This window comes from Malus domestica, chromosome 16 (genome assembly GCF_042453785.1).
Source record: "Malus domestica chromosome 16, GDT2T_hap1".
In the NCBI taxonomy this organism is placed as follows: Eukaryota; Viridiplantae; Streptophyta; class Magnoliopsida; order Rosales; family Rosaceae; genus Malus; species Malus domestica.
In genome coordinates this window covers 26656226-26800404 of record NC_091676.1, presented here as the reverse complement: position 1 = coordinate 26800404, position 144179 = coordinate 26656226, and the positions used below count along the sequence as shown (strand labels likewise).

Sequence of the window (144179 nt, the reverse complement as noted above, 5' to 3'; positions counted from 1 at the left end):
TCATGATGATGTGTGTCTCGATTTACATTTTGTGACACCTTATTAAGTTATACTTGTCTATTAAATGTGAATGCTATTGAATTGTTATTTTTATTGTTAGCCATCGATCTATGCTTATTAATTGTGATTTGGTTGTAGCTTGGAAATTGTGTGTGGAATGTGGGTTGATTTATATGATTGATCGAGGTATGTTATGCATTTTGGCTTGAATGGAATATGTTATAGGTCGAGTTGTTTTGAATGGTGAACTACGAACGGCTTGATCCCTATTAAGGGTACGTAGGTAGTCTAACGAGAAGTTAGATGCAGCCATAAAATAATCGAGAATTAATCTTTTGTTGAGAAGTTGTTTTAATAGAAGTATTTTTGGGATTTAATTGATAATTTAATAGTATGTTTTGATAAGTAAAATTTGGATATAGTTTTGTGAGGAATTAAGGAATTGAAGTAAAGAATTGTGATTAATGGTAGTAAACTAAACAAGAGTTTAAATTGGGCCTATCATCGGAATTGTTTTTCGAAAATAAGTATATCGAGGGTGGAGCATTACAACCTGTTGATAAAGAATCATCAAGCTTGACCTACTAGGGTGACTGCTGTGCCTGAAGCACATTATAGCACAAACCAACTCCCAAAATGCCGAAAAAGGCGTGGTAGGGGCGGCTAGAAGCCATCTTGCAAAGGTCAACAGAGTGAAGCCCCATCCAAGGGAGGAAACAAAGCCCAGAAGTGCTCAAACCTCGCTCCCAAGGCCCCGAACTTCAAGAATAAGGGTAAAGCATCTGAAACCATGGATGTAGATATGTGTTATCGTTGTGGTTCAAAGGACCATTGGACCCGTGTTTGCCGAGCTCCCCAGAAGGTTGTAGTTGAACATCATTCTCGTCGTAAGAAGTTTGAATCAAACTTCGTGCAAGTGAACGAATCGAAGACTACAAAGATGGAGGTTTCTGTTTCAAGAGGATACCACCCCTATGGAAGATTAGAATCTTAGACATAAACTATTTTTTTTAGTTAAAATTGCATAATGGGGCCGAATTCCACCTAGTGGCTGAACCCCCTTTGTTTTTTTTGGTTGATTTTTGAACAATTTTCCTTTATGTTTAGATTATTTGTTGGTGATTTGTTTTTGGATATTAAGTTTTAATTAATTACCATCCTTGAATAAATGAAATTATTTTGAATTGATATTTGTTTTTAGAACTTTTATGCATATGACCGATTTAAATTAATTTTTCATTCTAGGTATAACTAGTGGGGAAGTTAGTTATCTAGCAGATAGTGCAACCATGCACACCATTTTGCTTGAACGCATCTATTTCACTAACTTCATACCTAACAATGCACCTCTGACAACCCTCTCAGGCCCATCCAACCTGATAAAAGGATACGGTAAGGCACGTGTAATGTTGTCCAATGGTACAATCTTGACCATTGTTGAAGCATTCTATTCTCCATGTTTCGGAAGAATGTTGTTGAGTTTCAAGGACATTAGAGATAACAATTACTATGTTGAAACCCACATAGAAAATGGAGTTGAATTTCTGTGTATAACTTCATACGAATATGACCAGAAGCATATTCTAGAGAAGATGAAGTGTATCTCGAGTGGTCTGTATACTATGACCATACGCCCTATAGAATGCCACTATGTGGCCGGCCCTACTATTGGGATTGCGCACGAAATTACACTTTAAAATGATCGTTTGGGACATCCTGGACGAATAGCAATGCGCTATATCCTCAAATCATCACACGGGTATCCACTAACCCGAAGTTTAGGTTTAATCCAAGGAATCGCATGTCAAATATGTTATATGGGAAAACTTATTACTAAGCCTTCTTATGACAAGGTTCATTTGAATCCTCCCATGTTCTACAACGGATTCAGGAGGGCATTTGTGGACCGATTCACCCTCCATGCGGACCATTTAGATACTTTATAGTTTGGTTGACGCTTCTACACGTTGGTCACACGTGTGCTTGTTGTCCACAAGGAACACTGCATTCTCCAAATTGTTGGCTTAGGTTATAAAGCTCAGGGCTCACCACCCTGATTATCCGATCAAATCTATTCGATGACTATTGCATGTTGGTTAGGGTTAAAGTTGAACATCCCATACCCCATGTTCACACCTAGAACGGCCTGACAGAGGCTTTCATTAAGCGCTTACAAATGATTGCTTAATCATTGATCATACGTACCAAGCTCCCAATTCCTGCTTGGGGCCATGCAATATTACACGTAGCAAAGTTGGTTTGCCTGAGGCCTATTGCAACACAACCATTTAGTGCCCTTCAGTTGGTTACCGGATACGAACCCGACATATTGCATCTGCGCGTTTTTGGTTGTGCGGTCTATGTGCTGATATCGCCACCCTTACGTATATGAATGGGCCTTCAATGAAAGATGAGAATCTATGTTGGATATGATTCTCATTCAATTATTCGTTACTTAGAACCTTTGACAGGCGATCAGTTTACCACTCTTTTTACGGATTGTCACTTCTATGAGACAGTCTTCCCATCGTTAAAGGGAGATAAGAACGTCAATGTTCTTGAAGAACGACGAGAATTATCGTGGATGACCCCCACTTTGTCTTATTTAAATCCCCGTACTGCTCAGTTTGAAATTGAAGTGCAACGCATATTAGATCTTCAGAGCATAGCTCAGAGCATGCCAGATGCTTTCATAGATCTAGCGTGAGTTTCCAGCTACAAAATATGCCTGCAAAGATGGATGTATTAAATGTACGACGGACTTCCCTCCTGGAGGCCCGAGACGCCAATCTTGGTGATCCACGTACATTAGCAGCTATCCAATCATCTACCCCTACACAAAAATGTGTCAGACCTCTTGATTCAAAGGATTCACACCCTCGGAAGAGGAAATCCAAGGCACAAGGTCCCAAAGAGCCTACCGTGAATTTGACTATTGCTTACTCATTCTATCCAACTCATAAGGAAATTCTAGATTATGGAAGTGTCCTTGAAGAGACGAATCCTTCTCCTAATAATCGTGAGATTTCAGTCTATTATGCTAGCTTAGATGACGTTTGGCGTGTAAATGAGATGATTGTCGACGATGCATTAGCATTTGCAGTAGCTACTGAGATCATGTTAAGCGATGACATTGAACAACATTCTGTTGATGAATGTCAACGTAGAACTGATTGGTCAAACTGAAAATAAGCAATCCAAGTCGAACTCGATTCACTTGCGAAACGTAAGGTGTTTAGACCTATAACTCCTACTCCTCCATATGTGAAGCACATTGGCTACACAAGTGGGTTTTCATTCGGAAGCATAATGAGAAGAACAAAATTATGCGTTACAAAGCTCGCCTTGTTGCACAAGGCTTTTCACAATGCCTTGGGATTGACTATGATGAAACTTATTCACCCGTTATGGATATGATTACATTTCATTACCTTATCAGTTTGGTAGTTTCCGAAAAACTAAGTATGCAACTGCTGATGGACGTAGTAACTGCGTATCTCTATGGGGATGTTGATATGGAAATTTATATGAAAGTTCCTGAAAGACTTACATTGGCTGGTTTAAATATTTCCAAACCCCGAAACATGCTCTTAATTCGGCTGAGGCGTTCACTTTACGATTGGAAGCAATTCGGAAGAATGTGGTATAACCGTCTGAGTGAATATTTGACTAGTCAGGGATATGTGAACAATGAATTATGCCGTTGTGTGTTCATTAAGAAGTCACATTCGGGATTTGCGATTGTTGCAGTATATGTCGATGATATGAACCTTATTGGAACTCCTAAAGAGCTCGCGAGAATTGCAGCACACCTGAAGTCGGAATTTGAGATGAAAGATCTAGGAAAGACTTGATACTGTCTCGGTTTCGAGATAGAGTACCATTCAGATGGAATCCTAATACATCAATAAAACTACACCCAGAAGGTGTTGCGCTGCTTTAATGGCTTTAATGAGTATAAAGCAAAGCCTTTGAGTACTCCTATAGTCGTTCGATCGCTAGATGCAAAACGGGATCCCTTCCGTCCGAAGGAGGATGATGAAGAGATTTTGGAGCCTGAAGTTCATTATCTAAGTATGAAAGCACTTTATTGTACTTAGCTCAATGCACTAGACCTGACATCTCTTTCGCTGTTAATCTTTTGGCAAGATACAATAATGTAGCTACACGCAAACATTAGATTGGCATGAAAAACATCTTCCATTACCTTAAGAATACTACAGATTTGGGCTTGTTCTATGCCTACGGATCCTCGAGTGATGCCGCACCCCCTGCTTCTCGAGTCGATTCTCGCCTTGTTGGTTATGCAGACACATGATACTTGTCTGATCCGTACAAGGCGCATTCTCAAATGGGTTATGTCTTTACTGTTTGAGGCACCGCAATCTCTTGAAGGTCAACTAAGCAGACCTTAGTTGCCACTTCATCTAACCATGCTAAAATTCTCGCCTGACATGAAGCAACTTAGGAATGCTTTTGGTTGAGAGCAGTTGTGAGCCATATTTGAAGCTCCTGCGATTTTTACCCTGCTATTGATGTCCCGACGATGATCTTTGAAGACAACGCATCATGCATCAAACAGCTCAAGAAGGGTTATATCAAAGGAGACAACACCAAGTTCATTGTGCCAAAGTTCTTCTTTTCACATCAACAACAAAAGCATCAGAAGATTGAAGTCACAAATCCGTTCACAAAGCGATCTGGCCAACCTCTTCACCAAATCACTGCCGAATACGATGTTTCAGAAACTTGTTCAAGGAATTGGTATGCGTAAACTTTCTGAGTTGTAACATTGCTATTTCTCTTTGGAATTGTGTCAAACTCAGGGGGAGTATCCTGAAGAATACTTGTTTGATCTTAATGTACTCTTTTTCCCTACGATTATGAGCATTTTTCCCACTGGATTTTTGCTACCTAACTTGGTTTTAACGAGGCACCCACCTTGGGCTGGTCATATCCCTAATGACGTCCCATAGACATTTCTTTTGACTTTGCATTTCTCACGCATTTTCCTTAGACTATGGATTTTGTCCCTACTCGGGTTTTTGCCATAGCCTTAGGGTTTTTTAGTGAGACTCACTTACTTATGAAAGTTCCTACACACTCAAGACGTTTCTTTTGACTTTGCATTTCTCACGCATTTTCCTTAGACTATGGATTTTGTCCCTACTCGGGTTTTTGCCATAGCCTTAGGGTTTTTTAGTGAGACTCACTTACTTATGCAAGTTCCTACATACTCAAGGGGGAGTGTTGTAAACTTTCCTAGTTAAAGTGTGATTGTAAATCCTAGATTAAATTTGATTCTATTTATCCTTTCCTATTACAACTTGTATTCCTTGGGGATGAGGCAATTTCTTCTCTCCTTGACTACTATAAATAAAGGGACCTTGTAGGATGGATAACACACATATTCCCCTGCAATTCTACAAACACATCTCTCTCAATCTCTCTTCTCATTGCCGCCGGCCCTTTTATCCTTGTCAGATAAAATAGGCTACAACAAAAACAAAAGAGAAAATTATTTTTGTGAGTTTGTAAATTTTGACTTTCAACTTTTATTTTTGAAATGTGGAAGTAGTTATCAAAAGAGTTTTCACTTTTAACTTAAAAAAAAGAATAAAACTAAATATTGAAACTAAAAACAAAATATTTATTAATCGTCTAGTAATTTTCTAATCTCTTTATTTTAACAAACTCTAAATATTTACTATTCTTTTTTTTATACAACGATATATTTACACTAAAGAAATTGAGAAATATTTTAAAATTGAGAGATATTTATTTTGGGCAATGCTAGGAAGATCAAAATTTTAAACTATATTTGCAAACCAAATGATATGTCACCAATAGGAAATAAGAACGTTAATCACACTTAAGTAGTATTCCAATTATCAACGTTCACATCATTTGGTTTACAAAATTTGGTTTAGAAATTTGATCTCCTTACCATTTCCCTTTTTTTAATTATTTTTTTTATTTTTTTATTATGGGTGATTTTGTATAAAAATCAATCAAATGTTATGATATTGACAATATGTCAATCAAATTTATTTCAATTATAAATAGTTCAATGAGATTTTAAGCTACATTAAACACATCAATAAAATAAAAATTACAATTCATGCCATTGTCATTTAAAGCACCCAACATCTTCATCTCTCTCATAGTAACTCGCGCAAAATACTCTCAGACTTTAACCTCCATTGCCTTGCAACCATAAAACGATCTCAGACTTCAACCTCCATTGCTTTCCACCACCTTCAACCTCCATTTTTTGGTCTCACAACACCTGTCTTGTCAAATTTGTGCCGCTCTGAACGATTTCATACTTTTGCCTTGATTCCGATGAACGATTCACACTTGCACCTGAGAAATCATGATCAAGTTATTTTTTTCCTTCCTATTTTCTTCTTATTCTTCAATTTTTACGTTTTAAGTTATTTGATTTGTGTTTGTGAGAGATTTGGTGTAATTTTGCTCACTACACCTTTTGATTTTGAATTTGAGCTTGTTTGGATGTTAAAATTGGTTTGGGCATATCACAGATATAGTCTACTTAGGTATATTTGTTGGTTTTGTGTATGTTTATTCATGGTGGTTATGTTGTTTGGTCTAATCGCCACTCCTCGTGCTCTTTTCTTAGGTTATGTGCTCTATTTCAAATTTTAATCTTTGTGGATTCAGACATTGCGTTGCAGTGTCTGTTTTCTGTTCTACGATTATACATGGATATTCAAAAAAATTTGTCGATTCAAACGCTATGTTGCAGTGTTTATTTCCTGTTCTATAATTTTACATTGATATTCAAAAGTTTGTTATTCAGGTTGCAGTTTCTGTTTCTTGTTCTGTGGATTCAAACACTTTGTTACAGTGTCTGCCTATGTTTTATGATTGTGCATTGATATTCAAATAGTTTCCATGGATTCAGACACTACGTTGCAATGTTTGTTTCTTGTATAATGATTGTTCTTTGATATTCAAAAGCTTAGGTGATTCCGACACTGCGTTACAGCGTCTGTTTCTTATCTTGTGGATTCAGACATTGCATCGCATTGTCTATTTCATGTTCTGTGATTATGCATTGATATTCAAATAGTTTATGTGGATTCACATACTATGTTGCAGTGTATGTTTCCTGTTCTGTGATTGTTCATTGATATTCAAAAGTTTATGTGATTTCGACACTGCGTTGCAGTGTTTGTTTCCTATTTTATGGATTCAAATACTTTGTTGCAGTGTTAGAGAGAGAGAGAGAGAGAGAGAGAGAGAGAGAGAGAGAGAGAAGAGACGGCGAATAGGAGATAGTTAAGGGCTGGTTGGACATAGCGTGTGTTAAAATATAAAGAGAGATGAGGAAAGATGGATAGAAAAGTCAAATTCTGAGTATTTATAATCACTTAAAGCCAATGTGACATTCATCATTGACCTATGTCTAAACAATAAAAATGTATCATTGATTAAGTCCAAAATAAAAATATGTCATTGATATATGGTTAAATAGTAAAGTTTTTATTGATTTTTGGCTAAATTACCTTTTTTTTTTATTTGGATAATGTTAGAGATACCAAATTTTTAACCAAATTTACAAATTAAATGATGTATCATCGATAAGAAATAAGTATGTTGATCAACACTTGAGTAATAATCCAATCAATTACAACCACAACATTTGGTTTACAAAATTTGGTTTAGGAATTTGGTCTTTCTAACCTTTTTATTTAAACAACCCATTTTTCTCGTCCTTCTATCCTTTGACATCTCTCTCCTCAATTAATAATTTTTTTTGTTTAACTAGTTTGTTCATAGGGTGTTTCATTCACAACCTACATAACGACTCCCACAACACATCTCCCAATCCGCCAGTTCTCATCGGAGGACCTCCAACAAAGAACGCAAGTGTTTTCAGTTCGCTTCACTGCCATGATAGCCAAGTGGAAGAAGAAGAGGATGAGGAGGTTCAAGAAAAAGCGCTGAAAGATGAGGCATAGATATAAGTGAGAGCAGCAGTTGCATGGAGCTCGTTTACGTGGTGGTTCTTTTGTCTCATAGGGTTTTGAATTTTGTCAGACTTAGCGATCTGTTTAGAATTAACTAGAAAACTATACCCGCACCTTGTTGCGAGGTTGAAAATTCTATGGTATATTATGTTTTAAAGATATAAATACACAGAGATTCAAATGAAGACTATTTAGACAAGGACAATGAAGACTATGCATACAAAATGCAGTGAATATTTTTTACACAACAATGTTCATATTTATACAATTTATACAAAAAACATCACTAAATGTTTTATCATCCATATGCTAGTCTTATTTCCCCTTTGGCAGCCATTCTAGTTTTTTATTGAGATTACTAATTGCAGACAAAAGATTCAAAACATTGGATTGTTTATATGTAAAAAAAATGGGGGAATTCATGTTCCGACGGCCTGTTTACATGAAAAAAAAAAATGAAGGAACACTATTTAGTTTTCTACAACGGATGACAACATAGTTTGGTGCATCATGACACACCCCAACCCGGAATGTCCACCTAGATTACGAGTCGGGCTGTGCTGGCCGACACCGGAAGATGACGAAGCCATAAAGTTTAGTGATGTGGAAAATATGAATAAATTTAAATCTAAAAGTGACTAAATGCAAGACTGCACATGTCAGCGGGAATGAACCAATTTCACACGTGATGTCAGAGCATAAGTACAGTAAAATTTGAATAAGAATTATACCATCGATAGTAGTCTCCTATATCAAATTTTGCCAAAAATCCTCGTCGACACAAGAGCTCGGCCAAAAACCTGGAAGGGCAAAAAACAAAGGTGAGTGGGCCTAAAAATAAACTTTGTAAAACCTTTTTCGAAAACGTAATAATCTTTCGCTATAAAACAAGTATAGTTTCTAAAAGTAGCATACTACGTATATTATGAAAATACTTACCGTAAACAGTAATATCTCGAGAATACAATACTACACAATATTTCGTAAATTTCGTAAGATAATTTCATAAATTTTGTAAATTTATAAATTTCGTCAAAGCCTATAGGACGTAACATAATTTCATAAATTTCAAGAATACAATACTACACAATATTATGAAAATCCTATAGGATGTAACATAATTTCATAAATTTCGTCAATGTGCTCATTTTTATAAACGTTAATCTAATATAAGTGTAACGTAGAAAATTCTTTATTAAATATATAAATGAAAACTAAATAAATATATAATATTGAAAAGCAAATACCCACTCACAAATCATGTCGCTAGGTCGAACCCGCCTCCTGGGCATCGAAGTTCTTTGAAATGCGTTTCACCTAGAAATGAAACCATTTACGTAAATATAGTGAAGTACTGTATTCTAGAGATATTATTGTTTACGGTAAGTATTTTCATACTATACGTAGTATGCTATTTTTGGAAACTGTACTTGTTTTACAGCGAGGGATTATTACATTTTCGAAGAAGGTTTTACAAAGCTTTATTTTTAGGCCTACTCACCCTTGTTTTTTGCCCCTATAGATTTTAGTGGCCGAGCTCTTGTGTCGACAAGGATTTCTAGCAAAAGTTGATACATGAGACTACTTCCGATGGTATAATTCTTATTCAAATTTTACAATACTTTACTTATACTCAGACATCACGTGTGAAATGGGTTTCTTTCCCTCTCACATGCGCACTTTTGCATTTAGTCACTTTTAGGTTTAAATTTATCCATATTTTCCACATCACTACACTTTATGGCTTCGTCGGAGTCGACCAGCATGGCTCTACTCAGAGTCCAAGTGGACATTCCAGGTTGGGGTGTGTCAGTTTGGTATCAGAGTTGTTTGAGTTTCTATGCTCGAAAAGAGAGATGGGACGAGCTGGTGGTGATGGTTGTGTGGCTAGCTGATATGCTGAGTGGTGGTGGTCTGGTGAGGCTTGCCGGAGAAGTGGTGGCACGTAGGGGGGAGAAAGAGAGCTAAAAGAGAGTTTTTTAGAGAAATAGCTGAGAGAGACGAGAGAGTGGAAGAGGGAGTCCCAATGTGTGGGAGACAAGGTGCCACGGGGCAAGATAGGAGATGAGAGTTGAGGTGTGGGCCCCACGGGCCACAAAAATCTCACCAGTAAATATTAAAATAATAATATAATAATATAATAATTATGAAAAAGATATTTAAAATATAAAATTGTAATTTTTACAAAAGTATCTTTTGGATTCGTAGTTCTGTAACCTCTATTGTAACTCCAATTTCGATTCTGCTTGCGCCTACGCATTCAAACTGTCGAGTACTTCAAAAATATGATAAAATAATAACTAATACACTTCATGAAATGATGGTCAACGAGAGTCAACAATTTCGCCTCTAGGGGCATTTTCATCAATTCATTCTTTTAAAATTAATAAAATCATAAATTAGCAAAAGTTTTTTTCCTTGTAATGGTGATTGTGGCTAAAAGAGTTTGTGTAACGGGGAACAAAAAGAAATGTTAACACACATGGAATAAGTTTTGTATATCAATAGATTTACAGTGTGGAAGAAATAGGAACAAAATGGAGTTACCTAGTTTTTCTTTTGTGGCAAGGTCCCTTTTTCCACCAATTGGGGATGATTTTTTCTTCAATAAGTTGATTGGAACTTGATCAAAATCTTGCACATCTGCTTCAGAGATTTCTTATGCCTCACTTCTTAAACATATTAAAAACGTTGGAAAGTATATTTAGATTAGATTGAGATTAATCTGAGATGTACAAAAAAATGTTGTTAAGTAGAATATAATCATTTTTCACCAGTCGTAAAAAGGGTTCTCTTGATTAATTTCCTTTTTCTTTTATGTGATTCTCCAATTATTTTAGGAGGCGTAGTGGAAGATGAAACAGTTGTTGAAGACATTGTAATTTCCTTGCTAATGGACTGCGGAGTTGCTGGCTGAATTGTTGTCTTTAGAAACGTTGTAGATGAGGAAATCGTTTGAATTCAACATATTTCTTATGCTTCCAACAGAGGTGAAGAACTTTTGTTTATCCTATAAGTCTCAGAAACTCACTTGGCAATTGCTTTTGATTTGCTGATCTTTGATTGAACACCAAATCTTTACAAGCTGTGCCAAACACTTTTTCGCCTGATTTACCAATGATGAGAGCATTAATTTCATTCGTTTCATCTTCAAGGACCAATGATACTTTGTACATTCATTTAAGAACGAAAATTAGTTGTTGCAATTTTATTTACAATGAAAAAGATTAATAATAGGGATTTTGTAAAGTTTTAAAAGTGCAAATTAGAAAGTGTAAAATCTTTAATTAGTTTAAAATTGCATTTATATAGATATTTCTATGTTATAGTTTAATGTTAATATTAACCGTAAGAAAAACAAAAGTGTAGCCTTGTAAAATTACGATTCAAGAACAATAATATATGCAGCTGAACCATAGAACATAGTATTTTGAATAATCTTTAGTAAAAGAGAAAAAATTTAAAAGTAATTTGAATATGAAGGAATTTATGCTAATGCAGTGACACACCCCGACCCAGAATGTCTACTAGGACTCCGAATCGAGCTGTGCTGGCCGACACATGGAAGGTGACGAAGCCATAAAGTGTGATGATGTGGAAATATAGTGAATAAATTTAAACCTACGAGTGCCTAAGTACCAACATGCACTGGTGAGCGGGAACGAACCCACTTCACACGTGACGTTAGAGCATAAGCAAGTATAGAAGAGTGAATTAAGAATCGTACCCTCGAAATAATCTCCAATACTAAGAATCGCCACGATTCCTCAACGATAAGAAAGCTCAGCTAAGAAGACCTGGAGAGTGAAGACAAGATAAAGTTGAGTGGCCCAGTAATTAAAATTTTAATAGAAACCATATAAATTTCTATAACTCCTTGCTACAACACCTATAAAATTTCCAGAATTAGAATATAAAAATATACATAGATACATATACATATACATATATATACATATATATATATATATATCAATGCAAGTCATGCTTCACATATTTATAATCATATGCTAACTTATCCCATATTCATCACGTCTGCTAGCTCATCATGTATTCATCACATATGCTAGCTCATCACATATATTCATTATATATGCTAGCATTTCATCACATATAGGCTAGCACCTAAGTCGGAGTCACCTCCAGTGACCTATACGACGTATTCATATCTCATCACGTATCTCATCAATCATGGCTAGCATATAAGTCGGAGTCACCTCTAGTGACCTATACGACATATTCATATCTCATCACGTATCTCATCAATCATGGCTAGCATATAAGTCAGAGTCACCTCTAGTGACCTATACGACGTATTCATAGCTCATCAATCATTGCTAGCACATAAGCCGGAGTCACCTCTAATGACCTATACGACACTACACTGCACACAAGTCGGAACCACTGAAAAGACCTGTACGACAAGATTGAGTGTAATACAGTTATGCTCAATGCTACGCACATCAAGATAGCTATGCGATAAATCGCTAGTCACCTACGAGTCGGAACCACCTATGGTGGTCTGTACGACAAGACTGTGCACCTAAATTGGATCCAATGTGAGCATAGGGTGCGGGATGTGACATTATATACAGGTCTGTGCCATATCTCTGGCTAAATCACAATTACCCAGGGTGCAGGTTTATGAGCTCTAAATGCATCTAATACAACATGTACGACTCATAGGCAACCTGTACGACAATGCCGGAGTTGCCTACTGTAGCAACCCGTACGACAGTGTCGGAGTTGCTAAAAGCATAAATGTAGTCATATCATAACTCCATCAATTCAACTAATACCGTATACTTACTTGAACTTACCTAAACTTACCTCAATGTCCTGCGTTCACCTTTGCACTTCAGAGCGTTCACAACACCACAATTATATATATATGCAAACAATTCATCACATCGTTTAAGCATTATTTAATAGGCATGGCATTTTTAGAGCATAAATCATTTAATTGCATTTTCTGGGAAAACATCAAGCGTATACATATATACTTAAAACCAAAAGCCCACACACATTGCTCGATTCCTTAAACAAGGCTATGGTCACGATTATTTAATCTCATTTCTTATATGGCTGCATCTAATGTCTCGTTAGACTACCTACGTACCCTAAACTAGGATCAAACCATTCGTAGTTCACAATAATCATTTATAGTAATACGCATATGGATAGATCACGATGAAATCTAACTCAACCATCTCATAGTATTTTATAACATATAAATATATATATATATATATAAATATATATATATATATATATATATATATATGTGTGTGTCATGGCATAAGTTTCTCAGTTTTATTTAAAAGCATTTATAGAATTATCAATCATGAAACATAAGATGAGCAAGAAAAGATCCACTCACTTGGAGTCCGTGCTACAATTTCCTAGCATAACCATCGGGGCGTCCCGAGCGATCGGCGCCTGCAGCCAATTATCAACCACATCTCAGAATCCTCATCAATAGAATACGTAATTCACATAAAACACATCCTCAAGGACATTCTAAAATAGTTTGAGACCCATTGACCATAAGTCAATCGTCGATCAAAGATCGACGGTAGGGTCTACAACCCTGTATAACTTGATCTGGAAAATCCGCATTTTAGATTTCCAATCCGCAACTTCCAAAGATCCACATTATGCTTTTAGAATAACATAATAAAATTTCATTGCGATCCAACGGTCGGATCTCCGCTAATTGTCCAAAACCAAGTGGCGGTTAACATTTATTTTATAAACTTACACATCTAATTTGGGAAGATCTGTAGGTCGGATTTCTAATCTGTAAGTTTCTATGATCCTCAAATATTACATACTATAATGTATTAAAGTTTGGTGATGATCCAACGGTCAGATTGTCAATTACTATGCTAATCAAGTGGTGGACCTTAATGGGACTTTGCCTGATTCTGCAGTTTTTGCAGATTTCCTGGGCGATCTTTGGAACTCCATATCTCACTTGTTTCTCAACCAAATTCAATCCATAATATACCAAATCGAAGCTAGAGAAATGTAGAACAAGATTATATCAGCTTGGAGTCCAAATGGTGGGCAGAGGTTGCCGGAAAATGGTCTGAAAGACGGCTGTCAGCGGGAAAACTGGTAACTCGCCGAAATTTCTGGGCAACCTTTCAACGTCCATAACTTTGTCAATACGCAACAAAAACAAGTGATTCAAAAATGAAAATCATAGATCTCGATGAGACGAAGAAATTGGTACCTTACAGGATGGCTATCTCACCGTTATTTGGCCGAACAAAGCCTCGAAAGTGGCGGAGGCCGCCGGAAACTGGGCAAACTTTAAATCATTATAACTTTCTCATTTCTCCACCAAATCACACGATCCAAACATGAAAATTCATCTAAACAACATGAGGAATTGATTTATACCTGTGACCCAGGGCACATAGGCCGGAAAGAGCTTCAATTTTTGTTAAAACCCGTCGGTAACCCTATACTTGGGTGAACTTCAATTCTTCTTCCTCGGTGCTCCAACAAGGTCAAGGCTGGTCATGATTTTCTCCTAGGATGATGGGCTACAAAGCCCAAGTGGTGGTGTCGGCCATTGCTTTGCAAATTCGCTGGAAAAATGAAAAGGATGGCCGGAATACCATTGGTTTTCATCGGGTTTTGTGGCCTCGAATCGCCACGTACAAGGGTTAACCAAGGTGGTTCTTGGGTGGGTTTTGTAGAGGGGAATGGGAGTTTTAAGATGGTGGTGGTGGCTTTGAAAAAATCCGTCGGAGTTGGCCGGAATCAGCCTTGGAAAATGGGTGGTCGTGAGCGGAAAAACCCACGGGAAAGCTCCAGCTTTCCCTTTTTTTTTTCTTTTTTTTTCTTTTTCTGATTGGCTGGAGGCTTTGTCCTCCTTTTATGTGATTGGTTCCCTTTTCTCTTTGCTTAAAGGCTGATTGGTTAGTCTTCCCACAAGGTGGGAGTTCAAATAATTTAACTACCTTTAAATAACCAACTTTAAACGTCTGTAATTATATCGTTATAATTCGGACTCGCAAACGGTTTTCGCCTATGCGTTCGTAGTGACGAGTACTACGAGGATATGCTAAAAGAATAAATCATACGCCACTCTAACCGATGATCCGCGAAAGTCAAAGTCCTTACCTTTAGGGCATTTTTGTAAATTCACACTTCTAAAATTAATAAAAACGTAAAATTTGGGACAGGCTATCACATGCAGTGTTTGACAATGTATTTGAAAATTTTATATCAAATTTTATCGATAACAAATTTGAATCAATTCCTAGCCTGTGTTGCAATTGTATCATTAAAGGCAATAATTTCATTGTATTGTACAAATTTTATGATTCATTGGGAAACATTGATGGTGTTTTTTTTTCTTTTCTAAGTAGTAACTAATCATTAATTTTGAGTTATTAATACTTTCTTAAAAATCTAAAAATTACAAAAGAATAAATGCTAAGCTAAGAACGATGTAAGACAACAATTAATGATAGTGCAGCTATAAATAAGTAAATATATTTTTAAATGTCATAGGGAAAAAACGAATAGATAATATTTTTAACAATAACTGATGGAAATCAAATAGAGTGTTTGATTTATTACCAAGGAGCTGAGATTTGATTGGGATGTTTTTGGCAAATTAGTTGACCACTCATTGGATCTTTGTGCATTTGTTACGCACATATGGGGTAAGCAGTGTACCACTATTCCTACCTTGTGTTACATCGCTTAATTGATGCATTCGCACAAAAACCTATCATTCTATAAAATATTTAGAAAAATATTTATATGTATGATAATTATTAAATAGAAAGTCTTTTATTAAAGAAGTAAAAGGCAAATAGGATGGTTTTAATTAAATATAATAAAATATAATCATTGTTCATACCTTATATAAATCTGGATCCAAATAACCCAATTCTGCGATTGTCACTTTTTTTCTAGTCTGTAAAATTTTAGTTTCATTCACCTGATTCCAAAAGGAGGGAGTGTTCAAATAGAGTGAGGCCAGCTGGAAAATTTGTAACAGTTTAGAGAGAATATTATTTGAATAGGTGTGTAAAAATAACATTTGTTTTTATTTTTAAGAATTCTAAACTTGCAATAATTTTCATTTTATTACAATGCATGTACTTACATTGATTTATATGAATTTAGTTCCAGAATGTCTGGATCAATGAAGAAAAGTGTTGAACTAGTGTTGCTCAAGATGATGTTTTCTGTGTATAAAAAAATAAAACTAAAAACGAGAAAAAAATGTATTAGTACACTTTGTAAATAGTTTTCATATATATTTGAAAAGAAATTGTAAATTTAAAGTTATAGAATTTAAGACTTGTCTGTATAGTCTGGACACTTTGTATGACAATGAATTATATTTATGGAAAACTAACCAAAACACCCTCAAAACTTTACTTTTAATCATCGGGACAGATTTTTTCAAAAATGCCAATCCTACCCTTCACACATATGTACAAGATTGTGTCAGTTTTATGCAAAGTTCATGTGGATACATCCAAAAGAAGAAAAAGGAGATTGACATTTTTAGAAAACATTTGCATGCAAAAGAATATGTGGCAAACATTGCAACAATCAAGACAATACAGATTCACATGCAAAAGAAAATGTGGCAAACTCTGCAGCAACCAAGACAACATAAATTCACATGACATTCAAGCAAAGACAAGATAGCCAACTTTCAGAAACAGTGCTGATAGTTTTCAGAAACAGTGTGCTATCACTATTCAGAAAATTGTAAATAGATGAAATGTTATTTTGTCTTTGAAGAATTAGATTTTGTATATAAGGGAGCATTTCCTCCCATACAGAATACACATCTCTCAACATCTGAAAACACCATACTCACTTTATAAACTCAAGCATTCGTAGCCTTCATAGCATCTTTGTAAACACTTCTTTGTAATCACTTTCTTGTAAACAACTATCTCTGTAAACATTCCATATATTAATAAAAGTTCAAGTGTACATATTTAAGGAATCTCCAAGTCTTAAGTAAGTTTTCTTTTCCTTCTTTAGTGTGTTTGTTTAATTAAACTTCTAGTCCAAAACAGGGAAACACTATTGTGATTATATTATTAACCTGCTAAATTAACGATCATACTTTGTTCGAGCACTCTATTATAGTTGAATGCTTGCCATACAAATAACTGGACATTAACCAGTGTATCTCTGAGTTCTTTATACCTCTGAGTTCAGCCGTTAAGGCCTTATACTTGTACTATGAGTGGCCGTCATGCTGAAACATGTTGAGTTCCATGTGCATGGTTCTATGTTTAGTTGTTATAATGGTCATCCGACTATTTAACCGAGCATGCGTTGCGAATTTGGTATCAGAGCCAAGTTTAGCATTTTAATAGTATAATTATAATAGTAAAGTACCTTGAGGATAGAAGTCATTGATACAACTGATATCATATTTGTTTATTATGTATGAACAATAGATATTATTGTTCCTGTAGACCCTGTCAATCACAATTACCAGGTATTTATTGTCCCAAACATCAAACTATAACTAGCATAAAGAGAAGATTAGCATATATATCCAAAAGAATTATCAGTACTTTGAAAAAGCAAAAGTTTTATCTTGGATATCTTGAACATCCTTCATTTATTCGTAAATATAATAACACAGAAGTGCAGCATAAAGTTTTAGAAACAAAAAGAATAACAGATCAAGTTTTAGAGACCTTGAGAGAAGAAAGAAAGTTTTTAAGAAACCAGTTAGCTGTAACTCTAGAGAAAGGTAGGCTTTAGTTTATGATAGATTATCTTAATTTATCAATTAGTGAACCTCAAAAAAGAAAAATAACTTTAGACCAAAATAGTTTAGTTTGTTATTTTCCATCAAGAAAACATAATCATATTTTGCACAGTGAAGGAAATTCACAAGCTAATACTATTATAGATCTTATTATTAGTCAAGCAGAAAATATAAAATTAGAAAATAATAAGCATAATCATTTGTTAAACCAGTTGTTAGAACATTTTCAGAAAAATTCCATAAAAATAATTAGAAAAAATTTAGACCATATTACATCTCAGTTAGAAGATAATAATAAAAATATTCAAAGGTTTCCTAGCAAAAGAGAGATAAAAGAGCTTGTTAATCTTATAGATAGTAAGCGGAAGCAAGTAGAACTTAGATCATTAGAAATAGTTGAGCAGCTAAAATTAGAAGTTCAAAAAATTCAATTAGTACAAAAAGAGTTAAGTGAACAAGTAGATAAGTTGCATAATAAAATAGATAAATTATTAGTTTAATGACCGATTCTAGAACAAGCAGAAAATATATCCAGGCTTTGAAAGAAATTAGTAAGTTAGATAAAGAACCAGTAGGTTTAACAGATTTTTCAACACAAGTATCCAATAGTAATATTCCCATTAGGCAAAATAATTTGATTATTCAATTAGTTTTAAGTTTGGCTGAAAAATTAGATCAAGTTGAAGAACAAATAGTAGAAATAAACCAAATTTTACATAACGCATCTTCATCACTTCCACCATCCTTGCTAGATAAATTAGAAAATTTAACTTTGAGTGCAAATAATAATAGAAGACCTAAGCTAAATCCTTTTGATAATAGGAAATGGAACTCTTTAGGAAAAAATGAAAAGAAGTAGTTAGAGTGGACGATATTTATTCAAATGAAGAAGAAGCACAATAATTTATTCGAAGAGGTTTTGAGATAACACAGAAAAATAAATATAACTTGTATCAATTAGGTTTATTTGAAAACAGAAGTAGAATTGTAAACAGCATCAGTCAACATGAAGTTAGCTGTATTGATAAAGAAGTCACACTTAATCTAATTAGTAAAGAAGCAGTTACTCATTTGAGAAAATCACATTTTAGTCAGATTCATATAGGAACAATATTAATTGGAATAGCAGGATTAACCAGAGCACAAGTAGGTACAAAAGCTTTAGTATACATATATGATGATAGATGGGATAATCACCAACAAGCAGCCATAGCAACAACTGAAGTAGACTTAAGTTCAAACTTAGCAGTCATAGGTTGTATTCCAAATTATGTTATGACGATTAATGAATTTAGTAAATATATTAAAGTGAGCATAAGAACAAAAAACTATAATATGAAGGGAGAGTACAAAAATTTGTGTATTAGCTTAATGTATATAGGTAAAGTGTCTGATAGATATAATCATAAGTTTAATTTAGAGTTTCAAAATTTAGTTCAAATATTTGGCAGTAAACATGTAAATATGATAGAAACAAAACTCGTAGATAATAGCTTTTTAGAATGAACTCAGTAGACATTGCCTAATTTACAAGTAGCACCAAATAGACAACCAGATAAAGTACAAATATATGAAACTAGTACAGGTCAAGCAACAATTAGGGTAATTATAAGCAACTAGAAAAAATAGAAGAGGATGAGAGTGAAATCGAAAATGAGAGTATACATATGGCTTTTGATAATTTAGATATTAATTTAGTTGAACAAAATTTTGATCATATTACAGATAAACTTATAGAATATATTGATCATTTAGATGAAGAACAATATTTGGAAAAATATAAGACATATGATTTAGGACTACATAAAATTTCAGACGAAGAAATGAAAATTTTAATCTTAGAAATAGGAGTAGAACACATTTTAGGATCAAAAGAATATAATAATTTATTAGAATTGAAAGCAGAATGTAATCCAGAAGAAGAAAGTAGTACATCAGGAGTAGAAAATCCAGGACACGTAAGTAAAACTGATCAACAATTTTTGAGACCAACAAATGAACATTATAATGAAAAAGCAAAAGTAGACTATATGGAAGAAAGTATGATAAAACCTAGAACAAATAGGATTCCATATTTGAGAGGGTTAGAACAAATTAATATAGCTAGTAATATATTAAATTTAGATAATGTAGATCCACAAGATTGGGAAAGAACGATTGAGAGATGGGAAAAAGGCTGCGTACATGCAGCATTAATGCTAGATTTTAGCAATTCACAAAATATGTTAGATTACTTTGAGCATACTTTGGATGATTTAGTTTTTGATTATTTCCAGTCATGGAAAGGTCAAAATCCAGAACAGCATCAGGCAGCTAAAACATATTTTAATATTGCTGGTTTTGTTACTTTGATTAAACAAGAGTTTTTAGATCATAATAGGTTAGATAGCAGAAGCAAACAAGAACAAATAAGAGCAATTAGAAATTTAGAACAATTACAAATTTGCGATTTACAGTATATAGCCGAGTATACCACAAATTTCTTTAAATATTTAGGAAGAACAGGTAGAATTAGTGATATTAATTTATTAGATACTTATATGACAAAAATAAAAGGACCAATAGGTGAAAAGACTTGGAATGAATGGCAAAAGCATCCGAAGAAAAATGATATTGCTATAGGACCTAGAATTCAACATGTATATGATATACTCAAACAAGAGTGTAGTCAAATAAAAGCTAAGAGACAAATTAGGAAACAATTTTACATGTGTTGTAAAAATATAGATTTACCACAAAAGTATGGTTGCCATAAGAAAAAGCATAAGAAAATATACAAAAAGAAATATAAGTCATGTAAACCCGACAAACAGCAAAAGAATTTCAACATAAGACCTTCAAGAACATATAGGAAAAGAAAATATATTCCAAAACAATTTAGAAAAAGAAGTGGCAGACCTTGGATTAGAAAATATAAAGCACCAAAAGATAAGAGTAATTGTAAATGTTATTCATGTGGAGAAGCTGGACATATTAGACCTAAATGTCCAAAATTAGGTAAACAGTCGAAAGAAAAAGTACATTTGATGGAGTTGTTTAAGTTAGAAGAAGATGAAGATATTCAGTCAATATACAGTTTAGATAATTTAAGTGATAATGAGAGTATTTATAGTATAGAGAGTATTAACATGATAGATTCAGACTCAGAAGATTCAAGTAGCACAAATAGTGATCTAGAAGAGTATATGTGTGCATTCATAGAAGAACAACATCAATTTAGGTTGGCCAGAAAAATGTCATAAGTGCAGTAAATTAGTTGCAAATAAATACTATAATACATATTCAATATTATGTGAAAAAATGTTATAATAATAGGTTATTAGAAGTTAATTCAGCAGAATCACAAGAAAATACTGAAATATTAGGAAATATTGTTCATAGTATAGAAAAACCAAAAAATAGTTCTTTAATTACCATAAATTGCGAAATAAAATTAGCAAAAGAACATAAGATACAAACGATAGCTATGATAGATATAGAAAGTACAAAAAATGTCATAAGAGAAGAGTTAGTACCAGAAAAATATAGACAAAAATTAGCAAAACCAGTAAAAATAACACAATTTGATGAGAGGCCAGTTTACTTAACACATTGTATAAATAATGAGTTTATTAAAGTAGAAAAACAACAATTTAATTTACCATTAACATTTGTCTCACCAGTAGGATCATATCCATTTATTTTAGGTTTAAAGTTTTTGAAAAGTTTGCAAGGTTTTTTTTATTTATGAACCCTAACATAACATTTTTCAAAAGAGGTATTACAATAACTGACCAAAGTAATGCTGTAGAAGCATACAAAAACATAAGTATAGAAGAGCCTAGTGGCCAAGATAATTATCATTTAGAAAACTCAAAAGAAAATGATGAGCATAATAACGTAGAAGAGTTTGATGAAGACATATTTGAACATGAATACCCGATTTTAGAAGAAGAATTGTTACAATTAGTAGAACAAACTAGAATTATAGGAGAAGACCCACAGTTACATTGGAGTAAAAATAAAATACTAGCAAAATTAGATATAATTAACCCAGATTTAACCATTAAGACGGCTGATATGCCTTGTAGTTTAATAGATAAACAAGAGTTTGAGCAGCAAATAAAAGAGTTATTAAATTTAAAAGTAATTAAACCCTCTAAGTCTAGACATAGATCAACAACATTTATTGTAAGAAAACATTCAGAACTAAAGAGAGGTAAGGCTAGAATAGTTTATAATTACAAGAGATTAAATGATAATACATATAAAGATAGTTATAAATTGCCAAATAAGGATGAGCTTATAAATAAAATTCAAGAGAGTAAATATTTTAGCAAATTTGATTGTAAATCAGGTTTTTGGCAAATAAGATTAGCAGAAGAATCAATTGAGTGGACATCTTTTACTTGTCCAGAAGGACATTTTGAGTGGCTAGTTATGCCATTTGGACTTAAAAATGCTCCATTGATCTTTCAAAGAAAGATGGACCAAATTTTCAAGAAATATGATAATTTTTGTAGTGTTTATGTAGATGATATTTTAGTACATAGTAAAAATAAAAATGAACATAGGAAGCATTTAGAGATAGTATTACAAGAATTTATCAATAATGGAATTGTGATTAGCAAAAATAAAATAGTATTAGAAAAGCAAGATATAGAATTTTTAGGAATGTATATCAAGTCAGGTACAATACAATTACAAGATCATATAGCTAAAAAGGTGTTAGAATTTTCAGACAAATTAGAGGATAAGAAACAGTTACAATATAGCTAAAAAGGTGTTAGAATTTTCAGACAAATTAGAGAATAAGAAACAGTTACAAGCATTTTTAAGATTGCTAAATTATGCAAGAAATTTTATCCCTGATTTAGGAAAAAAAAAATAGCAGTATTACATAGTCAAACTAGCAAAACAAGACAAAAATATTTTAATAGTGAAGATATTAAATTAGTTCAAAAAATAAAAGAAGAAATTACTAAACTTAAGCCATTAACATTACCATTAGATGATAGTTACAAGATAGTTGAGACAGATGCTTCATCATTAGGATAGGCAAGTATACTATACCAGAAAAATCATAGGGAGTCTCCAAAGTCTGACGAATAAGTTTGTAGATATTCCTCAAGAAAGTTTAGTGATGTACAGTCAAGATTACCATCAACAGACTTGGAAATTTTAGGGATAATTAATTCACTTGAAACACTTTCTTTATTTTTACATAATGAAGTATTTACGATTAGAACAGATTGTCAAAATATAGTTTCTCATTATAATAAGATACATGCTAATAAACAAGCAGCCCAGAGATGGATTAATTTTGTTGATTCAATTACAGGAAATGGTTTTAAACCAAATTTTGAACATATAAAAGGTAATGACAATACATTAGCTGATATCTTATCAAGATTAATTTGTTGAACATGTATGGAATATCATGGACCATCATCAGCAAATAACACAAGGCTGCAAGGTAGAAGAGTTTCTTTCAATGGCATAATGATGCACCATCAACCTCCACCATTAAGTGGATTTCAAAATAGCATGAGCAGACCAGCATCAGCACCAGTACCTATGTTCAACTTTAATGGCAATATTGTTGAAGGAATCAGAAATCCAACTCTGAGATATAGGTCAAGGGTACCAGAGCTTTCTGATAGGCAGCAGGTTCTCTTAGATAATTTTTGGAATATCCAAATTAAGCAGCCAAGCATGAGGTTAGGTCATGAAAAATTAATTAGAGCCTTGGAACAAGAGTTTGATAACTTTAATTTTAATTTCCACCAAAACCAGCAGCATATTCATTCTATTGAGCACAACTTTCAAGTCATCTCTAGGGACCATGAGTCATTACTTGGTAAGTTTACCAAAATGAACCAAGAACTTCAATATCTTAGAATGCAGCAAAAGGCAAGTGACACCTTGAAAAGAGAATTGAAAATAGGTTTAGAAATTGATCAGCTTAAGAATAAGGGAAAAGAGGTTATTGAACCCATAGAACAAGAGGCTAATGAACCCATAAAAGAAATTAATTGAGCTCTTAGAAGAAGACGTTGAAATGGAGCAATACCAAAATAATGAGCAGCATCAGGTTCTGAGTGACAAAGAAAAACAAGAAAAATATGAAAATTTTCTTAGGAATATATCTTCAGACTTAATATTAGATGATGTTTTATTAGAAGAAATTTCAAAAGCAAAATTAAGAATAATGTCACCAGATATGCAAAATGAGATCCTGAGCAGATCATCACAGTCCATGAAGGAGTTACAATTACAATTACAATGTGCTTTGTATGAGTCCATCTTTGATCCAAAACCAGGGATGAATATTATTACAAAGATGTATCCACCATGTCTTTGTGATAGTACAGAAAATTGTATTTGTAAATCAGAGGTTAGCATAGTTGTGGCCAGGATTAACATGAGAGATTTTAAACCATGGCATTTTGGTTATGAGCATCAGAAAAAGCATAATGTGGTAGAAGTTACCCCTGCCTTACTAATAAAGTTTGGTTATCTTGATAAAATATTCATTAATCGTATTTCCCAACTAGAATCATTTCTTGAAAAACTTATAAAAGTAGCAGAAGATTATCTGGAAAGATGGAAATAAATTTGCATAAGCTTTATTAGTAGTCCTCCAGACTGGTATTTCTATACGCATAAGGAGAAAGATAGGCATATAGCCATGATTAATGAAGAGTCCTTTAGGCTATTCCCTATCTTCTCATATAGGTGGACTCCTTCATACAAAGAAATTTTAAAATTTACAGGGATCCAAATGTTTGCTTTAGATGAGTTTGAAGATTTTAGGTATGACATGGTACTAGTAGCAGAAGAAGAAGAGATGTATATTTACAGCAAGACAAGAATCAGTCATCAGCCTTATTGAAAGCCCCAAAATTTCAAAGAAGAAACAGCAGAAATATATTACAAGGTGATAAAGAAAGAGATGCGGAGCTAGTAGAAGGCGATGAACAATATTGAAATAATTTGACAGAAGAAGAGCTGCATAACCTCGATAGCATGATGAAAGCCTGAAGAACTAGCTGTAAATTAGCATAAGTTTAATATCATAATGTAAAATGATGTATTCCCAGACAGAAATGTCAACATCACTGTGGACCCTGCTGTAATGGCATAAGAGTAAATAAAGAAAAGAACCTGATCCATTATGGACTTTTCATACACAAAATGTCATTTTGATTAAGAATGAATAGTTTCAGGCCCTTTTCGTTAGAACTCCCTTATATTTAACTAAAAAATGGTGATGTAGAATTAACTTTGTTAGAATGAATGCAAGTTTTGTAATATGTTTATTGTGACAATGCACTATTAACATATTGTTAGAGATAGCCAAAAATCTTATAATTGGTATGGATTATACTTAATAAAGTATTTTTTTAACCATCGATAAAAACTGATAGGCCTCCAAAGCCCTCTGTGCTCAAGGTAAGCAATTTCAACTTCTCAGGTTTAATTTTTTTTCATTATCTATACTAAAACTTAATAGAAAAATATTATGGGGATATGATGTAGACATAATATACAATCAAGACTATAGAACACAATAAAGAGGAGATCCGGATTAAGGAGTTTTAAAAGAAACTCCACACATATCACATTTCCTTTTTTCAATCAATGTCTCTCATGTTGATATAAATCTAATTTCCATACAAATTAAAATATAAACATTAAAATTAACCACAAAAAATATAATATATATATATATATATATATATCAATAGTTAGAAAAACTATTAAGTTCGACTTCTACTAATTTTTTTAGGGAATTTTAACGTAAAGTTCCCCGTATTGTTCACTCTAACGAAAAACCACATTTTTACACTAAAAAATCAATCCTAATACTATTCACTTTATCCTTTATTTTGTCATTATCATTAAAAATTCAAAGTTTTCAAGTCTTTTTCATTAGTTTTCCTATTCTTTTAAGAACAAAATTAAAACTGAAGTAACACATTATATGCATGAATGATATTTTGTGTTAATGCTATATCACAACATAATATTTTTTCCGCATGCATCAAAACTTTTGAGTTATCCAGGCAGTGATCATTTTAAGTTAATCTCATAAACAGTTTAAGACTAAATAAAATTATCGAATATTGTTTAATAAGCAGAGGAAAACAGATTTCATGATAATTAGATATTTAAACTTATTAGAAAGAAGATACAAAATGAATTCACTTTTTATTGAACTAAATACCTAAAAATACCTTAACTTTCAAGCTTGTAAAAACCGCAACCGTTGGTTGGGCCAGTGTTTCCAGTGAAAGAGAAGAAAAGTTGTGTGCAATGTCTAACCATAGGGTAATATTAGCTTCTTCTTTTATGTGAAATAAGATAATCAACAAAAAATTGAAAAAACTGATTAAAACCTTATATAATTTAAAAATGCGCTAAATTTTTTTTAGGAGATGTATATAATTGTTCGAGGACACATAATGGTGAAAGAGCATTTTAGATGTGTACCATATAGATATAATCGACAGCCAAAATAATTTAAAATTTTATTATGCAGAGGAGATAACCTGATATTTTGTATAACTATATAAATTCTCTGATTGATTTTGTTAAAAATTGTCTTAGCAGTAAACACAATATGAGTGTCATGCGGCACCACTTTATACTGGCTTCTCATTTTGTTAGTACAAAAATTCATAATTTCATAGCAACCATTTGCTTCAATTTTTAGCACTATGATTTCATAGTCTATCTCATTAGAAGACGCCTCAATCGCTTGTTGCTTGACAATTCAGTGTGGGAAAATGGAAGAAAATAAAATTGTTAAACATACATTGAATAAGTAAATCATGCTGAATTTTGCACTTGTAATAAGATGAAAAAGATGTAAATGACGAATACCAAACAGCGATCTCCATAGTAAATAGTGACAATCAATTTACAATTGTAATTAACACTTTAAACGGGATGGATATGTATAAAAAAAATTCACATGTTGTACAGAGTTCGTATGAGAATTGATATATTATTTGACAATATAAAGTCAAAGAATACAAAGATTAGTACACTCTTTACCCTAGAAAGCAGAAATATCATGTCATACGAATTAAAACAAATAACAAATTTGACACACCCCGATTCTAGAATCAAGGCGTGCTGCCCGATCCTAGAATCAAGGCGTGTTGGCCATCACGACTTGATTCTAGGATCGGGGTGTGTCAAATTATTGATACATAATATCAAATGTTTATTAGTTAAAATTATTAAAGAATGACTGCTCACATTTTCATCAACCAATATACAATGCAGCCCTATATATTGATCAGTCATTCCTGGAAGTCTTGGTCTCAATATTCTACAGACACGGACTTTAATTTTCACAATTTTTTTTATATGGCAGTAATTGATCAAGAGGAGTTGAAACTTCATCTTCCATTTAAGCTAATCAAATTGAATACAAATTTTGTAAATTTGCAAATAGTCAACACTGAAAGCTCAAAATATCAACTGCATTACAATATTGATTTTTACAACCGCCATAAATAAATAGAAAAATTGAAATTTTGTTTATAGTGACACCAGTCAACCATTTTGTTCCAATTTCTTTAAAGTAACTCAGAATTGTTTTCTTCTAACTTATTTCTTGTTAGATATCACCACTTATGAGAAAAGTATGATATTCATTGATAGAATTTGAAAACATACAATACTGAGGATATGGTGCATAATATTGGCCTCGATAAAAACCTTGTTGGGGATTTCAACCTTAAATCTTACCCGATTAATTGACATCCATTTGGTTATAAGTTTTAAAATTGTAAATAAATTAAGGATGTACTACAGTAAATCACATTGACAATTGGACTTGGATTGTCTGCCCTCCCATCCCATACCCTTCCCATGCCCTCCTATATTCTGTGATCATGATTAAGCTACGTCAACATTTTATATTGATTTTTTTATAAAAATAATAAGACAAAAAGTAATGGGAATATAAAATGTTGACGTGGCTTAACCGTGACCACAGAATATAGGAGGGCATGGAAAGGGTATGGGATGGGAATGGCAGACAATCTAAGTCCTTGACAATTACAATACACTATAAGAGAAATCAATAAAACACCATCAATAAATGTAAATATTCATCGTTCAATCGAATCCATAACATAATTTTTATGTCAAGATGAAGGCTCTAAATCTTCCTTTACCAATTTACCAATTTAACAATATACAAATCAATTTAATAACATGCAAGACACTCTGCATAATTTATTGGAAAAAACCTAAACTTTTCCTTCTCTGTAAACCACCTCAAGACATGAGTATGTGTGGTATCCAAGCTTTACATTCATTACACATAGTACTTGAAAAGACCAAGAATGTTATTCAACATTGGTCAGAGACTCAGAATGCAGTGAACTTAAATTAAGGCTATACTACACTAAGGGCTGGTTTGGTATTGCTGTGCTTTGAAAAAAAGCTGCTGTAAGAATAAGCGGCTGTGCTGTGAGAATAAGCGGCTGTGAAATAAAGCAGCAGAGCGTTTGGTAAACTTTTTAGTAAAAGTGCTTTTGGAAAAAAAAGCAGTCTGATAGTGGGTCTTTTCATTAAAGGAGCACTGTAACTCCATGTGCTTTGAAAAAAAGCCAGTTTTCCAAAGCTGCAAATAGCAGCTTCAGCTTTTTCCTTTGATTTCAGCTTATTCTCACAGCAGCTTCCAAAATAAGCCATTTTTTTTCAGTTTACCAAACACCTAAAACCCTCACAGCTTTTTTTCATAGGTGCTTTTTTTCATAGCACCTCACTCCCAAACTAGGTCTAAATCACATTGATAATAGGACTAGTTCAGTTTTGTCTCCTCCGTGAAAGCCTTTCTCTCCTCTGTGAGAGCCCCTCTTCTGTGTGGGTTTAACCTTTACTATTCTCTTAGACCATCTCCAACGAAAGGGTCCATAGGGTCAGAGGGCTGAAAATAGCTCGAAAACCATCTCCAACCAAGGGCTAGGCCAGAGGGCTTGTGGAATCTGATAGCGCCCCACGAAATCTAAAAGGGCCAAAAGGTTGGAGGGCTGGTTTCATACAGCCAGCCAACCAGCCCGAGGCTAGCCAGAAAAAAGATTAATCTTGTCGGTTATAACCAACAAGAATGCTTAAGCTAAAATTCAAATGCAACGGCTAGCTGACGTCAGCTAGCCATTGCATTTGATTTATTTATTTATTTATTTTTACAGTTTTATTATTATTTTTATTTACAAAAAATTTTCCTATAACTTCTATTTTTCATTTTTTTTAAATTCTATTTTTTCCTATAACTTTTATTTTACAAAATTTGTTTCCTATTTTTTTTTAAATTCCATTTTTCCTATAACTTCTAGTTCACAAAATTTGTTTCATTTTATTTTAAATTCTATTTTTTTCCTATAACTTCTATTTCACAAAATTTGTTTCATATTTTTTTTAAATTATATATTTTTCCTATAACTTCCTAAGCCATTATACACCATTAAATTAAATTAAGTAACATGAAACAACATTAAACAATATGAAACAACATTAAATAACATTAACCAACATACAAATTATACAACATAAAAAAACATTTAACAACATGAAACTTAAACAACATTTTTAAAAACATTTAACAACATAAAACTTAAACGCCTACTACATGCTTCTTTTGGCCTAAAGATGTGCAACAATATCCTATTGTAGGTACTTGTTTGTGGCATGAGAACGTATCATTCTATAGCGTCTCATGTACTTATTTATAGAGATACTACCAGTTCCTGGATTGAAAGGCAAATTAGGCACATCATATACTTTTGCACGAGCCCTTCTTGACCTATTTGGATCTTCTTGGTTGTCATCGAACTTTCCATCAATATACCCATGTCTCTCATCCTCCACTATCATATTGTGTAATATGATGCAAGACATCATGATGGAGTCCAAATTTTCTCGACTTCACTCGCTGATGATCTTCCACTGTGCTTGTAGAATACCGAAAGCTCTTTCAACATCTTTTCGGTATGCCTCTTGGTGTAAGGTAAACAACTTTTTTGCATCATTCCTAGGGTTTGGAATTGCTTGGACAAGTGTCGCCCACTTTGGATAGTGGTTATCTGCCAAGTAATACCCCATATTGTATTGACGGCTGTTGATGTAGTAGTCAAGTTGAGGTGTTTTACCTTCCGTCAAGTTATTGAAGAGGGGTGAACGCCCAAGAACTGTAATGTCATTTTGGGATCCAGGGACTCCAAAGAAAGCATGCCAGATCCATGTGTCATATGAGGCAACCGCCTCTAACTCAATAGTTGGCTTTCTCAATCTTCCGCTAAAGCCTCATTGACATCCGGTGGGACAATTCTTCCAATCCCAATGCATGCAGTCTAATGACCCTATTATGCCAGGAAACCCACGGTCTTCAGCTTTGTGAAGAAGCCGATTCAAATCTTCTTGATTTGGCTTGCGGAGGTACTCATCTTTGTAAACCTGAACAATTTTGTCACAGAATCGTTCAAGAGTATGAAAGCATGTAGACTCAGACATACCATGGGTTTCATCCATCGAATTAGCTAGGGAGCCATAGGCCATCATTTGAAGTGCAACAGTAACCTTTTGATGAGGTGAGAAACCAGGGCGGCCTGCTCTGTCCCGCTTCTGTCGAAAGTATGGATTGACCTGCTGGACATCACGAAGTAAACGCTCAAAGACATGACACCTCATCTGGAAGCGGCGTCTGAAATCCTCTTATGTGTACACCGAGTTAGGGTTGAAGTAGTTATTCATCGGATTGGCATACATCATTGCTCTGTTTCGTGGTTTGTAAGAGTGACTAACAACAGAGCCACCCCATTAAGGTTGTTCCTCAGTTGGCTGACACATCATGGCCGCAATCATGGCTGCTACTCTGTTTTGTTTGTTGCACCTTACTTGAACTTCTTCATCACTCTTCATCTTCTTGTCTCATTCCCATTTTGCTTCCAATTTGGAATTGGACGAGGACCCCCGGTTGGAATCTGAAGAGGATCCAAAGTTGGAATTCATTGCAAACTTGAATTGAAATAGATTGAATTCAAAGTTGTGTGAATTATAGCCCAATATCCACCCTATTTATAGCAAAAAAAAAATTTCAAATCCAACGGCTAGCTGACGTCACTTAGCCATTGGATTTGAATTTAAGTTGTACTTTTTAAATAATAAATTATGTTTGGCCCTATGGCTCTTTGGCCCACGGTTGGAGACGGTTTTTTGTGACAGGGCTAAAACGAGCCCTATGGCCCTTTGGCCATTGGTTGGAGACGGAGGAAAATATGGCCCTATATTGTTTATTAAAATATTAATATCTTGGAGGGTCAGAGGGCTAAAACGAGCCCTCTGGCCAGCCCTCAGTTAGAGATGGCATTACCCTCATACTAGGTTTTGATCTTTAAAGCTCTCACCCACCAACCCGAGTTATTGCTCACCCATTTATCTTTAGAGCCCCATCCAGATCCCTTTTTCGAAGATCTTCAAATCTAGCCCTTTTCCTCAAATTAACTCCCTCAATATAGCTGGTTGTTGCTTAGCTTTTACACATCACCCATTTACAGAGTCGATTTATTGCTCAGCCACCAATCAGATTTGATTTTTGCTCTTCTCACCACCAGATCCCCTTTCAGATTTTTTGAATTTATTCATCTTTCTTAAAATTAAGGCATCCCAACCATTTCCTACTCTTTTATTAATGTTGATCTGATTGCTAAGTTGTCTCAGGTGATCTCTTTAAAGGCTTCAGCTCGACTCTTGCTTGCTTGCCATCGATCTCACTCTTTGTGGGGGTCAGATTCTAGGTCAGGTGTTGGGAGTAGGGATGACAGGAAGCAAAGGGAGTTGGAAGACAAATATTAAACAAAAAGGTATAAGGAAAATTAAGGAGGATGACAGATCCAAAGTACAGAGAAGTGGGTATAGAATTAAAGTCAGAAAATCAAACCGAGGCAATAAAAGGAGGTAGAAATTCCCTCGGATGCTACAAACATCAGCTTCGAAGGCAAACTGCTCAGCTCACATTAAGTGGGGCATTAATGGTGAGGTACGGCTCAACAACAGGTTACATACTTTAGTTATTGTGGTTATGGTCCTGGTGCATTTACAATTTGAATCAAAAAGCTAGGAGGAAAAAATTTAAGTAGAGGAAGAACAAGGAGAGGTACAAGAAAGAGGTGTAATGATCATCTGTCGGTATATCTTAAATCAATAAGCTTGGGAAGTAAAACAAATTTGGGGGGTAATGGCAGCAGCGAATGTAGAGGAACTTGTAGTTCATCCGGAAAAAAACATGGACCTATCTACAATGGAGCAAGGAGTCAAACTGATGGGAAAGGTATTGGTTAACAAAACCCTAAACAAATCGGGCATGCGAAATATCCTAAGATCCTCGTGGAAGGAGTGGGGGGAAATTGAAGTTAAATGGGTTAAAGACAATACTTTCATCATCACTGTCCAAGATGAAAGTACTGCAACTCAGATTCTAAACAAAGTCCCGTGGGCAGTCATGAAGCAGAACTTCTCAGTCAAAAGATAGACTCATGAGTTAGCTCTGGAGGAAATCAACATGAATATAGTTTCGTTTAGGATACAAATCAGGGGTGTTCCACCTTATCTTCATTCAAAAGGAAATGTGAGACGTCTGGCTATAAAGATAGGTGAGTACGAGGACTTTGAGAACCCTGGTAAAGCGTAGGGTTTCTTAAGAGTTAAGGTGGCTATTAAGACCTCGAACCCTCTGACCACATGTTGCTGGCTCCCGATGGCTGATGACAATGAGACATGGATTGAATTTAGATTTGAAAGGTTACAGGACCTCTGTTACAAATGCCGCACGAGCACCATGATACACCTCTTCTGGAACTGTCGTGGTCTAGGGTCGGACACGGTAGTTCAATCCCTTCATGGGTTGATAAGGAGACATAGACCCTCTATGATATTTCTTTCAGAAACTAAGATGAAAGATCATAAAATATCAGGTGTGAGGTAGAGAATAGGTATTGTAATGGTTTCAATGTTGCACCCATTGGAAAGACATGAGGTCTTAGTCTCTGGTGGGAAGAGTCGGTTCATGTGAATGTGATGAAATCTTCAAAACATTTCATTGACGCTAAATGTAGCCTAATGGATTCGTTGAATATGTTCAGGTTTACCGGTGTGTACAAAATGTCTTACCGAGCTGAAAAGGCTGACTTTTGAAGAGGAATGATTCAGAATTTTGTTCCGGACAACATCCCGTGGCTATGTGGTGGTGACTCAATGAATTCTTGTGGGATCATGCGAAATCAGGGGGAGCGGAAATGAGATATAACCGGGTTAGATATATGGAGAAGTTCATGAGTAAGTTGGAGATTTCGGACTTGGGTTTTAACGGCCCTAAGTGCACTTGGCGAGGGAAGAAAAATGGGCAGTTAGTGGATGCTCGGTTAGATAGAGAAATAGTGAAACGAGTATGGGATAAAACCCGAGAAGGAAACTCTGTGGAGCATTGGAATTTGAAAATCAATAAGGTTCGGTCTAACGTGTCCACATAGAGTAGAGATAAATTCAGTCGGAGAACGTGGCAAATTTAAGAGATGATGAGCCATCTGGTCCGACTCCAACTTGACTGGAGGAGTAATTCCAGTGAAATTGAAAAGCTCTAAAAAAAGGTTGACATTTTGTAGAGCCAGGAGGAAAGCATTTGGCATAAAAAATCAAGGGTCCAATGGTTGAAGGAAAGGGATACTAATACAAAGTTTTTCCACCAGTATACCCTTCACAAAATGAGAAATCAGGTGGTTTTGCTAAAAAATGGTAACGGGGACTGGGTGGATAATCCAGGTCAGATTCGGCTATTATTTGATGAGTACTTTCTAGATCTTTTCGTCTCGTCAGGGCTTAGGGAATGGGGAGATATTCTTGATTGCGTTATCCCAAAGGTTTCTGAGGCGATGAACGTAATGTTAACAGTTCCAGTCTTTGTGGATGAAATAAAAATGGCTACTCTGAATATGGGAGGTCTTAAAGCTCCAGGCCTGGACGGATTTCAAGGGATTTTCTATCATTCACAGTGAACTATAATTGCTTCGGATATTAATCATATGATTAAGGATTTGATTAGTGGGTCTTCACAGCCTCTACGAATTAATGCTACTCACCTGGCTTTAATTCCAAAGGTTCAAAACCCAGAGAATATGTCTCAGTTTCATCCAATAAGTCTTTGCAATTATTGTTACAAAATTCTCTCCAAGGTCTTGGCCAACCGGTTAAAGAGGTTACTGCGGGATTTGATTTCTCCAACCCAAAATGAGTTTGTGGAAGGAAGACAAATTCAAGATAATATTGGTGTTGCGCATGAGCTTTTCCATTTTCTAAAAACAAGAAAGACGAAAAGCAAGTTTGAGTTGGGAATCAAATTGGACATGCATAAGGTGTACGATAAGGTGGAGTGGGATTTCTTAATGGTAGTTATGGAGAAGATGGGGTTTGATAGCCGATGGAGGAGTCTGATCATGGGTTGCATCTCAACTGTAAACTTTGCCATCCTTCTGAATGGACAACCAGGATCCAAATTTGTTTCGTCTAGAGGGCTTAGACAGAGAGATCCCCTTTCTCCTTATTTATTCATGTTGGTTAGTGGTGTTATCGCTCCTCATTCAACAAGAGAGTGATAGGGGGCGGATTGAGGGCGTTCAAATGGATCGTGCTGGTCCCACGATATCTCACATATTTGTTTGCTGATGATACTCTAATTTTCCTCAAGGCGGAGATAAGAAATTGCATAAATTTAATTTAGGTTATTGACGGGTACTGCTTGGCCTTAGGTCAACAGGTCAATAAATCCAAATCGAGTGTTTTCTTCAGGGGGAATGTGTCGGGGTCTTTATCTATCAATCTGGTTGCCATTCTTGGAATGGAGAGAGTTGGGGACCCCAGGGTATTTTTGGGTGTTCCGGCGATATGGGGTAGATCAAAAAGAAGAGGCCTTTCTTATGTTAAATGAAGGCTTTTATGCAAGATTCAAGGTTGGAAGCACTCTACTCTTTCACAAGCGAGACGTGAAGTTTTAATCAAGGTGGTGGCACAAGAAATTTCGGCATATTCTATGAATCTATCCAAGTTCCCCATGTCACTTTGTAATGAATTGGATGCAATGATATCTAAGTTTTGGTGGGGACAAAAAGAATGGGAGAACCGAATTCATTGGGTCTCAAAAAAGCAATTAGGGCGTTTGAAAGAGAAAGGCAGGTTAGGTTTGAGGTGTTTTGTGGAGTTCAACGACGCTCTCTTGGCAAAACAGCGTTGGAGGTTGTTAATGGAGCCAAATTCATTATAGGCGTCGGTTCTTAAAGCTCGATACTTCCCTAATTGTTCTTTTTTCGATGCTAAGCAAGGTGGGAAGGCTTCTTGGGCATGGTTAATCCTCCTTGTAGGAAGAGAAATTCTCCGTGAATGTGCTCATTGGCAAATAATGAATGGAAATGAGGTCCGAGTTTGGGTGGATCGATGACTTCCATCTATTCCCTCGAGTAGACCTTCTCCCTTGGGCACGGCCCATGTCTCTCAGAATCTTAGGGTCAATTCTCTAATAGGTACTGATAATAGGGCTTGGGATATTGATTTTAATGTGATTTTAGAAACTCATACGGATGACCCGAATTTGAATGATAGATTGGTGTGGCCTTTCAAGAAAAATGGGACTTATTCGTTAAAGTCTGGATATCATTGGGGGTTGACTAGGACTCAGCTTTAAGGTAGTGGTAACCCTCATCAGTCTGCCCTTATCCCAAAACACTTATGGAAATGTGTGTGGAAGCTTGAGGTACCGCCGAAAATAAGATGTTTCATGTGGAAGACTTTACAGAAGGTAGTGGCAATGAAGGTTAATTTGTTTAAGCGGCGATCTTCTTTTTCACCTATCTGCCCTCTTTGCAACTCGATGGAAGAGTCAATTGAACACCTTTTTCTACAATGTCTGTGGGTGGAAGAGGTGTGGCTCGGGGGGCTGCTGACTAGAGGCTTACACAAGAAGGAGGTTACATATTAGGCGAACTGGTTGGGTGTTATTTCTGATTCGGTAATTGGACTGAAGAGTGCTAGGGGCAAATTGCTTTCTTATATTGCTATCTCTTGTTGGCATATATGGAAGTCAAGATGTAGCTTCATCTTTAATCAACAATATATTTCCCCATGGAAGGTCATTACTGCTATCAAACATTCGATGGGTGCTTTTAATGAAGACAATTAGGTTCCGATCATCAGGCAGCCGGCCTTTGTCCCAGGTACGGAAAATGTTACCCTTTGGTCTCCTCCCTGCTCAAGATTCATGAAAATTAATGTAGATGCCAGCTAGATAAGGAGCAGGGGGTCGGGCTTTGTGGGTGTGGTGGCTCGAGATGAAGCGGGTGGGTTTGTGGCTACTGCCAGATATATGGTAAATGCTTCAACCGTGGCTGTGGCAGAAGCATTGGTTGTATTGTATGGATGTAAGCTTGGGAAGACTATGGGTTGGAATAATATCATCGTGGAGTCAGATTCTTTGGAATCTGTTTCATGTGTTTGTAATTTAGATACGATGGGCAGTTGGGCGAACCTTTTGGCGTCACGACAAAGTAGGGAACTATGTGATAATCTTTGGGTCAACAAACCCTTATTCTCCCTTGTGCATGTTCTAAGTAATGATGGTCTTCCATGTCCCCCTTAATTTCTAGTTGGTAGTACGGGGAGTGATGCTTTTAGCATTAGATGCGATGTTGTTTGTACCTCCTTGTACTACTTCTTCATTGTTGCTGTATTTGGTTTGTTTGCCTCTAGGTAAGCTTCCTTGTATCTTTGGCATCTTTGCCTGGGTAATATATTACCTTGTTCACCAAAAAAAAAAATCACATTGATAATTACAATATAGTAAAAAAAAAAATCAATTGAACATCGTCAATAATGCATAAACTATGCTGCCATTCGTAATGCTCAATTTTATACTCAAACATTATTCAAGAAGATTAAAGCTGCATAATATTTCATATAATTACCCAATTGAAGCAAATACTGAAAATTCAAATTAGCACCTAAAATATACAATACATCACTTATTATTCTCTAAAAAAGAAACAGAACACTACTATAAGTTTAGTTTCATTTAGGAAAGTAAATACAATGCAGCAAAAACATTGTTTAACTTATGACACACCCCGACCCTGATATCACCAAATATTAGGGTAGGCAAGTACTGGCCAACACCCGAGGGTGATGAAGCCATTTTAAACATGCAAACAATTAAGATATGTAATTAGAAAGAAATACACCTATGCAGAACTGTGTTAAAACCATACAACTAATCAAGAATAATGTGAAAAAAATATTGTAAAAAGTATGAACAAAGGAGTGGGTCCACAGGGAAGACTCGAAGATACCTAAGTGGAAATGCCCAGACGCTAGGATCAAATGCCTCATTGTAACTCCTGGGGGGGGCGCAAAACAAAGGGTGAGTGGACCAAAGTTTATATTTCTAATACTAATAATAAGAAAACCAGTTTCTTTCTTAACATACTAAACTCTTGTTTTGAAAACTCATATAATACTACATATAGGTTTTTCCAAAACTCTAACATGCCAAAATATATTTGTAGCAATAAAATCATCTCTAAAAGTGGTATCAAAACACCCAAAGGCAAAACCCAAAAATCTCACAAGTCATAACAATGATATACTTAACTAGGGGTATCATAATCGCCCGAAGGCATAACCTGTCCATCACCCGAAGATGAAATTGTATGACACTGGGTTACACCAGTGAAGAAACATGGTAGGCCCCATCACCCGAAGGTGAAGCTGTATGACTCCGGGTTACGCCAAAGAAGAAATATATACATATATACATAACACAACAACACTAGCCGTGGCTAGTGAAGCTGTCCCACACTGGTTTCACCAGTGAAGCTGGGAGTATGTCATAAATATCATCAATTATGTCATATGGCCATAGATGTCTACATACTCATGTTGTGTGTATGTGTTGTATGATAACCCACTAGATAAGCATAGAAAACGTATCTCAAAATCTCATACCAAGCTTAGAATTCCAAAATCTCATCATCCGAAATCATAAGAATTTCCAAAAACGTGTTTTCCATAAACATGCCATTTTATAAACCTTAAGTAGATAGATTCCAAAACTATTTCATAAAGACAAATAAATGATGAATTCTCCAAAATCATAAATATAGAAATCCGTAAAGCATATCATAAAATGTAATTAATTCATGGAATGTAGAATGAATGCAAGCCTAATATTTTATCAAACATGCAATTTGAGAAGGGGTCCACTCACCGTTAATGCAAGCATAGTCCATAATAGGTGCATTTTCCAAGTTTGTATCCCTTTTATTGCACCTGATACCGTTAGAGACCGTTATCTCTACCAATACCTGCCCTGGTCACCGAAGTTCGCCGGGCATCGCAGATTTCCCATAACTTTATAGAAACTTCGTATTAGCTCCATTCCCATGTAAAATTAATTTCAAAACACAACCTAGAGGTCAGCAAAAGGTTTAGAATTTACCTATGATCGAAGTCAAGGAGTTGAAAGGTTGAATCCACTTCAGATTCAACACGAACTCATAGGATTTTTCCTTGCCAGTGCCTGGAAATGGAAAAACATATGCATGCACAGGTGATTGTCAAGATTTCCAATCCAAAATGATTCAAATAAAATTAGAGACTTCACCTAATAGATAATTTCGAACAATCCTGGATGAAATGGAACTCGGGGTCATCGAGTTTACTTTGGTATAGTTCACCAGTTTCCAGTCGTCGATTCGGAATGAATTGGTCTTTGAATAGTTGCAATGGCACCGGTGACCCTTCGTTGGTTCCCGAGCAGAAAATACAGAGCATGCATTACCTCCAGTCCTTCGAATTTAACCTCAAACTTCACAGATAAAGTCAACAGAGTTGCCCAAAGTTGAGATTTGGCGATTGGTGTAGATTCAGTCTCGAGTTCTTTAGAAAAATGACCAAAAAGGTCACCGTATTTCTGGGCATGCACACAGAGAGGGCATTTAGGGTTAAATCCCAAGAATTTCATGCTAAAATTCGACATGTAGGATACAGAAGTTGTAGAGGTTTAATAAAGGTTGAATTCAACCTGAAACACCCTAATTTCGTCGAACCTCAGGTCAACTCATCGAAGAGTTTTTCACCGAAAGGGAAGGGTTAGCTTTCTTCATTTTTGAGTACTTGATCTTCACATGCAATGCCACCATTCAAATCTATAGGTCAAACTACACCTAAATTAGGGAATATTGATATGGATTTCACTCGGAAATTGATATTGGTGAGAGTGGTTCTCTCAATAATTAGAGAGAGTGAAAGTATCATATAGTTAGAGAGAGAGTTCTAGAGTGTTCATGGGGTAAAAGGAAAATAAGAAAGAAAATGGGAAGAAAAGATAGTGGGCCTAGAGACAACCCAAACTAGGGGTGGGCCCCACGGGCGCGCCAAACAAAGTGAGAAAGGACGAAATGAGAAAATATATCACAGGACGTAAAATTGCCAAAATGCCCATACGTTTTGAATTCCGTAAAAACCACATTCTAGCTCAAAATTCAATTCCACTGGTGCCCATGCATTCGTGACGAGTACAATAAGGATACGCCAAGGAAAAAGGGCCTTACAAGGCACGACAAGGCAGTCAACAAAAGTCAACATTTTTACCTCGAATGGCATTTTTGTAATTTCATGTTTTAAAATTATAAAAACCGTAATATTTGGGGATGGGTCATTACAACTTAACTGCATTCAAACTATACAAAGTTCTATTAAAAATTCAAAAGAATATATATAAAAAAATTAAAGAACTAATATTTTTTTTTCACAAACTACTAACCCCACTCTTTAAACCTTTGATAAAAACAAATCAATGAAAAATGAAAAATGAAAACAAATTCAAAGAGGAAACCACATTGTCATTTCAGTTTTAAAAGCAAGGTTACACAAATTCTCTAAAAGAATCAAAACCTAACTTTATGTCAACTATTAAAAGCAATAAACTTTGAAAAAACACTAATTTTAAATCCTTCTTAACAACTCAATGATATACAAATGCTTAATCACAAAATAACTAAACATGTAACAATTCAATTGCTATTTAATTTAACTACATTCAGATTACAGAAAGTTTCATTCAAACAATTAGAAACACATATATTACAAACTAAGGAACAAACCTTTTTTAGAAACTACTAATCACACTCTTCTAACTTTTGATGAAACTAATCAACGTAAAATGAAAAATGAAAACAAATCCAAGAGCAAAACACATTGTCATTAAGTTTTAAAAGCAAGGCCACACAAATTCTATAAAATAATCAAAACCTAACTTCATATCAACCAACAAAAGACCTATACTTTTTAAAAATAAAAAAATAAAAAAAAAACCCAATTTTAAATCTTTCTTTAACAACTTAGTAATACAAAACAAATATTTAATCCTAAAATAAGTAAAGCTTGAAAAATCCAACCACCCCCAATCACCATTGCAAATGGAAGAGGCGCATTTTTTTCTTTAAAATACCACTTATCCCACTCTTCTAAACTGCAATCAAACCGACAAACTCAAAATGAAAAACCAAAACAAATTCAAGGAGCAAAACACATTGTCATTGTAGTTTTAAAAGCAATGTGGAACAAAAGGTGTAAAACAATCAAAAGCAAACTTAACAAACCAAAAGCTAAGTTAACAAACCCAAATAGAACAGCCCAATCACTTGAAACCTCGAAAAATCCAAACATCCCGCCAATCATTGTTGCAAATGGAAGAAACGCATTTTTATTTTTATTTTTAGAACCACTAATCTCATTCTTCTAAATTGTGATATAATCAATAAACTCAAAATGAAAAACGAAAAGCCACTAATCCTACTCTTCGAAACTGCGATCAAACCGACAAACTCAAATTGAAAAACGAAAACAAATTCAAAGAGAAAAACACATTGTCATTATAGTTTTAAAAGCAAGGTGAAACAAATGGTGCAAAATAATCAAAAGCTAACATAACAGACCAAAAGCTAAGTTAACAAACCGAAATAGAACAACTAAATCACTTGATAAACCCTGACCACTCAAAAGATCTAATACCTGAAAAAGAAGCTTACCACTGCGATTGCAAATCCTCAGCACAGAGGCCTTCAAACACTACAAACAAAAGCACAAAGAAGAAAAGTCACAATCTGCTGAAAGAGAAAAAAAAACAAAATTAAACATCATTGTGCACAATCGAAGACTGCAAACAAAATAGCTAAAAAAATAAAGTTCAAATTTGAACACAAAATCTATTATACAAAGCATAGTTTAACAATGGCGTAAAACTAGATTTCAAAGCAACAAAAACCGAAGGTTGAAATGAAAAACAACAACAAAGAAGCACAACGAAAGAGGAGAAAAAACTCACAAACCCAGATTTGGAAGCAAGAAAACCCGAAGTTTGAAAGGGAAGTTAGCAACTACAAAGAAGGCATAACCAAAGAAGAGAAAAAACTTAACAAAAGCGAGAAGTATAACAAAGGAAAGGTGAAAAGACAACGATTGTTAAAATCGTCGACACGTAGGCAGCATGCGGAAAAGAGCAAACCAAGAAAATCAAAGAGTACATTTCCAAGGTGAGCAACACGTAGCACCATAAAAAAGGAAGGGGCAAAATCAGCAACTCATTGCACAATCCAAAAAAAAAAAAGCAAAAATTGCGTAGCAAGTAAGGCACAAACCCGGCAACCCACTGTTAATGAACAATAGTTATCTTTGCTACATTTTTTAATGTTTAAATGAAATTTGACTATTTTTTATTAAAATAAATAAATAAATAAAAAATTCACAACCCACATAAATGAATACAACTCACATTTATAAAATACAGAGCCTAGAGTTTTATGGAGATATAATTCTTGTAGAATAAGGAGAAAACATTCCTAATCTATTTACAAAGGAATATTTCACCGTCGATGCCCACCACCTGTACCAAGGCGTGCATGCGCGTGGTGACGCATAATGGCACATAAGCCTAGTTTTAAGCACTTTCAATTCCTTTTGAGCAAACAAAGGGAATTTTGAGTAGTTTAGTGATTAGTATAGTGGTTTTCCATATAGGAGAGATTTATCTTGAGGAGTTCAAGGGCCAGGCAAGGCAAGGCGGCTACAACCCGACGACGAATATGCTTTGTTTTCAAGCATATTATATATATATATATATGTAGTTTCCATAACTACTTCGAGAAGGTACTTTTACATCATGCCATGCTTTTACTTATATATATAAGTGTTATTTAATGATATTGAGATTTATGAAATTATAATGACATGATCATACAAATTTTATCTGCTCATCATGCATGCTTGCACCAGTCTATAATACTCATCCAGGTCATAACCAACTTCATGTATATGTTCACATTGCACCGCTATGGTCACATTGAATTCATTGTAATTGTCAGCATGTACTAGTTGCTTTTGCATCTAAGGCTCATATATGACACGCTTAGTGCCAACTTCATGTGTATGTAATACTCAAGCATAGATTATTGCAACAAAAATGTTCATGTAACTACTTTTTGCATGGACTCATGTGTCTGCATTTTTTATCAGCATACTGTTTTACATTTATTGTGATACTTGTGCTTTATAGCATATCTCCTTTTATACGATTCACCTTGACTTTTCAAAATTTTACGTAATATGATTTTGGAAAGTATACTGGCTTTATAGCGAGGGATTACTATGCTACAAACTCACACTTTTTGTTTTGGGCCCCTCCAAGACTTAGTAGCTGGATTTTGTAACGAGCGAGGGTTCATTGGTGGATTCTGACATCCACTTATGATAATGTAGGAAATTTATTTCATGTTAGTTGGTATAATATCCATCTATTATACCATCCTACCAAGGATGAGAATATTATCTTTTCCTCTACACTTTTATCTATGCTCTGACTTTGCATGCGTTGTAATAAGGTTTCTTACTGCACTACACAATCTCACTCTTAGACTCTTAGTTTAATTTAGTTATAGACTGTGTTTTAATTTACACAAACTTCTTACACATCATTTGTATGTTATGGCTTCGTCACTTTTCAGGTGTCAGTCATCATGTCTTTATTTCGGTATCCATTTAGGTATTTGGGTTGGGGTGTGTCAAACCTGACAAACGAGAAGTTTAAGGGGGTCAGGTTCACCAAAGTTTCGACCTGACCTGGCTATAACTTCCATTCCGTCCATATGAGATAAAGAAAAACGTGTTGTTCAACTACTCTCCTCAAGCCCAATCAAAACCCCATGGTAATTTTACCATTGTATCCATGTACATGGAGAATCAATGCTACTATTTATTTAACCTTATGTTGTTGTCTTGACCTCGCCCCACGTTGTGTCAGACTCGCCCTCATCAAAATAGTGTGCCTGCCTTGAGCTCTCCTCGTTGGCAAACTCGCCTAGGGTGGCTAGGGCAAGGCATTTTTGCCACCACCCCGCCCAGTCCAAGGGGAATATAGGTTAATTACACATACATCCCCTGAGGTTTGTGATATGTTGAAAATCTAAAAGGGGTTTTGTGAATATACAAGATACTCCTAGATATATTAGGGTAAGGATTTTACCTATCCTACTACTATAAATAAAGGCATAAGGGGGTGATACAACACACACCTCATAATTACATATCTCTTTGTTGTTGCCGGCCCCTCTCCCTCTCCGTCCTTTACACATTTCAGTCAAATAGGCCTACAACACATTATCAGCACACTTTTGCCATAAGCCAAAATACTGAAGGATCGTAGGAGGAGGCTTTCTTCTACAAAATTAAATGCTTTCAATTGTTTTCTATTAATCAGGTTCATCTAAAATAAATTAAGATATTTGAAAAACCTAGAAGCATGAAAACATTCCCCATGATTATTGAACCCTTATATTTATATTTTCCTTTCAATTATATATATTGTACATATGTTTATATATTTTGTACATGTGTTTATATATTTTGTCAATATATATACTTGTTTATACAATACATAATTGTGCTATGTGGCACCATCTCCGGACCACCGCGCTGGCCTGCAGCCCAGCTGCATGGGGAACGATGTCGTTTTCGACGCCCTGGACCAAGCATAGTAGCCCTTTAGGCTTGCTGCCATTAACCCACAACCAGGCTTCACATGGGTTGAATTGCAAACAAGCCTAAAATCTTGACCCATGCCAACATGGCAAAAGCTTGTTGGGCTTTGCCTTTGCCACAGCTCGCGACTCTATAAGCCAGCCCATGCTGCTGGGCTTGTCCCTATAGCCCAAAAACTGAAACCCAGTTTCGGCTAGAGTTTTCCTCGCACCACCCGCAAGCCAGCCTTGGGCTAGGCTTGCCCCGTGCACTAGTTTAGGCCCATAACGCCAGTAGCTTTGCTGTTGGGCTTCCCAATTACTCGGCATGTGGCCTGCAGCCATGTTTGGGCTGCTCCGCAGCCACCCGAAGCCCATATGCCCTTTTAGGGCTTTGCCCTACTTATGGCACCCAAGCCCAATGCTATTAGGCTATGATTTTTCGAATCCAATGCTAATTTTTGGCATTTTAAATAATTTTAACCCGAATGTTATTATTATTTTTTACTTCTACAATCGACCTTGTATGGTCCAATCTATTGAATTAATTAAAGTGACCAATAGTCTATTAATCTAACAATTAATCTAAAAGTATTAGCCTGAAGTCCACTTTTTGGCATTAACGATTCAATAACTTATTTCGTTTCTTTGAACCATTGACTATCTTTTGTAGTCTCGATGCACTCACACTAGGGTTCCTAAAGCAATCCACAAATTCACTACACTTTATTGTATATTGTATTCTGTGTTCTTGCTAGTACCCCTATATGAACTAAATGTTCATAACTACATCGAACCTATAGTTTCGAATTTAGTGCCTTTGAAACCCAAAGTTTTCATTCAAAACTTACCACATGAAACCTGTAGCTTTCACGCTTAAATTAAACCAATACATGTCTATAGAACCCGAATGTTCTACAATGTATGTCTATGGATTTCCATATGATTAACCACATTTTGTTGTACCCTCTATTTAGGGACATGTCGAACTTGAACAAGCTATATTTCATTGCTTTGGAAGTCTCTAGAAGAAACGACCTAAAGTGGGTTCAAGACATGAAGCTCAATCTTACTGTAAAGAGTCTTATAGCTACTATCGAATAACCAATCGACGATGAACCTGTAGACGAAGCTCAGAAAGCTACTGCTTTGATCGTCATCTAAAGACACATCCATGATGCATTGCAGACCGAATACCTTGTAGAGGAGGATCCACGTACCCTCTGGCTCGCTCTGGCGAATCATTTTGATCACCAGAAAGACATTTACTTGCCTGAAGCAAGACACGACAGGCAGCATATATGCTTCCAAGACTTTAAGTCTGTGAATGAATACAACTCTAAACTTTGTTGAATCTGATCACTACTTAAGTTCTGTAAAAAATGACTTAACAAAACAAGATCTCTTGGAAAAGACCTATTCGACCTTCAATGCCACCAATATTGTCCTACAGCAACAATATAGCGCACAAAAGTTCACCAAATTTTTGGATTTGATATATGTTCTACTTCTCGCTGAAAAGCATAACCAGCTTTTGATGAAGAATCATTAAGCTCGACCTACTGGCTTGAACGTCGCACTTTATATGACCAATTCTAGCAGCCACAACCGATGAAAACCCCATCATGGCTGTGGTAATGGGTGGTAAGGCCTACCATGAGCCCAAGGTCCACTAAACAAAGGCCCACCCAAGGGAGGAAATTTTTCTCAGAAACGCCAACCCTTTGCTCATAAGGCCCTAAATTTCAAGAACAAGGGAAAAGCTGTCGTTCAATCGGATTCCACTGAAATAGACATGTGTTATCGCTATCGATTAAAGGATCATTGGTCACACATATGTCGGGCTAACCCTGAGGCTATTGTCAAGTATCATTCCGGTCATGACACTAATTTTGTGCATGTGGAACATCTCGAAGATGCTACTACAACTCTGGAGGTTTCAGATTTTAAGGAGGCATCTTCTCCTATGCAAGAATAAAGTTTTATTTTTCTAAGACATGTTAGGGTGTTTTTACTCCCCTAGTGGCCAAACCCACTAGGAGTGGCCCAACCCCCCCTTTAAATTTTAGGTTTATGGTTTAATTTTTGGACAATTTTTTTAAGTATTTGGAATTATTTGTTTGGTTTTGGTTTGTTTTGAATTATGGATAATTATTTTATGGATATTATTTCTCGAATTGATTAATTAAATGAAGGGAATTATATTTATGCATGTGACCGGTTCAATTCATTTATTTGTAGGTATGACTAATGGAGAAGTTAGTCGTCTGGCTGATAGTGCAACCATGCACACCATATTGCGTGAGAAACACTATTTTACTAACTTCATACCTAAGAATGTATCTCTGACAACCCTTTCAGGCCCATCCAACCTGATAGAAGGATATGGAAAGGCCCGTATTATGTTGTCTAATGGTGCTGAATTAACCATTAAAGAGGCACTTTATTCTCCACATTCTGGAAGAACGTTGCTGAGTTTTAGAGATCTTCGAGATAATCAATATCATGTTGAAACCACTGAAGAGAATGGTTTTGAATTTCTTTGTATCACTTCTTACAAATATGGCCAGAAGCGTATTCACGAAAAGTTGGAACGTCTCCTGAGTGGGTTGTACATAACAACCATTCGAGCCTTCGAGATACACCATGGGGTCGGCCCCATGGCTGGGTTCCAGGACACTCTCATACTTTGGCATGATCGAATGGGACACCCCGGATAAGATATGATGCGTCGAATCCTTAAATTGTCACATGGGCATCACTTCAAATCTTATTTCGGCCATCTGTTTTGCAAAGCATGCTCCATGGGGAAGTTGAACATTCAACCCTCAATTACAAAGATTATTCACGACCCCCCTAAGTTTCTTCAGAGGATTCAAGGGGATATTTGTGGACCTATCCAACCAACATGCGGACCATTTAGATACTTCATGGTGTTGGTTGATAGGAGCATATTTAAGCAACTGAGTTAGCTTGTTCTCATGCATTTATGTTGTTATTCCTTAGTTGTTTTAGTGTTTAAAGTCATTTTCGTGCAATTTCAGGTTTTAAGGACAAAGTATGCAATAAGGTGCATTTTGGTGCATTTTAGAGCAGTTTTGGGCTTGAAATGGATAGCACATGCATGGAGCAAAGTGGTTGGATGAAATTAAAGATCTAAAGAAGCTAAGAATGTGCCAAAGAGAGGAAGAAAATAAATAGAGGACCAAGGAAGACAAGGAAACCATCAAGAAAGAGGAAAGACTAGTCAAACTTGCCTTATCTTGTCTTTACCTTTTCTAATCTAAATTACCAAAGATTCAGTCACACAAAGGGTTTCTAAATACTTTGGGACATTTCATTACATTTTCTACAAGTCTTAAACCTGCCTTAAAAGTCCAAGCCATATCATCCTTCACCATTTCTTCCTTGCCGTGCAAGAGAGCCATCCCTTTCATATTTTCTGCCATAAATCACTCCAATTTCCACCCATGCCGTGCATCATCACCCTTGTCCCCTTCATTATTTCAGATTTCATGCATCATTACATTGAATCATTGCACTCAATTGCTACACCATTCCTTGTTCCCTCTATCATTTCAGATTCATGCATCATTACATTGAATCATTGCACTCAATTGCTACACTATTACATTGAATCATTGCACTCAATTGCTACACCATTCCTTGTTCCCTCCATCATTTTAGATTTCATGCATTATTGCACTTAATTGCTACACCACTCCATGTTCCCCTCCATTGCCATGCACTTCCTCTATAAAAGGAAGTGTGTGTAACATAAATTGGGTGGAGTTTTTGCTTGATCATTCATCCCCATTTTCAATACAACCTTCATCCAAATACATCCATTCATCAACACATCCATTCCTCCATACAAACAAACCTTCAAACACTCACCAACACCTTGTGCCGTAGCAAAGGGAATGAAAGTGCTTGGACGTGCTTGCTGTCCAACTTGGATCGTTGGAGCGTTTATGTGTTTTCTTTCTTTTGTTTCTAATGTTTAAATTCATTTCCTTTCTCTTTGTTGTACATATGAGTGGCTAAACCCCTCTTGGCTAGGGGTGATTTCAAAGCCATGATTATGTGTGCAATATAATTTGATAAATTCCAGTTTTGAACTCTTGAATCGTGAATGCAATTGGCTTAACTATTTGATTGATAACTTATTTGTATTTGTTAATTAAGGGTCGATACTTAATTGGCATGCATAAATCCGTTGCTAGAATATAAGGAAGTTTCACATAATCGTTACAAACTTATATTCACATGTAGTGAAGGTCGCTTATAAACGATCGCGTTAAGTCAATTCCTAGCATAAGCGACAAGATGTCATAGTTGCAAGTGCTTTGTCAATGCTTATGATTTTCATTAAACGTAATGATCTTTGATTGTATCTCTATTATGATGTCATGTAGGGAACTTTTGAAGAATGTTTTGGGTTGTCGAATGATGTCATCCAATCCAATAAAACAAGGAAAATCTGAGAGTTGACTAGTGATGTCACGGTTAATTTGGAGCATTGTCGTTCATAATTCAATGAAGTAGTAACTGGAAATCAAGTTATTTGCATACATATCATGTGTGGAGAAAAAGCCTCTAGCTGTCCCATCCATCATCTTATTTCTCAAATTTGTTTTACAATCTGTCTAGTTGTTCATACTTGTTTGTTTGTTTCAACTTCATCCAAATCAAAACCCCCTTTTTAGTTTCTTGTTTCAAAGTGTTTCAAATCTGTTTTAGTTTGTGTTTTTAAGTGTTTTGATTCAAGTAAAAGTCAATTTTCGTCCAAAGTCATTCCTAGTGTCTAGTTTAAGTTTATTTGCTGTTTTGAGTATTTTAAGTTTGCTTTGAGTCTTGTGAACCTTGTTAAGTGTTTTTAAATTTAGTTTTATGTTTTTGAGTCAGTTTAGAGGTTATTAGCAAGCCCTCCTAATCCCCGGTCCAGAATAATCCCTACTTATACTTGTAGTACAATTGTCAAAAGAGGGTTAAATTTGTGTGTTAAGTTAATTTTCGTATCATTGGTTAATGCATCAACGTGGTGGTCACAAGTCTGCTTATTGTCCACACGCAATGCTGCATTTGCGAAACTCCTAGCATAAATTATTAAACTTAGGGTTCACCATCATGATTATCCGATCAAGTTGATTCAACTGGATAATGCTGGAGAGTTTACGTCACAGACTTTTGATGATTATTACATGTCTATTGGGATTGATGTCGAACATCATGTACCCCATGTTCACACCCAAAACGGCCTGGCAGAAGCTTTCATAAAGCACCTTCAAACGATAGCTCGGACTTGGTTATGTGAACCAATTTGCCGGTATTTGCCTGGGGCCATGCAATCTTGCACAGCTATGTTGATTCGCCTAAGGCCCACTGCTACCCAACCTTATTCACCATTACAATTGGTTACTAGATATAAACCTAGCGTCTCACATTTACGTGTGTTTGGGTGCACAGTCTATGTGCCAATAGCGCCATCATTACATACCAAAATGGGTCCTCAGACAAAAATGGGAATCTATGTCGGTTATGATTCGCCATCAATTATTCGTTACTTATAGCCCTTGATAGGAGATCTCTTTACCGCACGTTTTTTGGATTATCACTTCGATGAGACAATCTTTATGTCGTTAAGGGGAGATAAGATCACTAACGTTCCTGTAGAACGCCACGAATTGTTGTGGATTACTCCCACTATGTCTCATTTAGATCCCCGTACCCCTCAGTCTGAAAATGAAGTGTGTCGTATTTTAGATCTTTAGAGCATTGCTCAAAGCATACTGGATGCTTTTACTGATCTGGCAAAGGTGACGAGATCACATATACCCGCTGCAAACACACCTGCAAGGATGGACATATTTAATGTACATCGTAAAATCGCCTTAGAAGACCAAACCGTCCCCGAGGGTGGGGAGGCCGCACCTCTTACACGACAAGGTACACTAGTGGCTAACCAATCATCTACTTCTAACCTGAAGCGTGGCAGGCCTCCTGGTTCAAAGGATTCACAACCCGGAAGAGGAAAACGACACAAACTAGTGACCCTAGTCTGAATCTGACCATTGCTTACTCATATGTTCCAACGCATAAGGTTATTTTAAATTACGGTGATATCTTAAACAAGACAACCCAGCTTCTTAAGAATCGTGAGATTTCAGTCCATTACGTAGTATTGGATGAGGTTTAGAATCAGAATGAGATGATTGTCAATAATGCATTCGCGTATACAGTTGCTTCCGACATCATGCTTAGCGATGACATTGAACCATGTACCATTGATGAATGTCGACGTAAAATGGATTAGTCAAACTGGAAACAAGCAATCCATATTGAACTCGATTCTCTTGCGAAACGCAAGGTGTTTGGGCTCGTAGCTCCAACTTCACCACATGTGAAGCCTATGGGCTACAAGTAGGTTTTCATGAAGAAGCGTAATGAGAAGAATGAAATAGTGAGATACAAAGCACGCCTCGTAGCGTAAGGCTTCTCTCAATGCCCTGGGATTGATTACGAGGAGACATATTCTCCCGTAATAGACGCCATAACATTCCACTACCTTATTAGTTTAGTAGTTTCCTAAAAACTGAATATGCAACTTATGGACATGGTAACCGTGTATCTTTATGGGGATCTACATACAAAAATTTACATGAAAGTTCCAGAAGGACTTCCATTGACTGGTTCAAATAATTCTAGAACACGGAACACCCTCTCAATTAGATTGAGGAGATCACTCTATGGATTGAAACAATCCGGGCGGATGTGGTGTAACCATCTGAGTGAATATTTGAAAAGTCAGGGTTATGTGAACAACGAACTATGCCCATGCGTGTTCATTAAGAAGTCACATTCTAGATTTGCGATTGTTGCAATTTATGTCGACGACATAAACCTCATCGGAACTGCTACAGAGCTTGAGGAAATTACCATTCACTTGAAATTGGAATTTGAGATGAAAGATCTTGGGAAAACTCAATATTGTCTTGGACTGGAGATCAAGCATTGTTTAGATGGAATCCTAGTACATCAACGAACTACACCCAAAAAGTGTTGTGACGTTTTAATGAGGATAAAGCGAAGCCTTAAAGTACTCCTATAGTCGTTCGGACTCTAGATGCTAACGAGATCCCTTCTGTCCTAAAGAGGATGAGGAAGAGATTTTAGAGCCTGAAGTTCCATACCTAAGTGCAATTGGTGCTTTATTGTACTTGGCTCAATGTACTAGACCCGATATCTCATTCGTTGTTAATCTTTTGGCTAGATACAGCAACACGCCTACACGTAGACACTGAAATGGTGTTAAAGACACACACACACAGACACTGGAATGGTGTTAAAGACATTTTATGCTACCTCAAGGGTACAACAGATTTAGGCTTGTTCTACACCCATGAATCCTCGAGAGAAGCCGCCGCCTCCCTCGGTCCTTAAGTTGATTCTCGCTGCGTTGGTTACCCAAATGCTGGTTATCTATCTGACCCGCATAGGGCACAATCTCAAACGAGTTATGTCTTTACCATTTGAGACACCGCTATATCTTGGAGGTCTACCAAGTAAATGCCAGTTGTAACTTCTTCAAACCATGCTGAGATTCTCGCCCTGCATGAAGCATAGCATGAGTACTTTTGGTTGAGAGCAATCATGGAACATATTCAAAGCACTAATGGTCTTACTTCCGTCGTTGACATTCCTACAACAATCTTTGAAGACAATGCAACATGTATCGAGCAGTTAAAGAAGGGATACATCAAGGGAGACAACACCAAGCACATAGTGTCGAAGTTCTTTTATTCTCACCAATAATAACAGCATCAGAACATTGAAGTCAAGCAAATACATTCCCAAGACAACTTGGCCGATCTCTTCACCAAGTCATTGCCCAAGTTTACTTTTCAAAAGCTCATCCAAGGAATCGGTATGCAAAAATTATCTGAGTTGAATTGCTTGTAGTTCTTTTATTTGGAAGTTATGTCTAACTCATGGAGAGTATCCTAAAGCATACTCACTTGATCTTAATGTACTCTTTTTCCCACGATTAGGAGCATTTTTCCCACTAGGTTTTTGCTATCTAACGAGGTTTTAATGAGGCACCCATCATGGGATGATCATACTCCGTTGAGTTCACTACCTTCATTTTGATGTTTGTTTTAGACATTTTGCATACTTCTCACTTTTCTCATTAGTTTATGGGTTTTTGCCTACCATAGGTTTTACCATAGCGAGGTATTGTGAGTTTTACTACCCATGCATACTTACTTTCTTATATCTAAGACTCACATTAACCCATTGTGCTGACGATTTCATCAATTGTTTTACCTTATCTGCTGAAGATCTGATGCGATGTTTTGTTTGAGTATTTACACACTCAGGGGGAGTGTTGCAGTCCTATTGGATTAGGAATGTGATTGTGTAAATCCTAGTGTATTTAGGAGTATCTTGTATATTCCCTTTAATAGTTTAATTCCTATTAGAGATGTAATCCTATTAGGGTAAGGATTATACCTATCCTACTACTATAAATAAAGGCATAAGAAGGTGATACAACACACACCTCAGAATTACATATCTCTCTTCTCTCTCTATTGTCACGGGCCCCTCTCCCTCTCTGTCCTTTACATTGTTCTAAAAATCCCCGCCTAGGCACTAGGTGGCTGGCCACTGCCCCGATTAATGCCTAAACGTTTGAAAATTAAGAAATGGCGCCTACACCTGCTGAGGCGCCCGCCTAGCCCACCCAGACCCGTCTAGACACTTGCCTAGGTTGCAACTCACTTAGATAGAAAATAGATAACTTTCTTTTTACATTTTATTGTTTCCAATAAATTGTAAGAGACTTATTGAACACTTAAATAAACACACATTATATGTTTGCTCCCCATATTTTCATTATGTTCTAAAACTTCATAATATATATGTCATTATATTTTATAGTTTATGATGAAATTATATATATTTTAAGTATAGATAGACATTTATTTACACGAAATACAATAGATTTACTTAAATCCGCTTAGTCCGCCTAGACGCTAGGTCCCAGCTCACCGCCCAACTAGCGCCTAACATCTTTTAGAACCTTGGTCCTTTATACAGTTCAGTCAAATAGACCTACAGCATTCAAGTTGTGTGAAATTTTGAATTACTTTGTTTAACCATACGATCTCTTTGAAAACAGGATACCATTGTGACACAGTCGGTAAAACTATATCTATATGGTCTTTGTTCTTCCTCTTTTTTGTCAAATGATAAGAAATTTTATTAAATACGAACGCAACACACTGTATGAATGAAAATGCAACTCAACGTGCTATAGAAAAAGGTTTAAGTTCTCGGTCAGAGACTTGATGTAATAAGGAAGAAATGCAACTCAACGTCGAACTTGCATTGATGAAATTTGTGTATACATGTTGAACTTGTGATACGCACCCGTAAACACTGAACAACGAGCAAATGTTTGATCCAAATAGCAAGTCGTTTGATATGCATTCCGTTGTTGTCAAGGGCCCACCGAAACAATATACAGATTAAACAAAGAATAAGCTCATCAAAGTCACACTATTACTCCAAAGAATGAAAAAATAGTTGGAATAAAATCATGAAATAAGTGGTCTTCTATATTAGGTTTTGGTTTCCCTGATGTGACGTTGTACTCGGAGGGAAGCTGAATGGATCTCCGAACGGGTTTGAAGAGCTCGCGGGCTGCATTGGTTGAGAATATTGAGAATAATACGGGTGAGGTACCACCATCATGTTGTGCTGTTGTTGGTATTGTTGTTGTTGCTGCTGCATGATTTCTTGGTGCTGGTGTTGTTGCTGCGCCATGAGCGCCATTTGCACATTTGTCGGAGGTGCTACGCTGTTGGACATTGCAAATGGGTCGTGTACGGGCTGTTGTGTTTGTTGTTCAAATGGATTTTGCAAGCTCGTCGCGCCATAACCATACCCTGCATTCTGGAGTTGTAACTGTCTCCTGGCACCTTCATCTTCATACAAACTATCAAGTAATAGCTTGTCAAAGCCACCAGCCTGAACCAAAACCCAAACCATGTTCATCAATACACAGAATAATAATATGAATACTAATCTATAAATGTTAGTTAATCGCAGGGGCATGTAGCTCCAGTGGTAATTGTGCATTTACCACCACACCGAAAACAAGAGTTAGAACCTCCCTTCCCCCTCTGGCCTCCTTTTTACCACAGAAAAAGTGATTGAGGCCCGAAAACTCATTCGAGCTGGAATTCAGCGACGCAAACAACTGCAATTTCAAATTATGATGCATATACTTAACTACACAACCCTAGACGAAGCTAGATTTCAGATTCTTCAGTTCCGTGATTCAGAAGAAAGTGCGAAAGTGATTATGCATGCATTCCGAATCATGCAGTCGCCAAAGTTAACACTGAAAGAAATCAAATCCCAAACTGTATAGAAGGAGCAACCAGAGCTCGTAGTATACATACCATTGCACTGGAAACGAAAGGGCAGGAAAATAAAATCTTTTTTGGAAAGCAAAGAAGACTAACCAACTTTCTGTCTACAGGCACTTGGCTGGTATGATTGCTTGGTGTGGTTACCAGTGCTAGCTCCCAACCGGAAGTCCCAGCAAAATCATTGAAACACGCTCCAGGTTTTTGTTCACTGCCTGCAAATGTATAAATGGTTTGACTTATAAAACAGAATTCATAATGTATCAGCGAACAATCTTCAAATTCAACAATGCAGACATATGTAAAGATATCATACAACAAAACTTACCCTGTGGAACAATGGCAAGAGCTAAGGCATTGCTTTCTTCGATTTCTGCAGCTTTTGGATTAATTTCCCTTAAACCCTAGACAATGAAAAGGAAAAGTACAACATAAATGGCAGATATCCACAAATTGACATCAGAGAAAACAGGTACATGCCCATGTATACAATATCATACAAGCAGATCAGTGTCATCAGTTGATATCAAAGGAGGAGGTTCGACTTCCTCTTCCTTGGGTTGGGGTTCTTCCTCTGTTTTCGGCAGTGGCTCCTCAACTTTTTCATCTTGTTTTTCAGGCTCTGGAGGAGGAGATTCTTCGGGTCTCTGAGGCTGCTCGTCTGTCACCTGGTATTCCTATTGTCGGACAAAATTATCAGAAATTTGAATAAAACACCGATAGTTCAAATGTTTAAATAAGCATGAACCTTGTATATACAGCGTGTAAACAGCAATTAGCATGCAACAAAAATGTGAAAACACTTATCTAGTACTCAAATGTTCATACTCATATGGATGCTATCTCACCAGTCTCCTGTTAACGGAACCTGACTGAGGCGCCTCCTTTATATACTCCTCCATTGTTGCAAGAAATGACGGTGGGGGCTGTTTAGTGTAGAGAAGAAAAGGTGTGAGAGACTATGCAATGGAATCAACTTAATTATTCTAGTAGAAAGCGAAGTGGAACCTGTCTCAATGTTGGAAACTGAAAGGTTCTAGCAAGATCCAAACCCTTGCAGTATTCATAAAAATCAGCAAGCCCTTCAGCCTGCAGCTCGGTAAAGTAAAAACAGCTTCTGAGGGGATCCTTATTAATTTAACTGCTCCAGAGAGAGAAGAACAAAGTACCATTGTATACCTGTTGGCCAGCTCTTTTGTAAATATTGAGGGCTTTAACTGCATCGTATCTTGACATATCAAAGAACTGCATGAACATGTAACTCTAGTTTTTATAATTGAAAATTGTAAAAATGGAAAGTATCATATAAACCCGATTCATTTCAGAGAAACGTAAGGGTCCAGTAGAGCCTTACCATGTCAACGAGATTTATAATTCCGTCATTGATGGCACAGTATATTTTAAAGCTCTCTTTCAATATCTACGTGGAAAGGAAACATTGTTGAAACTCAGAAGCAACTTGTAGAAATGCATATATTATATTTTCTCAAGGAACTTCGGTTATCTATCATGCATACCAGAGCCAAGGCATATTGTATGAGGTAATTGTTATAAGCTGTCCCCTCCGGCTGCAAAATAGGAGCAAATCAGAAGTTCCCGACCGAAAGATAAATGGCTCATTCAGACTGTTTCGTCAAGGCCATCCTTATTAATGTCATGGACCAACTAAAGCATTTTTCTATAAAGAACGAAGCCAGATCAGTACCTGGCAACCCATAAGGCGGAAAAGAAGTTGCTGCAGTGCAGGTAGCTGCTCCAACAGCTCATCAGCACCCAGCGTTCGTGTTCTACTATGGACCTGGTGGAGTTAATGGTATCTTTGTTATACTAAAGTTGATCATGAAGAACAATGTGAGGCAACAAAATTTTAAATCATGAAAATGGCAAACACAAACCACACCTTGGTTGATCCTGGCGACGTTTTTGTCAAACGCTCTGCCTCAATGTCATATTTCAAAACTCGAAAACACTCCAGCCGTTCTTCTAAAAAGAGTGCATATGTCCTCACCCAAGCGGAGCAATCCCAAGCTGCAAGATACAAGTTGGTGTAAGAAGGGACTGTTACAACATCGGCCACATGTTACATAATATACAGTCATGGAAGGCGGAATCATTTTACCAAGGGGACTTGAGTCATCTTTAAAATTGGAAATTTGGAGAATGTGTCCTCTCTGCGAATAGTTCAAAAGCTCCTCTCTGAAGGTAGGATCACCCTCTCTCAATGTTCTATGAATAACTATCAACGTCTTTATGGCAACCTGTAGATTGTAAGTTCACTTGTTAAGTGATTTGTTAGATTTTAACAAATATTTTGCTACTGCTACTGATCATACTTTTCCTACATGCATGTCGTACCAATTATGAACGACAACAAAAACAACAATAACAAGAACAAGAAGAAGAAGAGAAGGAATAAATAAGGACATTACAATCCAACTCCGTGTCTTGGACAATCTCTTGGCCAGCGCATGAATGCAGTATGCTACATCTGCACGTGGACGTGTCACTGATGTCGCGGAGAAAATCTCTGGGCCGCAGAACAATAAAAACAAAAGTACACCAAAAAATTAATCAACTGAATTGAGATAGCTCATTAATGTAGTAATGCAAGAATAGAATCATAAATAGCAAGTGCAAGGCCAATGAGCACAATTGCAAATCTGATGACCATTATTTTTACAGGTTGGTGCTATCGACTCACTTCTTTTTACCATTCACATGCAATCCGAAGGCCGGAAATAGCACCACCCTTTTTATAATGCAGATTCAGATCCTCATCATACAATCAAATAATAAATCCATACGGACAAATCCACAAATGTAGGAAATCAAATGCAAGAGACAAATCAACTCACTTCGAACGTGACGTTCCTTTGGAGGGTACTCTACGTGACTGGTGGCCTTCACAGTGGCAATATCCAAATCCTTGAAACAACAACAAAAAGTTCAGACATCCCCAACATTTCACCAAATATCGAAAAACCAAAATGCAAGGCATCACAAAGCTCATCAAAACAAAACCCAGAAATCCATAACGGTTCTTTTTCGCACCTTGAATTCGCTGTTGACCTTGATGAGGCCAACCTTTGTAGAGTCCTTCAGAGCTCCATAGGCCTTCCTAAAGCTCTGAAAAGTACCCATAAAAAATAAAACTCTCTTTTATTTATTTATTGGGTTTTTTCAAAAAACACCAACACTTTTAATGTGTTGGGGTTAGAGAGATCCAATCATTGATACGAAGTCAGAGGAGGAGGAGATGGTGGTGATGAAGGTGGTGATTGTGAAAGATGACGTTCTTCTTCTTCTTCCGAAACCGAGTGGTTCCAACAACAAAAACAACCAACGACTCTCTCCTCCCCTCCAAAATGTGCGCAACTGGAAGGACTATTATTATATCGGTATTTTTGTAGTTTTATTCTCTATTTGTTATTTCTCTTTTTTTTCATGTTTGTTGTTGGAACAGATATATTGTCACCGTAGCGTTTTATATTATTCTTCTTCACATTTTGTGTTGTACTATTAACCCAAGCAGTATACTTATGTTATATAAGTGGCCTTCCCATTGATCAAGGGGCTATAATGTTTGAGATTTTAATAATATAATTTAAATACATTTTATTTTTCATGTCATATAAATGTAATTTTCTTAAGAGAAGCCATGGAAGCATAGGGATGTTAGAAAGTGGCGGTTGGATTGATTTCGAGAATAGAAAATGGCGGGTATCTTTCTTGCTTCGGAAAGTACTGAAATACCCATGATGGTTTATGGCTTGGTGGGGAGAGGGTGGTGTTTTTGGTCATTTGGATTAATTTAGTACACAATATGGAGTTTTCCTCCGTTTGGAATCAGGTTCTGATTGATTACCAAATGCCAAGTACAGGCTGGTTAAGAGTGTGGAATGGGAGGACAGGCTGGAAGCATAAGGTGAACCACCACCTACACCACACCACTTTAAAATCTTAGCAGAACATGAAACGAGTTCACCACTACATAGTGTTTCGGTTTAATTTTACAATGTCATATGTTTATAAAGTCGAAAAAAATATGATTTTGTATTATTAAATCGGAACGCTAGTGAATGTCAATGTGTTCCATTCAAGTCATTCCCTCAAATGGGGTCTTCAATGAAATCTTAAGAGTTTCGAAAAGAAGATTTGCCCAAATGGGAGAGTTCATTGTTCACAGCTGTGTAATTTAAAGAAGTTATATGTTTCTCATACTCATATCTATGTATTTTTTATCGTAAGATTGTAAATCTAACATTGAATATGTCACTTGGCTTGGGAGATTGACTTGTCTCAAGTTATTGGTGTGAAATGAAGACACAAAAACAAGTATGTAAATATTCAATAGAGAGTGAGTTTACTGAACGTGATCAAATAATAGTTATTATATGAAAGTTTTACTTGTATGTCAAATAAGAAAACTATATTGTTGCAACAATGCAATTAGTCAGTAGACTGAGACACTACAATTGCTTTATAGATATATATATATATTATCATTTAATGATGCATCATGACCCTAGTGTTTGTGTGGTGCACTCTTGGTTTCATTAACATATTCAGAGATGAAAGTGGGCGTACAACAAAGAATCTCAAAAGGGTTTTAAAACAAATAAACTTCGCCATTGTGAAGCACCGCCGGCACCGCCATAGGATTGGGTTTAGTCTCCTCGATCAAGATGAGGTGTTCAACGTGATCATATAGGGGTCCAAACAAAACAAGTATAAAAAGAGTATTTTTGGAAGTTTAGTAAATTACTAGCTAGAGTGGTCGCGCGGTGCTATGGGTTTTGAAACTGTATAAAACATGTGGAAAGTTTTTAATATATATATATATATATATATATGATAAGGTAAATTACTTATATACATGTGGAAATCTATTTACAACCCAATTTATAATAAGAAACAATAAGAAGTGTTGAACTTGTTTAATCTAATGGGTTTGTTTCTTCACTTTGTTCCTCCTCTTTTCTTCTTCTGATATGTAGGTGTTTTCCATTTCTCTGTTACAAATTGGAAAAATAGCAGTTGAAAATTGTGAACGAACCAGGTCTTGCATGGACGAAAACATTAGGCATTATTAACCAAACATGTAAAGTTTGTCAAAATTTACATTATGTGTGGTTTGAACTATGAATGAGATAACAAAACATATGTGTGGTTTGAGCTATGGCTTTAAACCTTAAATACTGTGTGAATCCAAGTTTTACCTAATTTTTCATAAAATGATGGGAGAGCAGCAGCTGCAGCAGTCTCAGTTATAATTTGACGGCACCTCTATGACAGTTCATATGTGGAACAAAGACTTCATAATAATAAGCATTTGACCCAAGAGTGATGCAATTGAAGTTGAAGGGATTAAATCTGCAACAATAATAGAGCAACCCAAAAAGTAATGAAACTCCATATTAGCCATTTTCCGTTAGTTTTATGGGACTTGTCGCCGACGATGACCAACATGGAGCGGTGCCGGTTTTTGATACCATTGCTTATTATGGTTTGGATCCTTTCTCCAGGCAATCCATAAGTCAGCTATGGTTGTGGACATGGTGGATAGTAATTTAAAGCCACATGTTGCGCTTGCTTTCCAACCGCCTAAACAATATACTTCTTTTCCAAGCCCAAGCACTCTGATATGGCCTCAAGCAATCTCAGCACCAATCCTCTCGCACTTGTACAGTTTTTACCCACCTGTTCCCTGTGAACAAAGAAAGCACAGTTCATTTAGTTGTATTTTCTTGTCAGACTGTGAATTTAGATCATTGCTCGATTGCCTTTGTTTTGTAACGTAAGCTGACAAAAGAAGTTTACTAACCTAATAAATTCAATTGGATAATACTCTCTTGTGAGACTATGTATGTGCATATAGATTCTGACAATATAATAAGTTTGATAATTGAGAGAACGTTACTCAATATTTGAGTACTAACATAAGGTGATGAAAAAGAGGCACCCCCTATTTACAACAATGGGCAATTGTTAGGCCATTATTGGACATAGTCTTGAAGTGGAAAGCAATGGAGTCTACTGAAGTCCTTCCACTTAGACATTTTTTCAGTCGTGACATTGAAACTGGTGGAAAGCCTAGTGGTCTGTGAATGGTCATTTGAGTATGTCTGCAACGTCTCACTATCTGGTAACGTGGAAAAACTCTCTTGCTATACTCAAAATGTTGTTTATCATTGTCTTTGGAACTCCATGATTTTTCACTTGTTAATAAAAGGGTTGGTGCATAAATTAGTTTACATACTTATATTAAGTCTGCAAATTACCATCGAGTTCCAGAGACCATGATCAAAGTCGGTGCACAAAGTAAGTTCCAATTCTGTGAATTATCATGTAAACTAAGTGTTCAAAGTTACAATTCATGCGGAAGATAACCATTAAATAAGTCAGAATTCATCATATCATCAGTTAACAGGCATTGAATCTATCTTGTGTTCTTATTAATCTCCCTATTCAGTTCAAAACCATGCTAAAGCTGCTCATTTTATTTTCTTTCCTGTTTTAAAATTCGTCTTCTCATAAGTTGAATAATGCCTTTCCCCCCCTAATTTTGTATTCCAAAAGAGATTTTTGATGAGGTGGAAACAGGTTGCCAATCTGGAAGCAAAAATTGATGGAATCAAACGTTTCCATGAGCAAAATGTGATGAGTGTGATTGAACATGCCACTAAGTACAACCTTGGGAGATTTTGTCCCAATTCAAATCATTATATGAGTGCTTTCTTCATATAATCATATTACAAATGAAACTATCCCACCGTATGCATATACTGCAATCCAAAGAAGGCCAAAAGATTGCATAATTAGAAACAAATAAAAAAGAAAGGAGATCAGAGGCTTGCTATTTAGAATCCATGATTGTGAGTCGTTGAATCTGCAAAGAAATCGACCAGGGAGAACATAATCTAGATTAGGTAACCCCTAAACATTCACATTTCGCATACAACGTGCCGTCCTGACATGCAAGATTTACACAAAATTGCAAAATTGACAAATGTTTAAGTAGAAATTGACAGTAAAACGCAAAACTTATAGCACGAAAGTGGGTTGCATGCAAACACCTTGGCGTCAGTCTACTATTAGTTTTCCAATCAAGGATGCCCATTGTTCCCTGGTCTAACTCCTCTGAGCAGCAGAATAGTTACACAAACCCAACAATCAAAGGTCTAATTTTAAGTTAAATAGAACAAACCTATAAATAATTTCAGTACTCCTTGCATTTTCAATTCGATTATTTAGTACTCCATGTATTTCAAATTAAAATCCCTAAAATCAAATTTAAGAATCCCAAGTAAACAAAAACTGACCTAATTAATTGGATATCCTGGTGAGCACTACTCAAATGTTTCATTACAATCCCCATGTTTTTCTTAATAAACAGTCATTTACACAACACCACTTGGATAGTAGAAGTAAACAAAAAATAGCCCTCAGATTAGATATCACTCTTCTAATTTTATCAAAACATTATAAAAACGCATCATGAAAGCATAAATAAATATATTATAATCTAAATTATTCTAGACCACCATATAAAAATATTATAACATTATAATGTACTAAATGATATTCCAAACCACAATGCATTCAAAGTAATAATCAATTGAACACACTAAACAAGTGGAAGCATTTATACCCCAATTCAATTTCAAGCTTAATTTTCTTGTTGGAGAATTTTGACCTGCAAAACCAAATTACATTGATCAACAAAAATGAATGAATTATAAAAAGCAAATACAATGCAGAAAAACAAGCATTTAGTTTAGCTCTGTTTATATTAGACAAAGATCCAACTTTTTTCAAAAATCACTGGGTCCACCCTTCTAACTTTTAATTAATCTACTGTAGACGAAATTAATCTGAAATTAAAACAAACATCAGTACTTAATCAACCGAAAATGTTGAACAAATACCAAATGACACAAAAATATACATCCTCAATTCCGGGATTAGGGGTGAAGCATACCTACAAAGTGTAAAAATAATAAGCAGCTATGACATTGACACTGCAAAATCCACAAACCTGAAAATTAAGCAATGTATGTGACAACCCTAAAATTTCGTTTTTATTTATTTTAATCGAGGGAATTAACGAAAATGCCTAGAAACAAGGATTTTAACTTCTGTTGACCATCGTCTAGATGAATGTATCACTTATTCTTTTAGCGTATTTAAGTAATATTCGTCACTACGAACACATAGGTGAAAGCCGTTTACGAGTCTGGATTATAACGGTATAGTTATGGACGTTTGAAGTTGGTTATTTAAAGGTAGTTAAATTAATTGAACTCCCATCTTGTGGGAATGGTAACCAATCAGTTTTTAAGGAAAATAAAAAAAGAGGGGGCCTTGGCTGCCCAATCTGAGAATGAGACGAGCAACGAACAAGGAGAAAAGGGAGGAGAGTCTGACCAATCAGGATGGAGAATAGGAGGGGAAGGAGAGAAGGGGGAGAGCAGCAAACCAGGGCCGGATTCCCTTAACCCGTAACCTGGTTTCTGGCGGCCTCTTCTGTCGCCATTTCCATCCATTTTCCGACGAGTTGGAGTCTCCCATCACCACCATTCGACTCAACGACCTTCCCTCTTCAAATTCCACCCAAACTTGATGCGGTTAGTGGAGATTTCATGACGAACTCATGACGTCTTCTCCGGCGAGCCCGAGGGCGCCCACGGCAAAATCCGCCATTTCTGAAGCAAACTCCACCAACCACCACCACCAATAGACCTCCCTCAACCCCAGGAACAAAGCCCAAGTGGTGGTTGAGGCGTAATAGTGCAATTGGAGGTCGAATTGAAGCACACCCATTTCTAGGGTTCCGGCGAATCAAGATGAATTTCAGGCATTTTCTAGCCAAATTGGACTTGGCCATAGGTATAAAACTTGTTCTAATCATTGAGATCTTCATTTTTGTGAAATTTGAGAATTTTTAGAAATACTTGATTTTTCCGGCGAGTCGGGGCAGCCGACCGTCGTGTGGGGCGGCACGTGGGCCGAGGTGTCTCCTGACCTTCCTAGACTAAATTTGGATACCTTGGTTCCATTTTTGAAGGCTGATTGACGAATTTCCGTCATTTGAACTTAGTTCCCTTAAGGTCCGCCACTTGATTAGTATAGCAACCGACGATCCAACCGTTGGATCGTCACCAAACTTTAATACATTATAGTACGTAATATTTGAGGATATTAGAAACTTACATATTGGAAATCGGATGTACAGATCTTCCCAAATTGGATTTGTAAGTTCGTAAAATAAAATGTTGACCGCCACTTGAATTGGCAATTGGCGGAGATCCAACCGTTGGATCGTAATAAAACTTTAGTATGATGTTTTAGCAGCACAATGTGGATCTTTGGAAGTTACAGATCAGAAATCTGATTTGCGGATCTTCTGGACCGAGTTATGTAGTGTTGTGGACCCTACCGTCAATCTTTGACCGACAGTTGACTTTTGGTCAATGGATCCCAAATTATTCTAGAACGTCCTTGGGGATTTGTTTCATGTAAGTTATGTGCTCCATTGATAAGAGTTCTGAGACATGACTGAATAATTGTTCTAGGTGAGGATCGTTCGTGACGTCTCGATATTCATACTAGGGAGTCGTAGCGCGGACCTCAGGTAAGTGGGTCTTTTCCTTTCTATCGTGTGTGTATATATATATATATATATGATTGATAATTCCACAAACTGTTATAAATTGATTTTTGCATATAAATACTGTGAATGCTTTGAAGTACTAATGCGAACTACGAATGGCTTAATCCCTGTTTAGGGTATGTAGGCAAATTAACGAGACGTTAGATGCAGCCATACCATAAATGAGACTAAATAATTGAGACAATAGCCTTGTTTGGGAAATTGGGCCATGTGAGGGACATTGGTGGAAAATGTGAGATTTAACCTTATGATTTAGTCATTGGAAGTTGGTCATAAATCATTGTGTGAAGGATCAAGAAATTGAAGTAAAGAATCGTAAGTATTGATAGTTAGTTAAACTAGTGTTTAGTTGAGCTTGCCACCGAAAATTTATAGTTCGGGAGTAGGGCGTTATAGATTGTGCATTTTATGCCACATTATTGATATATATATATATATATATATATATATTTGGAAGCACTATGATATGGTTAAGTTTTGAATTTGCATCAGGGCATGTCCATAAGTATATTATTGCGCATAATTATTGTGAATGCTTTAAAGTACGAAGGTGTACGAATGTGAACGCAGGACGCACAGATAAGTTCAGGTGAGTATATGTTATGAAAAGTGGGATGCATGGTTATGATTACATTTTATTTGGAACGCTTGAGTGATGGCATGACTATATTATGTTTTAAGCAACTCCAATATTGTCGTACAGGTTGCAATAGTGGCAACTCCGACATTGTCGTACAGTTTGTCCATAAGTCGTACATGCCATATTAGATGCATTTAGAGCTCATAACCTTGCACCTCGATGTTAGTGCTCTCGCCCGAGGACAGGGCCTAGCCTTCACGTGATCGTTCACCTTCTGCACCACAAGCTCACCTTGGATTCAAGGTAGGTGTCAGTCTGTCGTACAGACCACATTAGGTAGTTCCGACTCATAAGTGACTTGCGATACTTCGCATAGCCTTCACGTGATCGTAGCACTTGAGCGTAATTATTTACACTCAGCCTGTCGTATAGACCACTAGAGGTGGTTCCGACCCGTGTGCAGGGATATGTGATGAGCTATGTGTTCAGCTGTACAGGCTACAAGAGGTGGATCCGGCTAACATATTACTGGGATATTGATTGATGAGATATGGATAAGTCGTACAGGTCACTATAGGTGACTCCGACTTATGAGCTAGCATTGATTAATGAGATATGGTTGTAGTCGTACAGGTCACCATAGGTGACTCCGACTGGCGTGCTAGTATAGGTTATTAAGCACATGATTATTTATATTGCTAATGAGATGTTGTGTCGTGGTATACTTCTGGATTTACTGTTAGTATACTTTTGATTTCATACTTATACGTAGTATGATTTTCTGGAAACTAAACAGGTGCTACGGTGAGGGATTATATCGTTTAGAAGGCCCTTATTAAAGCTTTATTTTATGGCCCACTCACTCTTGTTTTTATTCCCCAGGTCTAGTAGCAGAGTTTTCGTATCGACTAGGATTCGTGGCAAGTCTTGGTATTGGAGATTACCTTCGATGGTTTGATTTTCAATCCACTCTACTGTACTTTACTTATGCTCTGACGTCACGTGTGAAATGAGTTCATTTCCGCTCACAGCGCACTCTTGTATTTAGGCACTTTTAGGTTTAAATTTATTCACTTTTTCAACATCATTACACTTTATGGCTCCGTCACCTTCCAGGTGTCGGCCAACACGGCTCGATTCGGAGTCCTAGTTGACATTCCGGGTGGGGTGTGTCAATGTAGGTTTAGTTAGTCTTGTATTATGGAAGAAGTCATAGTAGTCGAAAAATCAAATAATATAAGCAATTATTTGTGTTTAATGGAATTGATTATCTATAAGCAATTATTTATTTACAAATCAAAAAAAATAATTCACTAAAATGTTTAATCAAAATAATATAAATATTCTCAAATTAATATGGGAATCGGGAAATGCAATGTCACCAGGACTCTCCAAATTTCCTTTAAAAAAACAATAACACAATAAAAAAATTAAAATTAAAATTAAATATTTTCTCTCTCTTCCTCTCCCTCTTAGGCCTGGCAAACGGGTCGTGTCTGTCGTGTTCGTGTCGTTTTCGTGTAACACCTGTTATCTTAACGGGTCGTGTCGTGTCACACCTGTTATCTTAACGGGTCCTAACAGGTCGGGTCACTTTACCCAACGGGTAAAGTGACCCGACCCGTTAGACCCGTTATGACCCGTTAAGAAAAATATATATTTTTCTTAAATTTGCACATTCCACTCATTACCACATAAATATTACTTCAAAACATTAAAACATATTTGTCATTTAAGTACTACATCTACACTCGAAAATAAGAGCCTAATAAAAAAAACATTCATACACTAGTCTATTACAAAATATTAAATGTGCAAGGATATGCAAAATGAAAGAGTTTTTGTTTTCAAGGTTGTGAAGCCTTTCTCAAAAGTTTAAACCTTGTCAATGGAACTCAAAGTTTGCATGTTATTTCTTTTACAAAATCCTCAATTTTCATCAATCATCATGGGGAAATTGTATTGGAACTTTGGCTTGATCTATTGTCTTCAAGAGTTATGTTGATGATGTTTTCGGTAAGGTTTTCCACGTCAGAACTCTCTTCCGCATAAACTAAGTATAGAAAAACCAAACATTAAAAACCATTCAAATTATGAGAAGTTTACCAAAATAATTATGAAAAGAAATAAAACAATAGTATTATACCATATAAAAATATATTACCTCCTTTTCCAAATAGCCAATCTCGTGTGCACAACAAAGCTTGAACTGTTTCTGGTAACAATGAACTACGATACTGATCTAGTACTCTACCCCCAATACTAAATGCAGATTCTGATGCAACAGTTGAAATGAGAATTGTTAACACATCTCGTGCTAACTGAGAAAGTATCGGATAATGAAAACGCTCATTTTGCCACCAAGAAAGGACATCTATGTCTACTTTTCTATCTATTCTTTTATCCTCCAAATACTTTTGCAACTCATTTTTTTCAATCGAACTTGAACCATCGTAATTATTATCAAAATCCTACATCATAAAAAACAAAAACGAAAAACGTAATAAGAATCATGCATCATAGTACTACTACTACAAATATATAAAGTAAATAAAAACAAACTTATGTTACCTCAAAGAGAACATCTCCATATTTTGTTTGACGATTAGGCATTGAATTCACTGGAGTATTTGAATTATCAAGATGCGAAAGTTTTTCCAAGTACACACCAAAAAGAACATTCAATTTGTCATTAACCTTTGTAAATTCGACCGAATTCACACCATGAAGCTTTGTGTAAGCCCAATCCACAAAATGCAATTTATAACGAGGGTCTAAGATGATTGCAATTGCCAAAATCAAGCTGTACTCTGACCAATACTTCTCAAACTTCATGTACATGCAAGTCCCCATCTTATTCATGAAACTTTCAGAGTCATTCATGGCTGTTTTAATTTGAAGTTGGATTACGAACACCTTAGGGAAGAACAAATTTGATGTGGGGTACTTTGTCCCAGAGAATAAGCATGTAACCTCATAAAAGTACCCCAAATACTTGGAAATCTTCACTATTTTATCCCACTCTTCAGAAGAAGGACAACTACTAAAATTGGAATCACTCAACCCTAAATGAATCAAAGCATATCGATAGAAAATTGCACTATCTAGCATAATATAGGTTGAGTTCCATCTAGTAGGGACATCTTGTCTCAAACCTCTCCTACTATCCAATATTCCCACTTGTCTAACACATTCATAAAACTTTAGTTTCCTAGCCTCAGAGCCCTTTATATACTTGATGCATTCACGAATCTTTATCACCGAAGAATCAATTTCTTTAAGTCCATCTTGGACTATCAAATTCAAAACATGAGCACAACAACGCACATGAAAGAACTCACCATTCATCACAAGAAGACTTCTAAGATTCAATTGATTCTTCAAAATGCTAACAAAAGAAATATTTGAAGAAGCATTATCCAAAGTAATAGAAAATAACTTCTTCTCAATCCCCCACTCAGTCACCAATGCATTAATTTTCTCAGATAATGCAACACCAGTATGCGGAGGAGGCATGTGACAAAAACTTAAAATTCTTTTATGCAATTTCCAATCTTTGTCTACAAAATGAGCAGTAAGAGCAAGATACCCATCAGTGCATTGTGAGGTCCATAAGTCTGATGTCAAACAAATTCTACCTTCAACTAAGCCTAACAAATTATGAAGCTTTTGTTTTTCATTTTTGAACATCCTCAACACACAAGCTTTAATTGTATTTCTACACGGTAACTTGATATCAGGAGATATATATGCAAACAAAGCCCTAATTCCCTCATATTCTGAAAAACTAAACGGAAGATTATGCTTGATGATGGCCTCTACCAATAAGCTTCGAAATACCACAGGATCAAAGTTTTGGGGACATAATTCAGACATCGACAATAATCCACCAGTCGGTCCAGGGCATGTTTTCAAATGTCTATTCATATTACCCGTCCCATGATGACTATCATCTATTACCAATTTCTTACAATCTTTACATTGAGCACGACTTTTACCATCTTCAAAAATAGTAGTCAATTTGTTGAAAGTTTTCCAAACAGGAGACCTGAGTGTTCGCTTACCTAATTTGATCACTCTAGCCTTTTTCTTTGCCGGACTTGTATTTGTATCTTCTGTATTCTCACTTTCATGATCAGGTTGTATTCCCATTGTAACTTCCACTGACCCTCCATCACTAAGGTTTGTAAAATCTTGGTGTACAACATCCATTGCTTTAAGAAAGAAAAACAAAACTAAGATTACCAATTCTAGATAAACATAACTGCAAATTACCAAACAATACTAAGCAGTTTGCATGAAAATTACAATCACTAACCAACCCCTACTTAACCAACCAATAAGATAACAAATTCATCTTCAAAAAAGGGATCCCAGAACAAACACATAAAAATCAACAAACGCATACAAACACAGATCAAGGCAACAAGAAATATAAAAAAGAAACATATTTAGTTTAACTCATATAAACTACTGGATAAGAAAACTATTTAAGCTGAAACCCTAAAAGTAAAACTCATGAAAAGAAAAGTAACTTGAGTGAATGTAAATATTGAGTAGGAAGCTGAAAATGCTAAGAACTGAAAAACGCCAGAAACCCAATACTCCAGTACACTGTTTAATTTACTCTTGCACAGATCTACTTCAAACTTTTGGTATATTATATATACCATCAGCATCTAAAACAGCACCAAGTTTATGGCACCCTAGGGCTTTATTTATATTTTTTATATTCACCACACTATTTGTTCAATTCAATATTAATCTTTATGACAATGACATTGACTACAACATGTATAATATTAATATCCCCTAACATACAAAATACAATATTGGGCAGATGAGAAGTTCAGAGAAAGAACTTACACGGAAGAGGATGAAATTCAGAGAGAGAACCAGGGGAGGGCCGAGAGAAGCAGGGGTCTGTCTGCGACAGAGAAGAGAAAAGCAGAAGAGGATAGTCTCCAAAGTCCAACCTAAATACCTAATGCATAATGGACAGCTGAGATTAAATCTCAGCCAATCTAATGGCCACCAAATTTTTAAATTTAATTTAATATATAGATTCACTAACGCTTAATAAGATTTTGTGGTATCCACTTGTGTAAATATTTTAAATTGACGATCGAATTCATTCATTGTATTCGTATAGGGTCAACAAGTGTGGTTGTAAAAAATCATCAAAATCGAAGTTAAAATAACCGTTAAATCGTGATTTTTTGTTTTATAACCGTCGAAAAATTTTGTCTCATTACTTGATCTCTGAATGTTTTTTTTTTGTGATTTTTGGCGTATGCGATCTCGAAGCATATACAAACAAGTTTGACGGTTTGATCATTGAAATTAGTTTCATAGAATTTGTATCTCATCAAAACGATAGATTCACTAACACTTAGAGTTTATTTATACCTTCATTAAGTATAAAATAAGATTTTTGTGGTATCCACTTGTGTAAATATTTTAAATTGACGATCGAATTCATTCATTGTATTCGTATAGGGTCAACAAGTGTAGTTGTAAAAAATCATCAAAATCGAAGTTAAAATAACCGTTAAATCGTGATTTTTTGTTTTATAACCGTCGAAAAGTTTTGTCTCATTACTTGATCTCTGAATGTTTTTTTTTTGTGATTTTTGGCGTATGCGATCTCGAAACATATACAAACAAGTTTGACGGTTTGATCATTGAAATTAGTTTCATAGAATTTGTATCTCATCAAAACGATAGATTCACTAACACTTAGAGTTTATTTATACCTTCATTAAGTATAAAATAAGATTTTGAGGTATCCACTTGTGTAAATATTTTAAATTGACGATCGAATTCATTCATTGTATTCGTATAGGGTCAACAAGTGTAGTTGTAAAAAATCATCAAAATCGAAGTTAAAATAACCGTTAAATCGTGATTTTTTGTTTTATAACCGTCGAAAAGTTTTGTCTCATTACTTGATCTCTGAATGTTTTTTTTTTGTGATTTTTGGCGTATGCGATCTCGAAACATATACAAACAAGTTTGACGGTTTGATCATTGAAATTAGTTTCATAGAATTTGTATCTCATCAAAACGATAGATTCACTAACATTTAGAGTTTATTTATACCTTCATTAAGTATAAAATAAGATTTTGTGGTATCCACTTGTGTAAATATTTTAAATTGACGATCGAATTCATTCATTGTATTCGTATAGGGTCAACAAGTGTAGTTGCAAAAAAATTATCAAAATCGAAGTTAAAATAACCGTTAAATTGTGATTTTTTGTTTTATAACCGTCGAAAAGTTTTGTCTTATTACTTGATCTCTGAATGTTTGTTTTTTGTGATTTTTGGCGTATGCGATCTCGAAGCATATACAAACAAGATTGATGGTTGGATCATTGAAATTAGTTTCATAGAGTTCGTATCCCATCAAAACGATAGATTCACTAACACTTAAAGTTTATTTATACTTTTCATTAAGTATAACATAAGATTTTGTGATATCCACTTATGTAAATATTTTAAATTGACGATCGAATTCATTCATTGTATTCGTATAGGGTCAACAAGTGTAGTTGTAAAAAATCATCAAAATCGAAGTTAAAATAACCGTTAAATCGTGATTTTTTGTTTTATAACCGTCGAAAAGTTTTGTCTCATTACTTGATCTGTGAATGTTTGTTTTTTGTGATTTTTGGCATATGCGATCTCGAAACATATACAAACAAGTTTGACGGTTTGATCGTTGAAGTTAGTTTCGTGTATCCCATCAAGTTCAATGGTGTGTATATTATATATATATATATTTTTTTTTCTTATATATATATATATATATATATTTATTTATTTATTATGTAAATTTAAATCTATTTATTTTGTACGTATAATTATTATAGTTTTTTTAGGGGTATAAAATTTAATTTAAAATTTAATATATATATATATATAATTATTATAGTTTAAAACTTTTTAGGGGTATAAAATTGTTAAATTAATATATATAATTATTATAGTATTTTTTAGGGTTATAAAATTATTAAATTAATATTCTGCTTATCGTGTATCGTGTTACCCACGTGTATACCCGAACCAACCCGTTATCTTAACAGGTGCTTATCGAGTTACCCGATAATACCCGATTCGTTATCGTGTCGACTCAAACACCTGTTAATTTCCGGTCGTGTCGTGTCGGGTTATCGGGTCGTGTCAGGAATTGCCAGGCCTACTCCCTCTCCCTCTTTGTCTTCCCTCTGCATGATGAAAACCTAGAAGCACAGTGCTTCCTAAAATTCTAGTTGTTTTACTCCTCTCTTCCCCAAATTTACGGGTTTGATTTTTCTTTTCTGTAATCTGATTAGAAATTATTAAAGATGATTACATGAACCACCAAATTTCAACAAAGAATTAACAAAGCACAGCCAAAAAATCAAATATTTGGCTTTTGGGTAGTTGAGAAGAAGTGAGATTTAAATATCGAAGAGATCTCACGAAGCAGAGATCAAAATCATCAATCGTGTTACAGAGCACAGTTTTTTCGTTTTGGATTTCTGCGGTTTCTGAGGAAGTCAAGAGACTTCTATTGGACCCTCAGGGTCAAAACCATCATTTTACTGTGTAATAGACAAAATGCAAGACTTGAAGAGCAACCAAAGGGCAAAAATGGAAGAACGTTATAGAATGAACAGTAACTCGTTTTCTCTTTTAGTATATACACTAACCTTCATGCACGTGCTCACATGCGTGCAGAAGACATTTTTTGAATCACGGTGTGCTACCCATGACTTACACGTTTTAAATGTATTTATATACAAAAATTGACAAAAGCAAAGTCAAATATTTGAAGTAAATGAATAATCTTAGATCACGCTACAAGAAACCCCTCATAAACTAATTAAAACAGCTGAATTCACATAATAAAATCGATCTCTATAAAATTTACTATAAGAATAGAGAAAATAATATTTAATGAACAATTGATTGAATCACATTATTGTAAGGCTATAAGCCCGTCCTCTCCCCCCTTGGTGTAGATAATATCGTTTGTTAAAAAAAAATTGACAACTAATTTAATCACATTATTATCCGTGTGCGAAAGACCATTTTTATAACCGGCATTACAAGCCTCTTAAGATGCTTTGAACGTGTTTAAAAATAGAGAAAATAATATTGAATGAACAACTAATTGAATCATATTATTGCTAGTTCATTATGAGGCTAAGGGCTGGTTTGGTATTGCTGTGCTTTGAAAAAAAACTGCTGTGAGAATAAGCGGCTGTGCTGTGAGAATAAGCGGCTGTGAAATAAATCAGCACAGTGTTTGGTAAACGTTTTTGTAAAAGTGATTTTGGAAAAAAAAAAGCAGTCTAATAGTGGATCTTTTCATTAAAGAAGCACTGTAGCTCCGTGTGCTTTGAAAAAAAGCCAGTTTTCCAAAGCTACAAATAGCAGCTTCAACTTTTTCCTTTGATTTCAGCTTATTCTCACAGCAGCTTCCAAAATAAGCCCTTTTTTTTCAGTTTACCAAACGCCTAAAACTCTCACAGCTTTTTTTCATGGGTGCTTTTTTTTTAAGCACCTCACTCCCAAACTAGGTCTAAGCCCGTTCTCTCACTCTTAGTATAGTTAATATCGTTTGTTAGAAGAAGAAAAATCATTTGACAACTAATTTAATCATATTATTGCTAGTCCATTATGAGGCTAAGCCCACCCCCTCCCCCTTAGTGTAGATAATATTGTTTGTTTAAAAAAATTCATTTGACAACTAATTTAATCACATTATTATTCGTGCATTATTGCTAGCCCATTGTAAGAGCACTTCTACCGTGTGCTCCAACCCGAGGACAGGCGCAAGAATAAGGCCAAAGAGCCCGAGTGATGAAGCCCAACGTGTAAGATCTCACATCGCCCAGGGGTGGAGATCATGTAAGCTTTATATGTATATTCACATCTCTACCTAGCACAAGGCTTTTTGGGAGCTCACTAGCTTCGGATTCCTTAGGAGCTCCGAAGTTAAGCGAGTTCGTGTGAGAGAAATCCCATAATGGGTGACCCACTAGGAAGTTCTCGTGTGAGTTCCCAGAAACAAAACCGTGAGGGCATGGTCGGGGCCCAAAGCGGACAATATCGTGCTACGGCAGAGTTGAGCTTGGGATGTGGTGGGGGCCCGGGCCAGGATGTGACAATTTGGTATCAGAGCCAATCCCTGGCTAGAAGTGTACCAACGAGAACGTCGGGCCCTTAAAGGGGGTGGATTGTAAGATCCCATATCGCCCAGGAGTGAGGATCCTGTAAGCCTTATGTGTATATTCCCTCTACCTAGCACGAGGCCTTTTGGGAGCTCACTAACTTCGGATTCCATAAGAACTCCAAAGTTAAGCGAGTTCGCGCAAGAGCAATCTCATGATGGGTGACCCACTGGGTAGTTCTCGTGTGAGTTCCCAAAAATAAAATCGTCAGGGCGTGGTCGAGGCCCAAAACGGAAAATATCGTGCTACGGCGGAGTCGAGCTCGAGATGTGGTGGGGGCCTGGGCCGGGATCGTTGATTCATATAATGACCTATTAACATAACATAGAGAATTTATGTTCCGAAAATCAACCTACGTCATACAATTACCAAAATTGAGCTCAAGGCATGTAATTTAGTCTAAAAATGACATCGACAGTCCCCTGGCCACGCGCCGCCACGGGTGGGGGTCGGTCGCCCGAACTCGCTAGAAAATCCAATTATTTCAAAAAATTATCAAAATTTACAGGAATGAAGATCTCAATGAGTTGAGTAAACTTTTTACATGTGGCCAAGTCCAATTTGGCCGGGAAAATCTCCAATTTTGCTCAAACCCGCCCGAACCCTAGAAAATTGTGTGCTTCAATTCGATCTCCATACTCACTCCGACACCTCAACCATTGCTTGGGCTTTATTCTTGGGTTCTAGAGGAGTGTTCTAGTGGTGGTAATTGAAGGAAAACATTTTGGAATTGGTGGATCTCGGGCAAATCTTTCGTGGCACCCACGGGGTGTTCTTCGTGAAATCTCCACCAATTCGTGTCAATTTTGGCTAGAAATGGATGTTGGGACCTGGTGATGAAGTTTGGTAGTGATGAATGGATGAAAATCGCCTAGAAAATGGGTGAGAATCGCCGAAATTACATTGGGTCAAATGGGTTGGGTGTACGGGTCATCAAGAACCGGGTAAGGGATCCATAATCCCGTGTCTCTCATTTCTCTCCCTTTCCCTCCATTCTCTCCTCTCCCATTGGTCATCTCCTTACCCATACCTCATATTAGTCACTCTCTTCCCCTTCTGATTTGGCAACAGCTCTCGCTGTTTTCCCTCCTCATTTCTCTGTTCATTCCTTTCCATTTTCTCTTCATTTTTCTAACCACCCTTAATAATAAATATAACAATACTAATAATATGAAATGAATGAAATAATAATTAACAATCCTCACCAACATACTTTTAGAATACAGTAAGGTAATAGTTCATACGCGCCATGAACTAGTGATCAACAAAAATCAATACCCTTGCCATTACGGTATTCTCGTGAATTCACATTTTAAGATTTATAAAATCGCAAATTTGGGACGGGTTGTCACATGTAATGCTGGTTATAAAAATGTCATTTGCACGTGGATAATAATGTGATTAAATTTGTTATCAAATGATTGTTTTTTTTTTAACAAACGATATCATCTACACTAAGGGAAATGGGGTGAGCTTAGCTTCACAATGGTCTAGCAATAATGTGATTCAATTAGTTATTTATTAAATATTATTTTTTCTATTTTTAAACATGTTAAAAACATCTTAAGAGGCATGTAATGTTGTTTATAAAAAAAAATATTTCGCACGTGGATAATAATGTGATTAAATTACATTAAATTAGTTGTCAAATGATTTTTTTTAACAAACAATATTATCTACACTAAGGGGAAGGAGATGGGCTTAGCCTCACAATAGGCTAGCAATAATATGATTCAATCAATTGTTTATTAAATATTATTTTCTCTATTTTTAAATATGTTCAAAACATCTTAAGAGGCATATAATATCGATTATAAAAAAAAAGGTCTTTCGCACGCGGATAATAATGTGATTAAATTAGCTGTCAAATGATTGTTTTTTTTTTAACAAATAATATTATCTATACTAAGGGGGAGGGGGAGGTGGGCTTAGCCTTAGAGCAACTCCATCGTTGCAAAGGCCCCCCGGGCTATTCACTATTTAATCCACCCAGTGAATAATAATTGCCCTTAATGAACAGTAACTGTCTTTTGCATCTTCACCCCTACACTGAATAGCCTTGGCAATAGGTAATAAAATATTAGTATTTTTTTAATTTATAATTTATATTATATTATTTACTTTGTATAAATTAATATTATATTATTAATTTATCTCTGGATCCTCCTCCTTCTTCCTTCTTCTCTGCAGGCAGATTTGGTTCTGCTTCTTCTTCAATTCTTCTTCTTCAATTATGCATCTTTTTCTTCATTCCCTTCTTCCTTCTTTGTTTGTTTATCAGAAAACTTCTTCTTCAATTATGCATCTTCTACATCTTCTCCGACAACCATCTCCGAGGAAGTCACGACGCCGGCTTCGGGAAAGCATGACGTCGACTCCAAGAAAGCCCACGATGCTGACTTAGCCTTTAAAGAAGATGAATCCAGAGGCTCCGGTGGGTTTAGGTCCGGAGATGATCCTTTCCGCAGCTTCCAAGGACGACGGAGGTCGAGTAACTGTAAGGTTGAGGCCAGGAAATGCAAAGGAGATGATGGTCGATGTTAGCCTTGCGTCACGTGACCTTCGGGCTCATAGGTGACTGGCGATTATTCACACAATCTTCAAGTGATCATAGCATTTGAGCGTATTTATTTACACCTAGTCATATTGTACAGACCACTTTAGGTGGTTCCAACTCGTGTACAGGTATACTTATTGAGATATGGATAAGTCGTACAGGTCACTAGAGGTGACTCCGACTTATGAGCTAGCATATGTGATGAGATATGGATAAGTCGTACAGGTCACTAGAGGTGACTCCGACTTATGAGCTAGCATTGATTGATGAGATATGGTTGTAGTCGTACATGTCACCATAGGTGACTCCGATTGGCGTGCTAGTATGGGTTATTAAGCACTTGATTATTTATATTGCTAATGAGATGTTGTGATGTGGTATACTTCTGGATTTAATGTTAGTATACTCTTGATTTCATGTTTATCCGTAGTATGATTTTCTGAAAACTAAACAGGTATTACGAAGAGCGATTATATTGTTCAGAATGTCTTTATTAAAGCTGTATTTTCTGGCCACTCACTCTAGTTTTTATCCCTCCAGGTCTAGTAGCAGAGCTTTCGTATCGACGAGGATTCGTGGCAAGTTTTGATATTGGAGATTACCTTCGATGGTATGAATTTCAATCTACTTTACTGTACTTTACTTATGCACTGATGTCACATGTGAAATGGGTTCATTTCCGCTCACAACGCACTCTTGTATTTAGGCACTTTTAGGTTTAAATTTATTCACTCTTTCCACATCATCAACTTTATGGCTTCGTCACCTTCCAAGTGTCGGCCAGCACAGCTCGATTCGGAGTCCTAGTGGACATTACGAGTCGGGGTGTGTCATTACATGCCTCTTAAGATGTTTTGAATGTGTTTAAAAATAAGGAAATTGAATCACATTACTGCTAGCCTATTGTTGTACCATAAAATTAATTATTAAAAAAATACTATTAAAATGACCAAAATGCCCCTGCCTTATTTGATGCATTATTTTAGGATGCTTTTGAAGTTTTTGTCTTGGGGGCATTTTTGTCCAAACTTGGTGACACCAAAATCACTATTCACCTTTTCCATTGGCTTTATATATAGATAATAACTAGCAATAGTGCCCGCACGATAATGCGGATTTTAAAATTGTATATAATATGCAGAAAATTCTAAATACACAAGATATGCAATACTATTTACATACTTATAGAAATCTATTTATAATGATATGGATTGGCAGTTCTATTGTCATTGTTCTAATATTCACATCTTTTACAAATTGAATTGCTAACTGTCCTTAATCGTAGGAAATTTTTTGTATATAGTATTATTTACATACAAAAGATAATATTTGATGTGTATTTACATACCATTTACACACAAAAGATTGGGTAGATAGTCCATATTGATATCCTCATGAAATATGTAGATAATCAGCTTATTTTACCCAATCATAACCAAAATGTGTGGTTGTAGCTGACTTTAAGTTGTTAATAGAACAAAGTACCTAAAGTTGAAGATAAACCTGGTGAATGTAGAAATCTTCAAGCCCTAATGCTTTTTGCAACAAAACAATCCTTTTATTACAGAAAATTACAAGAAAACTTTTAAAAGTGGAAATAAACTTAAGTCAAATGATTAGGGAACCAGAAGTTTACTGGACCATACACAGAAATAAATTTAAATTAAAAATGAAAAATATAAAAAAAATCTCAAATACGCTGAGCATGACAATTTTAAACATACAAAAGCGAAACAAAATCATCAGAGCAAATAATAACATGAAATTGAAAACTCATTAACAATTGATTAAGCATATATAGGTACACCCAACAGATAATCTTATTTAATCATACCATTTTAATTGATCAAACTGATTATTTAATGCTGTCATGCACGACAATATTTTACCATAATGAACTCTGACAATACCCTCTCATCCCAGTCGCATTTTTTGTTAAAATTTTGTTTGCTTTACTTTCATCCATAAGTTTATTATCTTTTCACTATTTTTCAAATGTTGATGAAACTATGAAGACACAAACAACAACATTCAAGTCCTTTTTCAACCCTGTAGCCAATTACACAAATAAGAATGCTGCATTTTTATTAAAGCATGTAATTCCCCTCTTTCTATATTCTTTCCCTTTCTCTAACCAAATAAAAATTTCCAAAACTATATACAAATTTTTTTTTATAAAAAACGATACATAATTAAAGCAGACAAAGAAAAAAAATGAAAACTCTTTTGTGAGATTGTATTACTTTGTTAGCAACCAGCAGCAAAATGTTTCATCTTCTCACCAATTAATAAGTCAGTAAACAAATGACTAAACTTTCTTCATCACAAAAGGCTAAAAGCAAAAAACGAAAATCACTCACCTTAATGATAATGCACTTTGAATAGTCACATCATCTCATTATTTAGAAACTAAAAATTTGTAAAGTGTTAACATTTAAACATATATCAAAAATGGCATCATCACTTGGATTAATTCTTTAAGAAAATCGATGACAATTGTAACATAAACATACAAACACCAAATTAAATACAGAAACATGGCAACCCATAACATAAACTGAATTAGAGATGAATTGAAAACAATATTATAGAAAAAGAACTCCAAACATAAAAAAAAATCCCAAACCAATTGAAAAAAAACTAACCAAAACCAAAACAGACAAACTCAGGGTCATTGACATCGTTATTTCAAGAAGGCTTCCCAATACTGATGAAGAGACACTTCTCCCTTGCCTTGGAGCAGTCTTTTACTTTCAAGTTTCAACCAATGAGTATATTTAACCAATAACTGAGTTTGGAAATTGTTGATCCTAAAAACTACCAAGCCTACGTGGCGCGCAGGCCGAGTAATCAATAAGCTAACTACGTCCTTCATTTATGTGCGGAGTGTGCCAACTCGTCGACCGAGCTCGGTCGGTGAGTAAAATATGTGAATGTGGTGTTGAGTGCACTACTGACTTCTTATTCTTACGACTGCAGCTGAGGAAGGAACACGTCTCTGCCTTCGGGTTCTAGAGCCTGAAAACAAGGTTGCTAGTTTTGCGAAGTTCAATATCAGATTCGGCTCTCAATGTGCCGAATGTAGTAACCGGGTAACATCTCACTTCGCCGAGAAGCCTGATGATATAACCTCTACCAACAAGGACTCGAAAATCCTTGTCGACCGAGACTTGGATAGATAATCAGTCGGCTGAGAAGTAGTGTTGTTTATCCAAACTCAAGGTGCTCCTTGATCGGCTGATTCTACAGCTCCAATGCTGTTTATCCAAACTGAATATGTGTCAGCGGGAAAAAGAAAATCAAAATCTCAAGGTTGTTGAGAGGTTTTGCGTAGAGCGAGAGTTTGCGCAGGGCAATTTGTGTGTTGAATTGGAGGAGCCTTTTCCTGTTGCCACTGCCTCTGTATTTATAAGGACGTGCTGACTTGACTCAATCAGTATTGCATTTGATCTTTAACGCGGTTTGGCGTAGATCAGAACCAACTAAATGCATGGTGTTATCATGCAATTGTCCAACCAATTTAAAATCTCCATCATTATCTCTTTTTAATTGACCACATCTGACCAAAAAATGATGGCTTTATCCCATCATCATGTGATCCATGGTCAAAAGATCACCACGTCACTATCCTTGTGCTAATTGACTTTTCCCAATGTGTCCATAGGTTGAAGCCTACTCTTTTTTTCAAATGTCATCCTAATCGCATCACTGTCTCAAAATTTCACCTTTATCCCATGCATGGATTAATTTCACGAAAATTAATCCAGTTGTAACTGTAATGCCGCGTGAATCTACCAACACCAATATGCCGAATATCCCCAATTAATTCTGAATTGTAGTTTAGAGTTATTGTTTGCATCACGTTTATTTTGTACAAGATAATTTATTATTAAAAAATAACTATTATGATAAAAAAATCATAATATTATCCTTTGATAATAATAAAATTATCTTCATTTTTTTATCCGACGGTGTGCAGCTATGTTTACTCAACGACCTTGATTGCACGGGCCGAGAGTGTAAATTTGGGTTCAAACAGAAATATACAACATAGATAATAATTTTCCTGAATTAAACTCAAATCATATATATATGAAATTTTTTTAAATCATGTATAATCCAAATTCCAGTCCCAAAAACAAACCATAATTTTAAAAACTACAAACATGCAAAACCCAAGTCAAATCTACAAGTCATTTCAGATTTTATCAATAACTCACCAACCCAATACACACAAAAGAGTAAATTACCTGAGATCGTGGCTGCTCAAGTAGTTTTTAACGACATGCAGATTCTGCCTTTAAGTTTCAAGGTTTTTACTATGGAATCGAAGCAAAACCCAGATCAAATTCTAAGTGGGTTTAGCAAAACCCAGATCAAATATGTTAGAGGAGTCTCCTTTAGCCTATTTTGTAGTGTTCAGTTAGCAACTTGGGAGGCTCAAGCTATATTAAGCGCAGTTACAATAGCACAGCTACGGGGACATAGCCCCATCATCTGAAAGTTCAACACACCATCTGGCCAACGGAAAGTTAATTACAACCTAAAGGTTGTGGGTTATAACATTCAAACATGGGCTCTACGGCGTTTGAGGGAGTAATTGAAAGGGAGATTCAAAAATCATCAAAAGGTATGGCTCTGAACTCTAACACTAAGTACGATTACTTCCATCCTTGACCAGCGTACTAAGTCAAGTACGTTATGTGGCACCATGTGTCTAATGCAGGTCCGAAGTCCTTAAGAAGAATTTTATTTCAATGGTTCTCCAATACAGGATAATGCCTTAGCCAAGTCAGCTAAGAGTAGTTCATTTGGACACGCTAAGGCCCAATGCATAAGTTCTAACAAAAGGATTCCAAAGGTGTTTCCGACCCACACATAGGCGACAAAAGTAGTTTAATTGGAAACGCTCAGCTAAGAGTAGTTCTATTTTTTTTTTTACTTACGCATCGAAGGGCCTTTAGCGGACACTCCCTTCCTTTTTCTCAAGGGTGTTTGTCAATTAGGCCAATGATATTATTGTTTTGCAGGTGCAATTTTCCTCATTTTATCTTGGGGCGAAATATGCATCCACATATTGCATATGAATTGACTCTTTAATAGAGGTAGAGCCCACTGATATAAGTAGGTCTCACCTTTATTAGAGAGGTGGTTCACATGTGATCTCCCGAGCTTTTTTCTTCTTGTAAATATTTATTACCACTGCTTGGAAAACACAAAATAATAGAGTTTGGAAAATTGGGTGAAGTGTAAAGTTAACAACATGTCAATTTGCCACCTAAGCCATCAAATTGAAATATGATGTCTATACTTGGCATCCCTTAAATTGTAATATCCCACATCACCCAGGGGAGTGATCCTTAAATGTATATTTTCATCCCTACCTAGCACGAGGCCTTTTGGGAGCTCACTGGCTTTGGATTCCGTAGGAACTCTGAAGTTAAGCGAGAAGGAGGCCAAAGCACTCCCAAGATGGGTGACCCACTAGGAAGTTGCTCGTGAGTTCCCATAAACAAAACCGTGAGGGCGTGGTCGGGGCCCAAAGCGGACAATATTGTGCTACGGTGGTGGAGCGGGCCCGGGAAGTGATCCGCCCCGGGCCGGGATGTGACAATTGGTATCAGAGCCTAACCCTGGCCGTGGTGTGCCGACGAGGACGTCAGGCCCCTAAGGGGGTGGATTGTAACATCCCACATCGCCTAGGGGAATGATCCTTAAATGTATATTCCCATCCCTACCTAGCACGAGGCCTTTTGGGAGCTCACTGGCTTCGGATTCCATAGGAACTCCGAAGTTAAGCGAGAAGAAGGGAACTCCGAAGTTAAGCGAGAAGGAGGTCAGAGCACTCCCAAGATGGGTGACCCACTGGGAAGTTGCTCGTGAGTTCCCAGAAACAAAACCATGAGGACATGGTCAGGCCCGGGAAGTGATCCGCCCCGGGCCGGGATGTGACATAAATCATCTCTAATGAAGAGATGTAAATTTGAGATGTAAATATACAATCTAGTCCAACGAGAGAAATGTAAATTTGCGATCTCATTTATAATGTAAATAATCTTTAGTTGAAGATGAATAATTTACATTCCATTATAAATGAGTTTTCCTCCAAAAAAATGTAAAATGTCTGCTTCTAGGCATTTTGCATTTTCAGCATCTCCAATTGGAGATGGGTATATAAGGTAATTTAACTATATTGCTTTTTTTAGAGCTATTATATTGGCAATCAAAAAAGGTAATTTACCGAAAAAAGTGGAAACAAAATTGAAGGATGGGGCTCTAGTAAGGGTGGACGCAGATCGTTTTGATTCAGTTTGACACAAAAATATATATATAAAAAGACTAACTAGTATTTAACGGTTCAATTTGGTTAGACTTTTTCCAATTCCACCATTAAAAATTAATCAAACCAAATCATTGTTAATCAGTTTGATTCGGTTGGTTTAAGCTTATTCAACACAAATAAAAAAAATGTTCAATATTTCAAGAGTTTTAATCTTCCAAACATTCACACATCTCATGCATTCCAATTCGTTTGAAAGATTAAGTTTTTCGTAACATAAAAAGTTCATCAAGTCAGATAGAACTAAGTTTTAATAAATAAAATTTCATGCTAGCAAACGATTTATTAATAACCTCACATAAACATAAAATGCTTATAAATCTCTTAATTGTTAATAATCATTACAACTTATAATGTGTATGGTAGGGCCGCTAAATAACCTAAAATAAGTTTACATGTATAAAATAAATTAATTAATAATTAAAAGATACGTGATCGGTTCAGATTGATTTTGGTCGGTTTTAAAAATCTCAAACCCAAACCAAACCAAAAGTAAATACGTTTGGTTGGATGTTTAGATTGTTTGATTTTTTTTTCTTGGTCAAAATCAAATCAAATTGATCAATATGATTCGGGTCGATTGATTTGGTCGGTCTGGTCATTTTGAAGCCCACCCCTAAGCTCTACCATGTAGTATAGCATTGTCTCAATCCAAAGTACAAACGAAAGTGTCATTCTAGTATACTCAAACTATATTGTACTTCTGTACAACAAACTCAAGTGATTGGTCGGTCTAGTCATTTTTATGCCTAGTAAGTGCTCGGTATATTTTCATTCAATCTCTTTTTCCCAAATATCTATTGGATAAAACAAAGAGATTGAAAAATATTTTACTACGCTTGATCGACTAGTTATAAGTTGTGTAGAGGAATTCATCGATTAGTTGTGAGTTAATTTCAAAGAAATTAAAATTAAAAAGAAAAGAAAAATTATTTCATCCATCTCATTTATCAAAGTGTCATTCTATATATATATATATATATATATATATAAAAGAATATTGTTAGTACTAAAACGTTTCATTTATATATAAAAAAGAATATTAGTATTACTAAAAGGCTCTTTTGTATGTTATTATGCAAAGCAACAGCATATGATTGATTTAATCGAAAATATGTATTTACTAATAAGTCTTTCAGAGAGAGAGAGAGAGAGAGACCATCGGGTGCGCTTCGGGGGAGAACAAAACCTGCCGGCGAGTACTAACCAAAGGGCACCATTGAAAAACCCCAAAGAACCGAAATTTTTTATCAAAATTTGAAATTCTTGGGGCAATTACTCCAAAACCCATCAATGTCTCTACAATTCCAAAGCTCTTGCTTGTATATATGAATGTATATATACAGTATATATATATATATATAGGTGTGTGTGTATTGTAGCAGCTTCAAAGGCCAACAGTTGATAGGGATCTCCATTCGTTTTCAGGTGAGGTTCCATTTCTACCTTTATCTCTCTGCTTCTTTATCTGTCAGTTTGAGCTCAAATGTTTGGTGCTCTGTTCCAATCTTTGAAATTTGTGATCTGAGTTTTCTTCATCCAAAACAAATCCTCCAATCGGGAGGCAGAAGATCACAGTTCTTGCTTCTGATTAATTCATGATATACCACTTGAGAAAAGATGATTACATTCGACTCCACCTTGTTTCATTGATTAATTTGCTATATTTTTCTTTCTTTCTTGAAAATGTTGTTCTCTTTGTTCAGGAATTAATGAATTAATCTACTTTGTAAAGAGGCACTCTGTTCACTTCGCTGTCGCAAATTCGGAATTTCTTTCCACAATTTTGATCATTAACTTTGTCGAGTATGTTTAAAATCCAGGGTGCTAGAAAACTTGTTTTGTCAATGCTAATCTGATTTGTGTTTTGATTTTCAGTATGGATACATTGGTTAAAAATATGCGTGGTTCTGGAAAGAAATCAAACCTCAAGGAGTCCGGGAAATCTGGTTATTCCAGTTCCGTGGCGAAGCTGATTTCATCACCAAGTTTTAAAAAAGGCGTAAAGGTTCCCCGTGTTAAAAAACTAAGACCAAAGTCGTCCAAGACTATTATCGCGTCAGCCTTGTCAAAGAAGAGAGGTGCCGACTCTTCAAGCAAAGCATCAACGTCAAGGAATAATGATACTAACAAAAAATTGATGAGTAGAAAAGAATTTCATAAAGTGCATGATACAGATTCTTCCAAAAAGCCGTCTTCAGTGAAACTTCAGGACCACAAGTTATCAGACAATGGCTCTGATGAGAAAGGGGAGAAAAGGAGGAGAAAGAAGAAACCGAAAAAGGATAAGGTGGAGTTGGATGAAACTTCTCGCCTGCAGAGGAGGACAAGGTACCTGTTGATTAAAATAAAGCTGGAGCAGAACCTTATTGATGCTTATGCTGGTGAAGGTTGGAAGGGTCAGAGGTATGTAAGATTGTCTTATAATCTTTTCAGTTCCCAATTTCTGCTTTATATATCACACATTTCTGTTCAATGGTTTAGTGTGTAAGCTAGACATAGGAAAAGAGTAATGAAATTTCGTAGACTTGGTTTGAAAGCAATGGTATTTATGTTATAATAGAATCTTAATAAAGAGGAGAGGAGACTGGATAGTCGTAGAAACTAATGTTTTGATATTATTCGTTGAATTTACGTTTTCAATCGTTTTAATAGCAGGAAGCTCAATTGGTAGATTTGATGTACTCAAATTAACTGAAAACATTGCAGTGTCTAATTTGAATAAAATTTCAATTGTTTTTATTAATATCAAGTGATGATTATCAATTAAGCATAGAATGTGCATTGTTTTCTTGTGCTCCTTTCTATAGTAAATGGCTCTGCGGTGTAATTATTTTAATTTCTTACTTATATCACAGTCGAGAAAAGATTAGGCCAGAAATGGAACTGCGGAGAGCCAATAAGCAGATTTTAAATTGCAAGCTTGGAATCCGCGATGCCATCCAACAACTGGATTCTCTGAGCTCAGTAGGAAGCATCGCAGATTCTTTTATTGCTCCAGATGGATCTGTTTCTCATGAACATGTAAGTACATGAGATTACTACTTTTTTTTGTATGCCGAAAGGGGCTGTTTGGAATCCCCAGTTGTGGTCTTGGCTAAGGTCTGGATTCTCTTGACAGCTCCCAATCGTAGGCCCACTAATACCTCTTTATCTTGGCTGTATGCTTATTGATGTTCCATTTTTTTGTTACTATTAGATATTCTGTGCACAGTGCAAGTTGAACGAAGCTTTGCCTGATAATGATATTATACTGTGTGATGGAACATGCAATTGTGCATTCCACCAAAAATGTCTTGATCCTCCCTTGGATACTGAAAATAGTAAGTTTCTCACCTCTTTTGAATTTGCTTTGGACCTTTTGGCGACATACCAACTATATTTTCTTCGGAAAAGCTACTTCTAAGTTCAATTGTTAATCTACAGTTCCTCGAGGAGAGCAGGGTTGGTTTTGCAAATTTTGCGAGTGTAAAATGGAAATACTAGAATTAGTCAATGCTCACCTTGGGACCTGCTTTCCGATGAACAGTGGTTGGCAGGTTAGAAATTGCCTAACTCATTGAGAAATGTCAAATTTTCACCCCCAATTACTTTTGGTTTTGCTGCTTTAATAATTCTTGTAACTAATCGCTCTCTATGTAATATAGGATGTCTTCAAGGAAGAAGCCGCTTTCCCCGATGGCAAGAATTCCTTATTAAATCCAGATGAAGAATGGCCTTCGGATGATTCTGAAGATGATGATTATAAACCAGAGAGGAATGTGAACAGCTGCAGCATCAGCAGGGGAGGCAGCGATGACAATGTATCAGAAGAGGAATTGTCAACTGATGTCAGTGTAGGTTCTGATGAATCTACTGATGGGGAAATTGTTTCTGGCCGCAGACAGAGAAGAAGTGTTGATTATAAGAAGTTATATGATGTGAGTATACCAGCCTAAATGTTTCGATTTTTTTTTTTTTTACTTGTTCTTGGTAAATTTTGAATATTAGTATGACCTTTAATTCCTTAATTCCTTTAAATCTTTACTTTTATTCCACTTTTGGGTCTGACACAAGGATAGTTATTAATTTTGAGATAATGATATTACATGGAAATTGGTTGTTGCCAGTCTTTATATGTTTGATTGTGGATGTTCTGGCAATAAAATGTGCCTTGATATAATCAACTTCTGAAACGCTCGTATCATACTTTAATCAATAATATATATATATATATATATATATATATATATATATTAATTCCTATGGGTTTTATTGTAAAATTTATATCTTGTGGATAATAATGGGGTATAGTATTTGCTGTATAAAAATGGTTCTTTGAGGTGACGATCCGATATTCACTGTGTAGTGCATATTTGTTTTTTCCTACAAGGAAATGTTTGGAAAAGATGGTCCTTTGCTCGAACAAATCAGTGATGATGAAGACTGGGGTCCTGTTAAACGAAAGCGAAGAGAAAAAGAATCTGATGCGGCCAGCACCCTTATGACTCTCTATGAAAGCGAAAGAAATCCAGATGTTGACCATACAGAAGTGAAAAATATACGTTCTTCTGATACGCAAGTTAGAAGGTCCTGCTTCCGAATTCCTCGAAAGGCGGTAGAGGTATTAGAACTCGCCCTCTCTCTCTCTCTGTGGTTACATCTGTCTCTCTTCACTTGCACTCATAATGCTTCCGCCAGAGCTATTTTAAATTTGATGGTAGTATCTGTGTTTCCTAGACTAAAACCTTCTGCTGTAATTTCTTTTTCCAGAAGCTCCGCCAAGTGTTTTCTGAGAATGAACTTCCTTCTAGAGCTGTCAAGGACAATCTTTCAAAGGAGTTGGGCCTTAATCCTGACAAGGTAATGGTGATTGATTAACTACAGATTGTTTGGGCCTTCTTGAACCATCAACTAGTTTGTTGCTCAGTATGAGTTTATTTTCTTGCCAAATTGGATAACGGAAACTATATTTTGGAAGTTATTGATATGTTTTTCGTCCAGTCAAAAACATTGTCTTTCTGGACTCTACGTTATTGGGATTTTGGTGTGAGAGTCAAGGAATGTTAAAATGCGTAGGCATGGTTTTGTAGTATTTACGGATATTAGATGGCTACAAGCTTATTACCTTATCCATCGTTTTAATAACTTTAACGTTGCAATTTTCAGGTTAGTAAATGGTTCAAGAACGCACGTTACTTAGCTCTGAAAACCAGAAAGGTGAGCTATTAGTCCATGTATTTTCTTATACGTCCAACTTCTTTGATTCTACTATTGTTTATTTCTTCTTTTCATCTGTTTTAGCCTCTTTGTTAATTCACTACTAAATAAAATGTTTGATGTGGAGTTGGAAATCTTTTCAACAAAGAGTATGTTGGTCTGAATGAGTCATGGAGCGTTAGGATCTTAAATCTAAACTCCTGAGATTTTATGTCTCTCAATAAACTATGTTGATGGATCTTTTGCGCAACAGGAAGCGAGTGGTAAAGACCATCAGACTTTTACTCCAGGAATCTCCAAGGAACCAGGATATGAAAATGTGACTGGAAAAGCTGCTGATCTCATGGCTTCAGATTCTGATGACGATACCTTAGCTGAAACTGTGGTCCATTCCCCGAAGAATGTTAACGCAGCTTTCCGGAGAAAGCATCCAAAATCACTAAGTAGCCCTTTGAGGAAAAGTCAACAGAAAGCCCCTTCGTGTGGGTCACCCTCAAGGAGCAACAAGGTCTTGGCCTGTCATAATAGATAAATAAATTTCTGAATATTTCTGCGCCTTTTTTTTTCACAAATCCCAGGGCCATTAGTGTTATGGTTATTTTAAGGGTTCTTATGTTTTGGCTGTCATAGCAGCCGTGATTTTGTCAGTAAAATAGTTAAGTAGTTAATTTGCGTCATGAACTTTGCTTGGTTTCTTAATATATGGGATATACCTGAAGTTATGTAGTCCTTGTCCTTCAGAATAAGGTTTGTGAGTTTCCGGAAATTTGCCATCTCGTGTTTTCTATCTAAAAACCATAATAGAAACCAACTGCACGTACCTGACTTTCCAATTTCACAATCCTCAAATCATATACCCTTTTGCATACATGCAAGCAACCTTCTCATCCAATTATCTCTCAAAACTCTGGTTTTGTGGGAAGAAGAATTCTGGATATCAGATCATTCTTCGGGACCTCGTCTTTGCCTCCTCAAGTAGTTCACTTGGTTACATCTTCTTTTAACCTTCTCACAGTTATGACTTGCCTTTGTTTCCACTGTATTGGATTAAAGATTATGTACCTGTCTCTGCTTATTTTTCATTGAATTTAAAGTGACAGATTAGAGATGTTTACGGTTTTCATATCCTATAATTACTACTAATTACCTCTGCTGAAAATATTAATTGACAACAAACTTGACTCATGTGTTGGTTTGCTTTCATACAGGATGGAAAAGAGTCAAGCGATGATGTGAGCTTGAAGAAGCTTATGAACACAAGAACAAAGGAGAAGCGGGCCAACCTTATCGCTGGAGGCGGTGGAGATGGATGTCGAGTTGCAGAGCTGGAAATGGAGAGACTATGCAAAGCCAAAGGTAGGCTAGAACATATGAGGCAGAAATTACTGAAATTGCAAAATGTGAAAGCAAAGCAGAAATCGAATAAATCTCTCTTGCATGAGCACACTGTGATTTATGTTCCAGTAGCACAACTGCGGGAAAAGGTTTGATAATTTGTCATTTTTCTGAATGAAATATAGCATTTTTTTTTACCTCAGTCATCCCATCCCGTCTTTTCAGAATTTATTTGTTTAACATTTTGCTTGTTGTGCAAGAATACTCTCTCTCTCTCTCTCTCTCTCTCTCTCTCATGAACTAGGAGTAGAATGACGCCGCAACTGTGTGCATCATCATTCATTCAGTGTGAAATTGTCGCTGTCTAGAGTTTGCAGTGATGATGATTCAAAGTTGCAGAGATTTGTATTGTTTGTCCAGTTATTTGTTTTTTAATCAGCGGGGAGAGATTTCAACCTGGGACCTCCTTCGATGTTGGAAAAGAAAGTATTACTAGACTAATAGTTAGCAGTCAACTCATTGTGTAAACTTTTGAATGACTTAAGATCATCTTCATAAGGTTGGTAATGTTACGTGTAAAGGTATGTTGAAGGAAGAAACATAAAATTTGTGTCCAACTTGAAGATGGAAGACGAATTACTAGGATTGGATTGGATTGTGTATTCAAATCCAATTAGAGACCAAATGAGGTCAGGGGCGGAGCCACAGCTAGAACCCTAATGGCCATGGCTCTGCCCAGTGGGATTTGTGTGCAGTTACCTCTAATGTCACATAAACTAAATGAACGTGGAAACTGTGAATCTACTTGATCAGGGCCTCTAGGCCCGAAAGGGGTGGATAACTATGATTCGCCACCAGTTGTCCTTTTTAAAAAAAGTCAAAAAAATATGAGAATTAGAGATCAAATGTGAAAGACCAGTCGGCTAAGGTTATGTGATCACCCCTTGTTTTTAAGTTCGAACGGTTGTTTATATAGATTAGAATAGTTTGGAATATCATTTTCTTAATAATAAAAAAAATACACAATTCTTTCTACTTTCTTGTTGGGGGCAATTAGTTAAACAGTAAAAAAATCCAGTTTTTCATTAGAAAGATACAAGGGAAGTGAATTTCAATGTGTAATCTTGACCGTTGATTCCGCTTGATTTATTAAATTTGATAACCATAAATAAAAAGGATGTGATCAGCTAAAAATGACATGTGAAAATCACTTCCCGATTCTAACTGGAGCAGCTCTTATATCGAGTAGGACCAGCATAAAGTCAAACGGGACTAAAAGACAACTAGTCCCGTCGAACGTTGGACTAGAAGAATCGTTTGCTTTCTTTTCATAACCGTTGGAGCTGCACCCTGAACTTTGGACTACACAAAAGCACCTTCAGTTTCAGACTTTTTTTGGCAGCCTCAAAAAGAAGCACTTTAATTTATATCTTGATGCAGCAATGACTTGTCGCATTGTGCAGTGCAGGCTACATCCTAGTCGATTTGATATAAACAACAAACACTGGTAACTTAAACCATAATCCAGTTAACTGTGCTCAAAATTTCTAACTCGATTTGATATATATGATGTTCAATGACTGACGACCCAGGTTCTATACACGCTTTTACCCCACTTCTCACCATATCATAGAGTTTGTATACTTTTTGTACCTACTATGCGGTTTTTCAAATCACCGGCACTCTTGGTTCCTTCCAAAGTATGCTGTTTAGCAGATAACCGCGGCCTCAGCTGCACATCATAAGAAATAATAACCACCCTAAGATAAACCACAAGGATCATACATGGTAAACCGACATATTATGCTCCTACGAGCCATTATGCATATATAAGAATTCAAAATAGTATTTCAAGTAATTGTTTCAACAAAAGCACGTGAATTTGAGACAATGCAACAGCGTTTTAAGTATTAGATATGCCTGAAACTCGCTACAAGAAAGTTGTTCTGGAAACTCTAGTGTAAACCTATTTTCTTTATCCTTTTTGTTCATTGGGTCCTTTAAAAGTCAGTAATTTCCTTAGTTTAGTAAAGTTATTATTGTCTGTTAGACTCTTTTCTCATATCTTCGAGAGGTACTCTTGGTTCCGCATACCACTACTTGCTTATCATAATATACAACTAAAATGAAAACATATCCAAAAACTTATCTATTGGAAGAAGTGCCTGGAAAATACCGTCTCAACATACTTCAGTTGCTTTAGAACTTGATCCGTTTCCAGTTCCTGAGCCAGACACAAAGGAAGAGGGATGACGTTAAATTTAAAGATGGACACCAGACAGACTAGCATATAATGAAGTGAAGAAAGCATATAACAAAGACAAAACCGTAGTGAAGAAAGCAAGATATATTATTTGACATAATAAAAAAATAGTGAAGTGCTCGATACCCTATTGACTACATCTCATTCATGTTTAATCAAAATCCAATGACTGAATGAAATCCCAACAATCCTCAGTGGGTTCGATATGGATAGTTGAGATGCACAATCATTCTGATGCAATCCCAACCATCTATATCTCTAGCAGTGTAAATTGTGATCCATTTTTTTGCTACTACTCTAGTTCTAAGAGTTCCATATGATACGATCTAAAAATCCAGACGTTGTCTATAAACAGAGACATGAAGAGTGTCAGTGATAGGTCCACCTGAGGCACATTACAATCAGCATGGCTTGGATCCCAAAGGATAGAGCAGAAGCACTCCCAGTCATTAGTTTGGACTTCAAAAAGAGGAGCCCTGATATACAAGAATCTTCCAAATTGTTAAAATGCCAAGCATAATCAACAACAAAAGTAGAAAAGCAATTAAGCGATAAAAAAAACAATAAAAACAACTTTAGATCAAAAGTATTAGGTAATATATCAAGATACCAAAAAAATCATCATGAACTATTTTGTGTATTTTGAGACAATTGCCATAAAAAAAGAATCCGGCCAGCAGATTTGTGGTGTAACTTTAAACAATTTAGAGCTACCTATACAAAACAAGTTTGGAATTTGTGAGAAAACAAGTTTGGAGTTTGGAATTTGTGATCCAGTGCCATTGTGTCAAGTCTTAGTTAATCTTCAATCTTCAATCACTAAGACCGAAGAAAACCCCACAAAAACCCCCTGAGAGAGAACCCCCCAACAGACAGGAAAGGAGAGAAGGGCATCTTCGATGTGTTCTTCCAGTATCTAAATTCTAAAGAACCATCAGTCTTGGACTGGAGTTCTCTCTCAAATAATTGTACAACTTCAGAGTTCAGACTGACAAGTCACAAACAACAAGCATCCATTCATATTGGTGTTTCATGTTCTCCGTTAAAGTAATTTCACTCAAATATAGTACTATACATATTATCAGAAAAATTTCCAACTAAATAATCAGATCACGACCTTCACAGGTTCCAATTAAGCGTTAACACAAACCATAAATCAATTACCTGCGCCACTTGCCACATATAGTTCCATTTGCGCGGTCTACAACTTCTCGACATTGAAGCCAATTACCTATAGAGCTATGTCTAGAAGGTTTATTGCAGTTCAGCCCCTACAACAGAAAGACGTGTTACTCCATAGAATTTCCAAACCTCCCATGCCAAATGAAAAAGCCAATTACATATACAAATACAGATCAAGGACTTACATGCAATCTAGCATACTCCGACGAATCTAGTTCCAAAGGTTCACCATTGCCACTGATATCACTGTATCCAATCAAAATAACAAAAGTTGTAACTTGTAACATGCAAAATGAAAGAAAATAAGGATTCAAACCAGAGTTAGGAAAGGCAGATTATGAAAATTTTCTTTACTAGAACACAATAAAAAAAAGATCCCACACAGGTGCCTATGCAGGACAGCTTGCCAATTGTTTAGGAATACAAGCAGCACAAGCAATGAGATCCGTCCTACCAGGCGTGCTAAGTCCTCTGAAAACAAGGATTCATAGCACAAAAACCAAAATGAAACTACTTACCCTACCCTCCTATATAAACCACATAGTGGCTACCTTCATAGTACATATCATTTGAAATGTGACTAATCGAAAGGAAGAGAGACAAGGAAAGCAGGCGGTTTTCACAAGGATATCCATCCAACTAGTGAAGGCAACATATAAACTTCAACTGCATCAAAAGAGTTAAGAGAGAAAATGACAGAATAAACATACCCATTTGTTGGGCCAGACCAGTCAGGAACTTCCGCTTGAAACCCTTTACCAACCCGAACACTAGTTGTATACGGCTCAATGTCTCTCAGCATTAACATTATGGGATTCATTTGGCCCTTGGATGATGCTTCCCTACTCATGACACTCATGATATTGGGCGATGTTTTGGTCACTTTCTCCTGTAAAATCTTATGTTTCTTTTTCAAACAAGAATGACAGAACCATTCATCAATAGGTGGTTTCTTCATACGGGAGTGGCAGCATGACATGTGAAATGCCTCTTCACAATGATCACAAATTAGCATTTTCAAAGTGGTTCCAGAACGACTACAAATGTTGCATGACCGGCGATGGATTTCACCGCTAATGGTGTCAGTGTCTTCAGCAGAACCACCGATCATGGTAGCCTGAGAATCCCCAAGCAGTCCATGGCTTCTAAGAATAGAGATGCATAGATCCTTTTCAGACAGGTCTCCCACAGCCTCCATAACTATTGCACTAGAAGAGGAGCACTCACCTGTTTCATCTACTTCAGTCTTTGCAGAAGTTGAAACATGCTCCATATTTGACTTTGATGATGAGCAACTATCATTCACGCTGCTTACCTCTAAAAGTTTTTGCATGTTATTTTTAGGTGCTTCATCGGAAACTAATTCCTCACCAGCAGAACATCCATTACAATATTCTGAATTTAAAACATGATTGACTCTCTTGCATAAACAAGGAGCTACAGAATGAGCTCGAGTAGCTTCAGTTTCATGGTGTAATTGAGATACAAGCCCTTCCTTAGCAGCAACTGTAGAAGCTTCAGAATTTAGAAAAGAAAAAAAATCACCACTTATAGTGTTTTCTCGCTCTCCTGGAAACACGGTGACACGGTTTCCTTGTAACTTCCTCCTTTTATAAACGAGATTAGGTGCAGAACTTTCTGACATGGTGACTGCTGAAAGCTGGGAAGAGCTTCTGGGAAAATTCAAGGAGCGGGAATCATCAAAATTCTTGTTTTCCTCAGAGATTAGTTGAGCTCTTCTGCAGCTGCAATGATCATCACATTTTTTACACATCTGCCAAGTTTCAGGCACCAGGCATCCAATCACATAAGCCATTGTGAAACCCATGGTTAGATACACAAAATATAGCAGCTTCAATTGAACTAGGAAAGGAACTCAGAATCAACATTTCACCTGAAACCACCTCACTAATATCTGGTGTCCGTTGCTTCCAAGTACCACAGTAACACGCTGATTCACTCTCTAAAATGTTTGAAATATGAGTTTCATATGACAGAAGAGGCATCCCCCAAAGTTTTCTTCATTCTACTGCATCAACCTCTCTGATTCCAACAAGGAAAAAAATGGATCAAGTTTCAAATATGGGGATCATATTGTACATTTTCATGCACTTCTCCAAACGAATTCACTTTCATAAGTAAGATAATTTTTTCAACGCAGGTAGGGAAAAATAAAAAGCAGAAAATGAAAGTGAGACTCTTCATCGTCCAAGCCAACAGGTAACAAAAACTTTCTTGAGACACACACCGTGATGAAACCCTACATGGTACTCCACAAACACATCACCAAGAATAGCTACTATCACCAAGCAATTATAATAAGGTAGGGGGCAACCAAACAGAGAAAAGGTAATTTACAGATTCCACTGTTTGCTTACAATATCTACTGTCAAACCTACTTAAGAAGCTGCCTTAGGTGGGCCAGCATTATAAAATTTCTCTCCAAGGAAAGAAAAAGGATTAAACCCTAATTGATTTCCTTATAGTAAGAAATACCCTCAAACACCCGTTTTTGCATAAACCCCACTTTCACACCGCATCTCCAAGAGAAGTTTGAACAAAATAAAATAAAATACAACCACCCCATAAATAAGTAAACAAACTTTTTTACAGGTTCCAAAATAACAAATGTAGAGAATAATCCTTTTAATAACTTTAACTCCATGACAGAATGCGATCACACCAGAAGGGATTCTAGAAATCACACAAACCTAGAGAGAAGCAAAGTTCCATCAATTTTATTCTATCACTAAATCTGTCGAAAGGGTACATAACATGTAATTTATCAAGACCTAAACCTAATAAAACAGGAAATAACCTAATCATTAAAGAAATAGGAAATTGAAGACTAATGGGCCTGCTGGAACCATACATCAGCAGAATTTACCCTAGACCCATATGACTAGCATTCTCAGAGTGCTAAGATTCTTCTAATGCCATGTGAATCACAAACACATTGGCACTGCTTACAAAACCTCTCTACTTCTGATAGATCCCAGCATCAATACGAGACCCCAAAGAAACAACATATGCAGAACTAGCAGCTTCCCCTTTTGATTAACTAATCATCACAATCCTCTAATGAGCATAATCCAAACAAAAAGCTCCACCCTAGGTGTGATCTTGTCCCAAATTTCTTTCCAATGAAAAGAATTTTGATTCAAAACCAAAACTGTTCTAACAAAGGTCCCCAATTCCACCACCTTCACCGCGATTAAATTCTTAGAAGAAATCTACAACAAATTATAGGGATTCAAGAAATAGCACCTCCATCACACACACACACACACACACAACCATTTGTTTCAGCTTTTAAATCAAATAAATTATGGTAGGCATTCTTCAAGGGGCATTTCCACACCGCATAACTTGATAACATGCACTCGCCTACCAAATATTATCTGGAACCAAAATTCCCTTCTGTGCTATATAACTATCTTCATGATACAACCACCGAAATCCTCATCAGATATTTTTCCCCAAAAATATCTCCACAAGCTCTTCAAGTAAACATCATAAAACCAACTAAGCTCCCCGGTTTCCAAGCCCCCATTCTCAAAAGGCAACCAGTTCTTCAACCCATCAAATTGCTCCAAATTTCAAAACTCCTATAAAAAAACAAGTGACGCACTACGAGAATTTCACTTAATAACCCAAATGAGCGTTGTGCATGCCTAAAAAACCTAAACATACATGTTTAAGCACCAGTGACTCAACATTTGATACCACCCTGCCAACATGAAAACTGTAACTTTGTTGAAAGCCATTTCCAAACCGTACATCAAAATGCCAAAACCTGACACCTGGTATATTCTTAATGATTATTTTTATAAAGATAATGTCAATGTCTTGGAGACTAAAATCAAGATGCAACAATGAAGCTGGATGAAAATAACTAAAAACAATCAAGTCAAAGCATGAGACACGAACTCATAAAGCATAACTATGAGAAAATCTTTTGGGATTTTTCTGTCAAACATATTGTCAATGTCCTGGAGTTGGAGAAATGCATGCACTCTATTTTCCGAAACAAATTTAACGTGGACCTCCAAGCAGATTTTCCTAGAACTTCTATCTGTAGTCGATACCTCATTATCTCCCGCACTCAGTGCAACATGTTCCTTTTGTTCTTTTGAGATGCATATCAAAACCAAAACAGAAAACATCTTAAGATTTTCCTAGAACTTCTATCTGTAGTCAATACCTCATTATCTCCCGCACTCAGTGCAACATGTTCCTTTTGTTCTTTTGAGATGCATATCAAAACCAAAACAGAAAACATCTTAACTAGAAAAACTACACATTTACTGATTGAGAAATGGCATATGTACCGAAAACTTGTAGCATCTGTTATGCACAAACACCAAATTCAATGGAGGTGGGTTATTGGGTAATGCAACACGTAAGTTAAATTCCAACTGGCATGCCCACCAATAAAAAAATGTAGTAAAATTTCGTGGAACACCACACACTTTCCTCAGTTATTCCCTGCACACCCATAGATGCATATCTTTTCTTATTGCAATACTTGGAAACCTAACTAAATGAAAATTAAGATTCCTTATGCTTAAGGAATGCTGCTTACGAGGAAACTATTTTCAAGATACCAATAAACAAAATGTTCTTGCACATATAGCATCTATTAAATAGTACCCGCCCATTTAGATCAAGTTTTCAATCACCAAAAACTTATAATGAATCATGTTACCTGCCCCAAAAGAGCACTATCAAAGTTTCCAGACCACGGGCTTCCCCATATTAAAACTCCACCTCACTCAATTGTCCCCAAGACCGCAAGTCCACCAACCTTCACTCAATTAAAGTATGAGAAGAAATCCTCCACCAAAACGAGTTCCTAGTCATTCAAGTTCATAAAAGTTAAATCACAGAGTTTCAAGAGGCACACCTCCATCATAGACCAAATCATCTGTTACCTGCCGAATCAAACATGGGGCATTTCCACACCACATATCATGCACAAAATGTACATGCTTACAATCTGCTACAGTCCCACTAAGTGATATGCCAATCCTTGTGCTCCAACCACCGAACTCATCATCAGAATTCTATTCCCAATCAAATCTCCACAACATCTTCACATCCGCAGCACAAAGGAATTGAACTTCCAGTTTTCAAAGCTCCTGTTCTGCCTCAGAGGAAAAACATCAAACCCCTGGAAAAAGAGAAGCGATGCAGTGCAATAACTTCCCCATAACGTACATTATCCAAGCACAAGGCACTATACTTTCCATACCACATTGGTGAATAAAAATAATTGCTGTGTAGCATGCCATATCCAAGAACATACATCAAACTTTGTTGAAATTGGCACCAATTATATTTTATCAGCATTATCTTAGTTCATCCTTTTTTCAGGTCAAGATTCAAAAGCATTAATAAACTCAACCATCCAAATGTAACTGGAAAATAACTAAAACGTCGTCAGGTTGTGGGCTTAAGCCATCAAATCACAAAGCATATTCTCTAATGTCTTGAAGAAATCTGTGCATTCTATTTGAGGTGTGAAATTAAACAACATATCAATTAGATAAGCACAATTTATTTACCTGGCAATGTTATACGGACTAAAATTTAGTATATCTATTTTGCAAATTAGCATGGCAGCATGCTACAAAGACCAAATTCACGGTGGGTGGGGTAGTGTGTGTAGTGCCACACATAAATTAAAAGTTCAACGCATCCGTTATGCAGTATCGTATAACACCACACGTATTCCACATTTATTTCCTACGCACATTTTTAGATGCACATCTTTCTTTTTAGATGCACATCTTTCTTTAATAGCATAAAAAGTACAGATCTTTGCATTTACGGAACATTACTTGAAAACTAATAAGATCAACCACTCAAAACTGTTCCACATAGACGAACTAAAATCTGGTTCTAACAATAAGTGGTGACATTCAACCCCAATCACAGGCATCAGATATTAAACCAACCCGAATTTCGCTTTTGTTTCTCTTACATCAAAACTAAACCAAATCAGTGTTAACTAAATCTAATAAATGGGGAGCAAAGGCATGTAAATGGACCCAATTTGGTCAACCCCAACTGGGAAAAGCAACCTAGATCCTTACACAATTGGGGTTTATACAAATTTCAATAATAATGGCATCAATGTTTGCAATCAATCGCATAAAATTCTATAGAACAGTTATGATATGCAGATAAGAGTAAAGCATATAAAACTAAACAAATTAAACGAAAAACAAGAACAGATATATACATATATATATATATAAGAAATTGGGACACCATTAGCATAGATGTCCAAAGTATCAAAGGCCCAACACATGCAAGAGGAAGAACATTACCGTTTGTTGGGCAATTTCAACTAAAGGCAAGAATGCTGCAGAGGTGCCATTGTCTGTTGTTTGTGTGCAGACAAGGACGAGAAACAGAGGTTTACGGAAACCAAACGACGAGTCGAAGACAGAGTGGGAGATGGGTTTTATGCCTTTTAACACTTTTATTCTTTGGGTTGTCCTTGCACAGGTTTCAAAACCATAAGGTCCATTAACCAATTTAATTCAATAATTACAGATTGATTATTTTGTTGTTGTTGCACAATTAGTATTAGGAATTATAAACACGCACCATTTTACTCCTCGTATGTTTGGTTAGTCTTTGGTAGATTCGATTTTATAACCATTATGTCTATGTCACGTCTCTACATGCTTAGTTCGAGATAAATACGACGTAAGCAGGTATTTCAGATGTCTAATATCCTAATTGATCATCCTATGACTAGGAAATTTCTGTAAGACTTTAGATCTGTATGGCACGTGTCTCGAAATTGTAACTTCCTTAATTTTTCGTCCTTACATCTTAAGGTGTATAAGTTCTCCATGAAATGTAGTTGTGTAGTTTTAAGTTTTTGCCTCATCAAGTCCGCGGTTAAGGGAAGCCCGATACTTAAACTATTTGGAGAGTCCATAATTCATAGTTTTACTTAGAACATAGGTATGGTTTGATGTTTAGGTTTGGCTTGGACAAGTCATTAAAAATTTAAGAAAAACTAATGAAAATGGCGTGAAAACTTTAAGTTTTAACAATAATGACAAAATAAAAGGTAAAGTGAATAGTACTAGGATTAACTTTTTAATGTAAAAATATGGTTTTTCGTTAAAATGAATAGTACTATGAAATTTTCGTTAAAGTTTCCTTAAATTTAATGAACGTTGAATGGAAATATAGATGCTACCATGCCATATGAGAAATGCTAACAACCCTCTCACTTACCTTTTCATTTCAACTTTCTCACTTCTCTTCAGCCGACATGTACTCCATTATTACTCAAAAACTAAAATTTTAATTACATTAAAATCTCACTATATTTCTTTATTTAGTTTAATTAAAAAATAATTAAACTTTTAGTTTTGCCGCAAAAATTGAAATGAGGAGGTTAGTAAAAAGGTTGCTAGGACTGTCCCTTGCATATTTTTCCAAGTGAAGGTAGAAAAAAAGAGAAATCATGAAGAAAACTTATCCCTCTTAATAATCACAAATATGGTAGGATTGAGTGGAAATTCACGATGCGTCCATCTTCTACCTTCACTTCACAAAATATGTAAGTTTAACATTCATATTTGTATTCAACGTTCATTGGATCTAGTGGACTATCCAAATCAAGTCAATCCTAGACATCAAACGAGCTTTGAAGCTGAATTCTCATCATGACATTCATTTCGAAACTATCATGTGAATTCAACAGCTTGATACCAACAATTTGCATCACTCAAGCTCCCACTTCTCCAACACTTCCATTACATCACATTAACTAAATAAAACCAAAATTATTTGTGAATAAAGAATTAATTCATTTTATTCAATCCAATTGAATTAATTTAATTTATTTATTCAAAACAATTCAGAATAATTGAACTCCAAACTATATTTTCAAAGAAAACCCTTGACAATGTCTAAATTCAGGTTAAATCTGGTTCTTCATAAATTTCTGAAACATGAAATAAAAAAATAAAAAAAAGAGTTAGCTTCTTCTTACCACAATCTTACACTGGATGAAAACATTACGTAGTTGAACGTCTGAATGTAAAATGTAAAGTCATCGTCGGACAACATAGCATGTCAAATTTATGAAGACCAATCGTTCTTCTAGAAAGCCTACACCATAAGTTAGAACGACATGGAAGGCAAAACACAAACAAAACCCAATTCTCAAATTCTACATTTCTACTAAGTTTATTCCAAAATTTTACTAATTCAAGTAACCTTGGAAAAAATATAATTGTAGTGATAGTAGAAAATATCGAAGATAGATCCGTATTTCGTATAGTTTTCAAAGTTTTCATCCGTTCCTCTTCCGAAGTCCTCAAACATCCAATTTCGGGCTGTTGCAAACCTTAGGAACGTCTTGCTTTGGTCTTACAGTTGATTTTTAACCTCTGTAATCAAATTAACAATTGTTACATTAAACAGTGAAAAAATAGGAGAAAGGTGAGAAGCAGAAAGTAAAAAGAAGAAAAACTACAAAGCAATCAAGCGAGCAAACAATCAGATTATAATGGAAATGAACTCAAAAGGATTCCGCTGTACCATTTTATAAACGAGGTGAGAAACTAGTGAATCTCTACGTACTCATTGTGATGCTTGTTGGGCAAGAGGCCTCTGAGGCTTTGGAGCTGAGAGAAACCAAACAATACAATCAATTAAAGAAATGAAGAAAAAGCTCAAATACTTCAACCAAATGATGAATATTACAAGCAACAAATGTTAACAAAGGCTGTGATTATGACATCAAACTTATGCTACGTACTGGTATCCTCCAATGTGTAAAGGAGTTGACAAACCATAAAATGTATAAGTAAGGATTAGCCTTCAGAAAATATAAATTATACCATTAGGGTTTCCCTGTTCATAAAAACTGCGAAAAAGAGAGACTGCTTCTGTTGCCATTATCCCTCCAGTGCATTTGAAACCCTTCCCCTCTGGAGCTACACTACTATTCAACATACATAATGTGAGACTGAGAGACAATCATGTTGGCTACAAGACCGGAGACAGAAGTCGAGAACATTATAGTGCATTGATTATAATTTAGAAAATTTGCGCCACATGGCAATAATAGACTTAACATGTAAAAATATTTGAAATAATAGACATACATGTAACATATTTGCAATAATAGACATAACATGTAAACATATTTGAAATAATAGAATATAGTCTCGAGAAAGATACAGCTTCCCTTGCGTTTTTTCATCATCGCTAAAGAGAAAGATAAAGAAAATTATGCACACCCTCTTCAGCATTAGCTACAACTTGTTGAAAAACACGCCTACTAGACCTTGTTCTTTAATGTAACCAACGGCAATAGACTAAACTAGCAAATATAGAAAAACTTAGAAACACACAAGAATTATACTAGTTCAGCAGAACTTTGACCTACGTTCAGTTGTGATTTCTCTAGGTAGAGAAATCATCGTTCCTTTGATTAATAATAGAGATTACAAAACTTTTGTAAACCCTAGAACTAATCTCAAAACTCTCGTCTGTCTCTGGCTGTTTTCTCTGTAAAAATTAAGCCTTGCCGCACCCTATTTATAGGCATGGGTAGGCTTACATGTCCCAAGGCTGATTGAATTCCTATTTCTAAGTGGATTAAGAAATTACACTTATCCAAATCCAAATATAATTCTAGAAATCCAAACCTAAATTGAATAAGGAAAACTGAAATTCTTTCCTAATCCCTCTAAGACAAGAATCGGTATACCTCTAATTTTCCTAAAACATACCCAAACCGACTAGGACATATTTGACGAGCCAAAAATCCTAACACAACTAAGGAATCACCAAAAAAAAAAAAAACACACTTCCAGTTCACCTCTTACAGCCAAGTCCATGATAGGCAACATCCTCTTTCTATATGGTAGGATTGTTTGTGCTGTCTAACAAGGTGAACGTATTGATTAACTCATCAAGAATTCACTAATTAGGTGCAGACATCCTACCACTAAATCTAGAGGAAACAATCAATTATAAGAAAAATTTTAAGGCCTAAGCTCGAACTCTTCTCATCGACACATTCCTCCAATAAAACTCAGCATAATCTTGAAAACGAAAAGATATCATTGATGCGAAAATTAACTTAACACAAAAATTAAACCCTTTTGTTGTCAATTGTAGTAAAGAATGTAAGTAGAGATCGTTCTAGGCCGGGGATTAAGAGGGATTGCTAAAACACCTGAAACTGACTTAAAAATGTAGAATTAAGTTTAAAACACCAAACTAGACTCAAAAGATGCAATACAAACTAAAAAGACTCAAAACTAGTTTAAAAGACTCAAAACAGCTTAAAACAATGAATTAGACTCTAAACTGACTCTAGGGATGGGTTTGGACGAAATTAGGTTCTAACTTGACTCAAGACACTTAAAAACACAAATCAAAACAGATTTTGACTAATAAAACACTTTAAAGTAAAGGGGGATTGGATTTTGACGAATTTGAAAACAAAATAAACAGATTGTAAGCTAAAACAGATTTTGGATGAATTTGGGTAAACTATGGATGATGGGCTAGCTAAAGGGTTCTTCTCCACACATGACACACTTGCACATAAACCAATTTTCAGTTGTTCTTTCGATGAATCATGAAACTCAACACCCCAGGTTAATTATGTCCGCTTAAATTAACCTTCAAGTTCTGCTTAAGTTATTGAATTGGATGGAAAAGCGCATACAACAATTCAAGCATTCTTCAAAAGTCCTTTACGTGAACAGCACAATAAAGAAACAATCAAAGATCATTAAGCATTATGAAAACTATAAGTATTGACGAGACATTCGTTACTATGATGAGCATGAAACTCCTGCCAAGAATTCATTTAACGCGATCGTTTATATGCGACTTCCACTACTTGTGAATATAAGTTTGTAACTATTAGGTGAAACTCCCTTATATTCTAGCATCATATTCATGCATGCAACTAAGTGTGCACTCTTAATAAACATACACGAATAAGTTAACAATCAAGCAGCTAAACAAATTGAATTCACAACTTATGAAATCACAACTGAAGGTAATCAATCCATATTGCAAGTATGTTCATGGCTTTGAATTTCCCCTAGCTAAGGGGGGTTTAGTTACTCATAATTGCAACAAAATCAGAAAATAACAAAGTAGATATTGAAAGCAAGAACGAAGTACACCTAAAACGCTCCAAAGTTTCAAGCTTGCAACGCCAAAGACCTTCGTTTTCACCACCTTGTTGCAGCACAAGTATCTAAGGATGTGTATGGATTTATGGAAAGGTTATGAATGTATTTAGGTTGGATGGATGCCACGGCAAGGTTGAAGGGAATGTATGGATTTGTGTTTGATTTTTGGTTGGATGAGTGCCACGGCAAGGGAATGGATTTGTATGTGTTTGTGGGATGTGGGAATATATGGATGAATGTAAGGTGCTCAGGGCTAGGGAATTGGAATTCTAGTTATGGTGAAGGGTGGATGTATTTATAGGCTAGGGAGAGGATGTAGTGGGTGGTGGTAATGATTGGATGTAGTGGTAGGTGAATGTGTTGGGTGGTTGAAATGCGTGGTTGTAGTGGTAGGTGAATGTGTTTGGTGGTTGTAATGAGTGGATGTGTTGGGTGAAATGAGTGGATGTAGTGGTAGGTGAATGGATGTATTGGGTAAAATAAGTGGATGTAGTGGTAGGTGAATGTGTTGGGTGAAATGAGTGTGCTAAAATGGTTATTTATATGGAGAGGATGATGCACAAACTTCAAATTTCATCCATTCCTTTTGCTCCAAGCATATGCTATCCATTCCATGCCCAAAAAAATGCTCCAAAATGCACTTCTTTGCCACATTAACCCTTTGGACCTTCAAACACACGAAAATAGCTTAAAATACTAAAATAACTACGAACTAACAACATAAATGCCAAGAAACAAGCTAACTAAGTCGCATAAATATGCTCCTATCAATCATCAGACATTCTCAACACACCATTGTTAGTGAAGAGATTTCATGTTTTGTCATATTAAATTGAAGATGGAAATTATGTGCATATATGCATAAAATGCATTTCATATATGAATCTTGTGGTGTGTGTATCTGTCCATTCACAATAGGTATAGATACTTATGTAGTTCCCTACAATTTTTGGACCAAGAACTGTTTCTCGGAAAGGTACATCAAAACAAGGTAACAGTTTATAAAAGATTTCCAAGAGAAAAGAATGATTAGGGAAAACACTATAGAAACTGAGTCAAATCTTGCTTGTGATGTGGGTTAAAAAATAAACCTTGTTTGTGGATCGGAGCTACTTGAGTGCAACGACAATACTGATCCACATCCACCAAATTTGTCATTGGCACAACCATTAAATACTTCCTTTATTACTAAACATAGGAGGAAAAGTCACCTATACATTGATCCAAGTGACGAAGGGAAAGAGAAAAAAGTGTCAACATTTATATGCATATTATAAGAAAATGAGCATACCAATAAATAATAAAGCCGCTGCACACATTATGCATGGCTCACATGTAACATAGAGTTTACATTTTGAAAACTTTTCAGCAACTTCTGACTTTGAAAGCCTATGTTCTCTCCACTACTCAAGAAGAGTGTCAATGGCTTCCATCTCTGCGTGCCTTGTAGCCTGCAAATTTATGACGAGCATAGTAAATAAGAAACTCATTCCAATTTCATAAGGCTTACATATGAAACACAATTCTCATGAACATTAAACAAAGCAAACAAGTGCCAAACACAGATCTTATAAATTATAATAATAATATACATGTAAGAAAGATCTCCAAAGAATGTTTTATATAGTCAATATATTTTGAAACATTTGATCCAAGAAGTTAACCATAGAGCTGTACTTTTGGGTCAAAGTAGAAGGCAGGAAAAATATAAGAATAGTAAACTAGCAAGATCGAACTGAAGATCCAACCTGCCACATTGAAACGAGGAACACATTGAAGATGCAAGAATAAGTACACAAACAAAGAACAATCATCAAGATATTTGAGTAAATGTATTAACTGGGTTCCATCATTTCCTTGTGGTTCCAAGGAAAACAGTCTTTAAGGTATGTTTGGGTGAGGAACTTTCAAATTTTAGGGAATCCAGTGATGAAGAGATGGATCACAAAAAGCTAAATGAGAGGGATTACAAATGCACCACATGAGCATTACAAAAGGCATGTAAGAGGGATTTGCAAATGATTACCTGAAAGAAATCATTTTGAAATTCCTCACATTGCAATGCATATATGGTGCATTTTCTACTTCTTCCTATCTAACTCTTTTGTGATCCATTTCTTCTTTATCTTGCTTAAATGCCTTGGAATTTTGAGGTCCCTCACCCAAACATACCCTATGAGATAAGCAATTGAAATGTGAAAAATATTTTTATGAGAAAACTAGAGGTGTTGGGATTTTCACTATATGAAAAGAATGCTCATAAACAAATATCCAGATAAACAGAAACAATTGCTTCTTCAGCTTCAGATCCAATCAAAAACTTACATTTCGTGTCTCATTAGTTCAATTTCTTCCCGAGGTTATGACCTTCCCATCTTCAACAAGCACACAGTTGTTCAATCAAATTTATAGATTAGAAAAATGCATTAATACAAAGTAAGCCTTGATGTTTAATAAAAGAAGCAACTGAGCGCATGTTGTATCCAACTTCAAGAAGGTGATGAGAAGAATAAAAGATAAGATGGGTGTATGATACTTTACATTTTTTAATTCGGCATGGGAAACTTAATAAAGTGAAAAGTTGTGTTACCCCTACGTTCTTGCCCCAAATGAGCTTGAGGCCTGCTTTCAAAATTTAGAAAGAGAATAATTTTTAAGTTAGGCATATATAACAAGCTAAAGGAAAATAGGAGACCAGATTTTGTAAACCACAGCTAAATCATCTCTAATAGAGGTGGACCTACTTGTATGATAGATGGTTTAGATGTGATCTCCCTATCATCACCCCAAGGTAAACTAACTGATTTCCAGCAATTACGTGTGTTAGGTTTTGGTTCCTTTTTTTGTTAGTCCTATTTTGTTTAGGATTGAATTAGGAAAGCTAAGGTGCACAGATTCTTGTCCTACAAGGATTAGGGGAAAACTAGTTTTCTAGTACAATTAGATTAGGAATCCTCAAAGCAGTAACATAATAGTAATGCAAGTGTGCTTTCCTATCCCAGATAGATTAGGAGACCTAATCATATTATAAGAGTGTAAACCACACCCTGTACTTATAGATAGAGTGCGGCAAGGGTTGAAAAGCTAGCAAAAAACAAAGAGACAACCAAGAGAAGAAAAACATTAGTTCTAGGGTTTGCAAAAATATTGTATACTCTATTATTAATCAATGAAGTCGTGGTTTCTTTACCTAGAGAAATCACAGCAAGACGTAGGCAAAAGTTCAGTAGAACTAGTATAAATCTTGTGTGTTTCTAGTTATTCTCTATTTGCTAAGTTTAGTCTATTGTCGGAAACATCACAAGATCCAGAGGAGAGTATAAATAACAACAATTGATATCAAAAGCTTGGTTCAAAGTGTTCCTACGATGGCCAGTGGAAAGGAGACCACAAACCTAAGAAGCTTAAGGCTTACGTTATAACCTTTTAATGGCAAGGATGACTTCACTAATTGGCAAAGAATGATGATGAGCGTATTGATACAACAAAAGTTGGATGATGCACTCCTTGGTACGACCATGACAGAAGCAACATGGACGAAGATTCTTAAGAAGGCCAAGAGTTCCATCGAGATTCATCTCACAAAATGAGTCAGGTCCAACATCACCGAAACGATGACTATTAAGGAAGCATGTGACAAGTTGGAGAAAGTTTATATGGGCAAAAACCGTGTCTAATAAACTGTTTCTCAAGGATGAACTATTAGGGCTTCAACTGGAAGAATGAGTTGATGTTGAAGATCATGTATGCAAGATCCAAAATTGCATAGACAATCTTTAAAAGGTCGAAGAAACTTACAAAGATGATGATATGACTATCATCTTGCAAATGTATCTACCTCGTCTTACTAGCACTTTCAAACAACTTTATTGTTTGGAAAGAAGTCCTTACAACTTGAGGACGTAATTTAAGCCCTTCAGTGATATGCAAAAGTGAATGACATAATTGAAAGCTCTCAAGGCCCTAATGCCAAAGGAAATGAAAAGGGACAGGAAAAGACGAAGGAAGAGAAGAATAGCAACAAAGGTTGGTCGAAATCCAAGAAGAAAAAGAAAAAAAGGAAGGTTGTTTCGAATGTGGTTCTACCGATCAATGGAATAGGAACAACAAGATTTGGAAGGAGAAGAAAGCCAAGATGGAATGAAGCTCAAGTTCAGCTAGTGCAGTCACTAAAGAAGAAAGTGACGGGGAGCTTCGTTGTATAACATTAGGCTCCAAGGCTTTAACAAGTTAGATTTTGGATACCAGATGCACATTCCATATGTGTGCAATAAAAGAATGGTTTGATACCTACAAGATGGTCAACAACGGAAATGTTTTAATGGGGGTTGATTTGCCATGTCCTATAAGGGGATCAACACTATCACAATTAGGATGTTTTATGGAGTGATACAGGCTTTGGGGAACTCAAATGTGTCCCTCGACTGAAGAGGAATTTGATATCCATGGATACTTCAAACAAGACCGACTATGGGTATAGTACTAATGCATGAAGACTCAAGGTGACCGAGGAGATTTGGGTTGAAAAGGTTCGCATGACAACAATGACGCAAATTTCCTTACAAAGAAAGTGTCGGCAAAAACAATCAAGCATTTCTTGACATCTTGTTGATTGATTAAGGTGGAGCCTCCTCATTTGAGGTGCAATGAGGTAAGAAGTTTGCCAAGGTCTTCTTGAAGATTTCCAAAGCTGCGAAAAAAAGGTTTGAAGATACTTTGCAGTGCAATAGTCAAGACTTGTTTGACTCACCAAGGTGGAGGTTGTAAAGTTTTGGTTCTTTTTTTTTTTTTTTTTTTTTTGTTAAGAGTACTATTTTGTTTAGGACTATATTATGAATGCTAAGGCAAAGTGCACCCTAAAAGAGTTTTTGTCCTACAAGGATTAGGAGAGAATTAAGTTGTCGTGTGCAATTAGATTAGGAATCCTAAAAGCAGAAATGGAATAAGAATGCAAGTGTGCTTTCCCATCCCAAATAGATTAGGAGACCCAATCAGATTACAGGAGTGTAAACTGCACCCTACACTTATACATGGGATACGGCAAGGGCTAAAAAGCTAGGAGAAAACAAAGAGACAGCCAAAAAAAGAGAAGGCTTAGTTCTAGGGTTTCCAAAAGTATTGTAGACTCTATTTGCTAAGTTCAGTCTATTGTCGGATACCTCAAAGAACAAGATCCAAAAGAGAGTCGAGACAACAACAATGGATCAAAGGGGAAAAACAGGTGAGTACAAAGCTCAAGGGTATAAAGACTCTTAAAAGCATGACAAATAGAGTTCATGCAATTATCGGAAATCTTACCCAATAGGAACTTCGAGGCTGTCCAAAGCCTCATTTGCATGCAAATATGAAAGCATGACCAAATATAGAAGTTAAATACCAAAAAGCATAGAAAAAATTAATCTCCCAAAAAATAACCATAAAAGGAATAAAGTAACAGCATGCATATCAACTGAATTCAAATGATACAAAGTGTTTCCATTAGCAGCTACACATATTTCTGTTAAAAGATTGGAACCGGAACAACACTAATAGGCACTGGTAAACAAAAACACCAGGTTAACCCTACTATATTATATTTAGTCCGCCAATTACTATCCAAAACTTAAAATTACAGCCTCGATAGTACCTGTTCTATAGCAAGACGCATAAATTCAAGGGTATGGTCAAGGTACTCTTCTCCAAGAGATGTCATCTGTTGTAAAATGAGGAAGAGGAGACAAATCTTAAAAGCAATTAAAAGATAAATGAAATACTGTAATTACAATATCAACTTAGTTTTGGGGAAAGGAATACTCCAAAATGCATATACATGAGTTTGAGAGGTGGGGGTTCTACTACGATCTAGCTGAGAAAATTTCAGAAGCAAAAGTACTTCCAACTAAAGGTAAAGATTTTGGTTCCCTTTTGTATGGAATGGATTGAGCTTTTTTTTTTTTTTTTTTTGAACAATTAATATTATCTACACTAAGGGGAGGGGGTGAGCTTAGCCTTACAATGGACTAACAATAATGTGGTTCAAATTCGCCTTTTGAGAGAATCAAACCTAAGACCTGTTGTTTGGGCATGAAATCTCGCTGGGATGGGTCCCTAGCTCGAGCACACAGCTCCCCGAGGAGTTGGCACTTTGCTTGATTGTCGGGCTTCGGCTTTAGCTCTGAAAGGTGCATTTATGGGGCTTTAGGTGTAGGCCTTGAGGCTCGCAATCAAAACTAACTAAGTGCTAAGGTGTGCCATTGCCATCTCTATATGGCAGATGTAGAACAAGTGTATTTAAGCCGATTACTTGCACCCCAAGTTATTCTGACTTCTTGTTATCAAAGGATTATCGTAGATGGGTTAAGTCTACATTAAGTTCTTTTATGTGCATTGAGATCAAGGACTTTTAGTTCTTTATCTTGTATGCTTAAAGGATGGAGATCAAGATCTAATCAAGTCATCAGTTTTAATCAGTTTTAATCATTTTTAATCTTCTTATGATAATAAAACCACTAAGTGAACCAGATATGAGAACTGATGAAACTTTGGATCATCAAAAGACTAAAAATGACTTGAATATGTACTGGGGAATACATTATAACAATAGATCTATTAATTGAAAGACAAAACAAAGAGGGGTAGGGAAGATTTCACCTTGTCGGGCAAGGTTAAACGTCTTGCAATCTCTATGTTGTAGTTCTAAAGGGTTAGGTATTGAAAGAAGGATGAAAGGTAAATGGGTTTACACAAGAGAATCGATACTACAACATTTGAAGAAAGTAGCAGAGCTTTTACATAGACAAAAGATGTCTTTCTAAAGGAAGTCTAAAGCTAAAAGGGTGCAAAATCTGGACAAAGCACAACTTTCTGGATATTTGCTTGACCGAGAGGCAAGTTGTATGTTTGTTTGTTTGATTGGTTGAGTGTCCTTGTCTCTAGGCTCTCTTCCTCTATTTATAGGCAAATTAGCCCGAATGTGTTGTTTCTGCTCTTACCCGAAAGCAACTGGAGGGTAGTAAGTCATCATCATTTTTACATGTTCTGCCATTCGGAAAAGTGCTTTTGGGTCGAGAGTTGGTTGATTTCCATCGATTGTCACTTCCCTTGTAAGCACATAACCTTTGCATTTAATGGGGAGCCGTCATATTGTCTCAAGATGGGTATTTGGGCTTGACTCTAAGCCTTGGGCAAAATCTCCTCTATTGAGCTCTTTTGGTCTTCCTTCCTTTAAGTCCAAAGTTAAATATTAACCCAAACACCTGTCACTTACAAATACGAGGAATACCACTAGACCGTAGTACTAAGTAACGGATGAGTGAGCTTTTGGTTGATCCTCGTTCACTTGTTTGCATTTTATCTGTTTTATTTTTAATTCAATCGTTTCTTCGAAACCCTAGGCGCATTGATTGTATGCAAAACTACCCTCGAAAATTCAAACACAAATATGTAATGTCCGTCAATTTTATTCCCAATGACGGCGTTGAGTGCATGCTCAACAACCCAGGAACCCAGCAAAACCCCCAATTTGAATACCAAATTATGTCAATCAAAATTTAAACAATCTAACAATCAATAAAAAATCAAGGGGAAATCGTAATTTACCAATCGAATAATAAATTAAAATTAAATATAAAACAAAATTGAGAGAGCAATTAAGGGAAGAAGAGTACCAGGTGGATATGGAGGTACTGTGAATGGAGTGGAGTTGGTGAGTGTGTTGCTTGCTGTTGCAGGGGAAAAAGAAGAGAGAATAATAATTTGGAGGACACAAAGCGGCGTCGTCTCGCTCATCTATTAAAACGGATATTTGTCTCTCCGAATCTATATGGACCATTTAATCCATGTCGTCCCCTCAGATCATGCGGTCAAAATTTTATATTTATTATTTTCTTGATGTGTTTCACAGGAAACAACGTCATAATGCGAGATAGATTAATTTTTTTTATGGTGATTGGTGAGTCGAGCTTTACTCCTCTACACATGAAAGGACAAAAAATAACAGTTAAGATTTAATTAAATGTCCTTGTGCTTATGAAAAAAATATGTGTAGGGAGAATTTTCGTTAGCGAGTCAGGTCTGCTGCTGACTTGAAATTGTTTTGATCGGACCATTAAAATTGGGATTGTAGAATTTTGTAGTAAAAATGGGGGAATTGAAAATTAGGAAAGACACAATTTGAAATTTTTTTCAAAACGCGATAGGAGGGTAAAGAAACATAGGGAACATGTTACTTAGTACTATGGTCCAGTGGTATTTTTTTTCACTTGTAAGTGAAAAGTCTTAGGTTCGATTCTGGCCAAAAACGAATTTGAACCACACTATTATGGCTAGCTCAGTGTGAGACTTAGCCCACTTCTCCACCCCTTAGTATAAATAATATCGTTTGTTCAAAAAAAAAAACATAGGGAAAATGAATTTTTATGATAAACCAAACAGCGTAGAGACTGCACCTAGTTGTCTTGAACTATAATCAACCTCATATTGGGCCTTGAACGCCTGGAGTAGAGAAAGACAATTCAAACTTTTAAGATTGTTTTCTACATTTAAAAAGAGATACCACTAACGTACGAGTTGGTTAGTAAACATATTAGGATTCACTACAAGAGGTATGTAAAACAGTTGAAATGTGAAGGTTCGAGATCTAGTTTTCCCAAACAAGGATTATACGCACATGAAAACCGAGACCATTATCTACAAGAGAGCAACCCAAGTAAACTGCAACAAAAATAGCTCCATCACGTGCTACTTAACCTCACAACCAAAATTCCGTAATTAAACAAACAAGCAGTAGCTGCATAATTTGAGACATATTAAGTCACTTGATGAGCGATGAATTGTACTACTTATTTTATCCCTAAGAACTATATTTTATAATGATATATTTGCTTTTAATTAAGGTCATTACATGTTAATGTATTTTTATGGCTAGATTAACACGATGGAGAAATATATCTTGCTCTAATTAGTAAACCATTGTGCATTTTGAATATTAAAAGCTAAGATCACGTGCCAATTGTGAGTGGAATGCAGGATGGCAATTGAAACCAAAATAGAGCACGTGATTACGACAAACAAGGTTGGCCTTCCTTTCACTTCATAAATCGATCACGTAGTAACTTGAGGAGAAACTCCTCCTCATTTCATTGAGGAGCCAAGTTAATAAAACTTTAAACAACATGACAACATTAGAAGAGAAATACCACGAACGTGAGATCTAGTTAGTAAAACTATACGGATTGATTATGAGTCATTTGTAAAAATAGTTGGAATGCAAATCTATGCATATAAAAACCGAAACTATATCATAGAAGATAACAACCCAAAATAAATTTCAACTAAAATAACTTGATTTATGTGCTACTTGTGCCTCCTACAACAAAATCTCTTTACCCATAAAAAAGTAACCAGTCTAGTCTTCATCTCTTTGGCTTCTTTGCTAGTGTGAGAAACATAAAAGTCAAAATAATTAACAAAACAGGAGAACTAATTACTTAATTAATTAATACAACAAAGGGAAAAGGGTAGAAAGAGAGAAAGAGGGGGCCAGAAAGTGTGTCCTATGGCCATGATCCAAAGAGAAAATCATCATATTTCCTTTTGTCTTTGAACATTTGCGCTAGAATGTGGCCTTCTAACAAATCTTCCCTGAAACAAATAAAGAAACCAACATCAGTCCCTGAAACAAAAATATAGTTTCTATGATGGGGAACAAGTATAACTAAAATGAGGTTTGGTGTTGCAGACGTGAGCGTAGTCATATTAGTTAGAACGGAACGTGCACTCTTACAAGTTAAAGTCTTTCTCCCCAAAGTTTGAATTAGATTAAAATAGAATATCTCACTTGTATCAAAATAAGTTTTTGTTATTCTATCAAGCCAATCTAATTTGTTTCTCAATTGAACCCCGATTTGTTAACAAGATGGTGTTTACGTTGATCTTTAGTTACTGTAGTGCCATGATCAGTCCGTACGTCATTCTTTAGGAGATTTTTGAGTTGAGCAACCCTAACTTATGATGAATCTTCGGTAATAGTTCATGAGCCCTAAAAAAGATCTTCGCTTACTCACTTGTCAAGTAAGTTTTTTCTAGCAAGAAGGAGAGAATGGAGATAGAGTTTGGGAGGGGAAAAGGAGAAGAAAACATAAATACAAATCATGAGAAACATGTTGTAAAGTAAGAATCATGACATCTTTATTTTTCTTTTTCGTTTATCTTGGACTCAAATTCATCAATTCGGTGCTAAATCTACTATATTAGTGTGCTTCACCATTTGCACCCACATTCAAATCTCTTTCCACATCGTCTAGATAAATTAGTATATATTATTATTACTTGCAGATAAAAAAACAAGAATGTTTTAGAAGAAAAGATGTACCTTCATTCTAGGCCGTCGATCGGCATTGACTTTTCTAACTTGGTATCTAATCTTCTTAGAGAAGAGGCGGGTACGACGTTTCTCCTTGTAGCGCAACACGCTAGCCTCTCTCAGTCCTCCGGCGTCTGAAAATAAATCAATCTGCGCCAACCTGGCCTGCCCAAAACAAACCCAATGATCAACAAAATAATAAGTTATAGACAAAAAAAACAAGGACAATTCTATCATTCTATCGTACATTCTTGACTTCCCAATAGATTATGGAGCCATAAAATGGCCAATACCGCCTTCAATAAAATAATAAATATTAATCATTGTGTCCAAAAAGAAAAACCACAAAAAATACTATGATTTCGACCAAAAAATGATACAAAAGATTATAAAAGTAATGATACAAAATAATAAGTTTTGGACAAATAAATACTTTGGCACTTACGGCAAAGCGATCGGATTGGCAAAAATACAAGTGACTTCTCTGTCATTTGAGCTTAAAAATTGTTACGTTAGGATTCATAATTTTTTTTAGCGAATGCAATTATATGACTCATTACAATTACGGTATCACGTAAGACAATATTAGTCAGAAGAATAACTTAAACAACTGTTCATCCAAATTTTTGTAAGTGAAGTTTTAAGTATGATGAAGTTGAGAAATTATTTTTTTAATAACGATATTATATACATTAAAGAAGAAAGAATGAATAAAGTAAAACGGAAACAAAAAATAAATTAACGCCCAAAATAAATTGCACACCGACTTTATTAGACTGACAAAAAACGGGGGAACTGATTTTTTTTTTTTTTGTTTATATTTTTTTTTTCAAGTTCCAGACTTTGAACACGTTTAAGTTTTCCGGGAATTCGATTCCCTGGCAGGAGATGAGAAACGTACAGAGACATCATTCCCCGCCGCATCGGATCCCGGCATTTCCTCCGAAAACGGCGACGCTTTGTTCGACCAAGCATTCAAAACGTCGTCGTAGTCCAGTTTTAGCATCAGCCCGGGCTCCTCCTCCACCGGGGGCTTCGGAATCGGATTCGCCTCCTTCGGCAATTCCGCTGCGGTTCTCGTTTCCAACACCAATAGCTTCTCCACCTTCTTCTTCTTCTTCTTCTTGGCTGTGGCCGCGGCTGGAGCTGGGGCGGAACACGACTGAGATTTGTTAAATCTGGGCGAGATTTCGAGAACATCGACGGTGGGAAAACTCCACCAGTTCCCATCATCGACGTGCCTCAACGGCCTCACTCCTCTTCTCGACCCGAACCCGAATTCGAATTTCCCGCCAAATCCGAGCCCCATTGGGTACCCATAACAGGAATTCCAGTTCGAATTCGGGTTCGGATTCGAATTATTCATTTGCTCACCTCCATTGTTAGACTCATCCTCCAAGTCCATGTTCACACTCATACTTCCCATGATGCTATCAATCCCCTCTTCAGTTTCCTCGTCGAGAATCGACTCCGCATCGAAGTCTTCCTCTTGAAAATTGTACCCGTCACATAACTCCATGGAATCGGAATTGCAATTCGGCTGGGAATCGAATTCCCCGGGACTCCGGCACGGCTTCTCGAACGAATTCAGGGACTTGGGCTCGAATTGGGAACTGGGTTTTTCCCGGATTGGGAGGTGGAGCAAGAACCCGGCATTTTCGGGTTCGATGACTCTGAAGGGCAGGAGCAATTCTGAGGATTGGTCGAAGAAAGAGTCGTGGGGTTTAGTGAATTTTCTGGGATTTGTGAAGTTCTTGGAAGAGAAGATGTTGGGGTACGCTGTGGAGAGCAATGCGGCGGCTTCGTTGTATGTTTGGTTTGGCCGTTTTCGAGGGGTACGAGGTTTTCTCGTCGAGATTGCGAGGCCGGAGTTGCTGGATTCCGAGAGAGTTGAGGACGGAGAAGAAGTGGAGGTGAAGGTTGATGTGGACGGCGATTTGACTATGTCAAGCTCGAAGGCATAGGTTCTTCCGCCGCCTCTTAGACACGAAGACATCTTTTGATGATTCCGAGGAACCAAAGGCAAAGACAGAGAACTTAGAAACACAAACAAAACTCAGGCTGTTGAATTGAAGAGCATACACAACAGGTGAGATGAAGTCATGGAATTGTTGAAATTCAAGTTGCTAAAATCTTTGCTTTAGAAGGACAGAAAGGAACTTGAAAAGGTACAAAACCCTAAACCCTAAAAGTAGACGAAACAAAAGGTATTGGGTATTTGAAGTGAAAAGTGGGAAAAGGCCAAGCAGTTTTTGTGTGATTAAAAAAGAAAGAACACCTGAGAAATGGGTTTTTTTGAACCTATTGGGTTTCTTTGAACCCACCGATGTGATGTGGGACTTTAACACAAAATCGGAGCAAAGAAATCAAAATTTGATGGGAAAAATGTTGAAGGTTGTTTCAGAAAAACCCAAGAAACGAAACCCCAAAAAGTCCATAGTATGTTTCTATTCTCTCTTGAAAAAAAAGTGTCCCAAAACCCTAGAGAGAGAAGAAAACCCAAGTGACTGAAACTATCAAGGGAATTAGTAACTGGGTCTTGGCAGATGGAGAAAAGGAATGGAAATTTCCCAGAGAGGAAAGTTACCCAATAAAGAAAATCGAATACTGTATATGCTGTGGAAATTGAGCACCAAAAACAGAAGGATTGAGGGGAGAGAGAGAGAGAGAGAGAGACAGAGGAGGTGGAGTTTTTGGAGAGTAGGTCACGAGGCGGACCAAATAAAAGGAAGTAAAGAACCGTTGGGAGGAACGTAAATATAGCACAAGCATATGAAGAGACAGATTCTATGTCGCTCTCCCCTCTTCTCTCCCTCTCTAAAGAGGCCAGACGGGCACTGAGAGACCGGGAAGTGCCCATGTATGAGTGATGGAGATGATACAGAGGAAGAGACAATGCTCAGCTTCAGCAGTTCTGGCTGTGGGACCCTTTTTCTTTTTTCTGCCTTCTTTTTCTCTAATTTTCTCGCTACCTTTTTACCGTTTCAATCATTTTACCTTGAGTGCATTTTGCTCGCAACCATAATTATAGTTATGTTTATTATATGCCTAATTATTTGTTACATGTTATTTATTTAACTCTAGTTAAATTTTATATTAAATGTTACTTTTTAAATTATGAAAAAACGTTAACCAATGTTAAGTAAAACGACAACTGAAAAATGATTAGGTATATGGTAAGCATACACTAAAGTTTAGGGTGGTGAGAAAAAATACTCCATTTTATCTTGCTAATTTCACATCAATTAAATTCATACTTCTTTTATTTTCTAAAAGATAAAATACAATTTGTTTTGATTTTATCATAACTTTTTTATTTTGATAATTAAATAAATTCATTGATGAAACTTAATTTCTTCCGACCTTAACTTTGTTCAAGTGGTTTGGGTAAAACAAAATACTTTGTTCAAATGGTTACAGATGAAATACTTTGGGGATCTCTCGAGTCTTGGATTTATAGCTAAGGATGTATCTTCCTCATAGTTGTAATGGAGTAGCTCGCTGTTTAGCTAAAATTCAATTTACATGGTGATGACTCAAAAGCATGGTTCGAGGAACCCTCAGATTTCATTAGGGCTGTATTCATCCATAATTTGGCCCCTTGAAGGTTAATTTCAATAAAGATATTGTTTCACCTGAAAGAAAAAAAATTATGTAACATTTATTATTTTAGTTACTTTTTGGGAAAAAAAAATTGCTTAATTTTAATAATGCATAATTACATTTTGTGTATATGATATTTTTTTTCTTTTGTTTCTATGGCTTGGTAGGAATTCCTTTAATTCAAATGAGAAACAGAAGAATTGAATTTATTTGGAGTCTTCCCGCTCAACTTGTGTTTATATGAGATGGATCACATGCAACCACAGCTTTATTTTTTGATTAAATAATAATAGAGCAACAACAACCCAATCATTGAACAACTTAAAAAGATTTTCTGAAGCTGATTAAAACAAAACAAAAAAAAAGCACCCACAAACACCAAATCTAATATTCATAAAAGAAAACATCAAATCTATGATGTGTTCGATAATAAATTTGTTTTCGTTTTTCAGTCTTCAATTATATAAAAAGAAGAATAAGGAAAACTAATGAAAATAGTTTGAAAACTTTTAGTTTTAATGACAAAGACAAAATAAATGGTAAAGTGAATAGTACCATGATTGACTTTTTAATGTAAAAATGTGATTTTTCGTTAAAATGAACAGTACATGGAGCTTTTCGTTAAACTTCCCTAAATTATAGCAATGATCCATCAACTTTAACCAAATTAGAGCAATTCTCCTTTAACTAAAAATGTATTACCATTGGTCCCTCACTTCATCAAAACATGTAGCCATGGTCCCTTTCGTCAACTCTGTCAGAATTCTGTTAAAATGAGTTATGTTGGAATGACCATTGCTCCAACTGGGTTAAATTTGGGAGACCATTAATTTCTCCAGTTGGATTAAAGTTGAGGGACAATTGATGTAATTTTTCTTATTTGATTTTTCATATTGGCCTCTTAATTCAACCTCATGTGCATGGCACGTGACTCATTTTGACGAAATTTCTAACGGAATTGACAAAAATGATCATAGCTGCATGTTTTTATAAGTTGAAAGACCAATGACAATTGATTTTTAGTTAAGAGACAATTGCTCAAATTTGGTTAAAGTTGAGGGACCATTGTTGCAATTTACTCTAAAAAGAAAGTAGATGGAATGATAGGTGAATCAAGAAAATGAAGAGAGAAGGATAAATGTACATGAAATGAACATACAAAAGTGAAAACAAAAAACTAGAAATTGTTTTCATTTTTTCTGTTTTTGATTTTCATGTAGTATACGATCCCAATTGCATTTGTTCTATATCCTCCCATCATCCTTCCTCTATCCCTATTCATCCTCATTTCTTCCTTGTATTTCCTCTTTATTCTAAACTAAAAACTAACGAAATAGTTATTAAAATGGTCTGTAATGTCTCGTTGTGTTATGATTGTAACCTATAGAGAATAACACTAGCTAAAGGCATGGAACAAAATTGTTCTGATGAAGTATGTGTAAGTATAACTCAAGGGGGAATGATATGATAGACACACTTTTTTTTTTTTTTTGCTTTCTTTATACACACTTTTATTTAATTATGTTTGTTGTTTTCATTTAATTTAATAAAAAAATAAATAAATTGAAAAGCATATGAGAGGTTGAAAATATAAATCAACTCCTGACTCAACTAGCGTAAAATGAGCGAGATCATGGTCAAGATTTTAAGCTCACATTATTTATGCAAACAAATAATAAAAGTTGCATTGATGGATACCATTTAGTACTATATTCTAGTGATATTCTTCTTCACTTGTAAGTGAGAAATTTTATGTTTGATTATTGTCAAAGACGAATTTAAACTATATTATTACGATTGAATAGCCCAAATATTCTCAATCTCATCAGATCTAACCATGGGACAAGCATGGATGTCTTGTTTGGATGATTCTTAGTATGCCACCCATACCACCTGCAAAGTCACTTGAGATTTTATGGAAAACCCTTTTCTTATCTGGTGACGTGTCGATTTCCAATTGGGCGTTCGAGATTTTATAGGGCTGACTGGAATGCAGTTTTTTTGGGTTTGGATGATATTCACGTGTATCAAGAAATAAGGTGGGTTTTTGGATCTCTGGCAATGATTTGAAGGTCCTTTTTGTTGTTTGGTGTCCTCTGTCAATTTTAATGTGCGGTCGATGAGAATCATACGTTGTGCTTATTAGGTTCAATAACTTGAAGATTACAATATCAAATTGTTATGGCTTTTGCACACCCTTCCGGCCCCCATCCCATTATCCTTGTATTCCACTTGTAATTAACCAAAATCACACAAAATTTGCACCATAGAACAAGATTGATAATTACCCACTAGTCTACCTCAATCAGCCAATACACTCGACGTGTGTCAAGGACAGTTTATAACGAGTGAAACAAACATGATAGCGAGATCGCATTCGCATTTGTGTACTTTTTTAGGACATGCCTTTATTTAATGGTTTCATTTTTTTGATGTTATACACGAGATTATAAGTGATAGCCATATCACATTTGCATTTGTGTACTTTTATAGTGATATTATTTATGAGTCTTTCTTTGTGACGAGTATTTTACTTTGTTGGAATTTGCATATTTGCTGATGTGTTGTGCACAAAATTCATGTTGGTATGGACACTAGTTGGTTCGTTGTCAATTCTTCTTCGAAGTCGGCACTGCTCATTGTCAAAGAGTGTACTCATATTTCTTTTACCTATTGTAAAGAACCTATTTTTATTTCAGGCTGGTAAAAAAAAAATATATATATATATATATCTAGATTGGTATGTTTTAAAGTAATTTATTAAAAATACAAAGATAAATTTATATGACAAAATAACAAATAATACGATCAGGTTGGACCATATAACCAAAATTATAGATTCAAAGAATAAACTTTCTTGTAGCATATAAGAATTCTACTTATAAACAAAATTAATTATGAAATAAAGATATGAATTTGTGAAAGGAAAAAACAACTAATGTAGAAGAGAACCGTAGAATTTTGGATTATGAACTTACAGTGCACGACCTGGTGACCTAAAAGCCAAATACTCAAATATAAAAAAACCTATAAATCATGGAACGGGGTAGCAATAATTGATCACAAATTTACAAACAAATAATATTTCATTACTTGCAGACAAGTTCTTCATTCAGCAACAGTAATGATTAGGAAGTCAAATCAATTAAAAAAATCAACTAACGCTATAACTTTTATCTTTATTTGTAAATTGTCAATTTTTTTTCTCCCAAAGGTAGAATTTATTAAAATCATAATCGAATAAAAACGTTTACATCCTCTGTTAATATATTAAACAAAAACTCATGGTCTAAATAATCTCACAAGAAGGAACCACCGTGGCTAGCAACATGTGCCACCACTGCATGAGCAGCAAGGTTCCCATCCCGCGAAACATAAAAGTAATCAATCACAAAAAATTTGGTTGCAAAGTACCATATGTCGTGAAGAATCATAGAAAATTTGGTTGATTCAAATTGAAATTTAGAATTTAGAGATGTAACACGAACCATTTTCATTATAAATATAAAATTATGTCTCTCGATCTTAAATGAGCTAAACATTATTCTGCATGCAATTATAACGAAAATCAACAGTAATGTAAGAAGTTAAACAATAAAATTGGCCTTATTTATAGTATTTACTTTTCTAACAGAATCTTAAGGATAAAATGTTAATAAAATTATTTCTTAAAATAGTGAGTGTAAAAAACAAATTCTGAGAGGCATTTCAAATCATAGTTTGAATTTTGACTCAAATTAATTATAAGCTGGATAAAAAGTGGGCAACTGGGGCAGGGGCATTGTCCATGTTCTTCTGAGCGCAAGAGTCAAGAGTACTGCATGCAGAAAGAGATCCCCATCAAGAGACTGACCGAATGACCACACCTCACTCCTTATCTTAATATCTTCACAAATGTGAGTTGGAAATCCCACAGCCCTTCAAATCGGATAAACAAGTCCAGCCAACAACAACATAACTACTCATTCCTCCTCCGTACACCAATTACATTAATGAAAAATTCTGCGAGATTAGTTCTTCATTAATAAGTACCTGCGAGACATTTACTCTTTTCAGAAAAGATAAGGATCATTGAACCCACAATTCCCCTACACTCCCCTCTCTGGGTTGAGAGACTTAAGTTAGTCATCACACACTTAGTTAATTATAGTAATTTAATATTGAACTTGTAGTCTACATAGTTCGAACTTAAAACTGCCACTTACAAAATAAAATAAAAAATATTATTAAACTATAATACTATATGACGACATTTTCACATTACTATTTTGAACTTTTTTCCCTATTTTTTCTGGTTTAGTAAACACTCACATTAGTATCTTCAACATGACATGATGTAAATAGAGATGGAGCACACACTCTTCACGGACTCACGAGTTTTTTCATTACCTAATATCACTTCAGTACTTCTTATCTTTGTTTTTTCTAACTCCAAAAATTAACCATAATAATAATATCTAGAACAAAACAACATCCATTTAAGTTTGCACAACGCGTTGACAAGATTCATTTGGTTCTTGCATGTTTAGAGACAATATTTATCTCTACTGTCAGTAATTATGTTGTCGGCATCAACCATTGATAATAGCGTATCATTTAGAGTAATGCTAAGGAAACTAAAATTTTAAATTAAATTTTGTAAATTAAATGACATAGAAGTTGATGATTGAATTATTATCTCGTTGGTCAAAAGAGAGACTGTATATCTATCATATACCAAATATAATTGAGGATATAGTTATTAACCTTGATTAGTCAAGTTTACCGATGCGACTAACTTAGACCTTGTTAATTTCAGCATAAAACTCCAAATAATATGAGAAATCAAGTGATGGAACCAGTAGATCCATTAACAATTAACTAAAAATAGGTTGTATACCTAAGAAAAACAAGAAACCTGTTTGTGTATATATACAGAAAATAGTAAGTGTGGAAATGACACAAACTGATGAACAATGTATCCTTTCTGGAATGGAATATGGCCATGAAAATGCTACTCGTGCTAAATTCCAAAGGCAATGGCCCATTATTTTCAAGATAGTCTGAAACTTGAAGGCTAAAATGCGGGCAGCTACCCCATTCTGCCTATATTCTTCATGAAGTATTGAGCTTCTAAGATGTGAATAGACAGCATGGATTTTGCTTGATTTAAAATACGTAAGTGAAAAAGCCAAACAAACTATATTCTGAGACCGGACCATCTGCTATTGAAAGGTCCATGCATAGTACAATCACATGCCTAGGGCAAGGAGCATTTGGACATATACATAAATATACATAGATAGGCTCTTTATCTAAAGGGCTGCATTTTAATTTTTTAATTTTTAATTTTTTATATATATATAAATAGGAACTAGTTGCATAGCTTACTCCACATCAAACTTCAACGATTTGAATAGTTTATTTTTCAGGTTGCACTTTATAGATCATCAGTACAAAAATTAGCCAAATTTGAAAAAATTTAGGCATTTAATTGAGTTAAAAGAAATTGACGAATACTACATTCTAAGTAACATTGAAATTTCATCATGACAACAAATGAATAAATAGTTTTAGATTGAATTTATTTTTTGCAAAATAATCTATGAATGAAACTTTAAAAATAGACGGTTCGGATCGTTGAAGTGTGATGTATAATGAGCGCCACAACTAGTCTTCATTTTTACAAAAAAATGAAGATCTCTTTAGTAAAATATAATGAATACAAAATAATGAGGCAATGCTGATTTTTAGAAAATATTGAAATTACTTACAAATGACCTTAATACATATTACTGAAAGAAAAAATTGGTGCACGCATACATTTGTCATGCCCCAGACCTAGGATCGGTCAAAAAAATAAATGTGCGAGCTAAAAACTAAATAAATAAAAATGAAAAACAAACTTACCTTATAAATAACTTCAAAAGCTTTACGGGGTGTACAAAAATATAAAATAAAAACTCTTAAATCTTTCGTCTAACACAACTTCAGCTCGTCTAGTACCTGTCTTGCCAAATAACTCATTTGTAAAATAGAAGGTGATGGGTGAGCAACAACCACCGTCGTCCAGTGAGTAGAATATATAATATGTTAGTTAAACGATGCCATTTTACCCACTCTAAAAAATAAATAATAATATCAAATCAATATACAAATAGTGTCATATCACATCGTCCCTTCACATGTTGGTTATCCTTCATAATATGTAGCACCACGTGACCCCAAAATTGGTCATTCTGCCCTAATGTCCCCGTGTGCCATACATTTATTTCTCGAATAACCCAACACTAAAGTTCTCATGCTCTATGAACATCTCAAACAATTTACTGATCATATATATAATAAATTTGAAAGTACTTCACAAAATTTAACATGTTTAACTTGATATACTGAGATATTTGGAAATAGTGTAAAATCACATGATAACTCATAGTTTTCGTTTATCCGAAAATAAAAATATTTTAAACTCATTACCTAAACCACTCACCTCGATAATTCAAACTTTGACAAAACAACTCTACTAACATCTCCGCAAACCTCAAACCTAACTCTCTCTCTTTCTCTTTTCTTTGTCCCTCTATTTATGTATAATATATACACACACACATATACACGGACCATGCATGCAATATAATATGTACTATGCATGCATCGCAGCCAACGTACGTTTCTAGTGAGTTCGATAAATGAATGAAAGCAAGTTCTTACATAGTGGGAATTGAGCGGTTAAAAGAATTGAGGGCTAACCAAAATATTAATAAAATATAAAAGTGTGGTTTGATCTCCTTAAGTAATGAGTCAACTAAGTAGAAGTTGACACCTACAAAAGCAATCATAGTATTATTCACTTTACCCTTTATTAGTCTCTCCGCAAGCGCATGCGATGGGCATTTTTGCATCACGGGCGCTACGCGCCCCAAAGATGTGTTGTTTTAGGTATTCGTATATTTCTTAAGTGATTACTGAAAATAAATAGGATCTCATTGCCAAAGGAGATGGCCTTGTCCAACTATTTAGGCAAAAACTTAACTGTAATTGAAATTGAAAGGCTCGAAAAAGAGAGATTAGATTCTTCTCTTGAATCGCAAATAAAGTACGTGCGGAGACTTATTGCTTCTACACCAAAACCTATTGCTCATTGCCAAATGATCAACTAAAATGTAGGCACTCTCACGCATGCAAGAGACCGTTTTAAGTGATTACTAAATATATTTTATTTATGTTAAAACCAAAATTTTAGTTTGGTATTAAGTACTCTTTACTTTTGATTTTGGGTCCCCTTTTATTTCTTTGTTTTCGACAACTATTTGTTTTATTTTTTGTGCGTTTGGCAACTGGCATGTGGTTGTCATTCACCATTTTAGATACAAAGAATGAAAGAAAATTCATGAAAACTATATGCAACTGATCAAGAAAAACAAAATTCAATATAAATTATTCTTTCTTTTGATCAATTTTTTCCAGAAGATACACATTAGAATAGAATATGAAAAAAAAAAAAGAACATTTGGGTATCAATGGAGAATAGCACTTCATGAACATTTTTGTTTTTGTTTTTATTAAACAATAGATTTTGTTAGATTAACCACCGGTGAGATTCGAACACAAACCATCATGCAAGAGCTCAACTCTTTTCCACCACTATGGTAAATGCCCACTTGCCACTTCATGGACATTTTATTTTATTTTGTTCACATGCGTTGAATAAAATTGACATGCAACTACGCAAGCTAAATATTTGGGATATGCAATACACAAAATCATCTAAGCAGAAACAAATAGAATTAATATGAAGAGAAAACGTACATGGATAAAGACAAATAGATTGACTGTGAGTTTTACGGGTTTTATTGTATGAACAAACGTTTGCACTGTCAGATTTAAATGTAATGTGTCTTACACTTCATGTTTGAACCTATGGTGTAACATAAAACATATTTGCATAGCAAACCCGGCTACATCATTGTTATTGAACATATGGTGTAACAGAAAGCATAAGAAATCAATCTGAACATATGAAGACAATTAACAATGTTGTTCTACAAAAAAGAAATTAAGAGAAAGCATTCAATAGTGAGGCCATAACTAATATTTAATAGCATCCCACGTTGCCTCATGGTCGATCAAACGTCTCTAATTCACCGCGAAGTAAAAATAATCCTGAATCTTGAGAAAACCAAATTCAATTAAATAACAGTTAATAAGCAGCAACAATGGATTGTTTTAATCAAAATATTAACTGATTAAACAACCAAGTCATCTCATTTTTGCCTCACAAACATAAGCTGATGAAGCTAGCAAGAGGGTACAATTTGTTAAGCTTAATAGCCTTTATTGTCACAGCTTGTCTCGAATTATTATTATCGGTGATGTAAAATGACGGTTTTATCCTTGGATGTTGAAATTTTAATGTGTGTGACTTATTTTGGAGACTTAGATGTTATTTCCTTGGTTGGGTGGTGACCAAGTGGAGCTCACACACAACACACATCCTCTCTTTTCCTTCCCGTGCTCTCTCTCTCTCTCAGACTCACTCTCTCTCTTCTCTCTTGTACGGACGTCACCCAAAATCCTTTGAAACGTGACAGATCGAGGGACTTAAGCACACCTTTGTGTTCGTGAATCTCAGACGAATCGATTGGTACCATTTATAGGTAAGGAATCCTCTGATTTCATGTCGAACCATGAACCACCGATTTTGTCATTGTTCATGCATACGTGAAATATTGTTTTTCAGGGAATTTGAAGCTTATAGGAAGCTTAAGGAGGTCCTCACGAGTCTCGAGGTATTTCATTGGTAGGAAATGGACGTCGGAGGACTGAGATCGACGTGTATCTAGGTAAGCCGAACTATCGAGCTTTCTCGGGGAAAATCTAGTAAAAGTTAAGCCTTGAAACTTATATAACATGATTCTACATGTTATTAGCTTCATTTTGGTACCAATTTTGTGGAAAATGGTGAAAAAACGAAGGAGAATAAGTGTTTTAAAGTTTTACCCAGAAACCGGCGAAGTCGTCGGCGACTGGCGACTCGCCGGAGAAGAAATGAGTATCTTCCGTCAAGTTTGACGGAATATGCTAACGCCGTCAGTCATCTTTAACAGTTACTGTTGGGTTTTAACAGAATATTCCTAACGGCAGTGAGAGAATCCGTCAGGATTCCCTGCGCGTGGCCGTGAGTGTTACAGTGCACTCGCCGGCGCGTGGCGGCGCGTAAGGGGTCAAAAAAATATTGTAAAAATTTGGGAATGATCCTGAGGTTGTGTAGGTCACTGTGGTATATTCAAATACCAAAATTGAGCATTGTATGAGAAGTTATTAGCTAGTTTTGCCTATGTGCTTTAAATAACGTTTTTATAGTTAATTCGCATATAGGTGAGACTTATCCCGAGGACGAGCGTGTTCAAGGGTGACTCGAGGGCTACGACCCTTCGACATACTAGTGAGTGGGCTTTTGGTTTTTAGTATATATTTATATACTCGATATTTTCCCAAAAAATGTGTTTAAATGAGATTGTGCCTTGAATGCCATGCATATAAGTTTATAATTCGTATATGAATTTGTATATGATGCATTATATATAATTGTGGTGATGTGGACGCTCAGGTAAGCTCAGGTAAGTTATGTTTGGTTATGTGAATCATCGATGATGTGATATGAAATTGAATAACGTTGAGTTCATCAAACTGCACCTAGGGTGATTGTGATTTTAGCCAGAAATATGGCACATGCCTGTTTATTATGTCACCTCCCACACCATATGCTCATATTGGATCCAATTTAGGTGCATAGACCATCTTAGGTGGTTCCGACTCTTAGGTGACTAGCGATTTATCGCCTAGCTTTTATGTGTGAGTAGTATTGAGCATGATTATATTACACCCATTATTGTCGTACATACCTTTTCATTTTGTTCCGACTCTTGTGCAGTATAGTGCCGAATAGGTCATTGTAGTCACTCTGACTAGATTGCTTTCTGAGCTATGAATTCAGCCGTACAGACTACCATAGGGGTTTCGGCTAACATGTTATATTTATATGAAATTATTCATACCTAAATTGCTTACTCTATTATATCTTGACATGGCATACGTATGAATAGGATTATGTGAAGCATGATTTAAATTGATATAGGGGTATGATATCCACACACCCTATTTTACTTCTCACACACCTTTTTAATTTTCAGCCGTCGGATCAGATGAATTGAAGAAGATCAACGGACAAAAATTATTAAGGGTGTGTGAGAAGTAAAATAGGACGTGTGGATAGCACACCCCTTGATATAATTTCATATATATATTTATGTACATGCATATATCTTGATTCTGGGAAAAATTATACATGTTTTACAGCGAGGGCTTAGATATGTTGATAAATGAAATGGTTTTGTAAAACATTTGTTTTTGCCCACTCACGTTTCCAGTTTTGCGCCCCTCCATGTTTTAGGTAAGCTTGCTGTCGGTGGCCTTGAGGATTTCGGCGGTTCTGACATATCTAAATAATAGTAGGACATTCCTGGTACTGTATAACTAGTATTTGTCCTACTGGACTGCACCTAGACTTATTATGCTCTGATTAGGAGTATTTACTTTTGTAATTGACTCCTAACACTTCCTGTTCTCTAGTGCACTCTAGTAGTTTCGATTTTTAAATATTCGTATATTTCTTATCTTAATTGCTTCCGTACTGTGGACATGGCTACGTCACCCTCACGTGACGGCCAACATGCCTTGATCTCGGTCGGGGTGTGTCATTTATGCACATAAAATACCTTTTATAAAACACCTAAATATATATATATTTTTTAAATGAATAACTTCATTGCTTTAAGCCACAGGAAGCTTGTAGAACAAAGTTAACATGAAAAATGAATAAAATGACAAGCATATCTATAAACAGCAGGAAAAAAGGAAATCATCAGCGCTAAATTCCTCAACTTTTATATCTCGAGAGTTATTGGACTGAAATGATGCCAACCATATGATAGAGAAACAAATAAAAACTTGTAAATTCATAAATCAAAGTTTTAACTCAATCAAATATTATTCCAATGAAAGTTGTAAAATGCAAATAAAGCCATTTAACAACAAACTGTTTCAACCATTTGACTACCCGCAATGTAGACAAAGAAATCTGATACTCATAGTACATAACTGCTCTATTTATATCTCTGCAAATGACAAATAATAAAATGGAAAACTGAAGTATACCTTGGCTAGTTATTATTTTGGGTCTCCATCTCCAATTGCTCCAAATAAAAGAGAAGAAGCGTGTGAAGGAAAAATTGGAGGCTTGTCTTGAGTTCTTGAGTTGGCACTGGCGGTCATCGACCACGTCTCCTAACCTGTAACGTGCTAACATTATCGATTCAATAGAGAGTGTTTAACTAAATCTTATCTCATTGGCAACGGCACATTATAATATCAAGCACATCTTTTGTGTTTATAGATAATAGAATTTTACACTTTTAAGTAGGTATCTATCATTTTTAGAACAAAAAAAAATTAGGAATCGAACATAAATATAAGCATAAACTATTATACAGAAGTTCGAAATGAAAATTAATTAGTCATGCAAACCTTTTTAAAGCAATCGCGATTCTATCTCTATTTGAATACAACACCATTGAGCTGAGGTTCTCAATTTTCTTAGCTTGCTGTTGCACCATCTTCTCTCTTTCAGCTTGGGCTTTTTTTTCCTCCAACTCCAAAGCCATATGCTACTTCTCTAACTCAGTCTGCACAGAAAGTACGCATGTCCCATAATACACTTGCATTCAACTAATTACAATAAACATAAAGTGTAACTCCAAACCTGCAATAACGTGTTTTGCAGATTGAGGATTTCCTCTGCCCAACGTTCTGAATGACATAAAAGAGAACTACAAATTGAAAAACTTGAACTTAAACTGTATCCTTTCTGTTTCATTTTTCCCTGCTCGAGGCCTTTCAAATTGAAAAGAGAACTACATAACCATTGTAAATACAAATCTTTAAACTTTCTTCAAAAAATGAAATCACAGAGAATTGAATTTTAAGCGTGAATCTAAGGCAAACGTACCAAAATGCCCATGATCTGTTACAACACACCACCCTTTGCCATCAACTTCAGTAGGTCATCTCTCGAAAACTCCTTAAGCCCTTCCGCAACTGCATTCATTTATCCTTTCCCACTGTCAAGAACTCCAGTGAATGCTTCCTCCACCGCCACCGGCAACGCCTCTTCGTCACCCGATAATGTCGACTTCAACCGGCAAAACATCGGACCAAACCACATTTTATGCAAAAAAAAAAAAAGAATCAAAATTCGAAACTAAAGGTGCAACATTTGAAGAGTGTGGTGTGTGTGGTTGAGGCATTTCAACAAACACTTACCTAGAGTACCCGGTGCAACCTCTTTCAGAGGTGCAGCTGTAGGAGAAGGACTCGTATCCCTCTGCCATGACCAGGGCGGCGGTCAATTCCAACGGGTTACAGTTTGGTTCCTGTAAGCCAATCTAATAAATTCAGGAATTTGAGCCCGTTCACGTTGTACGTCACTATCTTCATCTTCTTCCTCTCTCAGGGCAAGTTCGAATTAATTCAACAATTATCAAGGAAGAATTCAGAAATTAATTGGATCTTCATGGCAATTTTGAGCTAATTTGACAATTATCAAGGAAAAATTCAAAAATTAATTGGCGATTACCGATTCCGAGACCAGATTGGAAATAAAGGATGATGGCGCCCATTGCGATGCCTTGGCAAGAGCGTCGAGGTCTCTCCAACATAACTACTGGTTTGAGAAGATGATGGGATTTGGCGACAATGGGATGGACTCTGTTACTTTAGGCAACGATTCGGTTTTTGTATGGAGGAGTAAGACCCAGAGAGAGAGAGTGGAGGAGGAACGGGAAGAAGTTGGAGCGCAAGGATGGGGAAGTTTGTGTGGGGAAGTTGGAGTGAGACTACTACAACAACTGTTTCAAATACACTTTCCAACTCTTTGCTCGTCTAATTTGTGTCATCTTTTTTCTCTCATACCTCGCATTTTTACCATTTTATCCCTATTTTTTATATTTTTCTTTTTCTCATAACTGTAATTAAAGGGTCAATTTTGAATTTATGAATGTTTCACCGTTTTTGTCTTTTGGTTTTATATATATAGATTTTATCATTTCCGTTTCCAAATCATTTTCATTAGTTTTCTCAAAATTAATCCTCCCCCTTGAATTTCACAAAGAAAAACTTCCCGTGCAGTTTTCTTTGGTTTTTCTGACTCGTTTAGATTTGACTGCGATTCCTTCAAACCCATCATGGCAACACGCAATTTGGTTGCCGATTTCAACAACGAGACGGCGAACAAGGGCTTGCAGTTGGATTCTTCAGATGGGTTTACTCAATCGATGACAACTGGATCGTCACCGTCATCGTCTTCTTGTCGGGTCCCTCCTCCATGCCGAGCCTCTTGACCTCCAAACACAACCTTTTAAGGAGCCTGATCTCAGCTACCCATTTGCCCAGTGACGTTGCCTGACACTCCTGCCAAGCTTAGTGGATATTGGTAACCGGAGGAACTCACCTGCTTCATCGTGATGGATTTGAGGCTGAGGAAGCTAAGAGTATTAGACAATGATAAGTTTTCCCAAGAGATGTGGGGTTGGGAGTGGGATTGAATCCGGTGGATCTGGGAAAAGGTGAGGTGGTTTAACCTGATTAACGACAATTGTTCGTGGTGCTGCTTAGAGAACCCATCTCAAAACACGGATCATCGAGGAGGTGGAGCAACCATCGTTGTAGAAACTGGGCTGGTTTGGGAAAAAAAGGATGTCGTAGGAGGAGTAAGATGAGGTAGAAGGGAGCAAAGAGAGGAAAAGGGCGGAGAAATGAGGAGCTGCGGTGGTGATGGGGTGACAGTGGAGGCGACGGTGGTGAAGGGCCCAAATTGAAAAATATCTTTTTTAATTTATAATATTTTAAAAATATTTCTAAATATTAATTTTTTATTATTTTTGTGTTCACATGGCTCATACTTAACATCCATATCAACAAAAATGTTGACCCTATATTTGCAACATCATCTTTTATTGCCCAAACTAATAGAAAATTTAACGAGGGGTCTAACATTTCAACAAATTCGTTAGTTGATGTATTACATTGTAATGTTTAAGATATGATATCCACACACCTTTTCTTTACTTATCACACACCTTTTAATTTCCGGCCCTCAGATCGAATGAATTGAACAAAATCAAATGACATAAATTAATCACGACTGTGTGAGAAGTACGAAATGGTATGTAGATATCACACTCTGTATTTAAAAGATGAGGTATGAGTTTATTATATGATCCAAAGTTAAGAGATAAAAATATAATTTACTTCTCTTAAAAAAAAAAATTTAGTTGATTAATTATTATGAAATTTTGTAATGGATTTTGGTATATTTAAATGGCTTTGGTATTTCTAATGTGCTTTGGAATATTTTAATCTCACTATGTTTATTGAAGTAAGGTTTTTCTTAGTATTTAAAATTACCAAAGTAACTCTTTTCTTATCGGGATGCTACTCAGTACTACAATCTAGTGGTATTCCTTTTTAATTGGAAGTGAGAGATTTAGGTTCGAATCTCGTGGATGGCGAATTCGATACCAGATTATGTTGCCCATGGTGTGGCTTAGCCGAACTCCCTCTCCCCTTAGTGTAAAAATATCGATGTACTAAAAAAAAAAAAAAACTCTTTTCTTATCAGGTTGAAATGTGATACCTGCTGATAAAACAATTAAGAACTCAGAGCAGCTCCACCATATTCAATAGCCTGGTGGACCGGCTATTGCTCCAACCCGATTGCCCCAGCAAGCAACTCTAGCCCATGTGAGCAATTGGGCTCGGGAGGGACTCGAGTGAAAGGCCTGGCTTGAATTGGTGGCCTGAGAGCCTGAGGCCACATGATGCAAGGCTGACGTCAGCCACATTATAAAATTAATAAAAAAATATAAAAAATAAGTAACCAATTAATAAAAAAATATGAAAAAAATAAAAAAATAAAAAAAAAGATTTAATTTTTCTATAAATATCTTATCATTATCTTCCACCTTACACCACAATTTTATATTTTATCAAATACTTTGGATTGTAATTTCTTATTTAATGAAATGTGGTACAACGAGACTGATTAAATATCATATCCGAAATTTGAAATAAAATTATTTTTTATTATTTTATAAAATAAAAAAATACTAATATTTTATTGCATATTGTCATGGCTATTCAGTTTAGAGATGGAGATGCAAAAAATAATTATTGTTCATTAAAGACAGTTACGGTTCACTGTAGGCTATTCAATAGAAAGTTGCCCTAGTGGGCCTTGATACGCTAGAGTTGCTCTCATTATTAAACGGATCCTTAACGTGTGATCTAATAACAACCTGTTAATTAATGGGTTAACCCAAATCTATTATTTTCATGATGTTTCGAGTCGGGTTAACAAGTCGTGTACGAAATTGTTACTTCTAGTCTAAGGAGAGGCTTTGGGTTTTGTTGAAGTGTAAGAGGGAGATCACGTGCTATAGCACGTGCCATTCATATTTTTATATTCCATAGTCCAACCACCAATTCGGTCCTTATTTCCAAACACCCAGCTGCAACACCACGAACAAAACCCCTCTTCCGTTTTCAGGCATCACTGTCCCTATTAAACCTTTTACCCCAACCCTAACCCTAACCCTAACCGTCTCTCTCTGTCTGTCTGTCTGTCTGTCTCTCTAATATGACCACCGCACAACCCACCAAGAACGGCTTCGTCAACGCTGCGGAAGCTGACGCCCAGCCACTCACATCCGAAACCACCCCCGCCCCAATTACAGTGCCCGAGTCCGACCCAACAACAGATAACAATCCGGACCAAAATCCCGAACCCGAATCTGGTCCCAATTCGGACACCGGGGCTGCCACTACCCCAACGAACGTCGGCAACGATTCCACCTCCATAGCTGATAATCGATGGCCGGGTTGGCCCGGGGACTGCGTGTTTCGGCTAATTGTGCCGGTTCTGAAGGTCGGTAGCATTATTGGCCGCAAAGGCGAGCTCATTAAGAAGATGTGCGAGGAGACCCGAGCTCGCATTCGGGTCCTGGACGGCGCTGTTGGAAATCCTGATCGCATCGTGAGTTTTTCCTCGATTTCTTCCTTTCTACGGTTTGCTTTTTTGTGTTCTTCTTGTGATTGCTCCATGGTGCTGCTTTTTAACCGTTTTATGGTTGTTTTGAGATCTAGGGTTTGTGCTTTTCAGCTTCCTTTGTGTAATCCTCTGGTTAATTGTGGTCTAATGACTGTTTAGGGTCACTAATTAAGCTTTGTTGTTGCTAACAAGTGGGTGGGGAGATTAAATATTGAAAATTTAAGTTTGAATTTTGTGAATTTAGTTGTATCTGTGTCATGAGGTAACAGAAACCCTAAAGGTGAAGTTAGTTTAATATTAGCATTTGGTTCGTAGGTGCTTAGGTGTTATTGCTTAGAAAAGGCTATGAAAGGAATGATCTTTTGAGGTAGGGGTTGAAGTTTTGTTTTCGGGTATTGAAGAGAAACCGGAACAACTTGAAATCCGAGAACGGGGCATAGTCAGTATTAGGTGCTATGTGAAGATGGCCCTCTGTTATGTGATATTCTTTGCATCCAGCTGTAGTTTTGTTCAATCATTCATTGTTTAGTAACAGGCATATATAAGATCTTTCTCGAATTTTTAAAGAAATCAAGATATATGACAATCACAAATCTGAAACAAGACTTGATCATTGTTGAGTATTCTGCTATGTGAAGATGACTCATTGCTAGCCTAAGTCATTTGCATCCATCTCATAGTTTTACTCAATCACTCAATTTGTTAATGGGGGCATAAGATGAGAATGACAATAAGTATCTGGTATTCTGCTATGTCAAGATGACCTATTATAATGTGAACTCTTTTGCATCGGGCTTGTGATTTTATTCAAATTTCAACCACTCAAAATATAGTAAGGGCCACAAGATGAGTAACTATTGGGAAGTTTTATAAATATCTAGTTATAAAACTAAATCTTTGTTTTTAAGCATTGTTTAATTGGCATTTATAAGATTTGATGCCTTCCTAACAAGTTTCCACGGTTATCAACATCACGAAGGCATATCAACTTCCTTACCAACTCATTAGTCCTGATTAATTTTCCAAATATCGCCTTTTTTCCTTGTATGCTTGAACCAATCTCTAGTTCTGTATCTTGTATTCCTGTTGAAGTTCCACAGCCCCAAATGTTAATCTCAAAGTGGTTCATCACTATTTTATTGGCTATGAAGCTTCTTTCTACTTGCTTGTGTGATCTATCAGTGTGTGATGCCATTCAACCACAAAATGCCTATAGTGATAACATTCTATGCTGCAATCTTTCTGATACACATTTCTTTATAGGTGCTGATCTCTGCAAGGGAAGAGCCAGAGGTACCTCTGTCACCTGCAATGGATGCTGTAATAAGAATATTCAAACGTGTCTCTGGATTAACTGAGAGTGAGGGGTCTGGTGCTGCTGGAGTTGCATTCTGTTCCATCCGGTTGTTGGTAGCATCTACCCAAGCAATTAATTTAATTGGAAAACAAGGATCATTAATCAAATCTATACAAGAGAGTACCGGATCTTCTGTGCGAGTATTGTCCGGAGGTATGCTCTTATTATTAAATGATACACTTTTTTCTATTTAGTAAAATTCCAATGGTTGAAAATATCTACGTATTTCATCACTGTTTCCCCAATTCTAAGGATAATGTGTTTCATTGCTGTTTTTATGATTTATAGCTAAAGTGGTCAGATTGGTTATAGAATGAACAACTGAGAGAAGGGCTTACTTATTGGAAATTGGAACTGAAATGATAATTAAGTTTCCGTATTTGTTTTTTTTGTTTCGAGTTACTTCTGTGCTCCTACTTATCGAGGCTTAGCTTTTCCATTAATAATTTGTAAGTTAAGTGATCATGCTAGTGAAGATAAGTATGTTATTGTTCTAGTATGGTGAGGAGTTTAACATACATTCTTCTCCCTTTTCTTTTCCTGGATCTGAGTTGTGAATCAGTTTTCTATGGTAGAGTCCTTTAACTTCAGAATGGATGATGCTTTTACTTATAAAAAAATTGCTATAGCTTTATTTTTGAAAAACAAGCGTTGGTCATATTTGTTATCCCTGCTAGAAATACTCTGTCATGTTATTCATTGTCTTCAGATCCCTTGTTTATGAAACTAGTGTCTATTCCTTTTCTTCCCCTATTCACATTCCTTATCCATGTCAAGTGCCCTTGCCTCTGTCCTTGCTATGAAGTTATAAACCTTTCTTCCTTCTCTGATACCTTATTTTTATTTTGGCAGAGGAGGTTCCGTCCTATGCTGCTGCAGATGAGAGGATTGTTGAATTGCAGGGAGAAGCTTTAAAGGTTCTCAAAGCTGTAGAAGCGGTAGTGGCTCACCTGAGGAAGTTTTTGGTTGATCATAGTGTTATTCCGCTTTTTGAGAAGACAGTAAGCTTAATTCCCACTGATGTCTGCTGTATTTTCATTCTTTGCATTGCTGTGTATTAATTACTGGATCGTGCATCTTTAGCATTCGACAATCTCACAAGAGCGCCAACCAGATACTACCTGGGCTGACAAGTCGTTGCTGCATACTGCTTCTCAAACTGGAGTGAGCACTAATTACCCTCTCTCATCAAAGAGGGAGTCTTTGTTTCTTGAACGTGAAACTCAATTGGAATCACAACTCCCTTCTGCTGGAATTTCACTTTATGGAAAAGATCTTTCTATTTATGGAAAATATCCTTCTATTTATGGACAAGACCCTTCTGTTTACAGGCAAGGGTCTATTTATGGACAAGATCCTTCTCTTTCTTCTATCCGTTCTTCGGGAATTGGTCGTCCCGGTGCTCCTATTGTTACTCAGGTTGGTTGTTCTAACTGTTTCACATTTTAGCTAGACTTCGTACTGCCTTGTAATGAGCTCATTTGGGTCTTCACAGCATGCACACACACAAGGATGGTTGAACTTGACTCTTAACTTTTATTTAAGTTAAATGGGGTCAACAGTGTTGTATATCTTGCTTTCTTAGAAGGATGCTGGGGGATCCTTTACTGTCTAGACCTTGATTTACTTAGTATCAGTAGCAATATACATGTCTTGTTTATAACTAGAGTCTGATGATATGCATATACAATTAAGGCTGTATGTCTTACCAAATGACTCTACTATTTGGAGTAAAAATTTCTTGATGTATAACGTCTGTAAAATTTGTTGTCAATTGGAAATACTAAAGTGTATCAGATTGCGTCAGGCCTGTGTCACGCGCATCAATTTTTGCATTTATAGTCTCGGTAATATTATTTTATCTGTTTCATTTTATAATCAGATTGCACAAACAATGCAAATTCCTCTATCTTATGCGGAGGACATTATCGGGGTTGAAGGGTCAAATATTGCATTCATTCGTCGCAGTAGCGGAGCCATCTTAACTGTGCAAGAGAGTAGGGGACTACCTGATGAAATTACTGTAGAAATAAAAGGCACCTCATCACAGGTTCAGATGGCTCAACAACTGATTCAGGTATGCTTCCCAATGAGTATTTCTTTCTAATATCGAGGAGGCAAGAAGCTATAAACTAACTGTTTATTTATTTTGTTTAATATAGACCTATTATGACTCTTTGATATCATGAAAGATTAATTCATATGTTTTAGTTACAGAAGGTGAAATTTTTTCAAAAAAAAAGAAAAAAAAAAAATCTTGCATATTAGCATGCTGGTGGAGATGAATTTTTGACAAGTTATACACATTGAAGAATATGGAATTTCAATAGGGAGGAAAAGAGTGAATCCCGGCTCGGAAATTTTAAGAATACTTGGTATCTTATCTTGTGTGTTTTCAGGAGGTTATAAACAGTCGCAAGGAACCAGTTACAAGTAACTATGGCGTGATGGATACTGGATTGAGGTCATCCTACTCTCAGTTAGGTGCTCCATCCTACCCATCATCGTCACTACCCTCACAACCCTACGGCGGCAATTATGGATCGTCTGGTCCAGGAGGAGGCTACAGCATGTTTAGGCTCTGAATTAATTGGTAAGCAAGGACTAATGGTGGCTTTTCTGCTTTGAATTGAGTTATTTCCAAATGATTCTAATCAATGAAAACTTAATGTTGGAGGTAGTATTTATAAAGTTGCCAAGAAGGGGTCGGGGTCCCGTTTTGTCATCTGAATCATCAGATTCGTTGTGTTGGTAGCTTTCCAAGGTAACTAAGCTTGAAAGGGATATAGAAGACTGTAATGAAATAGTAGCGGTTTTCGTGTTGCTTCATGAGCATTTGAATATTTATGTTTCATTTTTTCAACTTTTATCAAACTTTGGATTTGTAATCCTGTTCTTGAATAAAAGCATTATTCTAGGCTAGTAACAAATTAAGAACTCCAGTTAATAAATTATCCATCACCACAAAAAAAAAAAAATAAATAAATAAATAAATAAAAAAAAATAATCCAGTTGTGGATATTCTACTTGTCTTCATGTATGAGATGAGGCCAAATACTAATATTTACTAAATTAAAGAAAGAATACAATTGTAATAATAATTTTATTGTAATACGCTTTATCTGAACTGTGATTTAAAATTAAATAAGATAATTAAACAAAAGGTACCTGAAAAAGCCAACAGATTGTTAATTTAAAGGATTCAGCTGGAACCATGAAGAGAATGACATAATGAAACTAATGTATATGAATAGAATACATGTTTCTTAAAGTTAATGTTTTAGTCTCCACTGTTTTAAGGTGTTCAAAGAGATGCTGGATGTAAAGCCTCAAATAACCCTCTTGCTACCCCCCTTCGTCCGAGACTAGTTCTCGGACCTTCGATTAGCGCTTGAACTCCTCGAGCGCTTTGAATTCAACAAGTTAAGAATACTGGAGAAAAGTCGTTAACATGTCCAAAAATTTGGCTCTCTGAAATTTCCCTGCAAAGCAAATGCCTTCAGGAAAAAAAGAAAAAAAGAAAAAAAGCAAAAAAAGAAAAAAAGAAAAAAAGCAAAAAAAAGAAAAAAGAAAAGGATGTGATGAACGGAGGAAACATCAACCGTACGATCCCGTACAGCACAACCAAAATGTCAAGAGACGATTAACACAAGAAAGCTCAAGAAGCGAAATTTAGCAGGAGGATCACAAAATTTCATATCCGCACGGCTTTAAATATTCTGAGCTGGATGATCAATAAATCCAACAAAACAAGTTAAAATTATTCCAAGTTTCTCAAATTTGCCAACATACAATCAAAATTCTCTCAGGGTGATTTTTATTTCAGGCTTAATTACTTTGGTCCCCCTGAAGCGAAACAAGAGTTAACTCTGTCTTGTGAATGACAACAACTTTTATAACGTGGGTACACCGCAACAGTAACACCCAGGATACATTGTCACATGTCACATGTGGAGAGAAACTTGTACGCATCATTATGCACATGGTCGTGTGCACTATACCGTGGCATGGAAATCCTCACGGTCATCTGTATTTAGCTGGAAATGAACAACAATTAAATAAGTATTTTGTTGAGGAATTCCAATAAAAATTAAAAAGACATAAAATTAAAGCAAAAATGACGAGGACATGATTCCTCAACAGCATGGATAGCTAGATAGATAGATAAGACTGTATATAAAAAGAAACGCCTTGTTTGTTCATTTTCTCTCAAATCTTAGAACAATGCCGACATTGAATCTGTTTACGGACGTGCCGGTGGACGGAGTGGTGGCCTCTGACATCCTCAAGGACGCCACCAAAGCCGTTTCTAAAATCATTGGCAAACCCGAGTCCGTGAAGTCTCTCTCTCTCTCTCTCTCTTCGCTGTCGTGTATCCTTTTTGTTCTTGCTGTTGGCATGCACATTAAGCGTTCAATGACAGTACTCAATGAATAGTAATGTTTTGTTTCCCATGCAATTCAATATTGTATTGGTGTTGTGTATTTATGTTTCTGTTTGGTTCCGTGTTCTTCAGTATGTGATGATTTTGCTCAACGGGACTCCGTCGATTGCATTTGCCAGTACAGAAGAGCCAGCTGTGTATGGAGAACTGATCTCCATTGGGGGCATTGGACCGGGTGTTAACGGCAAACTGAGTTCAACCATTGCAGAAGTTCTGGAAACTAAGCTCTCCATTGATAGCTCCCGCTTGTATGTCAAATTTTACGACGTTGAGGTGAGCCCATTTACTTGGTTTGTTGTATTGGATTGCTGAATTTCGCAGCTGCACTCTACCAGTATAGTAGAAATGTAGAATACTACTCTTCGTATTGCATAGCAACATGAATTAGCAGTGGGACTTCTGGTTCTCGAGGTAGAGCAACTTATCTCCACATCCATGCATAATTCCATATTGTGCTTCCCCTTCCCCGAATCACAAGAAAAGAGGAGAAGCTGCCATTTCTCACAAGGGCATTCACAACAACATTACTCTAAGAAGCTTTTGCCGTAGCGCAAAACCACCATACCAGAAAGGGACCGCTTCTGAGAAGCTTTACCAGATTAATTCTTGTATTTTCATTTGTCGTAGTGAAATTACGCTTGGCTAAGGTAGGTAAAGTTTAGTGGTAAACGGGCCTTTCAATAGATAGTTCGACCAAAACAAATATTATCTGATGTTGATTTATTACTAACGAGTCTGTATTATGCTGCAGCAACGGTCCTTCTTCGGGTTCAACGGCTCAACATTTTGATCACCGCTCTTCTTTTGGTAATATTTTCATCAAGTTCTGAATGCTTATGCTGGCAAATGGCCTTGTTAGTTGTTTCATCCCTCAGTTGCAATTTTGTTCTTTTATTATATCAAAGAAGTCTTCGTGTTTAAAAATTCAAACGACGATATACCTATTACCAAAGCATAGAGGATGCGCTCACGTGCGTTTTTAAATTTTTTTCACATTTTTCGCAAATTGTAAATTAACTATTATGAATTTTTTTAATGTGCTTTGGTACTTTTAAATTGCTTTGGTGTTTTAATCTTCTTTGGAATTTGTTATTCTCACTTGCGTGTCTATAGCTCTTATAGTAGCTAGTAAGGTTTTTTAGTACTTTAAAATTATCAAACTAATTTTCTTCTTCAAAGTTGAAACGGGTTAACCGTGTGTAAATCTGTTATTAACGTGTTCTTAACGGGTGACCTAATAACTTCCCGATTAGTTAACGTGTTGGCTAAAAGCTTGAAACCAGTTATTTTTGGTGTCATTTCGCGTTGGGTGATCGGGTAGTGCAAGAAATTATTAGGTCTAATTGTTGCAATAAACTCTTGAAAGATTTTGAATTTTTAGTAATATTAAATTCCATGTGTATGTGTTACAATTTTAATCATTTTACACTAATCCATACTAGGGGGAAGAAAAATAGGTTGAACTTGGGATACAGCAAGTTGAAGAGAAAGGCCTTAGAAACTAGGACAATCCAGCACTCGCTTATTTGTTTTACAATTAATATTGAATAAGTTGTAAATATTTTGTATACTAACCAGCTTTATGGAAAATACCTAGATTCTTGTGTATTACTTTAACCTTTACAGGAACACAACAGACTGTTGTCATTCATTCCTTATAAAATTTGATACTTCCCAAGAAGAATACATACTTCGTGAGTTGCGTCTTGAGTGGGTTGTCGCACCACCGTTGTGGGCGGGTCGCTGACGTTGTTGTGAGCGGCGTGACGGTGTGGAGTGTGTGCGTCGCGAGAGCAGCTGTGATGTGACTTTTTTACAAAACGAAAGAGCAAAAAATTGGATCTGACCTCGCTGATAGTTTTGAATCCAATGGTATCCAGTTGAGTTAGTCCACAACAAATAATAGCAAAAAAAAGAAAAAGCCCAAACTCTCCAATCTAATCCTTCCTAGCTTAAACATGCATAACACAAAATCTTATTATGTCCAGCCCACCAAACGTGCCTTGAAGTTATAGGTAAACATTATTTCAGAAAAGAAAAAAAAAGTTATACGTAAACATATAAATTAAAGAATGTCGTGGCATATGTTTGGAAAGAGAAAAGAGAGGAAAATATAAACATTATTTCTCATGTCTTGTGCCTTTATTTATACTAATAAGGGAGAGAGAAACTTGTTCTCCAAGTAATACAAACACTAAAAAGAAATATCTTCTAGATTTTATAGGATTCCTATACATAATACCATTTACACAATCACACGTGATAAATACAACATTCCCCCTTGAGTGTGTAAATACTTAAGTAGTTTGTGCATCAGATCTTCAGGCAAATGTAGAAGTAGTTGATGAAGTCGTCTCGTCCAGTCGGCACAAGTAGCAATCACGAGTTTCAAATAAGGGTTGCATATAAGAGTAAGTCTCTCCAAAACCTGGCTATGGTAAACCCAAAGGGAAAAAACCCATAATATACGGAGAAAAATGTGAGCTGATGCAACATGTGGATACTTTACTTTTTCAGGATATAAGCAGTAAGAAAAATGCACACAAGGGTATGACCATCCCAGTGTGGGTGTCTTATCAAAATCTCGTTAGGTTAGCAAAAACCAAGTGGAAAAAAATGCTTCAGAACAAAGGCAGAAATAGTACATTAAGGTCAATTAAATATACTTCAGAACACTCATTCTAAGTTCGACAAAACTCTCATTCAGAATTACAAGTGTTGCAAACAAGATAGTTACGCATACCAATTCCTCAGACAAGCTTTATGAAAGGTGAGTAGGATTCTCTCCTCCAAATCACTGCCCTTTATTTCCTTTCTTATTTAAACTGTGACGACCCGTCCCTAATTTTCATATGTAATTTCTCCCCGAATATGTAATTTGGCGATTATGCCCTTATTGGCAAGTGACGTGGACTTATCCCTATTGCTTTCCATTTTAGTTCTCGCTATCGCATTTAAATTATACACGCTAGTACGAGTAGGCGTAGATTTTAAAGTGTAAAAATATCTACTTTGGATAAATTTCGATTTCCTTTTACTGTAGGAAATCTGAAATCATATCCCTCGGATTTCTTTTTCATCCCATCCCGTGCATCCCCTTTCATTATTTCACCCCTTCAACTATCCCATCTCTTCCTCATTTTCTGTCACCCTATCAGAAAAGCAAACCTCCTATCTTTCTCTCTCTCTTCTCCCTCTCCCACGCTAAACTCTCTTCTTCTTCCTCTCTGCCATCATCACAAAAACTCACCAAAAATCACAAAAGTGACAAACAAACTACACCATTGTGCTCATCTCAGTCCCAGGAACTCAGTCATGTCCTTGAAACTTGGTGTGGACGAGTTTTGACTCACTAACTCTGAAGGTCGACTCGGTGAGTTCGACATTTCGATTTTCAAGCCATTTATGGCTTAGGTAAGTCTTGAGAAACCTTTAGAACCTTCATTTCACTTCTATGGGTTGTTATTGATCCCTTGTTTGTGTTTTGAAAACTCGAGAAAAATGAGGACCTGCGTTTTTCATTCCAAAAACTGTGACCATTTAGTCACTTTCAAGCCATTTTTCCGGTCAACCTCGACCGCAACTGGGCTCCTTGTAGGTACAAACTTGTTCTCTATATTCCTAACTTCAAAATGACTTTTGAATCACTGAGTTTGGATAAGTAACGAGTTAGAAATCAACTCTGGAAGTTGGAAAGAAAATTTCAGTTTTCTGGAAAATTTCAACCGTGGTTGTTTGGCCACTTTCAGGCCAAATTTCTGAATAACACAGACTATATTCGAACTTTCTGTGAATTGGGATTGGTACATCACATTCCTAGCTTTAATTTGGCTTTTGTAGAAGTGAATTTGGTTGAGAATTGGGCTCGATATGAGCCTTGGAAGTTGGGCCAAAAATCTGCAAAAACTGTAGAAAATCGCAAGGAAGGCGAGTACAGTGTACTTGCGGGCGCGTGGGTTTTTTGGCAGCCCTTTTGGGTGGCTCGTGGGGGCGCGTCTGGCCTCCAGCTGGCGTGTGGTTGACACGTATGTGTTTGTGTCATCGAGTAGATCGATTTCATATATTTAAACCCTAGGTTTGAGCAAACTATGGGGGTTTTATTTAGGTTTCCGTAATGTACTTTAATTAATGTTATTTTAGTTATTTCACATATAGGGGAAACTTATCCAAGGATTTACGAGGCCAAGCTAGGCTCGGGGGCTACGACCCAACGACGTACTTGTGATTGGGCAGTTGTTTTATACTTATACATATTTATAGTTTCCATAAATGCGTATTTACTTCACTTTTACGCCTATATTGCCTAGTATCATTATTGTGATGAATGATGTTATATGGTTGTGATATTACTGTCATGACATTCATGCATATTTGTACATGCTCATCTTCCTGCACCCGGTGTTAGTATTC

At 36.0% G+C, this 144179-nt stretch overlaps 8 protein-coding genes and 3 long non-coding RNA genes across 24 annotated transcripts; 3 read left to right on the top strand and 8 right to left on the bottom strand.

Moving 5' to 3' along the window:
* Positions 1 to 8202: 8202 nt before the first annotated feature.
* Positions 8203 to 13580, bottom strand: LOC139193195 (uncharacterized). Its single transcript, XR_011577605.1, has 5 exons — positions 13378 to 13580; positions 11725 to 11794; positions 11029 to 11103; positions 9253 to 9314; positions 8203 to 8797 (listed from the first exon to the last, which is right to left on the bottom strand). It is a non-coding gene; the product is annotated as an uncharacterized lncRNA (long non-coding RNA).
* A 237-nt stretch (positions 13581 to 13817) lies between these two features.
* Positions 13818 to 14844, bottom strand: LOC139192633 (uncharacterized). Its single transcript, XR_011576850.1, has 3 exons — positions 14406 to 14844; positions 14236 to 14304; positions 13818 to 14143 (listed from the first exon to the last, which is right to left on the bottom strand). It is a non-coding gene; the product is annotated as an uncharacterized lncRNA (long non-coding RNA).
* Positions 14845 to 30084: 15240 nt separating this feature from the next.
* LOC139193090 (uncharacterized) lies at positions 30085 to 30468 on the bottom strand. Its single transcript, XM_070816052.1, has one exon. It carries the CDS (start codon positions 30466 to 30468, stop codon positions 30085 to 30087), a length of 384 nt encoding a protein of 127 aa, XP_070672153.1.
* Positions 30469 to 53256: 22788 nt separating this feature from the next.
* Positions 53257 to 57615, bottom strand: LOC114822212 (putative clathrin assembly protein At5g57200). The gene is made up of 15 exons (XM_029096502.2): positions 57377 to 57615; positions 57181 to 57250; positions 56755 to 56852; positions 56445 to 56583; positions 56226 to 56353; positions 56031 to 56123; positions 55843 to 55893; positions 55680 to 55745; positions 55505 to 55570; positions 55334 to 55414; positions 55174 to 55251; positions 54826 to 55002; positions 54654 to 54729; positions 54422 to 54540; positions 53257 to 53921 (listed from the first exon to the last, which is right to left on the bottom strand). Exons 1-15 carry the CDS (start codon positions 57464 to 57466, stop codon positions 53508 to 53510), a joined length of 1746 nt encoding a protein of 581 aa, XP_028952335.1. The 5' UTR covers positions 57467 to 57615; the 3' UTR covers positions 53257 to 53507.
* A 26162-nt stretch (positions 57616 to 83777) lies between these two features.
* LOC103450941 (pathogenesis-related homeodomain protein-like) lies at positions 83778 to 89439 on the top strand. Its single transcript, XM_008390350.4, has 11 exons — positions 83778 to 84127; positions 84578 to 85105; positions 85558 to 85723; positions 85899 to 86022; positions 86126 to 86238; positions 86347 to 86619; positions 87072 to 87302; positions 87452 to 87541; positions 87848 to 87898; positions 88152 to 88406; positions 89107 to 89439. Exons 2-11 carry the CDS (start codon positions 84579 to 84581, stop codon positions 89386 to 89388), a joined length of 2112 nt encoding a protein of 703 aa, XP_008388572.1. The 5' UTR covers positions 83778 to 84127; position 84578; the 3' UTR covers positions 89389 to 89439.
* A 1327-nt stretch (positions 89440 to 90766) lies between these two features.
* On the bottom strand, positions 90767 to 99177 carry LOC103450951 (uncharacterized). Of its 6 annotated transcripts, none has more exons than XM_008390362.4 (10): positions 99014 to 99177; positions 97613 to 97824; positions 97387 to 97533; positions 94573 to 94721; positions 93389 to 94452; positions 92864 to 92924; positions 92661 to 92767; positions 91882 to 91972; positions 91410 to 91457; positions 90767 to 90965 (listed from the first exon to the last, which is right to left on the bottom strand). In XM_008390362.4, exons 5-10 carry the CDS (start codon positions 94450 to 94452, stop codon positions 90861 to 90863), a joined length of 1476 nt encoding a protein of 491 aa, XP_008388584.1. In that variant the 5' UTR covers positions 94573 to 94721; positions 97387 to 97533; positions 97613 to 97824; positions 99014 to 99177; the 3' UTR covers positions 90767 to 90860. The 6 variants fall into 6 exon arrangements, with proteins under 6 accessions (XP_008388584.1, XP_008388600.1, XP_008388592.1 ...); XM_008390378.4 differs by having other exon boundaries at positions 97613 to 97819; XM_008390370.4 differs by having other exon boundaries at positions 97613 to 97851; positions 99014 to 99154.
* A 1534-nt stretch (positions 99178 to 100711) lies between these two features.
* LOC103453428 (tRNA-specific adenosine deaminase TAD2) lies at positions 100712 to 109233 on the bottom strand. The gene is given in 7 exon segments (XM_008392976.4): positions 100712 to 101104; positions 101256 to 101341; positions 101558 to 101661; positions 104971 to 105067; positions 105171 to 105330; positions 106205 to 106271; positions 109178 to 109233. Coding segments are annotated over 6 exon segments (528 nt in total). The 3' UTR covers positions 100712 to 101104; positions 101256 to 101297.
* A 3947-nt stretch (positions 109234 to 113180) lies between these two features.
* LOC103450988 (protein CHLOROPLAST IMPORT APPARATUS 2-like) lies at positions 113181 to 117065 on the bottom strand. 2 transcript variants are annotated; one of them, XR_011577111.1, is made up of 3 exons: positions 115123 to 117054; positions 114231 to 114381; positions 113181 to 113500 (listed from the first exon to the last, which is right to left on the bottom strand). XR_011577111.1 is itself a non-coding variant. In XM_008390408.4 (3 exons), the coding sequence occupies exons 1-3, from the start codon at positions 116215 to 116217 to the stop codon at positions 113441 to 113443; spliced, it is 1311 nt and encodes a 436-aa protein (XP_008388630.1). In that variant the 5' UTR covers positions 116218 to 117065; the 3' UTR covers positions 113181 to 113440. The 2 variants fall into 2 exon arrangements, 1 of the variants encoding a protein (XP_008388630.1); XM_008390408.4 differs by having other exon boundaries at positions 114231 to 114386; positions 115123 to 117065.
* An 11769-nt stretch (positions 117066 to 128834) lies between these two features.
* Positions 128835 to 130791, bottom strand: LOC114822134 (uncharacterized). Its single transcript, XR_011577585.1, has 4 exons — positions 130185 to 130791; positions 129625 to 130053; positions 129390 to 129547; positions 128835 to 129154 (listed from the first exon to the last, which is right to left on the bottom strand). It is a non-coding gene; the product is annotated as an uncharacterized lncRNA (long non-coding RNA).
* A 2615-nt stretch (positions 130792 to 133406) lies between these two features.
* LOC103451016 (RNA-binding KH domain-containing protein PEPPER) lies at positions 133407 to 140825 on the top strand. Of its 8 annotated transcripts, none has more exons than XR_011576901.1 (9): positions 133407 to 133953; positions 135232 to 135478; positions 136178 to 136326; positions 136409 to 136744; positions 137208 to 137402; positions 137725 to 137918; positions 138007 to 138089; positions 139842 to 140042; positions 140521 to 140825. XR_011576901.1 is itself a non-coding variant. In XM_070814975.1 (7 exons), the coding sequence occupies exons 1-6, from the start codon at positions 133558 to 133560 to the stop codon at positions 137908 to 137910; spliced, it is 1509 nt and encodes a 502-aa protein (XP_070671076.1). In that variant the 5' UTR covers positions 133407 to 133557; the 3' UTR covers positions 137911 to 137918; positions 139842 to 140825. The 8 variants fall into 8 exon arrangements, 3 of the variants coding, with proteins under 3 accessions (XP_070671076.1, XP_008388671.1, XP_008388663.1); XR_011576899.1 differs by having other exon boundaries at positions 139842 to 140416; XR_011576902.1 differs by lacking the exon at positions 138007 to 138089.
* LOC103451003 (uncharacterized) lies at positions 139550 to 140559 on the top strand. The gene is made up of 3 exons (XM_070816051.1): positions 139550 to 139747; positions 139842 to 140042; positions 140521 to 140559. Exons 1-3 carry the CDS (start codon positions 139550 to 139552, stop codon positions 140557 to 140559), a joined length of 438 nt encoding a protein of 145 aa, XP_070672152.1.
* Positions 140826 to 144179: the final 3354 nt, after the last annotated feature.

Coding starts and splice junctions, on each gene's coding strand:
- LOC139193090 (XM_070816052.1), bottom strand. CDS start 30,468: ATGAGGTGTCATGTCTTTGAGCGTTTACTTCGTGATGTCCAGCAGGTC.
- LOC114822212 (XM_029096502.2), bottom strand. CDS start 57,466: ATGGGTACTTTTCAGAGCTTTAGGAAGGCCTATGGAGCTCTGAAGGAC. Junction 56,354..56,444: donor AGATGACTCAAGTCCCCTTG/GTAAAATGATTC, acceptor TGTATCTTGCAG/CTTGGGATTGCTCCGCTTGG. Junction 55,894..56,030: donor TCCGCCTTATGGGTTGCCAG/GTACTGATCTGG, acceptor CCTATTTTGCAG/CCGGAGGGGACAGCTTATAA.
- LOC103450941 (XM_008390350.4), top strand. CDS start 84,579: ATGGATACATTGGTTAAAAATATGCGTGGTTCTGGAAAGAAATCAAAC. Junction 85,106..85,557: donor GAAGGTTGGAAGGGTCAGAG/GTATGTAAGATT, acceptor CTTATATCACAG/TCGAGAAAAGATTAGGCCAG. Junction 86,023..86,125: donor TCCCTTGGATACTGAAAATA/GTAAGTTTCTCA, acceptor GTTAATCTACAG/TTCCTCGAGGAGAGCAGGGT.
- LOC103450951 (XM_008390362.4), bottom strand. CDS start 94,452: ATGTGTAAAAAATGTGATGATCATTGCAGCTGCAGAAGAGCTCAACTA. Junction 91,973..92,660: donor ATATGTGGCAAGTGGCGCAG/GTAATTGATTTA, acceptor CTTGTATATCAG/GGCTCCTCTTTTTGAAGTCC. Junction 91,458..91,881: donor CTGATTGTAATGTGCCTCAG/GTGGACCTATCA, acceptor TGTCTGGCTCAG/GAACTGGAAACGGATCAAGT.
- LOC103450988 (XM_008390408.4), bottom strand. CDS start 116,217: ATGTCTTCGTGTCTAAGAGGCGGCGGAAGAACCTATGCCTTCGAGCTT. Junction 114,387..115,122: donor CGGCGGGGAATGATGTCTCT/GTACGTTTCTCA, acceptor TGTTTTGGGCAG/GCCAGGTTGGCGCAGATTGA. Junction 113,501..114,230: donor ATCGACGGCCTAGAATGAAG/GTACATCTTTTC, acceptor TATTTGTTTCAG/GGAAGATTTGTTAGAAGGCC.
- LOC103451016 (XM_070814975.1), top strand. CDS start 133,558: ATGACCACCGCACAACCCACCAAGAACGGCTTCGTCAACGCTGCGGAA. Junction 133,954..135,231: donor TTGGAAATCCTGATCGCATC/GTGAGTTTTTCC, acceptor ATTTCTTTATAG/GTGCTGATCTCTGCAAGGGA. Junction 135,479..136,177: donor TGTGCGAGTATTGTCCGGAG/GTATGCTCTTAT, acceptor TTATTTTGGCAG/AGGAGGTTCCGTCCTATGCT.
- LOC103451003 (XM_070816051.1), top strand. CDS start 139,550: ATGCCGACATTGAATCTGTTTACGGACGTGCCGGTGGACGGAGTGGTG. Junction 139,748..139,841: donor ACATTAAGCGTTCAATGACA/GTACTCAATGAA, acceptor CGTGTTCTTCAG/TATGTGATGATTTTGCTCAA. Junction 140,043..140,520: donor TCAAATTTTACGACGTTGAG/GTGAGCCCATTT, acceptor ATTATGCTGCAG/CAACGGTCCTTCTTCGGGTT.